Raw genomic sequence first — 144,179 nt, 5'->3', positions numbered from 1 at the left:
AGGGAAAGAAAGGGGAGGAGAGGGGGGAAAAGTAAGGGGAGGGAAGAAAGGAGAGGAGAGAAAAAAAAAGGAGAGGAGAGGAGAGGAAGAACAAAGTACTGTGAAACACTCATACTTAAGGGGACTGATAATGATGATGAGCTAGCAAAGAAGACTGAGAAGAAGCAGTCATATGGCAGAAGGAAAACTTGAGAGAAAGTACTAGTATTACTTTTTTTTTTTTAACTAAAGCTTTTTCTTTTCAAAGAATATGCATGGATAATTTTTCTTTTTTTTCTTTTTTTTTTTTTTTTTTTTTTTTTTTTTTTTTTTTGCTGAGGCAATTGGGGTTAAGCGACTTGCCAAGGGTCACACAGCTAGGAAGTGTTAAGTGCCTGAGACCAGATTTGAACTCAGGTCCTCCTGAGTTCAGAGCTAGTACTCTATCCACTGCGCCATCTAGCTGCCCCCACATGGATAATTTTTCAACATTAACTTTTGCAAAACCTTGTGTTCTAAATTTCCCCTCCCTCCCTTGACCCCCTCCCCTAGATGGCAAGTAATCTAATATATGTTAAACATGTTGAAATATATGTTAGATCCAATAAATGTATACATATTTATACAATTATCTTGTTGCACAAGAAAAATCAGATCAAAAAGGAAAAGAAAAAAGGGAAAAAAACAAAATGCAAGCAATAACAAAAGAGTGAAAATGCTATGTTGTGATGCCCACTTAGTTCCCACAGTCCTCTCTCTGGGTGTAGGTGGCTTTCTTCATCACAAGATCATTGGAACTGGCCTAAATCGTCTCATTGTTGGAAAGAGTCATGTCCATCAGAATTGATCATTGTATAATTTTGTTTCAACATTCACTCCTGCAAAACCTTGTATACCAATTGTTTTCCCTCCCTTCCCCTGACCCTTTTCCCTAAATAGCAAGTAATCCAATATATATTACTATTGTAATTTTTTCTAGTACATTTATTTTTAATACACATTACTTTATGAATCATGTTGGGAGAGAAAAATCAGAGCAAAAGGGAAAAACCATGGGAGAGATTTTAAAAAACAGAAAAAAGAAATAAACATAGCATGTGTTGATTTACATTTAGTCTCTTTAGTTCTTTTTCTGGATGCAAATGGCATTTTCTGTCCAAAGTCTATGGGATTGCTTTGGACCAATATATGTTAAATATATGCAGTTCTTCTACATATATTTCCACAATTATCAAAGGCAAAAAATAGTATTAAGAGGAGTTAGAGAAGACTTCTGGTGGAAGGCAGGGTTTTATTTGATACTTAGAGGAAGCCAGAGAGATCAGTGGTCAGAGCAGAAGAGGGAAGAATGCTCCAAGCTTTGGGTGACAGTCAGAGAAAATACTTAGCGCTGAGAAACAGAATGTCTGTTCAATGGGTTTACATGTGAATTCTACCATTTAAAGAACAATTAACTACAATATTATATAAACTGGGAATGAAGGACTTCTTAGCAAATTCCTTTTATGACACAGACTTGGTACTGATACCTAAACCAGGTAAAACAAAAACAGAGAAAGAAAATAGAACAATCTCCCTAATGAATACCAATGCAAAAATCTTAAATAAAATATTAACAAAGAGATTACAGAAAATCATCCCCAGGATAATATACCACAACCAAGTAGGATTTATACCAGGAATGCAGGGCTGGTTCAATATTAGGAAAACTATTAGCATAATTCACTATATAATAACTAAGTTAATAAAAACCATATGATTATCTCAATAGATGCAGAAAAAGCATTTGATAAAATCCAGGCCCCATTCCTATTAAAAACACTAGAGAGTATAAGAATACATGGACTTGTCCTTAAAATAGTAAGTAGCATCTATTTAAAATCATCAGTAAGCATCATATGTAATGGGGATAAACTGGAGCCATTCCCAATAAGATCATGTGTGAAATAAGGCTGCCCACCATCACCATTACTATTCAATATTGTATTAGAATTGCTAGCTTTGGCAATAAGAGATGAAAAAGAGATTAAAGGAATTAGAGTAGGTAATGAGAAAACCAAATGATCACTCTTTGCAGTTCTTAGAGAACTCCAGAGAATTAACTAAAAAGCTATTAGAAATAATCCACAACTTAAGCAAAGTTGCAGGATACAAAATAAATCCACATAAATCATCAGCATTTTTATACATCACTAACAAAATCCAACAGCAAGAGATACAAAGAGAAATTCAATTTAAAATAATTGTTAATAGTATAAAATATTTGGGAATCTATCTGCCAAGGGAAAGTCAGGAACTATATGAGCAAAACTACAAAACACTTCCCACACAAATAAAGTCAGATCTAAACAATTGGAAAATACCAAATGCTCTTGGATAGGTTGAGCAAATGTAATAAAGATGACAATATAATCTAAACTAATCTATCTAAACTAATCTATTTATATAGTACTATCCTAATCAAATGCCCAAGAAGCTATTTTACTGAACTAGAAAAATTAACAACAAAATTCATCTGGAAAAACAAAAGGTCAAGAATTTCAAGGGAATTAATGAAAAAAAAAAATCAAATGAAGGAAGCCGAGCTGTACCAGATCTGAAACTATATTATAAAGCAGCAGTCATAAAAACCATTTGGTACTGGCTAAGAAATAGACTAGTTGATCAGTGGAATAGGTTAGGTTCACAGGACAAAATAGTCAATAACTATAGCAATTTAGTGTTCGACAAAATCCAAAGACCTCAGCTTTTGGGATAAGAATTCACTATTTAACAAAAACTTCTGGGAAAATTGGAAACTAGTATGGCAGAAACTAGGCACTGACCCACACCTAACACTGTATACCAAGATAAGGTCAAAATGGGTTCATGATCTTGGCATAAAGAATGATATTATAAACAAACTAGAAGAGTATAGGATAATTTACCTCTCAGACTTGTGGAGAAGGAAGGAATTTGTGACCAAAGAAGAACTAAAGACCATTATTGATCACAAAATAGATCACTTTGATTACATTAAATTAAAAAAAGTTTTTGTGCAAACAAAAATAGTGCAGACAAAATTAGAAGGAAGGTTCTAATAAAAGCCTCATTTCCAAAATATATAGAGAATTGACTCAAATTTATAAGAAATCAAGCCATTCTCCAATTGATAAATGGTCAAAGGATATGAACAGGCAATTTTCAGATGAAGAAATTGAAACTATTTCTAGTCATATGAAAAGATGCTCCAAATGACTATTGATTGAAAAAATGTAAATTAAGACAACTCTGAGATACCACTATACACCTCTCAAATTGGCTAAGATGACAGGAAAAGATAATGATGAATGTTGGAAAGTATGTGGGAAAACTGGGACATTGATACATTGTTGGTGGAACTGTGAATGAATCCAATCATTCTGGAGAGCAATTTGGAACTATGCTCAAAAAGTTATCAAACTGTGCATACCCTTTGACAGAGCAGTGTTACTACTGGGCTTATATCCCAAAGAGATCTTAAAGTAGGAAAAGAAACCTATATATGCAAAAATGTTTGTGGCAGCCTTTTTTGTAGTGGCTAGAAACTGGAAACTAAATGCATACCCATTAATTGGAGAATAGCTAAATAAATTATGGCATATGAATGTTATGGAATATTATTGTTTTATAAGAAATAACCAACAGGATGATTTCAGAGAGGCCCTGAAAGACTTACATGAACTTATGCTAAGTGAAATAAGTAAAATCAGGAGATCATCATACACAACAACAAGAAGACAATGAATTGATTAAGACCAGTTCCAAATGTTCAGTAATGAAGAGAGTCATCTACATCCAGGGAGAGAACTGTGGGAACTGAGTGTGGACCACAACATAGCATTTTCATTCTTTCTGTTGTTGTTTGATTGCATTTTTATTTTCCTTCCCAGGCTTTTGTTTTCTTTTTAGATCTGATTTTTCTTGTGCAGCAAGATAACTATATAGATATGTATACATATATTGGATTTAACATATATTTTAACATGTATTAGAATACTTGCTATCTAGGGGAGGGGGTGGGGGAGAAGGAGCGGAAAATTTGGAACAGGTTTTGCAAGGATCAATGTTGAAAAATTACTGGAAGCAAGAGGGAATCACTAGAGTTTATTCAGTGGAGGGAGGAAATGACATGATCGGATCTATACTTTTAGTGGCTGAAAGTAGGATGAATTGGAATGAGGAGAAAATGAAGCAGGTAGACCCTCTGTCAGGTTATGGCAATAGTCTAGGTATGAGAAGATAAGAGCCTGTACTAGAGTATCAAAGGAGAGAAAAAGACTTCAAGAAAGATTGCAAAGGTGAACTCCACAAAGGTGAACTCTTGATAACAGACTGCATATGAGGGTTGAGAAATAGGAATCCAGGATGACTCCTAAATTGAGAGCTTAGGGGATTGGGTGGATGGTATTGGTTCTCTATATTCCCACTCTACTGTAGAGAGCACAACTCCATTGGGCTGGCCACATAATTCGAATATCAAATGTATGGCTTGCCAACAAAATTATTTTATGGAGAACTCACTGAAGGCAAACTCTCACAAGCTGATCAGAAAAAGTGACACAAGAATACTTTCAAAGTATCTCTTAAGAATTTTAGAATCAATTGTATGACATGAGAGAACTGGCACAGGACCACCCAGCAAGGTATGCTCTCATTAGAGTAGGTGCTGTGTTCTATGGGCAAGGCAGAATTGAATTAGCCCATTGGTTCCAGAATGGTTGGATTCATCAACAGTTCACCTCTACACACTCCACAGTGCCTGGTTTAGGTACCTTCATGGTTGTTGGAACAAACTGTACTCATTTTCCTATAATGAAAGTCTCATTTTCCTACAATAAATGCTTGGGGTAGACACCTCCCTAACTGAGGCCTATCAGTTACCTCAATCTATTTAATATGTGGTCACTGTATATTTTACAGTTTCTTGGAGCCACAGTATGAGGGCTAGGCAAAAGTGTACACTAAAGATGAATGAGCAGCCCTGAAAAGGCTGGGCTAACCTTCACAACAACAGTGTTAGTCCTTTCTGAGTACCCCACACAGCCCCGCCACTTCTTACTGAGGTTGTAAAGACCAGAATATAACACAGTCTAGTACCAGGTTTCAGCCTCACCCTACCAAAAACTTTTAATTTAGATGGAAGAAAATGAAATAAATTACAGAAAACCAATGTAACAATACCAGGAAAATTTGAGCTTTAGATCTAATGTCATAAACTTCCCTCCACAAAGGGCACACAGATTTACTCTGGGAAACTTTTATTCTCCATTGCTCATAGCTCCCACTCAAATAATCTAAGGAAATCAATTCTTGACATCATCCATTGTTCAGGTGCTTTAGAGTCTTGGACACTTGATCCAAATAGCATCTTCTCCCCTCCATTGTTCTTCCCAGAGTCCTACTTCTCCCACTCCAGGAAGTTCCAATTCAGGCTGTTCTATTTTGCCATTAACCCCTCACAAAAGCTTCTCCTAAGACTCTGATCCAAGAGACTCACCAACACCAGGTTCATTTGAATCAGAACTGGTTGGATGGTTTCAATCTCAATGTGGTAACAGGTTTTCAGTAGCATGTCAAAGGATCTGCACTTGGCTTTGTGCTAGTCAATGTTTTAGATAAAGTAATAGTTGGCACATTCATCAGATTTGCAAAGCATCAGTCAATAATCCAAGTGTTTACTATGTGTCAGGCACTATGCTAAGCACTAGGGATACAAAAAAAGAAAGCAAAAGCACAGGCTCTTCCCCTCAAAGAATTCTCATTCCAATAAGAGAAATAATACGCCATCAACTATGTACATATAAAATGTGTGTGTGTGTGTGTGGTATCTAGAGAGGGAGAAAGAGAAAAAGAAAGAAGAGAGAGTAAGTGAGGAAAGGAAGGAAAGAAGAAAAAGAGAAAGAGGGAGAGGAGTAAGGAAAGAGAGAGACAGAGCAAAGAAGAGAGGGATGAGGAGGGGTAATACAGAGAGACAGAGAGAAGTGATACAGAGATAGTTAATATACTGGATGAGAAAGTCAGGATCCAAAATAAACTTGACAGGCTTTGGACTGAACATACCAATATGAAATTGAATAAAGATAGATATAAAGTCTAGAGGGTCATAGAACTAAAACTGAGAAGCCAATAGTCCAACCCCCTCATTTAACAAAAGAGGATACTGAGAGTCAAAAAATTTAAATTATTTGTCCAAGGTCACATAGCTTAGTAAGCATCAGAGGATGATTTGAAACTAAGTCCTCTATCCTTAATCTGAAGTAGTGTTCTAAATAAGGGAGGCATAACTAAACAGAAGTTTTGAAAAAGATTGGGAGTAGGGAGTAGAGCATGAATCCAGTGCAAACAAAACATCTGTTAGCAGGATCATATGGCCGACAAAAACGGATAATGCAATATTGGGCTGGGGCAGCTGGGTGACTAAGCGTATAGAGTTTCAGGCCTGAAATCACATAGACCTGAGTTTAGATACTTACTAGTTGTATGACCCTGAATAAGTCACTTAACTGTTTTTCTCAGTTTACTAATCTGTAAAATGAGTGAAGAAGAAAATGACAAACCACTCCAGTATCTTTGCCAAGCAAAACTCAAATGGGGTCATAAAGAGTTGGACATGACTGAAAAGACTGAACAATCACAAATGTTGTTCTATATCATAGGATGGGAATGGAGGAGGTAGTATAGAAAAAGTGATAATCCCACTGTACTCTGCCTTTGTCCTCTCTCCTATGGATTACTGTGTTCACATCTGGGTACCACAGTTTAAGAAGAAACTGGAAGATGGCCAATGGAAGGTAACCAGTAAGATGAAAAGCTCTGAGTCCATGTCATACAAGGAGCAGTGTTAGTGTTTAGCCTGGAGAAGAGACGAGAAGCTTGATGGCAAAGGTAGAGAGGGAAGGGAGGAAAAGAGATGAGGGGGAAAGGATATAGAGATATATGGTCACAGAATTATAGAATGAGAGAGTTGGAAAGGTCCTAGGCAGCCACCTAGTACAACCCATATCTAAAAGGCAACTCCACTATGAGTAAGAAGTGATCATAGCAGGAGGGAAGTGGAGGATATGGAGAACAATAAAGTAGATAGCCCTATTTGAAGGCTTGTCGCATTGAGTTGGGATCCTGCTGGTTCTGTTATAGAATTTAGCCCCATCATTACTAGGAGCAATAAGCAAAACTGCAAGAAGACCAAAGTAGGCTTGATATATGGAGAAAATTGCCTAAAAATCATAACTATCCAAATGTAGAATAGTATGCTTTTCAAAAAGCATGTATATTTTCAAAAAATATATAGATAAGTTCACACCTACACATTCGTCTTTAAGTACTTAAGACCACCTAGAACCCTTCCAAACTCTCTAATTCCATGGTTAAGTGAACACATATCTCTATGTCCTTTTCCCCTCAGACATTTGCTGCACAAGTGAGGACTCCCCACTTATCTTGTTGCTAACAAAACACCACAGTTTTCTACAAATTATCTCTTAAATTCCAAAAATTCTATTTCCTAAACCAACTGAGATTAGCCAGTTTCTGCTTTTTTATGATTGATCTGATCTGAGAACCCAGAATTATCTCCAAGTTGCAATGGGCTTAATTATCAATAGACTTTTATGAAGGAGTCTGTCTGTGGCTTAAAATGGTGAGTAATGAAGAAAGATGATGGGCCTGGCCAGAATAGAACTCATTATGTTGTTCCAACAACATAATATTGTTCCAACAAGAGCCAGACATTCAAAAAGCAATCAGACAAAAATTTACAAAAAGACAAATAGCCTTCAAGGAAGTCTTCCAATAAGAATAGCTAATAACAATAATACCCAATACCCAATATTTATTATATTTTTAGTTTTTAAAGAGCTTTACCTATAAGAAAACATGTATTATTAAGCACTTAGTATTTGCCATACTGTACTAAACTGCCTTATAGTTGACCCTACATATGTTGGTTTGCATTCGTTTGATCCACCAACATTTAAGCATCAGAGCCAAAAAATTTAAGTATAGTTTTCACTTCTCGATTCATGTTCTTCAGTTCTTAATGATATGAGAACCCATAGAGTTCCACATTTCAAAATGACCAAATAGGACCAGTTAGATGGTGCAATGGATAGAGTACCTACCCTCAAGTCAGGAAGGCCCTCAGTTCGAATCTGGCTCACACACTTAACACTTATTAGCTGTGTGACCCTGGGCAAGTCACTTAATCCCAAATGCCCTGTCCAAAAAAAAAAAAAATTACCAAGTAATTCAGAAGGTCATTCCAGAAAAACATGGAGGAAAGGGAGAAAAATATCAGAGAGGATAGGAAGGAAGAGAAAGTCACTCTGGATTTCTTCCTAACTCTGTGGATAGCAATTTAGTTAATCTGCTACCTTTTGGTACATAGTAGACATTTGATAAGTACATGCTGTATAGAATTGAATTTAGATCACTTTTGTTAAATTTTAGTTAATAGCAAACAATAAAAAAGTGATCAAAGCAAAAGAATAGTAAAAACAAAAATAAATTGAATAATTCTTTAATAAATATTTGGAAGAGAAAGGATTATAGAACTATATTAGGCTTAATTGTGGGGAATGGGGTTTTATCAACCAAACAGAAGAAAATCTTAAACAAAATTGATGAGTTTGACATTGAAGAGATTAAAAGATTATGCCCAATAAAATACCTAAAAAATGAAGATGAATGATATAGTTAAAACTTAAATGGCCTTAGAGTTTATGTGGTTTCAACTTTCTCATTTGACAGATAAGAAAACTGAGGACCAGAAAGATGGCATAACATATATAAGGTCAGATAGATGATAAGTGGACATCTGACTCTAACTTGGATGCTGGTTCCATCGTATCACACTGAATATCCCTTTACTGTTAAAGAATTGTATAAGAATTAGATTTAATACATATTTCTTCAAAATATGTTATATCTTTTATATTTAACATTAAAAAAGAAATATATTCTTGAATATTTAGCATAGGGCTACATATTTGACACTGAACAGATGAGCTCAGTTTCCTACACTTACACAAAGGGTTAATGGTGATAATCACCAAGATGTTATCTTAGCCTATGTCTCTCTGAAGGTGATTGAATATTGAACCCTAAGTATATATCTACTCTGAATTACCAGCTACCAGGCACACCAGGTATCTCTAAAATCTGGTCTTGGAGTTTCAGAACCTTCAGCAACTTTGAATCTTGAGAAGGTGTGGAATTAAATACAGGAACAGAAGCAGGATGGAGTCACCAGAATTCTGTAAGCTCTTGCATATAGGAGGAAGAATAAAAAAAGTGGGAACCATAAAGCCAGGTTTTATAGATCCTGGACCAACAGCAGGGAAGGACTTTGAGAGTAGAAGAAATGGTGTTAATGATTATATGTAAAGATATTTAGTAAAGTTGGATATCACTTGTACAACTATACCATAAAGCTAAGTGCACATGTATGGCTAATGTTGTAGCTCTTTGAAAGCATGAAGTATTTTATGTTTCTCATTTGACTTTTAGCACAATGTCTGGAAACAGAAGGAGCATAATAAATGTTTTTTTTTTAATTTTTCATTGACAGAACATATGCCTGGATAATTTTTTACAACATTATCCCTTGTACTCACTTCTACTCCAACTTTTCCCTTCCCTGCCTCCACCCCTCCCCTAGATGGCAAGCAGTCTTATATATGTTACTATGTTATAATATATCCTAGATAAATGTATGTGTACAGAACCTAACAGTTCTCCTGTTGCACAAGGAGAGTTGGATTCAGAAGGTAAAAAATAACCTGGGAAGAAAAACAGAAATGCAAACAGTTTACACTCATTTCCCAGTGTTCCTTCTCTGGGTGTAGCTGCTTCTGTCTATCATTGATCAATTGGAACTGAGTTAGATCTTCTCTTTATAGAAGTTATACACTTTTATCAGAATACATACTCATACAGTATTGTTTAAGTATATAATGATTTCCTGGTTCTGCTTATTTTACTCAGCATCAGTTCATGTAAGTCTCTCCAAGCCTCTCTGTATTCATCCTGCTGGTCATTTCTTACAGAACAATAATATTCCATAACATCCATATACCACAATTTACCCAACCATTCTCCAGTTGATGGGCATCCATTCATTTTCCAGTTTCTAGCCACTACAAACAGGGCTGCCACAAACATTTTGGCACATACAGTCCCTTTCCCTTCTTTAGTATCTCTTTGGAATATAAGCCCAGTAGTAGCACTGCTGGATCAAAGGGTATACATAGTTTGATAACTTTTGGGGCATAATTCCAGATTGCTCTCCAGAATGGTTGGATTCATTCACAACTCCACCAACAATGCATCAGTATCCCAGTTTTCCCACATCCTCGCCAACATTCATCATTATTTTTTTTCCTGTCATCTTAGCCAATCTGACAGGTGTGTAGTGGTATCTCAGAGTTGTCTTAATTTGCATTTCTCTGATCAATAATGAGTAGGAGCATATTTTCATATGGCTATAAATAGTTTTAATTTCTTCGTCTGAGGATTGTCTATTCATATCCTTTGACCATTTATCAATTGGAGAATGGTTTGATTTCTTATAAATTAGAGTCAATTCTATATATATTTTGGAAATGAGGCCTTTATCAGAACCTTTAACTGTAAAAATATTTTCCCAGTTTTTTGTTTCCCTTCCAATTTTGTTTGCATTAGTAATAAATGGTTTTTTAGAGGAAAAAAAAAAGAATTGTATGAAGTCAAAACCTCAGCAATGAATATACCAGACAGAATCTAAAGGAACTGGGGTATACCGGTAAGCCTATTAAACATGCCTCAATGAAGCAATAATCTAAGGACAAAGACAATTTCCATAGGAGAAAAATGATCTTTTCAAAATAATACATATTGTATTAATAACTTTTGTTGTTATATCCCAATCATTACTGCACCCCTCCCCTATATGGAACTGTCCCTTTTGACCAAGAAAAACAATTAAGCAAAAACATCCAATACAGTAACCACCTGGGGCAGCCTGGTATTAAGGAAAGAATGCTGGCTCTGAAGTCAAACTGGTTAAACACAGCTCCTTGTTCAAGGCAGATTCATATTGCTTCACTGGGAATAATCTTTCAATTGTACAAAGTACTAATCAGACTGGTTCTAGTTTCCAAAACTCAAGAGGAACATAGAGACTTTGGAAAAATTTCAAGAATGAACCGTAAGAGCTATTAAAGTGTTTAATTTTAAACACCTTTTAGTTTAAAAAAAGAAAGAAAGAAAGAAAGAAATAAGAAAGGTTTATTCCTTAGGGAGAAGATAAGACCCAAGGGACAGGGGTAATTTAACAAGTCTCTAAGTAAATGTGGGACTCTTACCAAAAATAATAGTAGTCAACTGCTTTGTATTTCCTCTTAAACAGAAAAAGAAAGAAAAATTCAAAGTATCGTGTGTATCCTGTGCAAGACACTTGGGCTCTAGTTATAGGGAAAAAAATCTCCAAACCTTCCTACCAGTCTTGTTCACAAGGGAGTTTATAATCTATTGAAGGAATATAATATGTATACAAATAAACAAATATAAAAAATGTATACGGCTATTTCAAATGGGCAAGAGAATTAAAACTGGGGAGATCAACAAAGTTTTCATTTTTTAAATAATTTTTTTCCAAATACATTAAAAAAAACATTTTTAACTTTTTAAAAAATGTAATTCCAAATTCTCTCCCTCCTCTTTCTTCTCCCTGAGATGGTAAGCAATTTGATACAGGTTGTACATATGCAGTCACACAAAGCATATTTTCATATTAGTCTCATGTTTTGAAAAAAAATAGATTAAAAAATCATCACAAAAAATGCAGAAAATGAAAAAGAGTATATATAGATCTGTATTCAGGCTTCGTAAATTCTTTCTTTGAAAATGAAAAGTATTTTTCATAAGACCTTTGGAATTGTCTTGGATCACTGTAGTACTGAGAATAGATAAGTCATTGATATGTATATTTCTTATATATATTATTTATATGTCACATATTCACATATTATATTGAATATGTATGGGTGTTTGTGTATACACATTACATATACATATATAATATGTATGTATATGTAATGTGTATACACAAACACCCATACACACACACACACACACACACACACACACCCTGATCCCTTCATTTTCCATATGAAGAGAATCATCATACAATATTGCTGTTACTATATACAATGTTCTCCTGGTTCTAATCATTTTACTTTTTAGCAAAGTTTTCATGTAGATGAAGAAATAACATTAATATGTAGTATGTAGAAAAACAATCACAAAAGCATGATGTAATAAAATGTTAAAAATAAGAAAATAAATATAATAATTGGTATTTATATGGCACTTTAAAATTCACAGAGCACTATATCTGTATATACTTATCTAATATATAAAATTTCACTTGCTCCTCACAAGGTAATTATGATAATTACTACATTATTATCATTATTCCCCATTGGAGGGAGGAAGGAAGAGGGGACTGAGACTCAAAGAGATTAAGGAATTCATCTAGGGTCACATAACTAAATGCCAGAAGAGAGATTTAAATATGTACAGACTCCAGATCCCCTATTTTTTCTGTCATATTGCTTAGTTAACAATGACTGTACATGTATAATATAGCAAATTACAAATCTTTGTTAGTGAGAGGGGAAAGAATGAAGAAAAGGAGATAATTTGGAACTCAAATTTTAAAAAATGAATAGAATTATTTTTATATGTAATTTAAAAAATAAAATATAAATTATTTTTAACAAAGAAGGAAAATTTTCCCAATAATGAGTTAAATCACAAATTTTTCCCAGAAGAGTTGGCAAATACTGGAATAACTAATAGAGAGAGGTTGTAAGAATCTGAAACAAGAAAAGTTCCTGCTTTTAAAAAGGAGGGAGTAATGATAGACTAGAAGACTTCTCACATTCTCTCAAAAAAAGAGCTTGTCCTAGGTTATTCCAAGTAAAATGTTCCAGAATCACAGAATTGGAGAGAGTACTTCTACTCCACTCATACTTGAAAGGAGTCTCCACTATAAAAACTAGGCAAGTGATCAACTAGCCTCGAAGAACCTACTACCTAGTGTGTACAGATTACTGAGGAAAATATAAAGTGTTTATTCTTTTATCCTACTGTTAAAAATTATTTTTTATGAGCACTTATTAATTTATTTTTCCTTCTTCCTAACTGTCCTTTGCCCCAGAAAAAAAGAGAGAAAAGCCCCTTACAACAAACATACATAATTAAACAAAACAAACCCCAAAAATTGACCGTATCAAAAAATGTGCATCGTCTTCTACATATTTATTCAGATTATCACCTCTCTGTCATATCAGAAGATAGGTAGCATTTTTCACCATTGGTGCGCTGAAGCAAAGTTGATCTTTGTGATTAGAGTTCTTAAGTCTTTCAAAATTCATTTTTATAATGTTGCTGTTACTGTATAATTTTTTTCCTAGTGTTGCTCACTTAACTCCATATTAGTTGATATGTCTTCCCACATTTTTCTGAAATTATTCCCTTTAATGTTTCTTATATTAAAGTAATATTCTATTTACATTTATAACCATAACTCATTCAGCCAGAACCCAACTTATAGGCACTTCCTCCCCTACTACAAGTTTCTGGAGAATTGGGACCATGTCTTATTTCATATTTTGTAGCTCCCAGAGTGCTTACCATAGTGTTCTGCATGTAGCCAACTTAATCAGCATTTTACACATACACACATGTACACAGAGCACATGTATATGTATATTTCTTATATATATTATTTATATATCACATATTCACATATTATATATATATATATATGTAATATGGATACACAAACACACACACACACACACACACACACACACACACCCCAAACCCTTCATTTTCCATATGAAGAGAATGAGTCCTAAAAAAGTTTAATGATTTATCTACAATTACACAGAGGAATCAGTATTTGAACCCAGGCTTTCTGCTTCCAAATCTAGTGCCTTTACATGTATCTTTGTAAATTATATACATATACTATTACTATGCCACTAATTTTTTTGCATTACATAAATTTATCAAAATAAAAGTCCAAAAGGTAAAGAAAAAATAATATTTGATATTAGAGTCAACAGGAAGTCCCTAAAGTTTATTGGAGAATAGCTTTTTTTGGTCAGTAAATGTCACAAAATATGTGGTTAGATTTGCACATTAAGAAAATCACTTTAGCAGCTCTTCAAAGGATAAATGGGAGAGTCAGGGATTATATATATATATAAGACACACAGATGTGTCAAATGGTATAGGAGTAGAGGCAAGATTTGACAATTGTTTGGACATATGGGGTGAAAGAGAATAAAGAGTTGAAGATGATACCGAGGTTGTGAACCTGGTGACTGGAGAGTTAGTTATACTCTCTACAATAATAGGTTCCCACTACCCTTCCTCAAAAATGAATTATGGTCAAAAAAGAAGAGAGAAATATGAACCAATAGCTTTATAGTAGACAGGTTTATGTTGAGTCACCCAGCCTATCTTTTGATGTTGTTTGAAATGGCTCTGTGACCCAATTTGGGGTTTTCTTGGCAAAGATATTAATGTGGTTTACCATTTCCTCCTCTAGCTCATTTTACAGATGAAGAAACTGAGGCAAATAGGATTAAGTGACTTGCCCAAGGTTTCGCAGCTGGTAAATATCTGAGTCCAGATTTGAATTCAACAAGATGAAGATTCTTGATTCTAAGTTCAGCACTCTATCCCCTGGGCCACCTAGCTGGCCAATACAACTTTATGGTAGTCACTCCGAATTTGGTGATCAATTCCCAGAGTATTTAATTCTTCTTGTAGGTTCCAGCTGGCAATCCAAATTCAAGGAAGAAAGCAGAATTACTTTGAATGGGTTACTAGATCTCTTAGCTGGCTGCTCTCTAGCTTTTAGCATTAAAAGTTTCTTAATCTCTGTGATTCTCTGTCAGACTAAAAATAATACTTCAGTATAAAAGAAGTGCAATGATACTTGATATCAGAAAAAATAAGTTGAGTGCTTTGAGATCCTGATAAATAGCAATAGGAAAATCTGGAGAGATTTGCTGATAAATATACATTTGAAAGAAGTAAGTGGATAGGTAATTTGGTGCATGTACTAAATGAAGAAACCAAGCATATGCAACAGCTATCAGAACTTTTTTGGTCAGTAGGTGTCACTAAAAATGTGGTATATTTTGAAAAATATATCTAAATGGATTTATACAGGACTTCAAAATAAACTGTAACTTTTATCCACAGCAGATAAATTTTCATTCAAAATTTCATATCACTTGGATTTATGGTCTAGCTATTGTGGAAAGCAATTTAGAACCATTTCCTAAAAGCTATTAAAGTGTCTGTCCAATGATAACACTACTAGGTTTATACTCCAAGAGTTAAAGAAAGAAGAAAAAGACCTACATGTATACAAATATATATAACAGTTCTTTTCATGGTGACAAAGAACTGGAAACTGAGGATGCACCCATCAAGTGGGGGGGGGCAATGACTGATAAGTTATAGATAGTATATATGTGGTATAATTCTTAAAGTGGGGATGTGTCGTGCATGTGGTATTAATTTATTCATTCACCAATCATTTATTAAATACTGATGGGGGGTAGGATACAAAGATAATTAAAAATGGTCATTAATTAGTAGTGTCTGACCTTGTGACCCCATTTGAGGTTATCTTAGCAAAGATACTGGAGTGGTTTGCCATTGTCTTCTTTAGTTCATTTTACTAATGAGAAAAGTGAGGCAAACAGGGATAAATGACTTGCTAAGATTTGAACTCAGATCTTTTTGACTTCTGGCCTAGCACTCTATCCATTCTACTACCTAACTGCCCTGAGACTGGTAGAGATTCCTGCTTAGTTTTTCTTGCTTTTCTCTGCTAGTTAGTGTTTGCTTAGGATAGTTTTTTTTCCTCCTGCTTAGTCAACAAGCATTTATTAAGCATTTGCTATGTTGTAGGAATTGTGCTAAGTTGCAGGGGTCCACAAACTACGGCCCGTGGGCCAGATGCGACAGCTGAGGACTTTTATCCCCTTCACCCAGGGCTATGAAGTTTCTTTATTTAAAGGCCCACAAAACAAAGTTTTTATTTTTACTATAGTCTGGCCCTCCAACAGTCTGAGAGACAGTGAACTGGCCCCCTATTAAAAAGTTTGAGGACCCCTGTAAAGAAAGGAAAAAACAGTCCCCATTCCCAAGAAGCTATCATTCTAATGGAGAGGAAAATATTCAAACAACTATGTATTTACTGAAAATTACTGAAAAGTAATCTTAGAGGGAAGGTACTAACATTAAGGAGAACCAAGAAAGACTATTCAAAGAAGGGGGATTTTAACTGACATGTGAAGGAAGCCTGGAGGAAGAGGAGAAAGGAATAAGCATTCCAACCATGAGGACAGTTAGTGAAAATGCAGAGTTGGATACATACCCTTTGATCCAGCAGTGTTACTACTGTGCTTACATCCCAAAGAGATCTTAAAGAAGGGAAAGGGACCTGTATATGCAAAAATGTTTGTGGCAACCTTTTTTGCAGTGGCTAGAAACTGGAAACTAAGTGGATGCCCATCAATTGGAGAATGGCTGGGTAAATTGTGGTATATGAATGTTATGGAATATTATTGTTCTATAAGAAATGACCAACAGGATGATTTCAGAAAAGCCTGGAGAGACATACATGAACTGAACTGATGCTGAGTGAAATGAGCAAGACCAGAGGATCATTATATACTTCAACAACAATACTATATGATGATCAATTCTGATGGATGGGGCCCTCTTCAACAATGAGATGACCCAAATTAGTTCCATTTGTTCAATAATGAAGAGAACCAGCTATACCCAGCAGAAGAACTATGGGAAATTTCTACTCCCTCTGTTTTTGTCTGCTTGCATTTTTTTTCCTTCTCAGGTTATTTTTTTACCTTATTTCTAAGTCCAATTTTTCTTTTGCAGCAAAATAACTGTATGGACATGTATACATAAATTGTATTTAAGATATACTTTAAGATATTTAACATGTATTGGTCTACCTGCCATCTAGGGGAAGGGGTAGGGGGAAGGAGGAGAAAAGTTGGAACAGAAGGTTTTGCAAAGGTCAGTGCTGAAAAATTACTCATGCATATATATATATCTTGTAAATAAAAAGCTATAATAATTAAAAAGGAAAAAAAGAAAATGCAGAATTGGAAGGTGGAATTTCATGTGTGAAGAAAAGCAAGGAGGCTAGTGTCAGTATATCATAGAATCCTTAGAGAGTAGTAAAGTATGAGCTAACTGAAAAAAGTAGGAAAAGAGGGCATTATTTGGCTTTAAAGCCAAATGAAGAATTTTATGTTTGGTCCTGGTGATAATAGGGAATCACTGACATTTATTTTGTCGGGGAGAGAGTATGAAATGGTCCTTTAGAAAGATAATATATTAATAATAATAGTAATAATTAACATTTATATAGTGTTTTAAGGCAGTGGTATCAAACTCAAATAGACACATACTTAAAGGCTCCATATTGGTTTTAAAAGATCATATAGTAACATTGTTTGTATTGTATTGTATTTTCATTTATTTTGTTAAACATTTTTCCCAATTATATTTTAATCTGGTTCAAGGCTCTGTGAGAGGTTTATAAAGTGCTTTACATATGTTATCTGATTTGTTCTTCACAACAATCCTCTGAAGTAGGTGCTATTATTATCCCAGTCTTACAGATGAAGAAACTGAGGCAGAGAAAGGTAAGTAGCTTGCTGATGATGTCCCTTTTAGTGATGGCATGCATGGAGTACAATTTCTAAAGACAATATAGCAGGAATCCCGAAATCTCCTAGCTTTAGGAATATAATTATATAGTTATATATTTATTTCCCTAGGTTTTAGGGAAGATACAGCAGTAATCCTGAGGCCCCCTGATTTTAGAAGTGCTATTGTTCTAACAATCTGTCTGTCAATGACTGTAAATTCTCTTGGCCTTAGGAATACTATAGTATAGTCCTATAAACATTGCTGACTATAAATGATAACTTACAGTTAAGTTCCTGACTCAACTGTGAATAGACCATCCCTTAGATCTACCTGTAAGCCATAAAATTAGCAAATAAGTAACATGAAGGTCTGGTCTCTATAACTTTGTCTTATAAATTTATCTTTATGCTCTTGGTTCTTTGCTAAATTCTTTTGGACCTTAACCCACTTCAATTGGCGTGACAATTATAATAAATTTTGCCCCTTGACTTGGACATGGGTTCAAGCATGCAAATTCTTTTGAGACACCTCCCGACACTGGTCTACAACCCCAACCTTTTGGGGTATCTTTTGAAGCTCAACATTAATAAATGTCTGATATAATATTTAAACTTGGATCTTCCTGATTCCAAGTTCAAATATGTATTTATCCAACTGTACCATCTATAGTTGCCTTTTCTTTAGTGAAGGGTGGTTGATCCCCTTTCAGACCTTGATAAAATTATGAAGTGGCCAAAGATTTGTGATTCGGTGAAAAGAAAATTACATTTGGACTTATAGGTTGCAGACTCAAGTCCTGGTTTCCATAGGTCTTAATTACTTTTTCTATAAAATAAGGGAGCTGGATGAGATTGATGGGGGTAAACTCTGAAACGGTGTCCCCTTTAATCTGTAAAAGAAGGGAAATTCAGAGTCTCAGGCTCTCCCCTGGGAAAAGCATACTTTCCCAGATAAACCCTTCCCAAGTTAAGTGGCTTCATTCAATTGGAGATCTTGGTCAAATCACCCTCCATTGAAACTGAGATCTTTTGGGGATGGCCTGGATTCCCTTCAGGCAATTCCTAGACTCTGAGAAAAAGGCTTCAAACTCCCAGTTAAGCGATTTTATTCAATTGGAGAGCTCTGAATGATGGTCCAATGTTGATTAACCCAGACAGATCCCAGCTCCAAGCCTCAGACAGCTAATAAAAAACAATTCTGAACCCCAAATCTTTGTAGAAGTCCAAAACAGGATTATGCTTTGCCAAGGAAGCTCTCTTCTTGGCAAAACTGCCTGCCAGGACGCTTTCCCACATGAAAATATTCTCTTCTCAGTGTTAAACCTTTACTATCTCCCTAAGAGGATCTTGCCACTAAGTTTTGTCTTCCTAGCAAAGCTGGCTTTTCAGTGCCAGCAATAAATCCCTTTTGCCATACAGACTTTTCAAGTTTGCAAATTCTTTCCCATTGGACCTGCGCTGACCAGAGGAGATTCCCCATCCCAATTCTTGACCACTAGCCTCATTATTTGCACTTCATCAAGATGACCTCTAAAATCCCTTCCAACTAAGACAATCCTTGGGAATACCTTTGTACTTCTTTCCTTTTGTTCAGTACTTCCTCCCCACTTCTTTCTCATTTCTGGGATAGAACCAATCTCCACTTCAAGATCCTCCAGAAAAGTACTAAGCTCACTGGTCAAAACATTGAATGGAGCTGAACTATTCCAACAGTAGAAATCAAGGAGCTAACATATATGATTGAGCTGTAATGGAAAGAACACAAATTCTAGAATCAGAGGAAAAGAACTTAAATTCTTCCTCTTATATGACCTCCATAATGTCCAGTAACTCACTTAACCTTATTAGGTTTCAGTTTCATCATTTGTAAAATGAGTGGATCAAATTTGATGGCCTCTGAAGTCTCTTATAGATCAATGATCCACTGAATTATTTAATTTGGACAAAACTCCATTTCAGCCCATATTGTCTATCCCATAAGAATCCTTATTAAGAGATTTCTCTCTAGGCATAGTTATATGTTTTACATAGATTTGGCCATGTTTTCCATGGTAGGTAGATCATTTAATCCAAAGGGGAAAAAAAAACCCACAAAAAAATCATATAAACCGTGCTTAAAATGAGGGGGACTCCACCCCATTCTATATTTGAATAGCTCCAAATGTCAAGGTTTTCAAGACATTAAAAATTAAAGATACTATCTTTTTACAACTTCTACCTATTATTCTTAGTCTGGATGGTTGTTGTTCTTTAAATTAGCATTTATATAGCACTTTAAGGTTTACAAAGCATTTTGCAAATATCTCATTTAATTCTTACAACAATTCTAAGCAATGTGATTAGAGATGAGGAAACTGAAGCAAAGGGTAAGTGACACAGCTAGGAAGTATCTGAGGCTAAATTTGAACTCAGATGTTCCAGCACTCTATCTACCGTGTCAACTAAGTAGCATCCTCTTTGGGGCGAGGCACAAAGAGGTTTAATCTCTTTATGCTCTTCAAACACATAGACAGATGTCAGGATCACAAAGATTCTTCTCTTCTCCAGGTTTTTTGTTGATGTTAAGTCATTTCTGACTCTTCATAACCCCATTTGGGGTTTCTTTGGCAAAAATACTAAAGTGATTTGCCTTTTCCTTCTCTAGTTCATTTTATAGATGAGGAAACTGAGACAAACAAGATTAAGTGACTTGTCCAGAGTCTCCCTGATAGGAAGTGTCTGAAGTCAAATTTGAACTCAGGAAGATGAGTCTTCTTGACTTCATTTTCTGCCCTGTATCCACTGTGTCACCTAGCTGCCCCTTGTTCAGGCTACATATCCCTAGTTGTTCACCTAGAATGGTAATTTTTTTTTCTTTCAACATGAAAGACTTCTAGCTGGTCTAAACATCTAGGTGCCCTAATTTCAGAAAAACAGTAGATGGTGCTATGTTCTTTTCTTTACCACAGGAAGAGAAGAAGGAGGGGGAAAAAAAGGGAGGTTGTTTTTCCAAAAATCTAATCCCAACATTATAGAAAGGTTTTTCCATTGGAGATGCCTGAATTATCTTACTTTTAATTATTTACTTAATTTAAGGAAGTTTTTGTCTCTAATGGAGAAAAAGCAGAAAAACTGCTTTCAGAAAGAAGATTTTGGGGCAGATTGTCTGGGAGATAGAGAAAAATCCTGGAACATTTTCTTAATTGTACCTAAAGGGCTTTAATTGTGGAAAGCTGGGTTCTGGATGCAATAAATGTAAAATTTGTTGACAAAATCAGCCAAGAATATGCCAATTCAGCAAGTGTGTATGGGTGGAGTGGTCTCATAAATTCTGTTAGTCATCCCGAGGCTCTCTTTGTGGAAAGTTAGATGACTTTGTAACTAACCTTCTAAAAATTTTTCATAATCTTGGGAGTTCTTTTTTTCTTTTTTCTTCATATCTTCTCTAATTAGTCACTACAACCTATCAATTCTACCTCTGCAATATTTCTTTTTTATTACCCCCTTCTCTCCTCCCATTGATTCCACCCTTAGACAGAAGTCTTGGATAACAGCATGTTGTCTGATTAATTGATTGTTCAGATGATTGAATGACAAGCCCCAAATTCTCTCCCATACCTTCCCCTACTCCTTTTGTAAAAGCTTCTTCACAGAGCTCCCCAGCTCCAGCTCTAATCTCTTCCCTCTCCAATTCATTCTTCATAGTCCAATTCATCCATCTTCCTTACTAATAAATTTTAGTAGGTCACTCCTTAATTCAATTTAATCACAAATATTGATTAATTACCTATTATGTGCAAACAATACTGGGAGAAGGTATCAGAGATATATAAACAAAGATAAAAAACCATCTCTTTGAGGATGCTTATGGTAGATAAGTACTATGATCTTTTCTTAAAGAAAAAGATCCCCTCTTCAGGGAGAGAAGAGGAAGGGGAAATGGGAGGTTGTTTTTCCAAAAATTGAGAAGTTTATGTTCTACTGGGGGGAAAATAACTTCTATGAGTCTATATAGAATAAATATTGAATTTAAACAAATAAATTAATGAATGAAAAAAAACCAAAATAACTTGGGATGAGGAGAATTGGAGAGTAAAATAATGGGTTCCATTATGGATGTATAAAATGGTTACCAATGGAGCATATCTGTAGAAGTATCTAGAGGACTATTGAAATTGTTCTTCTTGCTTCAAAATTTTCTTTTATTTGAGGTTTTCTTGTCCAAGATATTGGAGTGGTTTGCTATTTCCTCCTCTAGTTCCTTTTACAGATGAGAAAACTAGGGCAAACAGAGTTAAGTGACTAGCAAATGTCTGAAAGCTAGTTTTGGACTCAGTTTTCCTGAGTCCAGGACTGGCTCTCTATCTACAGAGCCACTTTGCTGTCATCATGCTTGAAGTCTTTCAATCTCCAGTATTGTGAGGTGGAACTTTAGGGCAATTTGCATGGTCCTAGCACTAACTGTTAGAGACATGATGGAAGGGGAAAGGATTTTACTTACCCAATTCAAATGCTGATTTTCAAAGAGATATTTGACTGGAGTAACACTTTATGTTCTGTCTGGTGTTACTATGGACTTAACTCAAAATAAAGACTTAAACTACCTTGGGGTATAGGCTATTTCCAAAAAGAGTAGTGCACACATATAGCAATGGCAATTTAGCAGAGAAGCAGCAGGTGGCAGCTCTATGTAGAATCAACAAATGGTAACCATGGTTCCCAATGAAAGCAAGTCAACACATCCTTCCAGTGTCCCTTGGTTAACTTGTAATTTTAAGTTTTCTGAGATCATGATGTTCCATAATACACAGCCAAATAGCACCAACATAACAATATTTCTTATAAAAATTTAGACTTTGTTGTCAGGAAGCAACTGTGCAATTGTCCAACTGGGGATAGAATGCCATCTGTTCCTAATTATTCAGTTCTAGGCCCAGATTATGGTTCCTCTACAATTCCTTTCCAAGACTGATATGTTATAAACCAACTCAATGGCTTGCCAATGACTAGATCTGAACAGTATGGTCTCTTCATCCACTTTGTTTTTCTTCTATGGATGTCTAAGATGATTTCCTTTAAGTAGGATTTTCAAATCCTACAGAAAAGATTTGTTCTATTCTAGGGCTTAGAATGAGAATAATTTTAAACTTTCACAATAATAAAATTTCAGTAATTACTTGTCTCTATAAAATTATTACACACTAGATTTGAAGTCAGAAAAGTTGGGCTTGAAGTGAGGCACCTTTGTGATATGGAAGAGTAGCTTTCTCCCCTCACTCCCCCTCCGTCTCAGCCTCAGTTCCCTCACTTATAAAATTGGGAAGTTCAGTTAAATTCAAATAAAAAATATTCATTATGTGCTTAGTATGTGCCAGATATTGTTCTAAAAAGAAAATGAAAAACAGTCCCTGTCCTCAAGGAGCAGGAAGACAACAAAAGGAGCTGGAAAATAGGGGATGGGAATACCAGTGAAGTGAGCTGAGTCCATTTTCTGTCCTCTGTAAAGGAAGACTTTGGGAGGAAGTTAGCTCTCCATGTTCCAGCCTTCTAACCAGAGTCCAGAGGAGGCTGAAGGGAGTGGGAAGGTCCTAAACATTCAAGAACTGAACATCATGATATTGAGGTTAGAAATGACCCAGCTTATTCTGGAATCGGGGTGGGGATGGGGATGGGCATCTTGTCCCATGGCATTGAAACCAAGCAGAACAGCAGATGCAAAGTAGAATGAGACTACACTAGCTGAGCTTTAAAGTGTTTTCATATTCTAAATTCTATGATATTTTACAAGGTATTATTATTAATAAACAGATCATAATTATCTTGGTAATCTTTATTATATTATTATTATTTTCTTTTTCTTGATTTGAAGGGCTACTATGAGAGCAAGGAAGACCTGTCTTCAGGTCCTGACTTTATTATATACTGTCTCACATATTGCTCTCTCAGGGCTTCAGGCAACCAGGCAAATTGTTGACCAGAATTTCCACAATAGAGAGCTTGTTTACCCATTCTAGCAAACTCTCCCATCAAAAAAGTGATGTAGCTAGTTTGATTTACATCTTTGCTATGACATAGATAGAGCTATAACAATAGCTAGCATTTATATCATGTTTTAGGCAGCTAGGTAACACAGTAGAAAGAGATCTGGATCTGGAATCAGAAAAATTCACCTTCCTGAATTCAGTTGTGGTTTCAGACATTTACTAACTTTGTGACCCTCGGTGAGTCACTGAACCCTGTTTGCCTCACTTTCCTTATCTGTAAAATGAGCTGGAGAAGAAAATGTCAAACCACTCCAATATCTTTAGTGGAGCATTATCAATAGTGCTTTAACATTTGCCAAGTGCTTTACTTGTTTACTCATTTGATCCTCATAATATATCCTATGAAGTAGGTGTTATTATTATTATCCCCATTTTACAAAAGAAGAAATTTGGGCACAGAAAGATTAAATAATTTATCCCAGGTCACAGTGATAGGTACTGTCCAAGGCAGGATTCAAACTCAGTTCGTTCTAAATCTATCCACTATAGCTATCTTCAATTCAATTTTATTGAAATGCTTATTACTAACTGATTGCTGGCTCAATTTTACTCATGTATTCAATAAATATTTATTAAGTACCTGCTATGTACCTATTAAGTACCTACTATGTACTTATTAAATGCCTACCACGCACCAGGTACAATGCTACATCCGGTTCTAATCCAAAGCTGGCTTTACAAAAAAAGGCAAGAAACATTCCCTTCTCTCAAGGCTCACAATCCACAGGGAGACAACAAGTAAACAAACAAAAAGCTGTACATAAAAGCTACATATTGGATAAATAGAAAATAAGTAAGAGAAGGAAAGCATTCAATTTTTTTTTTTTTACAATAGTCTATAAAAGATAGGATTTTAGTTGGGACTTAAACAAAGAAATCCAGGAGAGACTGTAGTGGGGAGATGGGCAAGGAGTGCATTCCAGGAATTTTCTGAGAACAGCTAGATAGCACAGTGGATTGAGCACTGGGCCTGGAGTCAGGAGGACCTGAGTCCATCGCTGACTTCAGACACTCAACGACTCCTAGTTGTGTGACTTTAGGCAAGTCACTTAACCTCCAATTGCTTCACTGGATGAAGATCCAGCAAGGGAGACTGAGGAATAGTCAAATTGGTAGCAGAAGAAACAGGATAGGTGGTGCCCTCAAAACCAAAAGAGAAGAGAATATTAAGGAGAAGAGAGTGATCAACAGTGTCAAAAGTTGAAGAAATATCAAGGAGAATGAGAATTGGGAAGTATTTGGCAAGGAAGAGGTCATTGGTGATTTTGGAGAAGAGTGGTGTCAGTGGAATGAAATTAGAAGCAAGGTTGTAAGAGATTAAAAAGAGAATGAAAGGAAAGTGGAGGTACCTGTTATAGATGGTCTTTTCAAGGTGTTTAACCACAGATGAGATGATAATATCAAATGAGGGATTTTTTGAGGATGGGGGAGATACGGGCATGTTGATAGCCAGTGGGAAAGAGGCCATTAGACAGGGAGAGACTGAAAATAAATGATAGATTTATTTATTTAATACCTAGATTACAATTCTTTCATATTGTTTAACTTGAGCATGAGCTGGAAGCCAATCAAGAATTCAAATATGTGAGGTATAAAACAATGATTTAATACAGTACTATTTTGAAACTAAGTGGAGTGTTTTAAATATTTAGAATAAGTTAATTCAATAAGAGATCCACCATACCTTAGGAATAAAAATCACTTCATTTATGATTAGAAGATCTTACTCCAGGTTTTGCCACTTACAAAATATGTGAACTTGGGCAAATGTCTTCATTTCCTTAGTTTACTCATCTGTAAAAATCAAGGGTTAGATTAAATGATTTTCAAAATCTTTCCATGTCTACATCCTAACAATCAATATGTACCTTTGTTTTTCCCCATAAGCATTAAATTAAAAATAAAAAGAAGCAAAGAAGGAAAAGTTTCTTCTGTATCTGATTCCTTACAACTACTAGTATTTTAAAAACTTTAAAAATATTCATGCTTTGATAATACATATTTGTAATGCATTTTGTTTTTCTTGCATTCTCATTGAGAGAGAAAGGGGGAAAGAAGAGAATTTTAGCACTAAAAATAAAACTGAATTTAAAAAATAAAAGGAGGAAAAAAGAAGGGAAAAGCATATCACATTAAGGACAAGAAAATAGGGAGAAAGCTCTGAGATTCCATCCTGCTCCATAGTGGGCCTATCTGAGAAAAATACTAATTAGAAACAATATGTAGTAAAATATGGTAGATGGCTTAGTCCAAGGAGAGATAGTTAACATACCTAGATAACAGAGAGAGTCAAAAAAGTTATGAAAGCTAGAATATTGGATCAAATCTCATAAGATGAAATTTAATAGGAATAAAGAAATGTGTAAAGTCTTTATATATGAGATCAAAAAGTAAATTTCATATTATTGTTCTGTAAGAAATGACCAACAGGATGATTTCAGAAAGGCCTGGAGAGACTTACATGAACTGATGCTGGATGAAATGATCAGGATCAGGAGATCATTATATACTTCAACAACAATACTATATGATGATCAATTCTGATGGATGTAGCCATCTTCAACAATGAGATGAACCAAATCAGTTCCAATAGAGCAGTAATGAATTGAAACAGCTACACCCAGCGAAAGAACTCTGGGAGATGATTATGAATCACTACATAGAATTCCTAATCCCTCTATTTTTGTCCGCCTGCATTTTTGATTTCCTTCACAAGCTAATTGTATACTATTTCAAAGTCCAATTCTTTTTGTACAGCAAAATAACTGTTTGGACATGTATCCATATATTGTATTTAATTTATACTTTAACATATTTAACATGTATTGGTCAACCTGCCATCTGGGGGAGGGGATGGGGAGAAGGAGGGGAAAATTGGGAACAAAAGATTTGGCAATTGTCAATGCTGTAAAATTATCCATGCATATAACTTGTAAATAAAAAGCTATAATAAAAAAAATCAGTATTCCAGTCAGGATGCTACACAGAAAAAAAAAAAAAGTAAATTCCAGGAGCATAAGATTAGGGCAATATGGATATCAGTATGTCTGGGAAAAGATAGAAAACAGTAATGTGCTACAGTATCCAAAAAAGTTATTGTGATCTTAGCTGCATTAAAAGAGACATTGGTGGAGTGAGGAGGGGATAATCCTGCTGTTTTCTGCCCTGGTCAGATCACATTTAATTCTGGGATTTAGCTTTGGATGTCAACTTAGGGAGGATATTGATAAATTGAAGAATTTCCAAAGGAGGAAAGCCAGGATGGAGAAGGGCCTCTACATCATGTCATATGAGGATCACTCAAAGGAATTGAGAATGGTTGGCCTGGAAAAGAGATGTCTTAGGAGGGACATGAAAAACTGTCTTCAAGTATTTGAAAGATAGTCTTGTGATTAGGTCGGTTCTGTCTTGGACCCAGAAAGCAGAGCTAATTGTAAGCTGCAATGGGGACAAATGATGCAAGGATAAACAATTAGAGTTATCCAAAAACTATTTTAAAATCTTGATTTTAATGTGCTATCTCAAGAAAGAATAGACCTTCGTCATTGAAGGTATACAAATTGCATGACCAGAGGATTCAAGATCACTTTCAGACTGACCTAGCGGCCCTCTGAGGACCCTTCCAATCTTTGGTGGACTGGTGAATGTTTAACAAATTTTACTCGTTTAACAAACTTGAAATACTAATAATTTTAGGAAAACAGATGCAGAGGAAATTTATTAAACTACTTAAGGGGGAGCACTTTGGCTTTAATTTAATAATTTAGATTTTATGAGCTGTTGATTTTAGAAAAACATGGATAAATGTGCACAAAATAATGAAGAACAAAATGAGCAGAAGAGAATATTTTATACGATAACAGCAATATTGTCTTAAGAACAACATTGAATAAGTCATCTTGAGTATTATAACTATTCAAATTAACTACAAAGGACATATAAAAGAAGAAATTGTCTGCATCTGGAGAAAGAACTCATAAATAGAAATTTGTATAGAATTATTTGACATAAACAAATATTTTTGTCTAATGGTAGACATCTTTAGAACAGGGTGGGGGAAGAGAAGAAAAAAAAAAGAAATGTACATGCTAACTTTATTATGTATTTAGAGGGAATAGCAAGTTGTCTATAATAGATTTGTAATTTCATGTACAATCATTTTTTTAAAATTATACTATGTTATGGAAATTTATTTTATTTCATAAATAAAAATAAAATAAATACAATTTAAAAAACAAATCAACAGATCAGAGGACGGCTCTCTGAAAGTAGAGCAAGACACAGTTTTAAATTTAATCTGCATATTGATACTTTCTCCCTCATTTTCTAAAGTTTATACAATGAACAAAACAGTAAATTAATCCCTGATTTGTGTTTGTTGATTTTTGATAAAAAGCTTATACTAAAAATTGAGTGACCAGCTCTTCAGTTGGTCTCTAGCTACTCTTGCTGGTTCAATTGACTCTAGCATATAGTCCTGCTTCCTAGTCCGATATTATATGAACCTGTAGCTTTTGTCTTGTTTCTCAAGTGGAGCTTGAATAGGTTTTTCCATAAAAATAGAGTTTATATAATATTGATGAGGTGTTAGTGGTAATGGAGAGGTATGAGAATTAAGGTGGGGAATCACCTCTGGTCCAAGCAGGTCCAATGCAAAAGAATTCACAAACCTGAAAAGTCTGAATGGCAGAAAAGGAAAGTTTATTGTTCACTAAGAAGAAGCTCTCTTAGTGGGCAAATTCCTAATGAGGAATTTGGCAAAAATATGTTTAACCGACCTCTGGTTATATGGGCAAAATGTTAGTCTGAGGTTGAGAGCTGTCAAGGCTAATCAATAAAGCACCATCCGACAGAGATCTCCAATTGAATCAAAGGCTTTTCCCAGAGTCTGAGAATCCCCTGAAGGGGATCCATCCCATATCCAAAAGATCTCAGTTTCAAGGTGGGAGTGACTTGACCAAGATCTCCAATTGAATGAAGCCAAGTTAACTTGGGAAGGGCTTGTCTGGGAAGATATGCTTTTCCCAAGGGAGAGCTTGAGACCCCAATCATCCTTCTTTTACAGATTAAAGGGGACACAATTTCAGGGCTCACTCCCATCAATATGATATTATAAAAATAGTGCTATACTCTAAGTATTTTGTGACTTGAAGTATACTTTTGGGGTTGGTTGAGGAAGCTAATTACCCTTGATCATGTTTATTTTGGAAACTACAATGACTTAAAAGTCCACTTTTGCAAATTCTTTCTAACTTGGCTCTGCTTATTTGACAGAGTGTTTGAAAGAATGTTCCAAAGGGCCATTCAAAGGAATGAATGAAGATCTTTTTATAAACTATAATCACTTCCATTAAACTGTACATGCTTCCACTAAATATACTTTCATTAAACTGTAAACTGCATAAAGACAGAGATGATGTCTTACTTAAACTTTGAATCTTCCCTAGGGTATGGCAGAGTGCTCAGCACATGCTTTTTATTTTTTATTTTATTTTTTTGCTTCTAGTACCTTTTTAAAATTTATTTAAATAATATTTTACTTCTGCCTTTTACATGTAAAGACAACTTTTAGCATTCATTAAAAAATGTTTTTGAAATCAAAATTTTTTCCTTTCACTCTAACCTCCCCCCTCCCTGAGGCAGAAGCAATTTGATATGGGTTATACATATTTTATCATGCAAAATATGTTGCCATATTAGTCATATTGTGACAGAACACTGGTCTTAAGAGGAAAAATTACAAAAAGTTTTTAAAAAAGTATTCTTCAATCTGTATTCAGACTTCTTTCTCTGGAGATGAACAGAATTTTTCATCATTAGTCCTTTGGATCATTGTTTGGTAAGAAGAGCTAATTATTCTTACATTTTTTTTATTATTTTAACTTCCTCTACTAATCTAGACTAGTAATTAAATCTGACCTGCAGGTCAAGGAGGTTAAATGACTTTTAAATAACATACAGCTAGCAAGCTTCAGAAATGAAATTTGAATCCTGGTCTTCACTCCAAGTCTAACCATTCTATTCACTAAGGAAATGGCTTGCTTTTCACATAATAGGAGCTAAATGACTACTTATTTAATAAATCAATTAGTCTTCTCTTCTTTATTGTCATTTTCAGGATTTCCTGGAACTAGATAGAGCTAAGTGGAACTAATGGAAAATGAAATTGTGTGTATATATTAGGGGATTTTGTTTTGTTTTTAGAAATTAGACTTGGCCCCACAATTCCTGATGAATATCCTGGGACAAGTGCTGGTGCTGTCCACACCAGAGAAATGTTAAAATGTTAGCTCAGGCATTGCTCAAAGTTCCAAGAAACCATTGGAAATTCCCCTCTCAGAAGTACATCCATGTGGATGTTTCTTGGAATTTTCATGCAATGGACTCCCCTTCTCCTATTTCTGACCATAAACCAAAATGTCATGCAGGGAAAAATGATACAATACATTTATTGTCACAACATTTCTTCCTCAAGGCAACACTATGGGATTGCTCTTTTTTTTTTTTTATGGTGGTTTCTGCGTTCTTGGCTTTACCTATTGATCACTGTTTGTGAGGAGTTTTTATGGCTCAGAAGACCATCTCAACAAAGACATCTTTTTACTGCTGCCCAGTTCACACTCTGTCCAGCAATCCTGAGCTCTCAGAGCTCTAGAATTAACTAAATCCCTTAATTTGACTGAACACCGATATTGATTACAGAAGTTTCAGGGATTTCTGTTTTTTTTTTTTTTTCTTGTTATTACTGAATCTCAGATCCATATCGGGAAGGGACTTTGAAGAGCATCTAATCTGACCCCCTCATATTACAGGGAAAGAAACTGAGAGATATGGAATAGTATAGACAGAGTCAATGACAGTATAGTACCTTACACTTAAGTAACAATTTTGTGAATGCTTATTGTAGTGAGATGGGAAAAAGAAACACACACACAGGTCTTGGAGTAAAAAGATCTGGGTTCAAATCTCAACATGGCCACTTAGGAGTTAGATATTGTTATTATCCCCTTTTTATACAGGTGAGGAAAATGAGGAAGAGAGGGTTTTTTTCTAGGGACCAGGGTTACCCAAGTAAATGTATTTTAAAAAAAGGATTTTAAACCCTTGTCTTCCTAACACTAAATTCAGTACTCTCTCCACTATGCCTTGTATTTCAAAGGAACAACTTTTCTAGTATTAGCAAATGGAAACCAAGACACAGCACTGAGAAATATCAGGACCAGTAGGTCCCAGAAATGGCCATAAAATATCAGAAGGGAAATATGGCTACCATACACTGAATTTCTCCTATCATTGAACTGCTTTAGTACTAGTCAGCCCAAAGGGGAAGACATATACATATGTCTATGTAGTGAAGGTACACATGTTATGTGCTGTGTGAGTTGAAAGGAAGAAAGAGTTAACATCTTTAGAGTCTTCTTCCCTCTTCCTCAGCTACTTCCTTCCTCAACATAGACTTTAATTCCTGTCAGGAGAGGCAAGCAAGAGGTAGAAGACAGAGGCTGACCATTCTGCTCTCCCCAGAGAGGCTAGAATTACATTTTTTTGATCTTTTAGAAAATGAAGTTTTCAGGTTCAAGCTAAATCACTATAGTGATCACTATTCATTAATGGAGAAAGGAAGACATTCTATAGCTTTATATATAAGGCTTGATTTCCTTCCCACCATATATTAGTTTCATAATGAACATATATACCTAGCAGGTAGCCAAAGAATCTCCTTTCTTTAAATCATAGTAAAACAAATATCAGAGAAATACATGGGAGAATAAATATGAGCCAATAAGAGTGAAGGAGCTCTCCTGTTAGGAGCTAGATAACTCAGCTCGAACAGGAGAAAGTTCTAGATCTTATCCAAAAGGAAACACTAATTCTCTAGTATAGGAGGGTGGAAATATTTTTTTTTTCTTTACCTCTCAACAATTTCAGCCTGCTCCTCATGCAGACTTGGGATGTTGATCTTCACTAATGAGGAGATGCACCTTGGGATTCAGGATACTTCTACATTAGAGAGACTTTCCATGAAACCCAGAAAATGTAGCCATGCCATTCCAGAACAGGAGGTCTTAACCTGGTTTGTGTCATGGACCCCTTGGGCAGTTTGATAAAGCTTGTCTCAGATAAATATTTTTAAATACTATCATAAGTTGATATATAATAACTAAGGAAAGAAAGTTTGAGCTATGCAACTTAGCAAATCATGCATGCTAAAAAGGTTTAAAAGCCCCTCAATAGGCACAAAGACCTTAAACACAGATTTTTATACACTAAAAGAAAACAATAAACAGGATTCAACACAGGACATAGGATTGGGTAACTTGATTTCTTCTTGGTGGAAAGATTAGGTACTTTCCAAGTTGAGAAGAGAAAGGGAAGCAAGTGGAATTCCATGAATTCAGGTGACTTACAGGAAAACAACATAGAAGTTGTTCACAGAATAGTCAGTGTTCACTGAAGGAGTCAGTTTGGTTCTCTTAATTCCCTTTTGATCCTTGGAGGAGAGCTTGTCCCCTCCCTCCAATATCTATAAGTTAAAATTATAAAATTATAAGGTTTTTTATATGTTCATAATACAAATTATACACCAAGAAAAGACTGCTGGAGATTTGAATAGGTTAAAACAGCTTATACAGAGTCTTCGAAAAATAATGAGACATAAAGCAAAGATAGGCCATTTGTCTAAGATGGCTAATAGGCCATTCTCTTGCCACCAAGTGAATCAGAAAGATGGATTCCACTAGGGGTAACTGCATTTCTGCTATAACCTGTTGGATTTCATGAAGATCTGGCACATCGTCTCCTAATTGGTTAGTTGTTGTCCCTTTTTTTTTTTGCTGAGGCAATTGGGGTTAAGTGACTTAAGGGTCACACAATTGTCCTTCATTCTTGAAGAGGATCAAAATGACATTACTACGTTAGAGTTACAGTGTGTTGAACGGTGGCTGATTAGATCAATGGGAGCTTGGGATGCTCCCATTGTGTCCACAGGTTGGACACAAATAGTCTATATGAACATTTGGGTGGATTCTCTAATTCAGCATCTTGCATTTCTTCTGGGCTAATTCAATTCTGCTTTGCTTATAGACAACAGCATTTTCTCTGATGAAGGCACACCATGCTGGTTGATCCTGTGCCAGTATCTGCCATGTCATACAATTTTAAAGTTCTTAAGAGAGACCTTGAGAGTATCCTTGTATAGCTTTTTCTGACCATTTTGTGAATGCTGATAGCACAGTGGATAGAGCATTGGGCCTAGAGTTGGGAGGACTCATCTTCCTGAGTCAAAATTCAGCCTCAGCTGAATGTTATATTATGTTATCCTGGACAAGTCACTTAATCTTGTTTGCCTCAGTTGTCTCATCTATAAAATGAGCTGAAGAAGGAAATGTCAATAACTAGGAACAAAAAGATTTATTGATCATAGCAGAAGCCCCACCTCATGAAGCCATAATAAAATTTAAGCTCATATGATTTTTGTTAGACTGATTATGTTAAATAATATACTTCAATTTGGAGGGAGGAGATCAGTTCATTTGTGGCCTGTGTGAGTTTCTCAGTTTCAAGTAAAAGATTTCTAATAGCCTATTGTAGTGCTATGAACGCCTTCAAAATGGAAATAGGGACCAGAGAATCTTCACACAGAGCTCAGATTCTTTCAGAGGCTTTTGGATTATATTCACATTTTCACTAGGCAGGATCTCTTCTCTTTTTTGATGTTTAAACTATTATACTCCCAAGTTTCTGGTAGTTTTCTTTCCCATTATAATGTGCTTTTATATGATTAAAGATTGATATCAATGGGATCAAATACATATCCCAGACCAATTTGAGGGAAGAGAGGAATAAATTTTATATCCACAAACAAAGAATTGTTCTGGGGTTACTAATTCCCAAAGAACTTCTTAAGGGGGATAATTAATTTCCCTAAAGTTTCAATTAGTCTTATTATTTAAATTTGTTCTGAAGGTTGCATCATACTTGGTCCAGTTAGAGTCATTATAAGTAAGGTTAACAAAGAAATACATTGAAGTTTCTTGTCTTTAATCTCATAAAAGAGGCAGGTTTTAGCACAAATAAAAGGGTATCTTTGAAAATATCAGGAAAAGCTAAAGTTAACTATTCATCTTCCAATCTCCAAAATCTACAATATTATTAGGACCTTGTTTCTTGATGACAAAGAAATGAATGCTCAAAAAGGGAGTGGCAACTATAAGCAATACAGTTCTAAATTTGATGGCATAAAGGTCCCATTAAATTTAAAATAATTTGTGTTATAAATGAGAGGGAATATTATTAATAAACAAAAATAAAAAAGATTTAGCTCTCCCTTTTTTTCAAAGTTCTGATTTTGATGTTGTCTAGGAGGACATTATAGATGAGACTGAATTAACGCTATTTTGGTCATGCTCCCAATCTTATAAAGATTTTGTTTTAGGGTGGGAAGTCCATTGTGTTCTACTCAAGCATGAGTGAAGATAAATCCTTTTGTCTAAATAGCCCAAAGCTGGGGATGGTTTGAGAATAGAGAGTTTCTCTGAATAAGGGTGACATCATGTCACTTCCCCTCACTGAACATCTACTCCTAAAAGAGTATATAAATTGTGAGCTCATTGATTATCTTTAGTTTAAGGAAGAGAACCAAATGACTATGCTGCTATCCTTTTTTCAACACCATGGTAACATTTTATTCTTTAGGATATTATTCTTTAATTTTCTTGAATTTCTTAGCCATTGCATGAAGTTTTGTTTTGTAGTAAATGTGCATCTTCAAAATCATTTGAACATTCCCTTCTGAAGGATGTAGCGAACATGAATTCTTCAATGAAGCAGGCACATGTATACATTTCCTCAGAAAAGAAGCCAGTTGCATCAGTGTCCCAAACTCTTAAAAACCAGTATTACTTAGAGGAAGACACCCACCAAAATTTATTCTCTTCTTTGATTTTCAGCAGCAATTAAAAAAAAAATCATTGGTTTCCACCCAAAACCTGTAGTTAGGGAGAAATTTAAAAGTTCATTCACATTGTTTGTCTACAATGGAGATGCCATTTCTTCATAGTGACTCTTATGTAGAAAGCAACAAGATATTGATGCATTCAAATCCTTCAAACTCTTTTTATTTCACCTTTGTCATCTGGGATTAGCTGCACAGGTTCACTGGGGAATTGTGTATCGAAGTTATCCAGACCATAATCATCATCAGTTAACTGAGGCTGAAATGAAGGAAGGGCTTGCTTCTTTGCCAGCAGATCCCAGTCTATGCTGTGGAAGAATGTGTGAGACTTGATAGCTGAAGATCTCATTTGTGGTTGGAAACCAAGCCTCTCTTTGAGATCCTTATTTAAAAATCCTTCTAAGACATGGGACGCTTTAACAGAGAAATCTGGGAATTTGGATAGGCTTCTCAAGGATAACTTGGAAGAGGTAATCTTCAGTGTGCATTTCCAGATTGTTTCAAATGGTGATCTTCCTGCCATCATTTCAAATCAGGACACGAAGAGCTCACCACTTCACATTGAACCTGTGTTCTTCTCCCATTAGGATTTCTGGGGTAATATAATTTGGTGTCCCACAGAAAGTGCTTGTTGTATCACTGGAGCCCAATCCTTTCTTGCACATGCCATAATCTGTTAATTTGATGTGACCTTCTGCATCTAAGAGGACATTATTTAATTCTAAGTCCCAGTAGATAATTCCCTGTTCATTGAGGAAGTTTAGAGCAATGCATATTTTGCTGCTGACCTTTTTAATAAAATTACAAATTACCCAGAAACTATGTCTCTTGAAACTTTTCAATGATCACATAAACTTGGGTCAGTGATGTTGGTAAAATGCTTGTTAACTGTAATGGGCTGAGGCTTGAGTTGATGCACTGAGGTCCCAAGCACGAGAGGCTAAATAGTAATTGGACCATACTCTATTAATATATATGCTTGGAGAAAGAATGGCCCCCGCCCATTCTTTATGCAAGTCCTGATGTGTTGTATAGGAAATGACGTTTTTGGTGGGTGGAGGCAAGGGAGTGGGAAGGGAAGTGGAAGGAGAGACTGCTGGCTGGTGTCTTGACACAGCTGCTTGCATTGCTATCCCTACCGCCCTTAGCTATTCCTACCATCCTTCATCTCCGATCCCCCTCTGCTAGCTGGCTTCCTGTCGCAGCTGCCCATATTGCTATCACAATTCTTCTTCACCTCTTCACTTCAATAAAGATTGAAGATTTTTCCCTTAACCTAAATTCCTGACTCCAGCTGATTTTAAATACGCGGTCATCACAGTTAACTTCTATTTTGCTTCTGGGAGGAGGGAATATAAATACTACAAGTGGTTAAAACAAAAGCTATAAGACTCCCTTTCAAAGGGGTGCTTTAGGATACCCAGAGTCAGTGTAATCTGATGACTGTGGAGAATTTCATTATCAGTAATAGGGAGTACCCATTAATTAGGGTCACTTTAATGGCTATGACAAAACCAGCATTTATTGGGCCTAATTACTCTAAGATGATTCAAAGCATGTCCTACACACTATGAAGTTTACTAATAGCATTAAATCTTTTCTAATCCTCCTAGGAGCAGTAGAGTTTGGAAACAGCAAATTGGTAATAACATCAGAATTAAGCAATAAGAAGGAAACAGGCAAGATTTAAAACATATGATGAATATGATTGTGAGATATAAAGCTAAAGGCATTGTTAAAAAAAAAATCAATTTTCTCATAGTTGACAATTTTTCATTCCCTACATTAATGGGGAAAGAAAAAACATCAGGTGATGATATTAAGATAAAGCAAAGAAAAAAGTTTTTCAGATACATTGTTGTTAGGTGAAACTGTAAGGAGAAGGTTTCATGTGGGCATAGTGTATCCAAGAGTCTTTTCCTCTGATCTTGATTGCAGTGGGGGTAGCAAAATTTGGAATGGGTCTTCCCAGGCAATTTGAGTTCTACAACAAATTCTTGATGTAGACTTTATCTCCAGGGTGAAAATCACATGGTAAAAAGTTCAAGGGCCTAGTCTGCACTTGAATCCCTTGCATTGTGAAGTTCCCTCAGCTATTTTGTAGTTCCTGTACATAAAAAGCAACAAAGGTATCTCTTCCCAGTAATGATGTATATGCTGGGGGCAGAGATTTTGTCTTTATAGAATGATGAACAAATAGAATTTCAAAGGAGGAAAATTTAATTTCCACCTTAGCCTGCTTTGCAGGGAAATAAAGCATAGGGGAGCACTTCAGACCATTTAAAGTAGATCTCAGTGCATTTTGATAACTATAATCTTAAGTTTTTTATTTATATATTCAATTTGACAGAACTCTGGGGGGTGATAAGAGATTATTCCAAGACAGAAATAAATTTGGGAGAGAAATATGTTGGTGAAATGAGGTGAGCAGGAAGGCCATGATCTCTGCTAGAATAATTTTATCAATGAACACCATTGTGGACTTGGAGGCGAGAAACACTTTGACCAAGTGAATTGATTAACAACAACAAAGCAGATCTTATAATGGACAGACTCAGGTATACATATTAAGTCAATCTATAAATGCTCAAAAAGAGTGTAAGCTAAGGAACAGCTAGGAAAGTAAATGGCACAGAATGCATGTTGATTAAATGCCTGACAAGTTGGCTATGAGGCACAAAAACACAGAGCAACAAAAGTTATAGTATGGATGATCCACGCCCTTCTAATAGAATCAACAATTCTTTGTGTGCCCAATGGCCCTTCTTTATGGTCAGATACACTTAGTGATAGAAACTCAGAGGGAGGAATGGTTGCCTCTCATAATCACCTAGACCCAAAATACCTGCTTGATGTGAAAACGCTGTTTCCACTTTTCAACTTCAAAGTCATTGTAAGATAGAGAAAGGTCGGCATTATCAGAAGCAGAAAAATGAAATAATTGTCAGGGAGCTTCAAGGACAGCAGATATTGCAGCAGTGTCAACACAATTGTTACCTTTTCAAACAGAGTCAATATCAAGTATGAGCAGCAATGGACAAGTTAGTGCTAAGAAGTTGTAGGGCAGGGAGAAGTTTACCCATGGATTTGCAATGATCTTACCAGAAGTCTGCAATCATAGCATCCTGACAGCATGACAAACTCAAAAGGCATAATGGCAATCAGAATAGATGGCTGTAATTTGTCAGCAAGATGGCAAAGTTGTGTGGGTGCAATCAATTAGGAAGTTTGAGTTTAGGTGGCAGACAGGTTGCTCAAACAGTGTCAAGTTCTTGGGAAAGACCATTGTGTACCAGATGCCATCTCTCACAAAAAAGTAAACATCATTATTTAGGATATGCACAACTTTCTGAAGGAAGATGTCAGTAAGGTCATTTGGGGTTTCTTGCCTATATCAACAACAGAGGAAAAGTCATGGAGAGGATCCTTTGAGGTAGGTATAGCAGGAAGTAATGTGGCTGGGCTGAAAACTGAAGAAGACTGTAGAGTCTTTCCTTCCCTTTCCCTTCCCTTTTCCTTCCCTTCCCTTTCCTTTGTTGTTGCTGAAGCAATTGGGGTTAAGTGACTTGCCCAGGGTCACACAGCTAGAACATGTTAAGGGTCTGATTTGAACTCGGGTCCTCCTGACTTTAGGGCTGGTGCTCTATGTAGAGTCTTTTTTTTGCCCAATAAAGTCACTTACTATCTAGCAAGGCCCTAATCAGAGAAAGTTTAATGTTTCAAGAAGAGAGCTTTGACCTCATGGGAGTATTGCTTTACAAGTGAGGTCTTTAAAATCAAATCATATGCCTTTTCAACCAAAACGGTGGCTTTTACAACCATTCAAAAGCAGGGGAGAACTCCCACAGCCTCTCCACTTAGTTAAGAGGGAAAATAGGCTATAAGGCAAAGCAAGGATCCAGGGGATTGAGTGAAGACCCCTGAAACCATCTGTTTATGTTGATGGTACCAAAAGAGAAAATGGCTTATTATAATCTAGAAGTTTCAGCACTGGAGCTAATAACAGGGCTTCCCTCAAATCTTTAAGGCAGTAAGATGTTCTTGTTGAAACTAAAAAGGTTTTAAAACACTATCTTTGGTTAGGAAACTAGAGGCTTAATAATCATGATGTCACCAAAGGACAGAATCCACTGAAAGCAACGTCCAACTGCTCCCCAAAAAGCATGTAATTAATTGTCTTTTGATCTTGGAAACTGACAATTATTGAAGATTTTGTACACACTTTGGGGAAACAGAGTAAGTGCCAGTGGATAAATGAAACCAAGGTATTCTACCTGGGGAAGACATCATTGTACTTTTGGTTTAGAAACTTATCACCCTTCAGCTAACATTTTGGAGATGATGATGGCTGTCTTCTTAGCAAGTCTCAACACTGGATGCCTATAGTAGGGGTTCATCAATGTAATGAATCAGAGAGGAGCCTTTAAAAGTGATAAAAGTGATAAAAGCTAAATCCTAATATAAAATTTAGGAGATCTTTCTACATATACATCCATTATGTGTACTTCCAGGTGAAGGCAAACAGGTATTGAGATCTAGGTGAATGAGAAAACAAAACAAAACAAAACAAAAAAAAAAAGATGCACCAAGTTCTATCATAGTAAAATAGATAGTCTCATAGGAAATTGAAGAGATGATGGTCACAGGTCACAAGATTGGGAACTACTGGGTGTTTGGGTATAACATAGGCATAAATAGTGCATAAATCTTGTACAAAGTGATAAACAGATTTACTATCAGCATCTGGCTTGGCTTTCTTAATAAAAAGGATAGGAATATTACAAGGGGATTTACATGGAACATGTATTTTGATCCTTTAGAGAGTCAAAATGGCTATGATACCTTTGATAGCTCTCCTGGACATAGGATATTGAGGAATGGAAGATGGGGAGCCTCCCTTAGTTTTAATGGTGACAGGAATAGTGAATTTAAACAAGTTGAAGAGAAGAGTAGCCCATAGAGAGTCAGGGTTGTCAGATGGAAAACTTAGATTAAACTCTGGACCCTTTTGGACAGCATGAAAGATGCAAAGTTAGAGAACCATCAGGAAAACAGGAAATAGTGGTCCCAATTTTAAAAAGGAGCTCATGGCCAAACAGGTTGACAGGAGAATTAGGCCCAGGAAGAAAGTGATCTACTAGGAGAGGGTGAAGAATTATGATACAGAGACACAACTTGGAAATGCTTTGAGGCCTCTCTGAGATCCTGAAAATATTTAGAGAGCCAACCGAAGAATGATGAAAATCTGGTTTGCATATCACAATTTAATTAGAAGCTCCAGTATCTTAAAAGCATTTATAAATCATGCCAACAGTTTTAAGGGAGACATGGATTTTTCAAAGTGGGGAGAAGTAGAGACTGGGATGGTTCAGGGAAGGACTTCAGAATCAGGGGAAAAATAAAAAATCCTTATTAGAATCTATGGTCCCAGTCCCTCCCCTAACCCTCATGCCAAAGACCCTCTCTGGGTTCCTTTTAGGGTCCCCTCTCATCCTATTCCTTAAGTCCCACTTGTAGTTTCTACATTCTCCAGCAAGATGACCTTTTTTTGTGACAATAAAAGCACTGGTACAGTCCCTATTCCTCCCTTTCCTGATACATCTTGAACGGCAGCCAGAGCTGCTTGGATAGGGCCCCAAGCTTAGAAGGGAGCTGAAGCTGCTTAGACTAGGCCAAGACTGTATGAGATTTGGACTTAGGTTTTTCCTCTTTATTCCTCCCTTCATAAACAAATTGAATGATGCCTTTAAGCTCACCAATACCCTTTTCATGCTGTTCAGGGTAAATCTTATGAAAATATTTTCATATTTCTGGCATGGATTACCTAACAAGAAAGAATTAATAATTTTCAAATCTCAGGTTGAATGGATCTAATTCTGTGTATACTGTTTAGCATTCTTACACAGCTTGCCATAAAATGGCTAGGAGTTTAATTTTCTTTCTAGACATTTCCTGCAATTTATTTTAATTTCCAGCATGGATTGATCATGCTTCTATGCTACTGATCAAAAATTTCCTAGCTTGATATAGCCTGGTGTGACCAACTGGGATGTTACGTTTCAATGAGAGTCTTGTTATGGTCTAGTAGGCCATAGAGCCAGCAAGTATTCCTCAATAATGGCTGTTCCTTTCCCAGAGAGGATAGTCTCCATTAAATCAGTTACATGAGCCCAGGTAGAGCTATAACCTCTAAAAAATGGTCTGAAATTGGATTATAATAGCTCCAAGATCCTCATCAAATTTAGGAGCATTTCTTCTCTACATTGTGAAAGGATCAAATTCCTGTAATAGGAGGTAGGGTAAGATGGAAGAGGAAAAAGAGAAATCAAAGTGGTAGAGAAGTTAGTATTAAGACATTGAAGAAGAACGGGCAGGACAGAATATAGAGAGGAAAGTCTATTGAGAGTATTAGGTACAAGCCTTCAGCTAAAGTAGCCCAGTAAAAACATTATCCATCTGATTTGGTTGAGATTTTTTTCAATAGCCAGTCTTAACTTTTTTTAGTTTACAATATTCCATAGTGCCATATTGGCACCAAAACAAATTACCATTTGAATCTTTTGCAGTTTTAGACTAAATTTCACATAATTCAACAGTATGCTTTTTTTTTGGGGGGGGGGTCATTTCTGTTGGAATCAAGAGCTTCTCCTGATCCCAAGATATAAGAACTATTTCTAGAGGATTGTTTTCAATATGCTACTATCAGATTCCATCATTGCTTTAAGGGAGCTTTCCCAATAGTATGGGAGATTAACTTGGAAGAATTTGAGATCAAAGGGGAGTCGGTCTTCTGGGGCAGTCTTCTTCCAAGAAGTTCCTCAATTAAAAATTGACCAGATCATACTCTAGGGAATTCAAAGAGGAATGGATCATCAAAAAAACTTCATGAGTGGACTTATAATAATGGAGGCAGCTAATTCCAAGGTATGTGATTTATTAGCAAAGCTTCAAGTCAAAAGCCCCTCAACAGGCAGAAAAACCTTGAATCTCTGTGTGATTCTGCATAGCTTTTTATACATTAAAAGGAAACAAATAGGATACAAAACAGGACATAGGAATAAGTAATCTGATTTCTTATTGGAGGAAAGATTAAGTATTTTTCAAGTTAGAATGGAAAGAGTGAGTAGAATTCTCCCAAATCAGGTAATTTACAGAAAAAAAAACTACAATCTTGCCAAAATAGAGTAAGTTTTCATGAATGAGTCAATTTGGTGGTATATATGATTACAAAGGAAGCCAATTAAGTTGATATGTAGTTATCAAAATCTTTTTGTTTGTTTATGAACCCCAGGTAAGAACTCCTGATTCAAAGCATCAAAGGCTTTATTAGGAATGACCCTAATCCAGAAACAATCAAATTTTTTCAAAATAATATGATTTCAACCACCAATATAATCTACCAACAATTATCTATTCAAAGTGTTAGAATTGTTCCTGGAGCTTTTCTAATTTTAGTGTTAACACTTACAGGTTCTTTTTTTTTCCTGCTTCCACAATCCATATTCAAGCAACAGCAACTAAATGGTCATTGAAAGTCTGAAGAATGCTTGGTAGCTTCAGTAATTTTTTGAAAGGTTTATGAGAAAATATTGAGAAAGATATTTTTATTAGTCAGTGATACACATATAGAATTCAGTTCCAGAATAAGGGGTGTTAACAGTAGCATAATGAAAAGAGTATGAAACTTTTAGAGTTAATAGAACTGGGTTCAAACCATAAGATCTTTCATTTGCTGGCTTGTGTGATCTTGGCCACATCACCTCAATTCTCTGGGATTTAGTTTCCTCATTTACAAAATAAGGGGATTGAACCATGTGAACTCATGACCTCTAGTCTCATCACTATGCTACTAACTCTAGGAGATTGCACCACATAAGCTCATCACCTCTAGTCTCATCACCCAACTATTAATGGAGATTGAACCACATGAGCTCATCAATTCTAGTCTTATTACTATGCTACTAACTCAAGCATAGACTTACTCTACCTCCCTCACTCACCTTTCTCCTCTGATAGGAGGAATTGAGTATGGAGTATTCTCAATGCCATCCTTTATTGAGGGTAGAAATCAAATTTTGGCTTACTTCACTCTTCACCTACTTCTCTGCCTAATTTTAGCTCTTGCCAGGTACTCTCTGGTCTCTTCCCCCAGATCTTTTTAACTGTCCTGCTTCTCTTTATGTGTTCTTCTCTCTATTAGACTGTGAGTTTCTTGGGGGCAGGAACTGTTTTTATTAATTGAATCACTAGCACTTAGCATAGTTCCTAGCATATATTTATTAAAGTTAATAAATGCTTATTGAATTAGATTGAACTCTAAAGGCTCCTTGTATACTTTAAATCTTGTGATCTTATAAAAATAGGAATAATAATCCCTGTATTACGTTTCTCACAGGATTCTGTGTATATCAAAGGAGATAATCCATGTAAAATACTTTATAAGCCCTAAATTGTAATATAAACATCAATTATTATCTTTAGTATTACTTTATTCTCAAAGCCATTTGAATACTGCTACTGATTTTGCAAAATTCAGAATCTTGTCCCTAATACTAGGAATATAATCTAGTGGTGGGATTTTTTTGGCACCTAATTCACTATTGAGCTCATGTGGTGGGGACTGTGACACTAGCTGGGCTACTTGACATGAATTTCTTATTCATTTTTCCTAATGTTTGACGAACATACTGTCACTGATGTTCATTCCACCAGAATCAATCAGGAGGACTCATCTTCCTGAATTCAAATCTAGCCTCAAGCACTTGCCAGCTATATGACCCTGGGCATGTCACTTAACCTTGTTTGCCTCCGTTTTCTCATCTAAAATGAGCTAGAGAAGGAAATGTCAAACCATTCCATTTTCTTTGCCAAGAAAACTTCAAAGGGAGTCACTCAGAGTAGGGCACTGCTGAAAATGACAAGAACAACATGGTCGCACAGCTTTTGTGGCAAGATTCAAACTCAGGTTTCTCCTGACTCCAGATCCAGAGTTCTTTCTACTGTATCATCCCATTTCCCTTCTGAAAGCACAGTGATAATGAACACACACTCTTCAGTTTCCCAAGTATTTTATTGGTTTATGAAAAGCTTTACATCTCACCATAAGAAATCCAGAAGGCATTTGCTGAATTAGCTTATTTCATTCACAAGCAACTATATAAAATTGGAAGGGACATCAAAGACTGATTTTTAGCAAATTATGGCCCAAAGGCCAAATTTAAGGCCCTCAAGCTAAGAATGTGTTATATATATATACTTAAAAAAAACAAGACATTATTTTTAAATGTAAAGACTATTCTTAGCTGGCTAGCTGGTATAAAAATAGGTGGACTGGAGTGGATGTTAAAGGAGGGTACCTTCAGGGAGGGATTGATCATGAACAAAACAAACTCTAACACCAGAATTTGGATCATTAAGAGAAATATTTAAACAAGGAAAAATGGGTCAAAGCTGTTGAAGTCTAATAAAGGAAAGAAAAGAGGGGTAAAGGGGAAGGATGTAAAATCTATTAAGCATGCAACATTGGTAGTGAGCACATTCCTTCTTTCTTACAATCTTATTTGTAAAGAAAGAAGTTGAACAGGAGGAGCAAAGAGTACAAAATATAAGGGAACAGAATGGAAGGAAATATACCATGGGTCATTATAACTATGATTATAACTATTAAAAAAAACTCCCCCCAAAAAAACTGAAGATGATAACAAAATGGATTAGAAAACAGAATCCAATAATATGTTGTTTACGGAACAAACACACCTGAAACTTAAAGATATCACGCTGAGTTAAAGGGCATGAAATCATTTATGCTTCAGATGAACTCAAAAAAGCAAGAGAAGCAATCATAATTTCAACCAAGGCAATGGCAAAATTAGACTTGATTAAAAGGGATAAACATGGAAACTAGATTATGCTGAAAGGTACCATAGGCTATGAATTAATATCAATTCTTAACATACATATATGTACACCAATTACATAGCATCTAAATACATCAAGAAAAAGCTAAATCAGACACCTAAGTGTTTTTATTTTCATCTTACAGATAATAAACCTGACACCCAGAGGTTAATATCTGATAGTGCTGGTAAGAAGTGCACTTTCAATAATTCCACAAATTCATCAAGCTTTAGCCACAGATATAGGAAATGAGGTGAGAGAATCTTATTATGACTTTCCTTATGATGCTCATAGATATTTGGGCCTTAAATCTGCCAGAACCATAACCTGTTTCTGTTCAAGAGCTCCAAAAATCTCTCTTTCTCTATCTGTCTCTGCCTGGCTCTCTCTTTTTCTCTTCATGGTAGAAAGATATCTCCCCTCAGAATTCCACTAAGTTTACTGATCTCCATTAAATTTCTCAAAATAGCTATTTTAATCCTAGGATCTGTAGTCAGTCAGATCAGAAGCTTTACTTGTACAGTACGGGCTAGATCCCTGGAGGGCCTCGGGGTCAGCCAGAATCAGGATAAGTTAAAGTCCTTGGTCTTTAGGGGGAGAAATGAAGGAGGCAGGCAAACTGCCACGAGGTTTGCCAAAGATGTATCCTGGATCCTGAGTCCAGAGTCACCAGCCTCTCTCTTCCTCATCCTACCACCAAGTGACTTTAGCTTCTCTCCCTCCACCCTTCAATCCTTGCCTACAATTATTTTAACACCAAACATTCAGCAAGCACCAATGGTGAGAAGAGCCATTTATCCAAATATACACTAATAGAGTCATTATCTCACATCGAATAGGTAATTAGCCTTAAGTGCTTGCTTGTCTGATTCAAACATACCTTTTTGGAGTTTCAGCCCTCTACATTACTGAATCATTATCAGAAGTATTGGAAAATGGATTAAGTGCTACCTGAAGTTCAGGTTACCAGGATTCCATTATCATTGTGTGAATGACTGTTATACCAGGTACCAAGAACACATGCAAGAAACGATCAGGATTTTAATATGCCTATGAGTTTATTGCTATAAAACTTCTCTAGAAATCACTGCTGTATAAGCATATGGGTACTTAAAAAGAATAAGACATTGGAAAAAAGCAAAGGGCATAAAGCTATTAGGTTGCACCAAAGCAACAACCAGACATACACGCAACAGAATAGCCAACTTAAAGAAATAATTTTGTACTTCATGTTACATAACTTTTTTTTTAAATAATGTGTTCTTTTTCTCAATTACATTACATTTTTCTCAATTACATTACAATTTTTAACATTAAAAAAATTTAGTTCCAAATTCTGTCCCTTCCATACTCCCTTCCTCTATCCCTGAACTAGTAAGTAATCTGATTATAGGTTATACATGTACAAACATGTACTATATATTTCCATATTAGTCATTTTGTGGAAGAAACTCAAACTCTCCCTCACCAAACAAGAGAAAGGGAGAACCCAAGGAAAGAAAAGAAGGGAAGAAGGGAAGGAGGAAGGGAGAGAAGGAGGAAGGAAGGAAAAGATTGTACGATTCAGTCTGCATTCAGATTCCATCAGTTCTTTCTCTAGAGGCAGACAGCATTTTTCATCATTAGTCTTTTCTGATTGTCTTAGATTATTGTATTTCTGAGGATAGCTAAGTCATTCACAATTGCTCATTATACATTGTTCCTTGTTGTCTATATATATGCATATAAGTCTTTCTAGGTTTTTCTGAAATCATTCTGCTCATCATTTCTTATAGCACAACAATATTTCACTATAAACACATATCACAATTTTTTCAACCATTGCCCAACTGATGGACATCCTCTCAGTTTTCAACTCTCATCTGCCACAAAAAAGAGCTGCTCTAAGTACCTTTATACAAATAGGTCCTTTTCCCTTTTTATTTTTTTAATTTTGGGGGGACATAGCCTTAGTAATGGCACTGCTGGATCAAAGGGTATGAATAGTTTTATAACCCTTAGGACATATTTCCAAATTGCTCTCCAGAATGGTTGAATCAGTTCACGACTCTACCAATAGTGCCCTAATGTCCCAATTTTCCCATCTTCTCTCCAACATTTATCATTTTCCTTTTCTATCATATTAGCCAACCTGATAGGTGTAATGTGATACGTCAGCGTTGTTTTAATTTTCATTTCTCTACTCAACAGTGATTTAGCCCATTTTAAAGAAGTGACTATTGATAACTTTGACTTCTTCTGAAAACTGACTGTTCATATCTTGACCATTTATCAATTCAGGAATGATTTGCAGTCTTATAAATTTGACTCTGTTTTCTTTATACTTAGAAATGAGGCCTTTATCAGGGATACTTGCTTTAAAATTTTGCAAAATTCCCCTGGTTTCTACTTTACTTCTAATTTTGGTTGCAATCTTCTTTGATATTACATTCTTCCCTTATCCATAAATCTGAAAGGTAAATTATTCTATGCTTCCTCAAATTTGGTTATATTATCATCTTTTATCCCTATCATGTATCCATTTTGACCTTATTTTGGTTGTTGGTCTATACCTAATTTCTGCCTTATTGTCTTTTGATTTTTCTAGCAGTTTTTGCCAAATAATGAGTTTTTGTCCCAAAAGTTTGGATCTTTGAGTTTATCAAACACTAAGTTATTATGGTTATTTACTATAATGCATTATGTACCTAATCTATTCTACTGATGTACCACTCTATTTCTTAAGATTAGATTCTTTTTGATGATTACTGCTTTATAATACAGTTTGAGATCTGGTATAACTAGGTGACATCCTACATATTTCTAAACAGAAATATAGGGTTGAAGTAATAGTGGCACAATTAGCAACTGACCCTATTTTTCCATCTGCTGATGTGATGACAGCTTTTATCATATGTATCATGTTTTTTTTTTTTTTGCTATTTCAACAAATTTGTAATAATATTTTTTGAATGTACTGAGACCAGTGCATGTCAAGAATGCAAACTTCCATGTAGATCCACAACCTGTCAGCATCTTCTCATCTGAGAGACCTGCCTTGGGCCCTGAGTAATTAAATAATTTGCCAAAGCGGCTAGTATGTATCTAAGGCAGGACTTTCATATAGGCTTCTTGACTAAAAAGGCCAGTCCTGTACTTATAATATCACTTTGTCCGTCTGATCATAATCAGGATGTCCCAAGAGTCTTAGTGTATTTTTAAAGCATTAATAAGCTCAATAGCTTTAAAATCACTAAGACTTTTGGGTCACCCTATATATTTATTTTTTGCTAATTAAATAGGCTTATGTTATCCTGAAAGCTGTTTTAATTTGCATTAATTTAAATTGCTAGTGAGGCTGTACATTTTTAAAAATAATTTTATTTTCCCCAGTTACATTTAAAACAATTTTTTAAAAATATTTTTTATATTTATTGTTAAAACTTTGAGATCCAGATTCTCTCTCTTATCCCTACTCCCAGCTCCCCTTAAGAAAGCATATGTGAAGTTCTGAGGCTATATATTTTTATGCATGATGACTTAGTGTATTTTGTAGGGTTGGAGTTAAAAGGCAACTTTGAGATTTTTTTTAGTCCAACTCCTTCATTTTACAGATGGAGAAACTGAGGCATAGAGAAAGGAGGTGGCTTGCCCAAGATTACACAAGGAATAATTAGCAGATCTAGGATGGATTCAGTGTGTACTTCTTACTCTAAATTTGGTCCTGCTCTTTCTACCATACTGTAATTGGTTGTTTGAATGGGGATAGGGAAGAAAAGGAGGAAAGGGGACAGGAAGAGTTCATGAGATTGGGAGAAGAGGGAGGGAGAGAACAATTCAGAGAGAGGGGAGAAACAGAGACAGGGAATTTATGAAAGCAGGCAAAGTACAAGGATCTATAGTGTCTCCCAGGTTAAAGATGGAAGAAAGTATGTTTCTGGGGAGGGAGATGGTGGAAACCCTGTTCATTGAGAAGGCAAGGAAAAGGATGAAGGCTTCCTTTTGAGACAATGGTATTGAATGGGTTTTGTTATAAAGAGCTGTAACCTCATTTTAAAATTGCATTGTAATGAAAAGGAAAGAAATCATAATTGATTTCAGGATAAAAGACAGCTCTTAACGTCTTCTTCTTAACTTCTTCATTAATAACACATTTAGATAGTTGAATCCATTCAAAGAATATTGGTGCAATCCTTCAGAGTTAGCGCAAGGATTGATGTTAATGTGGCCTCAGTCAAACGGAGATCTATTGAAGACCTTAGCTTAAAAAGGCCAGGATCTCCCATTTCATCCAAGACTATCTCCAGTTGTCTTGCTCTATATCTTGCCACTGGACCTAGATGGTTCTGGAGGGGAAAGTGAGGCAGGTGATCTTGCACAGCCCTCCCTCACTTAAATCCAATTCATTTGCATGTCATGGTATCACTTCCCTGATGTTATAGTCCTCTTTGAAAACAAAGGACAAACAACAACTGCCATGTTTACCTAATATCTATTATATGCCTACTGTGTGCAAGGGATTAAACTATCAATTGGGATAAAAAAAATAAAATTGAAGTTTGGAAACAGTTTATCAGGTTTAAATCCTACTTTTATTGAGCACTGCTTTTGTGATATCAGACAAATCTCTTAATTTGTCTGGCTCTTAATCTGTAAAATGATAGTTTGGACCAAACTAATTTTATAGTCCCTTCTAGTTCTAAGTGTGGGATCCTATAAATGGGAGACATATAGAAAAATAGTTATATCTCCTTGTGTGTAATGCTGTAATTACCTTTGAAGGAAAAAAATGCCTTAAGCAAAAATGCTATACAAATTGATCAATGAATGGAGAAAATAGTGCTATATTTCCAGATCTGACAACACTGGCCATTATAGTCTTACAAAGGACTTGCGTGAAAGAACAAGGTGTTCCAAAAATCTTAATGTAGCTTTAAGTTTTAATGGCTTAAAATTGCATTAGGATTTCTGGAACACTCTGTACTAAAGGATTCCGCCATGCTCTGTGTATTGCATAATAAGTATATTGTATGTACTCATTACTTTGTTTATATATAGATTCCTATTCATATTTGTAATTTTCCCCCTTTAAATGAAATACAATTAAATCCATGGGTTTACAAAGACCCCTTATCAAGTCCTGCCATAAAGATACTCTTTCCTTTCATACTCTTCCTCTTTTATCCTTCCTCCCCTTCTCTTTCTTTCTCCTTCCCCCTTTTCCTCCTTCTCTATGTATTTTAAGGTACTTCACAGAATCAAAGAACACTATCTTCTCTGCTGTGACTTCATCTGTTTTTAATCCAATGGTTAATGCACTTCACGCCTCTGAATTTGATTAAGGACTTATTTGCTATCCAGTCTACACCTTTGGTTAACTGACTGATTCAAGGAGAATTCTAGGATTTCAGTGTTTACCTTATTACATAATTTCAGTGTTTATATCAATTGGGGTTTAAATTAAATCCTTACCTATTATGTAAATATGTTAATTCATAAATATACATATTTAGAAACATAAATATTTTAATAAGAAGACTGAGTCTTCTTTTTCTGCCCAGAGCCAAAAGTATTACAGTCATTTATGGTTCAATCCCAATACTAATTAGCAGATAATCTTTAACTTGCTTCTTTTTTTCTGACCTAGGTCAGTTGCTGTCCCCTCCTCAGTAGCCTTTTGACCCTCCATTCATAGGGACTCAATATATTTGTGCCAGACTTAGTAGGGACACCCTTTGTGCCTTAGCCCTAATCCTACTGTAGGTCAGAATTTCCAAATTAAAGCAATTTACCAGCCTCAGCATCCTTGAGTAGCAGTGATTTGATAGCCCCTTCTCTCTCTTTCTCTCTCCTTTTCTCTCCCTCCCTCCCTTACCCTCTCTCTTCCTCTTCTTCTCCCTCTCCTTCTCCCTCTCCCTCTCCCTTTCCTTCTTCCTCTCCCTCTCCTTCTCTCTCTGTATGTATATATATATATATATATATATATATATATATGCATATCTCACACATATGGGAAACATAAACATATTATTGTTCAATTATTTCAGCCATGTACAACTCTTCTATGACCTCATTTGGAGTTTTCTTAGCAAAGATACTGGAATAGTTTGCCATTTCCTTCTCTAGCTCATTTTACAGATGAGGAAACTGAGGCATATAGAATTAAATGATTTGCCCAGGGTCTGTTATTAATTGTCCAAGGCCAGATTTGAACTAAAATGAGTCTTCCTGACTCCAGGTCCAGAATCTATCTACTGTACCACGTATCTACATACACACATAAATGTAACATATATTTATATTGTGCTCTACATACATTGTCCCATTTTATCTTCTCACCAATTTTGTGATATAGGGCATAACTTTGTAAATTTTTTCCATCCTTGACCCCTTTTCCCCTGTGAAATTTTTACATGATGCCAGGTAAATAAGTATATAAGACATACAAAACCAAACGTTTTCTGATAATAAATCATAATTTCACAACCCCCATATTCAGTTATGCAACCCCATATGGCATCACAACTCAGTGTTTGAGCTTTGATATAGGGAGTATTAGTATTCTAATTGGTGTTTTACAAATGAGAAGATTGACTTGACCAAAGGCATGAAAAGTAGAAGTAACTCCTAGATTGCCAGGATCATTGTTAAATCCAGTGCTCTTTCACTATTTACTTTGAATCTTCAAAAATCTATATTTTCACCTGTGGAAGTTCTCCTTTCATCCATCTAGAAAGTAATCTCTTCCATGTGTTAGCAGAAGATTTCATGAGCTGATTGTGGCTTCAAAACACCTTGCACTAATATCCAGTTTTCATGCCTTCTTCTTGTTCTGTCTCAGTGTGGAAATGATCCCAGATGCTTGACAACTGTTACAATGGATTGCAAGCTGTGGCAGATCCACCAAGCTAGAGCTATACTAATCTACAAACTCAGAAACAGATTTCGTGTTGTCACCTGAGGATAGCTTAACTGAACAGGAAAAGTTGCATCAAGAGAATTTTAACTACCAGTTGATAGTCAAAGATATTATTCTTTGAAAGCAATTCTTACTTTTTCTCTCTTAAGATCTAAGAAATATCAGGTTTGCTAACAAAGCAGCCATCAGGAAGGAAAGAAGAAAGGAGAGGAAAAGGGAAAAAAAAAGGAGGAAAAAAAGGAAAGAGGAAAGGAAAGAACCATGTATACAGTGCTTACTGTGTGCCAGGCACTGCTTTATAAATATTCTTTGATCTTCACAACAATTTTGTCAAGTTGTTGCTGCTATTATTATCCTTATAAAAGATGAGGAAACTAAAGCAAACAGAAGTTAACTTTAGATCTTTAAAAGTTTCATATATAGCCTCTCAGCATTATCTCCCAGACTTACAATACTCAATGCCTTTGAGTTCAAATTTCCCTTCTAGCATTCTTTAAAGTACTTGTATGTTTTTCTTTTAAGTGAGGCAGGCTACCTTAAACAGAAAACATTTTGCAGGGGTCCTCAAACTTTTTAAATAGGGGGCCAGTTCATTGTCCCCCAAACTGTTGGAGGGTCAGACTATAGTAAAAACAAAAACTTTGTTTTGTGGGCCTTTATATAAACTTCATAGCCCTGGGTGAGGGGGATAAACATCCTCAGGTGCTGCATCTGGCCGTGGGCCGTAGTTTGAGGACCCCTGGGACTCTAAGGGCTCTGAGGGGACGGGGGATGGGCTGAGAGCCCAGGAAGTAAGGGAAGATATGGGATAGGCAGCAGGGAGAACTATACTATTATCTTTCTGCCTCTTTTTCTCTGGGTCTAACAACGTTGGTGGAGACTGGAGAATTGGTGGAGACTATCTTTTTAGGCTAGTCAGCAGGAGCTCTCAGAGTAACTTAGGTCATTAGATTAGGTCTTCAAAACATGGTTTTTGTTTTATTGAAAGCAAAGGTCAGAAAGAGGAAAATTATTTTTCAAAAGTTTCAAATGTAAGAGTGGTACAAAAATATATTTCTGTTATCCAAGGATCAATCATCATTAGTCATCTAGTGAAGAATTATTTTTTTTTCTCCAGCCTTTGAAATTCACAAATGTTGTCTAGTAGAGGGATCCAGGTGATTTGGTGGATTGAGGGCTGGGCCTGGAGTCAAAAAGACTGCTGAGTTCCAATCTGGCCTCAGATACTTATTAGCTCTCGTTTTTCTCAACTGCAAAATAAGGATATTATTAGCTCTTATTTTCCAAGGTTATTGTGAGGATCAAATGGGATATTTGTAAAGGGCTTGGCACAATGTTTGGCATGCTTAATAAATGTTTTTTTTTCTTCTTCCTAAGACATGGAAAGGTTTGGAATCTGTCAAAGGAGGGAGTACTTATACTCATAAACCATAAATCCCTGAAGGGACATAAGCTAAACTCTGTATTTATTCATTTGCAATGATTTGCTTGTTGACTGAAAATAAAACCAAGATTCCCATTTTCATCAGTTTCACTGGACTTCTTTCAGTTTGATTCTCAAGGTATGTGCAAGTGTTGGAAACAGATCAGAATAGGGATCAGAGGCATTAGGTGTGATTGATTAGCTTCTGCTTGCTAGCCTCATGTCCTAGTTCAGCAACTGGTATTTAGTAGGTACTTAAAATGAAAATATGTCAAAAGACCAGGGTCCTATCCTTAAGGAATTTGTGACTGTTAATTCAAACTCTCATGTTGATCTCCTGATATTAAGAAAAATGACTCTTAGTCTTTTTGAGTCTGTTTCCTCATATATAAAATGGGAGGTGACAGGAGGTTTAGATGATCTCTAAGGTTCCCACTGGTTACAAATACAGTGCTGAATTTAGATATCGTCAGGAAAACCTGGTATCAAATATGACCTGTGATGATCACTTTGTGACCACAATTAAATCAATGTGAGTCTCACTTTCCTTATCTGTAAGTGATGATGATAATAGCATTGTCATCTACCTTACAAAGCTGCTATTTGACTCAAAAGAGATAATGATATATGTAAAGTACCTTAAAATTTGATACAGATGTCAGCTATTATTGTTATAATGAAACATATGCCAACGATCCATTCTGATGCCAGGAAGCAAGTGAGTAAGACTCATCCAAAATCCAGCATATCCATTCATTCATGTCCCAGCTAAAACAAAAGTCTTTCATAGCCCTTCAATTTTAGGGCCTTCCCTCTGTTGATTATTTTCAATACATCCTATATATAGCATGTTTGCACAAAGCTGTTTGATGATTTCTCCCTCCTTAGATTGTAAACCCCCTGAGAAAAAGGATTGTCTTTTACCTTTCAGTTTAACTCTAAGCAGAGCCCTGATGACCGCCAAACTTGCATATTCAAAGACTTTCACTCACTTAGCATTGTATGTACAGTAGCCATCTTAAACTCAATTAAGTCCAAAATGGAACTTATTCTCTTTTCCCTTCCTACCTTCTCTTATTATTGCAGAGGATATCATCTTCCCAGTCCCTTGGATTCCCAACCAAGAAGTCACTTCCCATTCCTTAATCTTTCTCATCCTTCCACATCCAAGTTGTTTGCAAGGTTTGTTCACTTCATCCCTGAAATATCTTTTGAATATGTTCCCTCCTTCCTCTGATAACCACCACTACTCAGTACAGACCCTCATCACCTCAAAGGCATCTTGAATATTACAACAATCTCCTAGAAAGTTTAATTGCCTCAAGTCTCTTTCCATGCTATTCCCCTTGCCATTTAGCCATTCAAGTGAATTTCCTAAAGCACAGCTCAGATAGTCACTCTTCACTTAATAACTGCCAGTGGCTCCAAATAGCCGTTAGAATAAAATACAAAATCCTGTTTGGGATCCAAAGCCCTTCATCTCCTAGCCCCACCCTATCTTACTTCATGATTTATATTCCTTGATCCAATGACACTGGCCTCCTAGCTCTTCCACCAATGAGACACACAATTTCTTGGCTTCAGGAATTTTCTCTGGCTGTCCTTTCCCCTCTCCTCCCTCCCAGCCCCCCCCCATACCTAGGAAACTCTCCCTCTTCTGTTCTGACTACTGACCTCCCTGGCTTTCTTTAAGTCCCAATTATAATCCTACCTTTTATTGAAAGCCTTCCCCAATCCCTTTTAATTCCAATGCTTCCCTTTTATTATTTCCTATTTATTCTGTTTGTAGTTTGTCCTGTACCTATATTTGCTCGTTATCTCTCTCATTAGACTGTAAGCTTCTTTGAGGGCAGGATCTCTTTTTTATCTTTTTTTATGTCCCCAGCACTTAACATAGTGTCTGGCACACAGCAGCTGCTTTATAAATGTTTAGGGATAGAAACTGTGCTTAGGTCTGTGGGAGATGTACAGGTGCTTGTAAGCATATATAATGTTTACAATATTTGGTGATTGCAAAAGTAATTCATCATTTCAAAAGATCATTGAGCTAGATCTTGAAGGATAGATAGGCTAGATGCACACCATAGGCAGAAATGGATGGAGGCTGTAAGCAAAGAAAAATATTCTAGAAGAGAACAGGAGTTGGCTATATTAAGAGATGTTTGAGAACTGAGATAAAACTGGAAAGGCAAATTAGGACTATATACATATGTGTGTGTGTGTAGACACATGTGTGTACATAGGTATATATGCATATGTATAATACATATACATATATTTTTTAGTGGGGAAGTAGGGGAAGATGGTTCTTAATATGAGGCTGAGAAATTGGGGCAATTAACTGGCCTCATAAACAGAGAACAGAATTTGGAACTAGGGGGACGTGAATTCAAATCCTATCTCAGAGTCTAGCTGTGTGTGACTTCTGATAAAATATTTAACCTTAATTTCCTTATTTGTGAAATGGACATAATAACAGCACCTAGATCAGAGGGATAACAAGGATCAAATGGAAGATCATGTTAGAAGCTAGTACATAGGAGAGATTTTTTTAAAGAAGGGGTAAGGGAAGAGCTGTTGTTACCAGGAGGAGACTAAAGACAAGTAGACCAGTTGATAAGATCTAGTTGAGAGGCTGAACTAGAGTAACTATAGAGAAAAGGAAAATAAAGAGCTACTGTAAGACTTTTAGCGGATTAAATCAAATAGAAGCAGTGGTTGCTGATGGAAGGGAATGGTTACAAATCTCCCCCTGTGTGATTTATGAGGCAGGAACTAGCTATATGATTCAATAATTCTAAAGCTCCAAGATCTCATTGGAACTCCCTGCACTAGTGGAGACTGCAAATTACCCATACTTTCTCATCCATCAGTATCTTTCCATCAATCTTTCCTAGAGGATCTACCTAAGGAACTGAGACCATCTTTCAGTCCTCTTTAATATTTTATGGCTACTAGTGTAAGCCCTTGGGCTGTCCCCCTTTGCTATATTTCACAGAGATGACACCACCCATTGGTGATTTCTTATATGTCCCTTCTTACAAAGTCATATGCTTCAATTTACACCATTGTATGCTGTTTCCTTCATTAGACTGTGAGTTCCTTGAGGTCAGGGACTGTTTTTGCTTCTTTCTCTTTGTATCTCCAGTTCTTGCCAGTCTGGCACATACTAAGAGATTAATAAATGCTTGTTGACCAACTGATTTTCAATGTGTATTTCCATCACCCTCTGAAATAACTACAATGTTGATTCTTCTGAGGAAATTTTCCAGCTCAGTCATTTCACCATGGAAATATCATCCCCCAAAAGGCAAGCTTTTGATACAGGGCTGAGGAAGAGGTTTTAACCCTTAAGAAGCTTCCAAGCAGGAGAGAGAAGACAATTCCCTACAATACAAGACAGTATTTTGTGGGTGTGGAAAGAATTCAGCATTGGCAGAGATTATTGACTTTGATTTCCAAGGACTGGAAAGATAGATGCATAGGCAGAAATGGATGCAGTGGGGAAAGTAGTTTATAGAAAGGATAGGACAAGAAACAAACAACTTTTAAACTTTAACTTTTAAACAACTAGGGAGAGACCTAGAGTTAAGAAACCAGCATTTCAATCCTGGTTCTAATACTTCCCAGAGACATGGGGCATAGTGGGAAAAAATTGGAGCACCTGGATGCAGAAATTATCCCCTTACACAAGACACTACTTCTTTCCAGTCCTCAGTTTCCTCAGTAAAAGTTTTCTCCTGTAAAAATCAGGGCTGGACATGGTTGGCTTCTAAAGTTAGTTTCAGTTGGATGTTGAAGTGGATAGAGCTCTGACTTGGAGTCTGGAAGAACTGAGTTCAGAGGTGTCCTCAAACACTAGTTCTATTATGCTGGCCAAGTCACCCCTATTTTCCTCAGTTTCTTCATCTGTAAAAATCAGGACTAGACATGATTGGCTTCTAAGGCGGCCTCAGACACTATCCTTGTGACGCTAGCCAAATCACTGAATCCTTATTTCCCTCAGTTTCTTCTTTTGTAAAGTGAAGAGAATCATCTTCCAGGATTGTTGTGAGGATCAAATGAGATAAAAATTGTAAAGCCTGGCATTTAGTCAGCGGTGTATATAATTGTTAGCTGTGATTATCATCTATTATCTGTTATCATCGGCTATTATCATTATTATTAGGTGAATTCAAATCCTTGCTTTTGTTAGACACTTGATAGCTGTGTAATCCTAAACTGGCCACTTACCCTCCCTCAGTTTCAGTTTCCACATCTGTAAAATGGGATGATAATGATGATGATTGGTGATGACGGCACCTACCTCCCAGGATTGTTGGGAGGACCTGTGTGACGAGCGCTTGGCAAGTCTTAAAAGTGCTATTTGAAGAGCATCGTTTTTCCGACTTTTAAGATCCTTTTAAGCAGTCGTACTAGACCAAATCACGGAATTTCTCGTCTCCGTTTCCCCACCTGCAGAACGGAGGGAAGTAGACCGCCGTCTCGCGGAGCTGTCCGGGGACAGGCAGGCGGCCAGGACAGTCGCTCTCCTCAGCGTCGCCGTTGGGGTCAGTCTGGGCTCTGGGCTGCGGTTAGGGGCTCCGGACAGCCAGCAGGAGGGCACGCCCCGGCGCTCGGGGCTCAGGCTTTCCCTCCAGCCGCTCCGGGCTGCTTGCCCGTCCGGCCGCTCCGGCCGAGGCTTCCGCGGCTCCCGCCAGCGCCGAGAATGGAGAGCCAGCGCAGCGGGGGGGCGGGGCGGCGGGCGGGAGCGAAGGGCGGAGAAGAAAGAGGAACGCTGGGGAGACTCCTCCCTTTTCTCCCCTCTGACCCTGCTGTCTCGTCTCTCCATCTTCCTGTTCCAAACCACGTGGACGCGCTGGGGCTGCGGGAGCCGAGCTCGGAGCCTCCCCGGCCGCCGCCAGATTTCCTCCTCCCTCGCCCCTCCACCGCGCCAGCGCCGGGAGCCCGCCGTGCGCGCCGGGCGTTGTCAGCGGCGTGAGCGGCGGCCGCGGCTCCCCCAGCTGTGCCGGCAGCTGGATCCGGGGAGGGGGCGCGCGCACATGGCGACCCAGGCGCACTCGCTTAGCTACGGGGGCTGCAACTTCTTCCGCCAGCGACTCGTCTTGTCCACCCTGAGCGGGCGCCCCGTGAAGATCCGCAAGATCCGGGCCAAAGACGAGAACCCCGGCCTCCGAGGTCATTGGGGAGTGGGGGGCTGTCGGGGGGCGGCACGGCGCCGCCGAGCTTGGACCTCTCCAAAGGAATGGGCAGGGTTAGGGTTGTGCGCGTCCCAGGAGCCCTGGGGGTGAGCTCCGGGCTTGGCAGAACCAGGCGGCCCCCGAACCTAGGCTGGGATGGAGGGGAATGGGGGGAGATTTGGGACCCTGGCGGGGGGGCGGAGGAAGGAGGCGCTGCGAAGCCGTCTCCGTATTAGTCACCTCCAAGGAGTGCGTGGTGTTGAGCAAGAAAAATGCGTAACACACACATACACACACATTTTTACTCGCGTGTTGACGTTTGGTGAAGGCAGGAGGAGAGTAGCCCAACCCCACGTTACTGATTTCCCAGGGTCTCCAGGGTGCTGGGTAGTAAACAACTGCACGTTTTCCGAGCCTTATATATTGCAACAAATCCCTGGGTAGCTCCGTCGCCGTCTTTCTGTCTGGCCAAAACGTCTTCCAGATACGAAAACGGTTTGTTTTGCTGAAATGCAGTAAATAGTCCAGGATAATGAAAGGTGTAGTGAGTGAGATTTGGGGAGAAATATTAGTGGTTCCTTCCCTCCCAGCCTATTTCTCCCCTGCACGTTCAAGACATCATAGATTTGCTTAGGGTCTCAGAGCTGGAAGGAACCTTTAGGGAGCCTAGAATTTAGAGCTGAAAGGGAACCTGGCAATCGACTAATCCAGTTCCTTATTTTTATCGATGAGGAAACTGAGGCCCCGTGCAGAGAAGTGATCCATGAGATCCCAGATTACATAGAGAGGAAGTAGCGGAGCCAGGATTGGATGGAGCTCAATCCTCCCTCTTTCTCTTTCCCCACCCCTTCCCTCCTCCCTCCCCTTTGACTCTAAATCCAGTTTTCTATCTATCTCACCATACTGGACAAGCTGTGGATTTTGCCATAGAATTTGTTTTCAGCTGTGACTTAATGATAGATTTAGAATGAGAATTGTGAGCTTGATTCTATATGCAGAGACCCAATGGACGGGGTCCTTGATAAAGATGGTTTTGGAGTGGAGAGAGCCCTGGATTAAGAGTCAGAGTTTCTGAGTTTGAATTCTGCTTCCTTTGTGACCTTTCATAAGTGACTTCACCTTTGTCAATATCCAATACCTCTTCTGTGATTGAACTGTTCTGGGCTTGATCATTAAAGTGTTTAAAATCCTGTGATCCATTAAAGTGCAGATTCTAAAAGAAAGACCTTCCAGAGTTCCATACAGGTAGACAGTTTAAAAATAAACTCCATTTAAAACCACATTGCATTATATGAAGTCTACTTTAAGTAGCCTTCATCTCCTGAATGAGACTAAGTCTCCTTAGTGGTTCTGTTCATTGTAATCCCAAATGTTTATAGCATATTGGAAGAAGCTCTCTCTTTGCAAAAATGGATGCGATCTGTGGCAGACTATGGCATTTCTCAGATTGTGGTGATGTTTAATTTGACTTTAGTCTTCTATATTATTATGTGGCCAGTGCATTTTATTCTTTACCTCAATTTATTGCCTGGATAATCCCATTTTTGCGTCCACTTGGTAGTCTTTTTCACATGATGAGGAAAAACATGATGTGGCAAGAAGTAAGAGAGCAGTGAGACGTTGAGAAAACCCTGTCCTAGTGAGGAGAAGCATTTATATGCATCTCAGAAAACTGTGTAATTGAAGCTTTGCCCAAGGTGGCATGGGTAATGATGGATAAGCTGAGATTCAGAATTACCTAAAGAAAAAGAGAAAGAGAGAGTGCTAGGCTTGGAATGAGGAAGACTTGCATCAGATGTCACTTTGATACCAGAGCTGTGACCCTGTTCATTCACTAAGCTGCTCTAAACTTCAGGTTCTTCAGCTGTAAAAAGGGGAAAACTAACAAAAATTACTTTTCAGGGTTATTGTGAGGATGAAATGATGAGAGGAAGTTGTGTGCTATAGGTTTTGCAAACCTTAAAGTGCTTTATAAATGGGAGCTGTCATTATTATTTTTATTGCACCATCCATACTTATTAGCTGGTAACATGTTGTAAGAAGTCTGATAGTATATTCCCTAGAAATTACCCTATCCTTTTAGCTTGAGGGTAGGATTCCTACCAGAATTAGAAGATACCAACATATCATTTATTTTTCAAGGGATAGCCAAAGGGCTAGGTCTTTGACATCTCTGGTCTCTGCTACCAGTTGACATCCAGGCCAACTTCCATTGGCAGAAAGACTTGCTCATTGGGACCACCAGAGCCTTCTCTCTGCTACTTTTAAGAAGATGCCTGTTGTTGCAAATAGCAGCTGTCTCATTCTCCCTCCCTTCATCTCTTCTCCAAGGTTGCTAACCTTTTCAAATGCTATCAAGTAGCACACACCAGGGAGTTCATTTTGATGGTCTTGAGCAAGCACTGTTGAATGCAATAATCATCTCTTATTTGCTTTGCCCTATTTATGTACTGTAATAAACACAGAAGGGAAAAAAAATGAGATTCATAATTCAGATCCAGGTACTGACTTTCAAGCTTCTAAGACCCTATGTGTATGTTTGCCCACATAGGGAGCTGAGATGTGATGGCATCCAGCAATCTGCTGTTGTAATTTCAATTTGTGGTTTCAATCTGAAAGAACCTGTGAAGGTTGATTTAAGGTGTAGATGAAGGGGAAGTGTTATTACTGACCCTTTTCCAGCTTTTTCCCAGAAAATTATTTAGAGTAGCATGTTGTTATTATTCAGTCATTTCGGTCATATCCAGTTTTTTGTGATCCCTTCCCCACATTAGGGATTTTCTTGCCAAAGATACTGGAGGGTTTTTCTATTTCCTTCTCCAGGTCATTTTACAAATGAGAAAACTGAGGGAAAGAAGGTTAATGACTTGATCAGGATCATAGCTAGTAACTGTTTTAAGCTGGATTTGAATTCAGGTCTTCCTTAATCCAGATCTGATGCTCTCTCTAAGCTACCCATAAAGTAGTCTGGACACGAACATTTCATTCCTGTTCAGAAATTTTCATTGGCTTCCTATGTTTACCTACCGAAGTTTTATCTTTGGTTTGCCTGACTGCTAAGGCCTTTTACAATATCATATCTTCTATTTTTCAGCTTTGTCTCATATTGTAATCTCTCTTTTTAGTAATTTCTCTTTGTTTTACCTTGACAGATGTTGTGTTGTCACATCTCCATATCTTTGCATGGAATTTTTTATTCCCTCCTAATTTCTTTCTCTCCAACATTCATGCCTTGTTTAGTTCTTACCATTATTTGAGACTCAACCTAAACGCTATGAAAATCTCTGATTCCTTTGTCAGTAATTATTCTGGTCTTTGGACTTATCTTTGAGTCTTACTATTTATTATCTCCTAAATTGTGAATTTCATAAGGAAAAAAACCTGGTTTAATTTGAAGCATATTTCCCCAGTCCCAACCATAGGGATCCAGACACAATTAACTCTTAAGTACTGGTTGAATGCTTCAGAGGGAATGATAGACTCCTACAGTTGGAAGAGACCTTGGAAATCTTCTCTTTTAACCTCCCATCCAACAGAAGAATCCTTTCCATAGTATTCTTGGTAGTCAGTTAATCTCTGAATATTCCCAGTGATGAAGGATCTGCCACCTCATGAGATAATACATTCCATTGTTGGCCAGTATTGGTTGTCAGATTGCTTGTTGTTATAGAATCATAAAATCAGAAATTTGGAACTATAAGGGACTTTAGAAATCCTCTAGTTTGACATGGCACTCTTGCTTTTCTCTATTATTTATTTGTTGTTGGTTTTTTCCCTTTTAAAAAAAAATGATTTTTTTTCAAGTAACAAGCATTTTTTTCTTCTTCTCAATTTCTCCCCCAACTCTCACTGGGAAAAAAAAAAGAAACAAAGGAAAAAAATCTCTTCCTATAAGTTAAGGAAAAGAAATCTCTTTGTTGACCATGTCCATAAATGAGTCTCATTCTGTCTATAAACTGAGTCCATCATTTCTGTGCGGGGAACATTCTTCCATATTTGGTATTTTGGAATCAGGATTGGTCAGAGATGTTTCAAATCTATTTCTTTTTTACACACTTATTACGGATGAGAAAACTAAGGTCCAAGAGGATTAAGAGACATGACAGAATTACATAAAAATCAGGCAGGATGCTGAGTTGAGAACTTTGTTTCTGAAATTCTGAGACTTTGCTTCTGCTTGCTTTCTTCTCCCAGGGAACAAATAGTATGAGCCTAATATTTCTTCCACTCTTTGTGAACCCTTTTGGGGTTTTCTTGATAAAGGTGCTAAATCAGTTTCCTATTTCCTTCTCATTATTAAGGAAACTGAGGCAAATAGGGTTAAGTGACTTCCCTAGGGTCAAAAAGCTAGTAACTGAGGAAAGATGAGTCTTCCTGACTCCAAGCTTGACATTCTATATTCACTGCACCACTAGCCCCAAGTCAATGTTGTACAGTGGATAGAATGCTGGCTGTGGAGGGCCCTGGATTCAGATCTCTGCTTCCCTTCTCTCCCCTTTCTCTCCAAACAAAACTATATGCATTTAAACATATTCTCTAAATAGCCTCAATTCATTTATTTTCTCTGTGCTGGCCAAAAGAAAAAAAATCAGAGCACTGAATTAAAGTTTGACAATTTTATCAAAAAGAAAAGAATTGGGGATATTTATTCTGAAGAATAGAAGATCTGGGATGAGTTATTAGATAAGCTATCCTCAAGCATTTGAAGAAACGTTACTCAGAAGAGGGATTAGATTTTTTTCCCTTTGTCTCTCGAGGTCAGAAACGTATATATTGGGATAGATATTGCATGAAGGCAGATCTTGTCGTATTTCCTAGACAATAATGATTCAAAGGAAGAATGATCTTCCTGTGGAAGTGTAATGACTTTCCTGTTTCTGAAGTGCTTCCATTATTGATGCTTGGAATGGTTGAGTGCTGAGGTCTCTTCCACTTCTGAGACTTAATTGGTTCTACCTGTGACTTATTTTGTGGACTTGAATTGCCCATTTCTTCAGTGTGCCTTAGAACTTATCTATAAAATGGGCTTGGCAGCAACTTGCTGGACTTAAACTAAATTGCTATAGAAGGCTCTTTCTGCCTCTGATAGATAGCATCATGACTTGCTAACTAGTTCCTAAAAATCTCACTCTAATATCTTGGGCAACTAGTGAGATTTTAATTAACAGATAGGATTTGGACTCGGAAGGAAGGTTTACTTCTACTAATAGGAATTTTTGTGATTAGGATAATAATAATGGCTTACATTTAAAATTTTTCGTTAGTTGATGTTTTTTGTTTTTTTATTTAATTTATTTATTCATTTTCAGTACTTACAATAGTTTGATTTCCATCTTTTTTCTTCCTTTCCCCTTTTCAGATCGCAATCTGATATAAGTTATACATGAACAATCATATTAAACATATGTCTGCATTAGTCATGCAGTGAAAGAAGAATTGGAATGAAAGGGAAAAACCACAGGAAAGAAAAAGCAACAAAAAAGTAAAATACATTCTTTGATCTGCATTTAGACTCCATAGTTCTTTCTCTAGATTTTTTTATTTACATTGTATTTTGAGGTTTGAGTGAAGTGCCTCACAACCCTGTGAGTTATCTCCTGCAAATATTATTTTCCCCGTTTTCTAGATGAGGAAACTGAGGCTTCAGTGAGTGACTTGGTTAGGGTCACATAGCTAGGAAGTGTGGAAAGTGTAATATGATATGGAACAACACAGAATGCCTCCCAACTTGGTCATTCTTGTCTTATTTTGGAGGAACTAGAGGGGGTCTACCATCCTTTTCTGTCAGCAAAATGAGACTAATTCTTGTGTTCCCTGACAAGTTACTTTGTAAACCTTAAAAGCACTGTAGAAATGTGAGCTGCTATTTCATGACATCCCTGGCCATAGGGAAGAATTGAATATTGTTTTGTTGATATTTTACTCATAATGTGTTAGAACCTACAAAGATGAAATCATTGAGTACTAGGTCAGTATCATTCAGAAGAAATTGGAATAGTTGTGTGATGAAGGAGAATGGGGATAGAATGCTAAATTTAGTCATACCTGGTTTAGATGGCTCAGTCTGACTTGTGCCAGCTTCCTAGAATGCCTGGTATATGAAGTGCTTAATAAATGCTTATTAACTGATAGTGAAGACACTTTCCTGAAGTTATTTTGCTAGATCAGAGGCTTGTTCTCCTACTTGGCCAGGGTCACAGAGCTAGTAAGTATTTGAGGTCACACTTGAACTCAGGTCCTCCTGACTCCAGGGTCTTTGCTCTATCCACTATATCACCTAACTGTCCCTCCGTTTTTTTTAAATCAATTTTTATTGATATTTTTTGGTTTTCTACATCATCAACATTTTGGCTTTCCTATGTAACAAATAACATTTTTAAAGAAAGAAAAAATCATCAAAATTGATCAGTATGTAGAGAGAAATCTAAATATATGTTCAAAGTATGTTTCAATTCTAATAGTAATAATATTCTAATAATAAAATTAAAATTAAAGAATAAAAATAATAAAATTCTAATAATAATAAATTCTTTTCACTTTGGACCTAGGTCACCTGACTCCAAAGGACAGTATTATTTCTGGACCACCATTTTGGCTCAGTATTAATTAGGTGTGTGGTCATTTCCATACCCCTCTTTTATTCATCTGATTGATCAATCTGTCTGTCCATCCATCCATCCATCCAGCTATCTATCTCTATTTAAAACCAGGGCACCCCTGTTTTATGTCACAATATTCTGGGGTATTGCCAGAGGATTGGACTAAGGAAAAATCAGACACATCCATAGCAATAATGGACATTTATTCCCTTCTTTCTGTAGGTGATGCTTCACCCTGTGGCAGGCCTGCATTACTTACCATTGGCCGTGAAAGCCAACAGCTTTCCACCAAATGATGATTATTGGCTGCCCGCTCTATTTTTGTCTTCTTAAAGACAAATGCCAAGAATCCTAATTGGCCTGTTTTCATTCTGCTGTTGCTTGGAAGCTGTAAAATACTGTTCCAGAAAGAACCGTATACTCTTCTCTTTCAAGGGAGAAAAATTCACAACAAGGGCAGCATTAGTTTTTTTCTCCTGCTTTCCATTTTTTTGTCAGGAATACTAGGAAAAATTTTTTCTTTCTTAAACAGGAAACGAGAAAAAGGAACATATAGGAAGCATATGGATTGGGCTAGCTCCCAGGACAAAGCAGTAAATTGTATTCAAGTATCCATAAGTTTTTGTTTTCTTAGTAAAACTGGGATTTTAAATGATCCTCTAAGGAGATTTTTATAGTATGTATTTAGTAGAGATTCCCCTGGGAGAGAGAATGAGGGCAACATGTTGGTTAACTCATAGTTTGTTGGTTGCATTATTTTCATAGAGGCAGCCAAGTAATCTATCCACAGTACTGGTATGACCATGAGCAGATTACTTCTGTAAAATGAAGATAATAATAGCACCCACCTCCCCCAATAGCACCCAGATGTGATGATCAAATGCAGTAATAAGTATAAAGCACTTAGTATCTTACACAAAAGTGGGTATTTAGTAAATGTTTTTTTTTTTTCTTTTCTTCCATGGATATCTTACAAGTTTCAAATATTTATTATTTATTATAATAATAATTATAGGAGCAATATTGGTACAAAAAGACTATAGGAAAACTTTTGGAAGAAGTTTGAAGCCTGAGAAGGTTTCATGAAAGAAATGATCCTAAATCTTCTTAAATCTTCTTCTTTCTTTATTTGGTTGTTTATTTTAGGTGAGGCTATTGGGGTTAGGTGACTTACCCAGGATCACACAGCTATTACGTGTCTGAGACCATATTTGAACTTATGTCCTTCTAATTCCAGGACTAGTAAGTACTTGATTATCCATTGTGCCATCAACCTGTCCCCCTCTAGTTAAAAGTTTTAAAGAAAGAGAAGGATGTCAGTAAATAGTGATGAGGAAGGAGTACATTCCAGACTTGGAATAGTGGCCCAGGACAAGATCAGGAGACAGCCACTGGAGAATAAGTGTGCAGAGGGAAATAATGTGAAATTAGCCCATAAAGGTTGGTTGGAACAGAACATGGAGAGTCTAAAATGAATGCTGGGATGTTTTTCTACTCTAAGCTGTAAAGAACCATTGAATGTGATTGGAGCAAAAGTGTAATGTAGTCATTCCTGTGAATTAGGAAGATTAGAAGGGATAGATTGGAAGCAGGGGGGTTAATGAAGTGGCTGTTGCAGTAGGCCAGGTGAGAGGTGATGAGCATCAGGAGAGTGTCTGTTTGTAGTGGGAGTGGAGAGCTAAATTCTGTGCTGTCATCCTTTCAGGTAAGACTTTGAACACTGCAAGGCAGCAAGAGGCTATTGATTTCAGAAGATGTTGTGATGGTTCTGAGCCAGCCATTGCCCATCCTGCTGCCCCTTTGAAGGCTGATTACTATCTTTGGGATAAAAGTAGAAAAGGAAGAACAGGGGTCTATTTCTGGAACAATTTGGGCCCGGGGCAGGCCATATTATATAAATACCACTCCCACCACATCCCACCCCATTTTATCTGTTGTTAGCCAGTGTTTTTCTGCTGGTGAAAGCAGGTTAAACTACATGTCTAAAGCTGTTTCGAAGGATTACAGAAAGGCAATGTCTAGCCTGGAGAGGGTATATGTGGGTAGGAAGAAAGAGCATTGACCAAGTGACAAATGAGGTTTAATATTAACAATATATGTGTATGAATGAGCCTTGGATCTTTTTATATTTAGTATGAGATAGAAAAGAGTTTATGATTTTAAAAAATATGCTATTAAATTCCTAGCTTTCTTATTAGTTTGTATTCCTTGGTGTGAGGAGCCCCCCGAGTGGTGAAGGTCACAGCTTGATTTTTCTGTGCCTTCTCATCTTAATCTCCCTCTTGGTCCTTTCATCAGTCTATTGATACACCCAAAGTTCTGGGGACCTTCCTGTAGATCACTTGATATTGATAAGCAACAGTGCGATTTGTGATTATTCTATGGCCTAAGTGCTGCTCTTGTCACATGCTGAACCCACCTCTTTGTTCTATCATTTAGTCTTCTGAAAAATCCTTTCCATTGCCCATTTTTCACTGCCCATTTCACTTTGGGGAATGCCTCTAGTTCCTTCTTAGAGCCTGGAATGTTAAACTCAAGCCAGTCAGCCAGCATCACTCAGAGAAAAGATGGGAGAAGTTTGGGGTCATTAAAAGAAGTGTATCATTTCCCAAATTTAATCCGGCCTCCTCTGCTCCTATTTACTTTTGGGCCCATCTATATGCAGAGATTGCTTAGGACAGGGGTTCCAAACCTGCAGCCCATAGACTTCCCAGACATTGCTGCATAGATTATAGGGAGATCTATGAGCTAAGATGGGGAGAAAAATCTTTATTTTTCATTAAGCTTGGTGTTCTTCATTATCCTGTGCATTGTATTCTGTACAATTAAAAATGCCATCCTGGCAATGGGTTCATAGGTTTTATCATGTTGGCAAAGTCTGGGGTAGGGATCAAGTAGGGGATCCATGACACACAAAAATTTAAGAACTCTTGATCAGAGAGAGAGAGAGAGAGAGAGAGTGTGTGTGTGTGTGTGTGTGTCTGTCTGTCTGTCTGTCCCCAGCTGAATGGATTATCCAAACATTAGCATGCCATATACTGTCCAGTAGGTGACTCTTCCTGAAATAAGTTACTTTTCAGTACTGATAGCTGTTGTTAGTTGTCACTCCTCTTTCCTCAATGAGTTTTATCCTTGTCTTACAATTTTTCTTTTCTCTCCAACTCTTGCCCTCATACCAGAGGACTTCAACAATAAATAGTGATTATCCCTAAAACATTCTAACTACTCAGGTCCTCAGTCCCCCCACCACACACACACACACACACACACACACACATACATACATACACAATTCCTGTGAACTATTCCTCCATTCCATCTCAGCCCCACACAAAAATGGTCATACCCTTGATGTTGCTATCACCTACAGATGTGTGATCTCTGTGTTGAAGAATTCAGAAATCCCATCATCCAACCATAATCTATTAACTTTTCCTCTCTCCTTCTGCCTTCCCTTACATAAACCTACTCTTCACCACACCATGACCCCCAGTCCCTTGACTTTTCAAATTCTCTCCCAGGCCATCTTCCCTGCATTAACCAGACACTTCTGTTCTCATCTTGACTCCTTGGTGAATCAATTCAATTCTGTAGTGTCTTTCTCCCTTGAATCCTGTATCATATTGCCAGTTATAATCAGTCAGGCCTTAGCTTTGGATCATTCTTACCATTCACCGCCTTTGCTCCCACACACATGATGCTCATGGAAAAAATCATGCAACAATTCTGATTGTACTCATTACAGATTTATATTATATACTCTTCACTGGCTTCTCACTGCTGCTAGGTACTCCTACTGCACCTCCCTTTTCAACTCACTCTCCACAGTGGCTTTCTCACACCTTTTCCGCAAATCTCCCACTCCTCCCTCACACTTTCAGCTGAGAACCTTGCCATATACATATATATGTATATATATATATATTTTATTAAAGCTTTTTATTTTCAAAATATATGTGTGGATAATTTTCATCATTCACCCTTGTAAAACCTTCTATTCCAAATTTTTCTCCCTCTCTTCCTCCCACCCCCTCCCTAGATGGCAAGTAATCTAATATGTGTTAAAATGTGCGGTTCTTCTATATATATTGCCACAATTATTGTGCTGCACAAGAAAAATCAGATCAAAAAGGGGAAAAAATGTAAAAGAAAACAAAATGCAAGTGAACAACACAAAAAGAGTGAAAATGCTATTTTGAGATCTACATTTAGTTTCCACAATCCTTACATATTTTATAGGAAAAAAAAAATTGAGGCCATTCACTATGAACTTCCTTGTCTATTACTCAGGTGCCTTTTACCTGTCTATCTTCTTCTATCCCTCTCTCACATGAGAAGTGGCCCTTATTACTAAGACCAATTCCTCGACTTTTGAAGTGAACCCCCATTCCATCATCTCCTCTAACAGACTGCTTCCTCTGTCATCCTCACTCTTTCATTAATTTTCAATCTTTCTTTGTCTGCTGGTTCATTTCCTACCACCTACACATGTACCCATGTCTCCCCTATCCTGGAAAAAAAAAACAAAACTTCCTAGATTATTCCATCCCTACTATCATTCTCTATCTCTTCTGCCATTTGTAGCCAAAATCAAATAGACTGTCTACAAATGTATCTCTTTTTCTCTCCTCTCACTTTCTTCCTAATTCTTATCTTTTCACCAAAATGGTTCTTTCCAGAGATACTAATTGTCTTTTAGTTGCCAAATCTAATGGCCTTTTAAAAATTTCTCACTCTGCTTGACTTCTTTACAGCCTTTGAAACAGTTGCTCATGCTCTCTTCCTTGATACTTCTCTCAGTTTTGGGGACACTGCCTGCCTGATTCATCTCCTCTTTCTACTCTTCTGCACTCCTTTATGGGATCTTCCTCCATATTATGTCCTCTAATTCCAGATGTTCCTCAGGATTCTATCATCTTTTCCCTCTATACTCCTTCACCTAGTGATCTCATCAGCTCCCATGGATTTATTTAATTAAATAAATCAAATCATTTTATTTATTTAATTATTAATCCATAATCAATATGCTGATGATGCTCCAGTATGTCCTGCTCCAATCTCACATCTCCCACTGGTATTCAGATGTCTTGAAGTGGACATCAGATGTAGAAAACTAAACCCTCCCTAAACCCACTCCCACCTTCTATTTTCCCTGTTACTGTAGAAGGCAACATCATCCCCCAGTTTCCCAAGCTCACATCTTAGTAGGAATCATCTGGATTCCTCACTGTCTCTCATACTCCATAGCCAAGCTGTTGCCAGTTTGATTTCACCTTTGCAACATTTCCAGAATATGCCTTTTTTTCCTCCGAGTTGTTACCACTTGTGCAAAGCTTCATCATCTCCTGCCTGGATCATTGCAATAGCTCTCTGCAGTTCAGTATGTTCTCCATTCAGCTGCTGAAGGGATTTTCCTAAAATACAAGTCCCACCATGTCACCCCTTCTGCTTAATAAATCCAGTTGGATTCCTGTTGACTTTAGGAACAAATACAAAATACTCTGACAATCTAGCCCCCTCCTACCTTTTCAGTCTTCTTACAGCTTACTGTTCTACACTTACTCCTCAGTTCAGTGACACTAGGCTCTTGTCTGCTCCAAAACAAGACACTCATCTCTCAGCTCTGGACATTCTTTCTGGCTCTCTCTCATTCCTGGAACATTCTCCCTTCCCTTCTCTGCCAGCTGACTTGTCTGGCTTCCTTTAAGTTCCAAATAACACTCCATATTCTACAGGAACACTTTTCCAATCTCTTTTAGTTCTAGCACTTTCTCTCTACTAATTAATTTCTATTTATTCTGTATATAACTTTGCATATATATTTGGTGGTCTTCATCATTAGATCGTAAGCTTCCTGAGAGCAGGGACTCTCTTTTATCATTCTTTGTCCCCAGAACTTAGTACAGTGCTTCATACATAGTAGATGCTTAATAAATATTTATTGATTAATTGATTTACTAATAAACATTTATTGATTAATTGATTAATTTTTTAGATGTGCGTTGTCTAAATTTCCAAGTAATGATGGGTTTAATTTAGGAGGCAATACAGGATTCCAAAAAGTGGTATAATCAGCACAATAACATATATAAACTAGAGTATCTTGAGAAGCAGATCATTTGTTAGGAATCTCCCCCTTTTCCATTTGGTCTCTGTGTCATCATCATCATCAAATATTAGAAGTGTTAGGGGAAACTTAACAATTGCCTAGAAAAGTTAATGACATGTTCAAGGTCAAGAACTATAACTAGAACCTAGTGTTCCTGGTTCACTACTTTATTATCTACCCTAAGAGATTATCTCACCTCATTATATTGCACCTTAACTGAATAAAATTAAATCTCCTGATCTCCAAGACTCTTAGGGATTAGTGTTGGGAAAACTTCATCTCCTGATAGTTAATGGAAGGAGCAAAGGGACAATTGTGCTCCTAGGAATGTGTATATCTAGATTATAAATTGAGTTGTAAATAATGACTATTCCTGGGGAAAGGAGGAGAGATTCCTTGTGATTCTTGTCCTGGAGCTCTATATGTTCTTAATCTGTTCTAGGCTCCAGCCTGCTCTGCCAGCAGCCTTTGCCAGGGTGGCCAGAATTTCCTCCCAGAGCCTGATGGGTTAGTCCTGAGTTGAAGGCTGCTTCTTGAGGATGGAGGCCTGAGTTTCTCCCATTTGTAGCTCATCCTTCTCTTCAAATACAGCTCATATGAGGGCAAAAGCAGTGACTTCTCTAAACTTTGTATTTCCTGGGTGTTTGGAACGTGTTCTGCATGCATCAGGTCTTTAATAAAAGGATTCAATTGAAACGTGTAGAGGAAGAATTGTCTTTTCTGTCATGAGTGGAGCTCATGGTGACAGTTTGAATGAGGAGGAAGAAAAACTATGGAAGATCAATTACTTCAGGTAGAAATCAAGATTTCTGCAAAGGATCATAGATTAAAAGAGAGAAGGAACCTTAGAAGATATCTAGTTGAAAGCTTCTTAAACTGAGGGCCCCAACCCCAATTTGGGATCACGTAACCAAATGTGGGGGTCACAAAATTTGGCAGTAGTGAAAGGTATCAGATACTCTGCCAAGATCTAATTCTTTACATAAAAATAAACAGGCACATCCAGATCATAAGTATATAAATGTATGTTCATCTTTAATAGATGGTAAAATTATATGTCTATCAAAAATAACTTTCTTTATGATTTATTATTAGTAAATGTTTGATTTGTATGCCTATTTTACATTCTTATATACTCAAGATGATGTAAAAATTTCTCAGGCAAAAAGGGGTTGTGAGTAGAAAAAATTTAAGAAGAATTGATCTAGATGACTCTTTTATTTCATAGATCTAAAAACTGAGGCCATCGAATAGGGATGACATCCCCAAAGACACACAGGTAGCAAAGTGACTATTCAAAATTGGAGTTTTTTCAGCTTTTAGACTCCAATTCAACTGTGTTTTTTACTCCCCGCACCTCTCTGCCTCTCATTTGACTTAAATCTAACTCTCTTAACTAGAGTTATGCTAGAAGCACTTTTATCTTGGGAAAGCCAGTTGTGAAATTTTCAGTGTAAACATTTAAATGCACCTTTTTACATATATTCTACAGACACATTACATACATATTTACATACATTTTACATGTACATTTTGCATACACCATTTATATACACATATTAAGGTGAACTTTACAAATCAAGATTTTATTATTTTGTTTATTACCTTTTCTTAAGAAAATGATGGAGAAAATGTTGATCATGGAAATTAAGATTACGAACTTATCCTGCCTACATTTTTCTTTCTCTTCTGGTTGTTAAATTTTACCAACACACCGATGCTAAAAACCCTTCACTTCCTTACTTTGCTGCACTTTTCTCCACTGACAGTGAGGATAATTCTTCCACTTTACCCTTTAAATAAATATATTTCTTTTTTTCTGTTACCCATATTTCCCATAGTATTCCCCCCTACTTCTGTTAAGCAGCCATTCTTTCTAAGAGAGTTCCAAAAAAGGGAAGAAAAAAAAAAGTTCAGCAAAACTAGCCAATACATTAGAAAAATACATTTGGGCTGCCATACACATCATCTCCCACTTCTACAAAGAGCTGGGGAAAAAATGCTTTTAATATCTCTTCTTGTGGCCAAGTTTGGCCATTATAATTTTGCAGCGTTCTGTTTCGATCATCTTTATTGTTATATTTATATTACTTTAGCTTTTGTGTATATTGTTTTCCTATCTCTTAATTAGAGAGATTTTCCTAAATTTCCCATCACTTTTCTATCACTTTCTAAGTTTTCTATACTCACTCTAAGTTTTAATTTAGAATAATAGTTGCTTAATAAATGTTAGCTATTTTCTACTGCATTCTCAGATTTTTACTTTTCTTTTTTTGGTACGGGGTCAAGGAGAGGGAGGGAATGTGTGATAGATTATATGAGAAAAATAACAGAAAGAGTGATTTTAAAAGATTGCCAGACTAAGGGATTCAGTAAGTTTGGGGTCTGGTGTCAGCTCTCTTATTAATTAAATATTTGGTCTTGAATAAGCAAACTTCTTCATCTCTCTGGCTTTTCCTTATCAAATGAGGCAATTAGATGAGATAACCCTTTTGGTCCTTTCTAGCACTAAAAATCCATGAGTCTGCCATAAAATTAGAAACAGCTCAATGCCATGGATTCCTTCATGGAAGAGTTATTTCATCTTCATTCCTTGAAGAGTACCAATGACATCTGGAAAGTGATGTCTTGACTTGCAAGTGAATTGGGCTTGTGAGGCAGGGCTATGCAAAGTCATCAGTCTCACTTTGTCATTCAGTCATTTGGAGGGTGGGATGGAGAGGATTCCTGCTATAGACAAGGAATAATTGGTTCTCTAGCTTAGTCTCCCCCTGCTTTTTTTTTTTTTTTTTTTGGGGGGGGAGGTTGGAGAAGGAAGAGAAGCCATGAACTTGGCTCATCTTTTTGTTTGAAAAAATTCCTCCATTGTCACTTGGTCCATTGAATTGTGACAATAATTTGTTGCTGAAATTAATTCATTAGGGATCTTTGTAATTTTGGGAGCTTTCTCCACGCATCCAGATGATCACTCTTTGTGGTTTTAGATAGCCTTTCTAAAAAAGTTCCATTGATGCCTTTTGTTTTTACATTAACTACGTTTTTCGTTGTGTTCCTCTACTCTCCCCTTCCCTAAAAATTATCCCTTATAATAAAGAAGGGAGGGGTCTATTTCAGTAAAGCTATCCAAAACATTGGGGAAAAGTCTGACAGTGTTGACAGTCAGCAGTGTTCCACACCCATTATCCCCCACATTTTTAGAGAATTAGAGCAGGAGGAAGTGATTTCATATCTTTTCTAGGGCCAGCCTAAATCACTATAATATTGCAGCTTTATAATATTTTATTTTAATCTTCATTATAGTCATAGTGAATGCTTTTCCTGATTCTGCTTACTTTATTATACATCAATTCATATAGTATGTCTTTCCATGCTTCTGTGTTCATCAGTCATCATTTCTTACAGCCAAGTTATAGTTCATTATATTCCATTACCATGACTTGTTTAGCCATTTTCCAGTCTAGAGGAATTTTTTCCAATTTTTCATTGAGATTGTTTTTTTTTTTTTTCTGAGTATTTTTTTATTATGGTTTTTATATACAAAACATATGCATGCATAATTTTTCAACATTGATCCTTTTTTAAAAAATTTTATAATTACTTTTTATTGACAGACCCACAACATTGATCCTTGCAAAAACTTCTGTTTTAACTTTCCTCCTTCTTCCCCTCATCCCTTCCTCTAGATGGCAGGTAATCCCATACATGTTAAATATGTTAAAATATATGTTAAATACAATATATGTATACATATTTATACAGTTATCTTGTTGCACAAGAAAGATCAGATTTAAAAAGAAGGTAAAAATAGCCTGAGAAGAGAAAACAAAAATGCAAGCAAACAATAACAGAAAGAGTGTAAATGTTATGTTGTGGTCCATATTCATTTCCCAGTGTTCCTTCTCTGGGTGTAGCTGGTTCTCTTCATTACAGATCAATTGGAAGTGATTTTATTCATCTCATTGTTGAAGAAGGTCACATCCATCAGAATTGATCCTCATAAAGCATTGTTGTTGAAGTATATAATGATCTCCTGGTTCTGCTCATTTCACTTAGCATCAGTTCATGTAAGCCTCTCCAGGCCTTTCTGAAATCATCCTGCTGGTCATTTCTTACAGAACAATAATATTCCATAACATTCATATACCACAATTTATTCAGTCATTCTCCAATTGATGGGCATCCCTTCAATTTCCAGTTTCTGGCCACTATAAAGAGGACTGCCACAAACATTTTTGCACATACGGGTCCCTTTCCCTTCTTGGTTTTTGAGAGTTCATAGGATTATAGATTTAGAGATCAAGTAAAGATTTGAAGGATCTTTGGAGGTTTAGAGGCCATTTAGTTTGGATAATTTGACAAATCATTTGATTGATAAGGAAACTGAGGTCTAGTGAAATTAAGTGAATTGGCAGCTAAGAAAATTCACTCTCTAACCCAATCTAATGATGAGCAGGTGAGCTTTTCTCAATTTACCTAAACTTTCTTTGCAAAAGATAGAATGTCCATTTTCCTTTATGTCTTACTCAAAGCCTTTCCACTTTAAGACAGGATCCTGCCTGAGCTCATGCTTTCCTGGCATTATTTTTGAGAGAATATTGGTGCTCTTATAGTGTAAAAGAGGTTTTGGAGGAGGACTTTGGATAAGGAAGTTAATAACTTTTGTGATGATTAGTTGGAGGTGTGATATGTGAGTGGAATGAAATATTATAACTGTAAGAAATGATGGAAAAGGGATGGTTTGAGAGAAACCCTCAAAGACTCATGTGAACTGATGCAGAGTAGAGTCAACAATTTATAGAAACAGCAACATTGCAAAATTCAACAATTTTGAAAAACTTAATTCTGATCAGAGCAAATGAATTCCTAAGAGGAAGTATTGCTACCCTTCTCAGTCAAATCGGTTCAGAATTCATTTAAGTCTGCCAGGAACTGTGCTAAGCTCTGTGTAGGTATAAAGAAAGGCAAAAACACTCTGCTCTCAAAGAACTCGCTTTAAGCAATTATGTATATACAAGAAATATTTGAATTAATGGAAGTAATCTCAGAGAGAAGGCATTATGGGTAAAAAGGCAGGAAAGGTTTCTTTAAAAAAATAGCTTTTTATTTTCAAAATATATCCAGAGATAGTTTTCAACATTCATCCTTACAAAACCTTGTGTTGCAAATTTTTCTCCCCCTCCTTTCTCCACTCTCCCCTAGACAGCAAGCTAGTTAGGAGTTGAGGGATTCATCCCCAGAATTGGTCACTTAAGTGGTAAATATGTGTAGGTGAATCAATGAAGACTCATCTTCACTTAGAAAATCATAAAATCATAGGGTTTTTAAGAAAACTAATTGCTTATCAATGTTTCTAATGAAACCATACATTTATATCCTAACTACTGTTTTCCATTTTCTAATTTAGGCGCCTAAATTTTTCTGTAGGACTCCCCTTTGAGGATGAGGTTTAATGACAATACACAGCATTTCTTCTTAGGCTTGCAGAGCTTGGATCAGAAATTGAGTTTCCAAAAATGCTGATCATCCTAGCATACTGTTTGTTGTTCATCACATGTTTAAAAAGGGTCATAGAGATCATCTGGCCCAATGATTTCCATTGAAGAGTTGAGTGGTTTGCTCAAAATCACACAGCTATCAATTGACTAAAATTAAATTTAAAATGAAAATTAATCTGTAAAAAGTAATTCAATGTTTGGGAGAAGGGAAAGGAATAAGCATTTTTAGAGCACCTGCTAAGTGCTTTACAAATAATCTCTCATTTGTTCCTTACAACAACCCTGGGAGGTAGACATTATTAGTATCTTACAGAGGAGAAAACTGATTCAGAGATTAAGTATTTGCTCAGTCCTGAGACCATATTTGAATTCACATCTTTATGACCCCAAGTCCAGCATTCCATCTACTGTATCATCTGACTGCCTTTATTTTTCCAATCTCTAGAACCTAGCATGGTACTTGGCACATAGTAGGTTTTTAAATAAATGTTCAAGGAATAATATTAAATTTAATGCTTATATTAAATTAATATTCAGTAAATAAAATTTTCATTTTCTTTTTTTTTTTTTTTTTTGCCTTTTTCTTACAGATTTTGAAGCCAGTTTTGTACGGCTTTTAGATAAAATAACAAATGGCTCTCGAATTGAAATAAATCAAACAGGTAAGTTGGCGCTTCCCTTTTCTTTGCTATCATTTTAGGTATCTCCCACAAATAATCTGCTCTAGTGGAAGGTAGACATTCTCTCTCATCTGACAATCAGTTGATTAGAGTAAGTGGCCTGAAATTGCCTGGAAGAAGCTAAGAGGACTATGAAAATCCCATATCAAGAACAAATCCCTTTCCTTTGTACAGAGAAGCACAAATAATGGAATTTTCCAGCTCTTCAGCTGCTTTTGAGAAAACAAATTCATATTTAAAAGGCTATGACATGGGGAGAATTGTCACTTTTCATGGACTCAGGATCTTCATTCTGCCCTGCCTTGCTTTAACAGGCTTCTAGCCAGCATAAGTAGCTTCCATGCCCTATGTTCATTCCATTGATGATTCAATATAGTCAGGAAACTTTTCACATTTATCTTTTCTTCTCATGTCTTTTGCTTAAACTAAGGAGGTACTGATTTGGTTGAGAATAGACTATTGATTTTTTTGATGAGCATCTTTCTTCCAAGAGTGGAAGTATTCATTTATGTGATCTAATTAAACTATATACCTTTGTATAATCTACCAGTCCTATTAAGCAGACATTTGAAACATCGTCTGTGTGTTAGACATTAGGGAATCAGGAGGAGATAAAAGGAAGCAGTTTTGTCTTCAAGAAGCTTATATTCTCCTGAGGGCTATTATACTGTACACAAATAAATTGAGAGTATATACAGAGTAATTGAACACAACTTCCAGAATGAAAATGTGTTAATAGCAATGGCTTGGAGATTTGGAAAGGCATCTGAGCAATGTATATATGAATAAATAAATGATTTGAATAAATGAATGAATGAAAAAAGCATTTATTAAGCACTATGTACAAAGTGCCAGTTAAACAAATTGGAGAAACAAATAGAAAAATAATGCAGCATCTGTTCTCAAAGAGCTCACTTTCTGATGAAGGGAATGACACATTTGTAGGTTTCAAGTTTTCAGATAGATAAAAAAGTCCTTTGGTCCATAAGGTACAACAGCAAAACAGATGATTATTTCCACAGATAAAATCATATCTTTTTCTGATATTGAAGCATTTGACAGATCCCAGTCCTTTGGGCACAAAAATATGTGTGTTTGTGATTAGTCTCTTCAGCTCTTAGCACAGTTCCTGGCTCATAGTAGGTGCTCAGTAAATGCTAGCTTCCTCCCCTTCTCCCTTTTCAATGATTTTATTATTGTGGATACTCCAGTACCTCATCTGGTACTCCACTCTCCTTCTCAAAACCCTGGTGTACTTCAGTTTTTGTGAGTTACTATGGCAAAAATAAAACAAAACAAAAAACTTCACCACTCCATTATCTGGTTAGGAACTTCTAAGACTAAGCAGATGGTCCTTAAGAGTTCCTGTGTCCAAAAACCTTGTTTCTCTGGGACCAACCTGCTGAGGAGCCTCTCTGAACTTAACCAGACTGGTCCTGGGATGACTCTACAGAGCCCACACTTGTTCCATACTTAAAGGCTTTACTGTTGTTGATCCAGTGTGTCTGACTCTTCCTGACTCTATTGGGAGTTTTCTTGGCAAAGATCCTGGAGTGGTTTGCCACTTCCTTCTCCAACTCATTTTACAGATAAGGAAACTGAGGTATGCCGGATTAAGCAATCTCCCTGTTGTCACACAGCTAGTAAGTGGCTGAGGCTATTTGAAATTAGAAAGATAAATATTTCTAACTGCCCACTGTGCTACCTAGCTGCCCCCCAAATTTTGTAGAGCCTGCCATTTCTCGATTCTGCTGGCAAAACCTTCAAAGAACCACGTAGCCATGTATTTATCCCCTGTTTTTGAGAAGACTGAAGCTGCTGAATCTCTTAAGTTTGGAAGTTTTGAATTGGGCTAATGTTGTTTGGGGATCTACACTAAATTTAGCAGCAATATGGTGATCTCCCAGGAATATAGATATAGGGCTATCAGGCTGTTTAAGGAGGAATCAGACATCCCAGTTTGACTCCCCTATTGATAGGTCATGATGTTGGGTCTATAACTACCTTTGTACTTCCCACCTAGGGGAAATGGAAAACTCAGTCTCCAAAGGGGAAAAAAGGCTCATCTCACACCAAGCTCTGGGGAAGGATAATTGGTTACTTTATTAGATCTGGATTTCCCATCTATTTGGGCACTCTTTCCAGTAGTGCATTTGACAAATGATATTTATCTTCTGATCCTTTTTTTTTTTTTTTTTTTGCCTGTATCTTTTCTAAAATGTCTGTATATATACAATCAAGTAACAACTTAATATCACCAAAATGGATGTTTTTGTGGAAAGAGAGAAATTGCTTATTCTTATTTTTCTTTTTTTGAAAAAAAATTTTTTCTTCCACTTACTAGTATTTTATTTTTTCAAATTACACGTAAAGATAGTTTTCAACATTCATTTTTCTTTTTTTTTCTTTTCTTTTCTTTTCTTTTCTTTTCTTTTCTTTTCTTTTTCTTTCTTTCTTTCTTTCTTTCTTTCTTTTTCTTTCTTTCTTTTCTTTTCTTTTCTTTTTTTTTTTTTTTTTTTTTTTGCTGAGGCAATTTGGGAGTGACTTGCCCAGGGTCACATGGATACTTTTGTGGAAAGAGAGAAATTGCTTATTCTTCTTTTTCTTTTTCTTTTCTTTGAAAAAAAAAAAATTTCCTCCACTTAACTAGTATTTTATTTTTTTCAAATTACACTTAAAGATAGTTTTCAATATTCATTTTTCTTTTTTTTTCATTTCTTTCTTTCTTTCTTTCTTTCTTTTTTTTGCTGAGGCAATTTGAGGTTAAGTGACTTGCCCAGGGTCACACAGCTAGGACATGTTAAGTGTCTGAGACCAGATTTGAACTCAGTTTATCCTGACTTCAGGGCTGGTGCTCTATCCACTGTGCCACCTAGCTGCCCCCAACATTCATTTTTTCTTAAGATTTTGAGTTCCAAATTTCTCTCTTCCCTGTCTTACCCTTCCTCCCTCCCCAAGACAGCAAGCAATCTGATAAAAGTTATACATGAACAATCATATTAAACATATTTTCACATTAATCATGTTGTGAAAGGAAATCAGAACAAAAGGGAAACACTACAAAAAAGAAAAAACCAAAAAAGATGAAAATAGTTTGCTTCAGTCTGCATTCAGACTTTCTTTCTCTGGATGTGGTTAGCATTTTCCATCATGAGTCTTTTGGATTTATCTTGGATCTTTGTATTGTTGAGAAGAACTAAGTCTGTCATAGTTGATCATCGTATAGTATTGCTATTCCTGTATACAATGTTTTCCTAATTCTGCTTACTTCTGTCGGCATCAGTTCATATAAGTCTTTCCAGGTTTTTTCTCTTTTCTTTCTTATAATACGTAGTATTCTATCACATTCATATAAACAATTTGTTCAGCTTTTTACCAATTGATAAGCATCCCCTCAGTTTCCAATTCTTTGCTACCACAGAAAGATTGCTGTAAATATTTTTGTATATGTGCCTTTTTTATGATATCTGGAATACGGGCCTTGAGAAATAAATAACATTAAAAAATATTATTGCCTAAAATTTGGAAGCATAAACATTCCTTTCTTTTTCTTATTTTTCAACATAGCAAAATTTAACCTGGCCTCTCAGAAAGAATAGGTAGCAAGTGATGTCAGCATCTCATTTTGTAGTGGGAAGAGGCCATCTGGTGATCGTTTTGGATATTGCTCCTAGAAGTTTTTCAATGTCACGTTGCATTTCCCAAATATAAGCACTGGTAGATCCATCTTTGTTTCCCCAGGGATTAGAATGAAATTAAGCTAAAGGCCAAGTGGTACCTATGGCTCTCAGTGGTCTGTCTCATGCCTTTGTTGAAACAATATGTAGTAGACTCAACATGCATGGGATTTTGCTCCTTTTTTATTATGATTTATTCTGTATTAATAATTCAAATAATAAAGCTAAATAAAATGAGCATTTTCATATACAAATTAGAGCATGAAAAGATAGATGAAATAGCAAAAATCTGGGATATCTTAAGTGACACAGTGGGATAGAGTATTGTGCATCAAATCTTCCTGAATTCATATCTGGCAGTTGTGTGACCCTGACCAAGTCACCTAACCCTTTTGCCTCAGTTTGCTCATCTGCAAAATGAGCTGAAGATGGAAATGGCAAATCATTCCAGGATCTTTGCCAAGAAAGCTCCAAATGGGGGTCATGAACAACAACAAATTACATTCCATTTCCATTTTCTCTTCAGTATATAATAAATTCAACATATTACCCAGGTATGCCTTACTTCTGTTTGCTTTCTTTTATTTTTTTCTGTGCATTTTAAAAACTATGCTTTAGTAACTAACTTTTCTTTCTTCTCTTTTTCTTCTTGTCAACCCTTTTATAAGTTCCCTTTCTCTTCCAAGTCTCCCCCTTCGCTCCTGTGGGTAGGAAAAAATCCTCTATAAAACCCTTGTAACAATTTTCATATTCACTTTATGAACTCCTAATGCACTTACTCTTCTTAATTAACTCCGTTTTGATGTCTCTATGACTTACCCTTTCCAGTTAGACTGGAAACTCTTTGAGAGCAGGACTTTAGGGTTTTAAGGTTAGAATTTAAATGGACCTTAGACCTCATGGGTTCCAATTCAGCTCCACTTACACTTCTTAATTATGACTAACTCTGTTTTGATTTACCCTTTTCAGTTATACTGGAAACTCCTTGAGGGCAGGACTTTAGAGTTTTAAGTTTAGAATTTAAATGAACCTTAGAGATCATGGGGTCCCTTTTTTTTTTTTTAATAACTTTTTATTGATAGAACGCATGCCAGGGTAATTTTTTACAGCATTATCCCTTGCATTCACTTTTGTTCCGATTTTTCCCCTCCCTCCCTCCACCCCTTCCCCCAGATGGCAAGCAGTTCTTTACATATTGAATGGGTTACAGTATATCCTAGATACAACATATGTGTGCAGAACCGAACAGTTTTCTTGTTGCACAGGGAGAATTGAATTCAGAAGGTATAAATAACCCAGGAAGAAAAACAAAAATGCAAGCAGTTTATATTCATTTCCCAGTGTTCTTTCTTTGGGTGTAGCTGCTTCTGTCCATCTTTGATCAATTAAAGCTCTCTTTATCGAAGAGGTCCACTTCCATCAGAATACATCCTCAAACAGTATCGTTGTTGAGGTGTATAATGATCTCCTGGTTCTGCTCATTTCACTTAGCATCAGTTCATGTAAGTCTCTCCAAGCCTCTCTGTATTCATCCTGCTGGTCATTTCTTACAGAACAATAATATTCCATAACGTTCATATACCACAATTTACCCAGCCATTCTCCAATTGATGGGCATCCATTCATTTTCCAGCTTCTAGCCACTACAAACAGGGCTGCCATAAACATTTTGGCACATACAGGTCCCTTTCCCTTCTTTAGTATCTCTTTGGGGTATAAGCCCAGTAGAAACACTGCTGGATTAAAGGGTATGCACAGTTTGATAACTTTTTGAGCATAGTTCCAAATTGCTCTCCAGAATGGCTGGATGTGTTCACAATTATACCAACAATGTATCAGTGTCTGTTTTCCCACATCCCCTCCAACATTCCCCATTATCTTTTCCTGTCATTCTAGCCAATCTGACAGGCGTGTAGTGGTATCTCAGAGTTGTCTTAATTTGCATTTCTCTGATTAATAATGATTTGGAGCATATTTTCATATGTCTATAAATAGTTTCAATTTCTTCGTCTGAGAATTGTCTGTTCATATCCTTTGACCATTTATCAATTGGAGAATGGTTTGATTTCTTATAGATTAAAGTCAATTCTCTATATATTTTGGAAATGAGGCCTTTATCAGAACCTTTGATTGTAAAAATGTTTTCCCAGTTTATTGTTTCCCTTCTAATCTTGTCTGCATTAATTTTGTTTGTACAAAAACTTTTCAATTTGATATAATCAAAATTTTCTATGTTGTGGTCAATAGTGTTCTCTAGTTTTTCTTTGGTCATAAATTCCTCCATAGGGTCCCTTTTAATTCCATTTATTCTTCTTAATGATCACTAACTCTGTTTTTATGTCTCTATTTGAAATGAGTTCTCGAATCTGGAGCCAGTGTTTCTTCCCTGTATCATGCTGCCTCCTCATTTAGTTTGACAGTCTTCCTAATAATATTTCTCTGCCTTATCCCCATCTGCCCTCCCCTGGCCAGTATCAAGGACATTGCTTGTAGTAGACACTCAGTGAAGGAGAATTCTTTCTCAGTAAATCCTTCCTTTTCCTTTCCTTTTTTTTTTTTCTTTATCTCTTTGAGGTGCAAATGGCTCATACAATTATACCTTTGTGATTACCTGTTTTCTGTGGCAAGGCTGCCAGCTAAGTGGGTGGGGGTTTGAGAAGGTCACTAGCCCGGGAAGAACAACAGTCACAAAGTCTGAAATAATGTATGTGCCAAGTGGGGAAGAGGGAAGCTCGGCTGGTATCTGTCTTGTACTCTGGCGGGACTCCAGGGATGCAGGTGGCTTGAAGAGAAACTTAGTATCAGTACTCTGTATTAAATTTCAGGGAGGGTTTGACCATCATCCTCAGAGCTTGATAGAAATGAGTCATTTTTTTGGACTGAGATGTAACCTGGAATGAGCTTGAAGTCAAGGGGTCTAGTTCTGACATTGGCTATGTGCTCTGAGCCTGTTGCTTCATCTGTAAAATGTGGTTTACACAGTGCTATTCCTGCCAGACCTCTGAATAGGGAACATTAAAGTATTATTCTCATTTTTCAGACTTGCCCAGAGTCACAAAGTTAATACGTAAAAGTGTTGGACCTAAACCCAAATCTGGCTCCAAATGAAATGCTTTTTTCCTGTATGAACCTTGATGTTTCTATAATTCTAAGACTCAGTGTCCCCTTCTGTAAAATGGAATTAATAATACTTATGCTGCCTATTTCTTTTTTTTTCCTTTTAAAAAATATTTATTTATTATTAAAGCTTTTGATTTTTCAGAACATATGCGAGGATAATTCTTCAACATTACCCCTTGCAAACTTTGTGTTCCAATTTTCCCTCCCTTCTTCCATGCCCTCCTCTAGATGGCAAGTAATCCAATATATGTTAAATATGGTAGAAATATATGTTAAATCCAATATATGCATACATATTTATATAATTATCGTGCTGCACAAAAAAAAAATCAAGTCAAACCAGCTAAAAAAAAAGGCAAGATAAAATGCAAGCAAACAACAACAAAAAGAGTGAAAATGCTATGTTGTGAACCACTCTCAGTTCCCACAGTCCTCCCTCTAGATATAGATGGCTCTCTCCTTCACAAGACTATTGGAACTAATCTGAATTATCTCATTGTTGAAGAGAGCCATGTCCATCAGAATTGATTGTCTTCTAGTCTTGTTGTTGCCATGTATAATGATCTCCTAGTTCTGCTCATTTCACTTAGCATCACTTCATGTAAGTCTCTCCAGGCCTTTCTGAAATCATCCTGCTGGTCATTTCTTACAGAACAATAATATTCCATAACATTCATATTCCATAACTTATTCAGCCATTCTCCAGTTGATGGATATCCATTCATTTCCCAGTTTCTTGCACCTACAAAATGGACTCCCACAAACATTTTTTTGTGCTTCCTATTTCATAGGGTTTTTTTGTTTTTGTTTTTGTCTTTAGCTTTTTAAATCCAGTTTTGTAGCTGAGGAACCTCAGGCTTTGTAATCACTAAATTACTATGTAAATGTGAATTGCTGTTGTTGGGTGAATAACTTACTTTTAAAAGCATTTATTAAACTCAACTCTGAACAGAGTACTGAGGCTATAAATAAAAAGACAAGATAACTCTTGCTATTGAGGAATTTTTATTGTAATAGGGGGAGATAACATGTTTTATTTGTCACAACTGCAGATTAGAGCCAGAAGGGAGTTTAGAGATCATGTAGCTTACCTAAAACTACATGCTCAAGGCCACACAGGGACTAAGTAACAAAGCTGACAAAACCGAGCTTCTTTGGGTTTAGAGCATCCTCTTTCTTTTTATAATTAGGTTTTCTCCCTGGATTTATTGCCTTCTTTTAGTATCATATGGAAAATACTTTCTGTTTTTATTTTAAAAATTTTTAATTGTTTTTTTATTTTTCAAAATACATGCAAAAATAGTTTTCAACATTCACCCTTGCCAAAACCCTTTGTTTCAAATTTTTCTCCTTCCCTTTCTCCACCCCTTGTCCTAAACAACAAGTAATCCAATATAAATTAAACATGTGCAGTTTTTCTAAACTTAGAAAAAACACTTTTAAAGCTGTCAAACATATTATGAGTGTGAGTTCTTATTACTCTTCCTTTCCTCTGCAACCTAAGGCTGTTTGACCTTACTCACCATTTCTTTCTTTCTCTCTGCTTTAAGGAACTACCTTATATTACCAGCCTGGGCTCCTGTATGGTGGATCAGTGGAACATGACTGCAGTGCCCATCGGAGTATTGGGTATTACCTGGAGAGTCTCCTTTGCCTGGCCCCCTTTATGAAGCACCCACTAAAAGCAGTTCTCCGAGGCATAACTAATGACCAGATCGACCCTTCAGTAAGTATCAAGAGTTTAATAATAGATAGATATTAAAAGAATAATAGATATTCTTTTCAACCAGCCAGTCATCCAGTAAACACTTATTAATTGCCACCTATGTGCCTGGCATTGTGCTAAATTCTGAGGTTACAAATAGAGGCAAAAAGACAGTCCCTGTTCTCAAAAGGCTTACAATCTAAAGGAGAGACAACAAATAAATACAAAAGCAAGCTTACTTTCATCCACATGTACACGTATGTATATGTAAATATATGCATACATGTATGTGCATACACATGTATGTGTATGTATTTGTATCTGTATATGTATGTTTTATGTATAATTGTTTTATATGCATATTTATTTACACAGGATGAAAGGAAAAAAATTAACTAAAATTAAATAGGGAAGGTAAATTTCCTAGGAAACAGTTTTATTTTAGTGTGGTATTTTTTGTTTTTGTTCTTGTTTTTCACTTTGAGATTATTTTGTTCTGCATACTTATGGGAACAGGTGAACCTGGACAGTAAAACCAGTCATTGGAGGCAGATAGCTGAGAAGTTGAGGAAATGGCAGGATTGGGAAATAGGAAGTGGGACTAAATCCTGGTGTGGTCACTTATTGTTTGTGTGACTTTGATAAGTCTCTTCTGTCTTGGCTTAACCTCAGGTTCTTATTTCGAAAATTAGAATAGATAATTCTTAAGGCCCCTCTCCATAAAATATTGTGTTCTTTATAAGTATTGTTAGTTTCCCTCATTGATTGAAACTGGGCAAGGGAAAAGGAAAGACTAAAACCCTAAGTAGTAGATACTGGGTTGCCAGTCTCTGTATAATGCTGACTGCCCTGTACTCACACATCGATAGACCTATCTTATTTCTATCCCATGGAAATTTCCCAAAGTGGCCTGGAGAAATAATAAATATCTATTTTTATGATAGAAAGAAGCATTTAAAACTTGGATATGTTTGTATACTGAAAGTTTTTGAAGTTAGATATCTTTTAAAAATTATTCTTACAACAAAAGGTTTTGCAATTGTCAATGCTGAAAAATTACCCATACTTATGTACATCTTGTAAATAAAAAGCTATCCTAAAACAAATAAATATATAAATGAACTGGAGAAAAAAAAAGTATTCCTTTTTTTTTTTTTTTTTTTAAATAACTTTTTATTGACAGAACCCCATGCCAGGGTAATTTTTTACCATTATCCATTGCACTCTCTTCTGTTCTGATTTTTCCCTTCCCTCCCTCCACCACCTCCCCCAGATGGCAAGCAGTCCTATACATGTTAAATAGGTTACAGTATATCCTAGATACAATACATGTGTGCAGAACTGAACAGTTCTCTTGTTGCACAGGGAGAATTGGATTCAGAAGGTATAAATAACCCGAGAAGAAAAACAAAAATGCAAGTAGTTTATATCATTTCCCAGTGTCCTTTCTTTGGGTGTTGCTGCTTCTGTCCATCTTTGATCAATTGAAACTGAGTTAGATCTTCTCTTTGTCAAAGAAATTCACTTCCATCAGAATACATCTTCATACAGTATCGTTGTTGAAGTGTATAATGATCTCCTGGTTCTTCTCATTTCTCTTAGCATCAGTTCATATAAATCTCGCCTCTCTGTCCTCTCTCTATTTATTCATCCTGCTGATAATTTCTTACAGAAAAATAATATTCCATAACATTCATATATCACAATTTACTCAAGCATTCTCCAATTGATGGGCATCCATTCATTTTCCAGTTTTTAGCCACTACAAACAGGGCTGCCACAAACATTTTGACACATACAGGTCCCTTTCCCTTCTTTAGTATCTTTTTGGGGTAAAAGCCCAGTAGTAGCACTGCTGGATCAAAGGGTATGCATAGTTTGATAACTTTTTGAGCATAATTCCAGATTGTTCTCCAGAATGGTTGGATTTGTTCACAACTCCACCAACAATGCATCAGTGTCCCACTTTTCCTGCATCTTTGCCAACATTCATCATTATTTTTTTCTGTCATCTTAGCCAATCTGACAGGTGTGTAGTGGTATCTCAGAGTTGTCTTAATTTGCATTTCTCTGATTAATAATGATTTGGAGCATATTTTCATATGTCTATAAATAGTTTCAATTTCTTCGTCTGAGAATTGTCTGTTCATATCCTTTGACCATTTATCAATTGGAGAATGGCTTGATTTCTTATAAATTAAAGTCAATTCTCTATATGTTTTGGAAATGAGGCCTTTGTCAGAACCTTTGACTATAAAAATGTTTTCCCAGTTTATTGTTTCCCTTCTAATCTTGTCTGCATTGGTTTTGTTTGTACAAAAATTTTTCAATTTGATATAATCAAAATTTTCTATTTTGTGGTCAGTAGTGATCTCTAGTTCTTCTTTGGTCATAAATTCCTTCCCCTTCCACAGGTGTGAGAAGTAAACTATCCTATGCTCTTCCAATTTATTTATAATCTCATTCTTTATGCCTAGGTCATGAACCCATTTTGACTTACCTTGGTATACGGTGTTAAGTGTGGGTCAATGCCTAGTTTCTGCCATACTAATTTCCCATTTTCCCAGCAATTTTTGTCAAATAATGCATTCTTATCCCAAAAACTGGGGTCTTTGGGTTTGTCAAACACTAGATTATTAAAGTTACTGGCTGTTTTGTCCTTTGAACCTAACCTATTCCTTTGATCAACTAGTCTATTTTTTAGCCAATACCAGATGGTTTTAGTAACCGCTGCTTTATAATATAATTTTAGATCTGGTACAGCTAGGCCACCTTCATTTGATTTTTAAAAAAAGTATTCCTGCACATGTTTAACCTATACAAATTGCTTGCTGTCTTGTGAGGGTAGGAATAAAAATTTGGAACACAAAATTTTGCAGTGGTGAATGTTGAAAATTACTTTTGCATGTATTTGAAAAAATAAAATACTATTAAAAAAATTAAAAATAATAAAGATAAAAGTTATTCATTCTTAAGAATTTAACAGTCATCAGTATGCCAAAAGTGTCCTAGTATATAAAGAATAAGATTGTATTTGAAATTGTAAATTTCTATTAAATAGAGGGGTTTTTATTAAGTGGCTGACATCTGAAAAGATAGTAACAAAATTACTTCATTTGTACCCCCTTTTCAAATTTTTTTTGTTTAATCTTATTAATATTGCAAACACTGAAAGAATTTATGGTTTTCTTCAGTATAGGCAGTTCTGGAATTCCTTCCACCAACACAGATTCTCTTGTCTGTGACTCAGTAGTTAATCTTAGTAATTGTCTGAGAGGTAGACTTTGAGTGACATTCCCATTATCCTACAGTCAATCAGTGCAAGAAGCAGACTTGAACTCGGGTCCTGCTGTTCCCTGTACTTAGCATCCCCTCTCTCATCACCATGCCTTTGCACAAGCCATTCCCCTTGCCCAGCACGCTTCACAGCTGCCCCCTCCTCTCTGGAGCTTTAATTGATCTACTTAGTTGCATTCTTTCCCTCTTGATTTTAGTATTATTTTACTTACTTTATTTACTTGTGTCCCTGAGGTGATGCAGCTTGTGGTAAAGAACACTAGGATTGGAATCAGGAAATGAGTTTAGAAATGGCTCAAGTTATTGAACTTCTCCATCCTGTTATCTGTAAAAGGAGTGTCATGGCCCTCTGATGTGCCTTCCAGTGCCAGTTCTGTGATCCTGTATGAAGACAGTGTCATTGCCATTCAGTCGTGTCTGACTCTTTGTGATCTTGCCATTTCTTTCTCCAGTGGGTTAAATGATTTCCCTAGAATCACACAGCTAGTAAGTGTCTGAGGCTGGATTTGAATTCAGTTCTTCCTGGCTCCAGTCCTCTGTCCACTTTGCCACCTAATTGCTCTGAGGCTACTTCAGATTCCTCCTGAGTTAATTTTTCAATTGCAGAGCTTTTCTGTCTCTCCCAAGGCTCACTTCTTTTTGGGAAGGTTGCTCATCTTGTATGTCTCTGATTCATGTCTTCCCATTAATTTTCCATAAGGGACCACCCACACATGTGGGACCTTGCTCCAGGTCCCTTGGAATTATGTGAATTGTTCTTTATTTATCCCTCTTTGTTTAACCTGGAGAGTTGTTAGCCAGAGAGTCTTTTGGTCACTAGGGGTCTCAGAGTCCTTATCTGTAAAATTAGATTGTTGATCTTGATTGCTAAGGGCCCTTTCTGCCTCTTAAAATGGAAGCTAACAACTCAAACTGGGTGGTCAAAGGCAAGTTACTTTACTTCTCTGAGACTCAGTTTCCCCAACTCTGAAATATGGACTTGATAGTTTTACTGTGCCATTCAATGGGCTTTTCGAATCTTAAACCTTTATAGAAATTTGAGTTATTTATTTAGCAAACATATACAACTTACTTTATAAGGCACTAGGGGAGTTAATAAAATCTAGGTAAAGTGTGGCTCCCATCCTCTTGGATAACTTTGATAATTCTTAGTGACCTTGATGCTATCTTAGGATCTAGGAGGCTATGCCAATGGACCAGACTCTGAGGTTCTGACCAGAGTGAAGGTTAAGTGGTTATAGAGATAGTTAATGACTTCAACCCAAATTTCCTTGGTTTTTGAGGCTGGCTCTCCATCCAGTTATTCCATACTATTTCTGTCTGTTTGTCTTCATATCTATTCCAAGCCCCTCAGCACAGCATGTGGTATGTAGTAAGCAAATAATAACTGTTTATTTTTTATTCGTGCTTATTTATTATATCATCTGTTGTTCCTCTATATCTCCCTAACCTAATGAAAGCTTCTTGAAAATCACTTTATAGGTGGATGTTCTGAAGGCAACAGCTCTTCCTTTATTGAAACAATTTGGAATTGATGGCGACTCGTTCGAGCTTAAGGTAATAAATAGTGAGCTATAAGTTCTTCTTTATTTTTAAATTTGTTTTCATCTACTCAAGGAAGGCTTCTTGAATATATTACCCTATTTGCATCAGTCATAATGTCTTATAGCTTTTGCTTCATTCTTGATTCAAGTGGGTTTTTCCCTCTTATGATCAATTTATTTGAAGTAAACTATTATGTTCTCTTAAAAGTAAAATTGAAGAATAAGATCCTTTGACTTCTTAACATTATAATTATGATAGATTGGGGAATTTCAGAGTTGAAAGAATGTCAGAAGTCATAACATCCCTTTCAGCTTGTCATCCAGTCTCTGTTTGGAGATACCCTAATAATGGGGAACCCAGAGAAAGGAAAATTTGGCTGACTTTAGCCCCCTTCCTTTCACATATTTGGATATAGCTCTCATAGTTCCTTTCACTAAGTCTTTCTTTCCAAGGATAAATGTCCCCAATTTGTTAAATGAATCTCATCATATGTTCCCCAGCCTTCTCACTTTCTTATGTTGTCTTCCCTTGGTTCTCTGTTCCTTTGAACATAATTCAGTTTGTCTTTGTCCTTCTGTGGTCCAATCATGAAGTTTATAAAGTATTCTCCCAGAATGTCAGTTGGAAGGCTCCTCAGAGGCCTTTTCCTTCCTACATGGACTTAATAATGGTCATCTAGCTTTTGTTCAGTGATCTACACTGAAGAGGAGACAACTCTATCCTGAAGCAGTCCGTTGAACTTTACATTGAGCCTAAGTTTGCTTCTCTCTAACTTTTACTCATTGTTCCTATTTCTCCCCTCTGGAGCCAAATAGGCCAAGTTCAGCCCTATCATACTCCGTTCTCCCCCATCCTATCTTCTCTTCTTTTAGATTAAAAATTCCTTCTCCCTTCTTTCCATTAATATATTTTTTTATTTTTCTTCTTCCCACAAAATTGCATCCAGATTGTCCGACGAGGAATGCCCCCAGGAGGAGGAGGGGAAGTTTTCTTTTCCTGTCCTGTGAGGAAACTGTTGAAACCCATTCAGCTCACAGACCCTGGCAAAATCAAACGTATCCGAGGAATGGCGTATCCTTTTAATCTGGCAGCAATAATAATGGCGCCTCATGTTTGTAGAGTATTTTTAAAATTTCGAAATCATTCCTTTTACAACAAATCTACAGGGAAGGTAGAGCAAATATTGCTATTCCCAATATGCATATGAAAATATTGAGACCCAGAGAATTGAATGACTACTGATTTAGAATCTAGTTAGATGTAGAAGAAATGTTGACTTGGAGGGCATGGGTTTAAATCTTTTTTAATGTTTTAGATAAACAATTAAGGTAAAAACAAAGGTCCATTTCAACAGCAGAACTTTTTTTTAAAACACATTTACTGTTACCATTCAAATGATGACAAGCTTACATGATTTCTTGATATCTCTTTTTCAAGGATACATATAGAAAAAGTTATCTTTATGAATAGTAACAAAGGGATTTTTTCAGCTTTTATTATAAGATGACACAAAAAGCTTATTCAGTAGAAGTAATTTCATTGCTATTTTTTGCGGGGAAATCACAAACTTTTGTGCAAACAATACTAGCCTTGTAAGCATTAATAGCGTAACTTCTTAAAAAATGATGTAAACAATAATTCTAGACCTACATCTCCCTTAAAATAAGTGGATTTGAATCTTAATTCTGATTACTTCCTGTGTGAGCCAGAGAGTCTTTTGGTCACTAGGGGTCTCAGAGTCCTTATCTGTAAAATTAGACTGTTGATCTTGATTGCCAAGGGCCCTTTCTGCCTATTAAAATGGGAGCTAACAACCCAAGTGTCTGGAATCTAAGAACAATGGTTTTTCTCTTCTACTTCCCCCTACTGGACATATTTTGTCACTCTATCACAGTCCAAAGTCTCTATCTTGGATCCAGATGCCCCAGTGGGTGGGATTCTGTTCACTTTGATTTTCCTAGCAAAGTTAACTATGTAGATTGGTTATCATGGTAGAATTTTAGAGCTGGGAGCGTACTTAAAATATTATTTTAGTTCACAACCCTTCTACTGACATGTGGCTGTCATGGGCAATTGACCCAGATTTCTTCTATGGGCTTTTTTCTTGGTTCTGAATGTAGCGGAACTATAATTTAGGGCTGTAAAGAAGGGAAGCAGTATGAGGTGATATAGAGATTTGTAATCGGAGGACCCAGATTCAAATCTCAGCTCAGTTACTCATCAGATGCTTGGCTTGAAGCAAGTTATTCTTCAGGCTTAGACAGGGCTCTTTTTATGGGAGGGGCTGGACTAGGTGTTCTGCAAGGTTATTTCCTTCTAAATGCTGTGAGATAATATCTGCTTATAATGTAATCTCTGGTTCTGGCACTGGCCTCTCCCTCTGTGTTTGTGAGTCATATTTTCCTAAGAGTGATTACTAGTCACCATGGGGCAGGTTAGGTCTCTCCTATAGAAAAACGTGTTGTATGTGATCAGACTATTTATTTCTATGTTCTAGCTTGTGGCTTTTTAATTCTAATGTTGACAAATTCTGTGTAACATCTTTTGTAACAAATACTTTATCTTCATTCATATAAACCATTTCATTGTTAAGGAAAATACCTGATTATAAAAAATTTTTAAGAGCACTAAGGGACTTTATTAAGTCCATCTAGGAAGGAGAAGGCCTCTAAGAATCCTTTCTCTTAAGAGGAAAAAGAAGTAAGCTGACCTGTTAATGTACTAGCAATTCCTTGACTCATTTGTTTTAAGTATCCATCTAGCTTTGCTTTCATTCTTTTTCTTACCTCAAAGTCCATAAAAACATCCTAAATATCAGATAAACTCCTAAAGAAACAGCTCAGGGATTTCTGATTATGTGACTCACTATTGAAAAAGTTACTTTTAGGAAAATGTCACTCAACAAACACAGAAGGAGAGGTCAGGGCTATTGAAAAAATCTTTGAATGCCCTTGCCATCATCATTTGGTCATAATGTTACACCTCAGTGGACCTCAGTGCAAAAGAGGGAGAGGGAACTTCTTTTTTTTATTTTTTAAAAATAGCTTTTTATTTTTCAAAACACATGCAAAAATAGTTTTTGTCATTCATCCTTGCAAAACCTTGTGTTCTAAATTTTTCTCTCTCCCTTTCCACCTCCCTTTTCCCCTAGACAGCAAGTAATCCAATATAGGTTAAACATGTGCAGTCCTTCTTGTAACTCTATAAAAGTTACAAAATAACATTGTAACTGAGAGGAGAGAAATGGGCAAGGTTAATGTTCTCATAATCTTTCCTTATCCATTAGGGTTCAGATTTTCTTCTGCTATTTTAGTACAAAAAGGCTAGAAAGTCATTCTGTTATATCCTCAAGTAGGCTAGAACTGTGATTTCTAGCAAATATTGTCTTTCTTATTACAGAATCTTGTTTTGGTAAAAATCATTTGGAGGTCCTTTGAGTTTTGTTGTAATGGGATTTTTAAAAATTCATATTAGCTTAAAATCATTTGTAGAATGTTTTTTGTCCCCCTGCTATTCCCAAGCATCCATATGCTGGTCAGTTGATTGTGGAGTGTGGCCTGCCTGAGATTTTTAGCAAAATATATTTTGTCTAATTAACTAGTACACATGAAGCGGCTGTCACTTACAGGGGGCCTCAGCTTCTCAAAAAAGGAGGAGTGCTTCCGTCATGTCGCTGACTGCCACCAGGTGTCATAATAACAGGTAGACTTGGAATAGTTAAGAACTGCAATTGTTTAAAATTGTCTATGTCCAGGGATTTCTGACTATGTGATCTACCACTGAAAAACCCCTTAGATGCCTTTGCCATCATCACTTGGTGATGATATTAAGGACCTCAGTGCAAAAGAGGGAGAGGGAACGTCTTTTTTTTTTTTTTTTTTTTAATAATAGTTTTTTATGTTCCCAAATATATACAAAGATAGTTTTCAACATTCACCCTTGCAAAACCTTGTGTTCCAAATTTTTCTCCCTCCCTTCCCTAGACAGCAAGTAATCCAATATAGTTTAAATATGTGCAGTTCTTCTAAACATATTTCCACATTCATCATGCTTCACAAGAAAAATCAGATCAAAAGGGAAAAAGCACAAACAACAACAAAAAAAATAAAAATATTATGTTGTGATCCACATTCAGTCCCCATATTCCTCCCTGGATGCAGATGACTCTCTCTATCACAAGTCTTTTGGAACTGGCCTGAATCACCTCATTGTTGAAAAGAGCTATGTCCATCACAACTGATCATCACCTAATCTTATTTTGCCGTGTATAATGATCATTTCACTTAGCAGCAGTTCGTGTAAGCCTCTCCAACCCTCTCTGAAATCTTTCTGCTGGTCTCTTACAGAACAATAATATTCTATAATATTCATATGCCATAACTTATTCAGCCATTCTCCAACTGATGGGCATCAACAATAAGATGATTCAGGCCAGTTCCACATGATCTTGGGATGAAGAGAGTCATCTTCACCCAGAGAGAGAACTGTGGGGACTGAGTGTGGTTCACAACATGGTATTTTCACCCTTTTTGTTTTCTTTCTCATTCTTTTTCCTTTTTGATCTGATTTTTCTTGTGCAGTATGATAATTGTGGAATTATGTATAGAATTACACATGTTTAACATAGATTGGATTGCTATCTAAGGGAGGGAGAAAAATTTGGAACACAAGGCTTTGGAAAAGTGAATGTTGAAAATTATCTATGTGTATGTTTTGAAAATAAACAGCTTTAATTAAAAAAAATAAATTTTGCATCTTCTCAGGGCCTTGCTTAGGTCTTTACATCTAGAAGGTGATTAATGACTGTTGAACGGCTAGTTTATAGGGCAGTTGGAAAATTGCTTAGTGGCCCATTCATAACAAAGTGAAAGAATTTGGAGTCAGAGGCCCTGTGTTTGAATTCTCACTCTCCTGCTTTATCCCTTGTGCGTTCTTGGGTTTCATTTTTCCCCGTCTGTAAAGTGAGGGAGGCTAAAACTGCTGGTCCAAGTCTCCTTCTAAATCTTAACTCTTGTGATTTAAGTACCATAAAGCCTTTAAGTTGACACATCTGTTATTGCCCACCTGGTAGGCTATTAGTATTTTATGGATGTAGATTTCTGTCAGTTTGAATACCCAGGCAATTGATACCCAGTTAATACCAATTAGTTACGTGGGTAGTATCAAATTTAAAGCATCTCAGGCTGATGGGAGAGTCTATTTTTCAAAGCCTCTCTCAAACCCTTCAGAAATATGAACTTAGTAGCCATCTGCAGTGGCCTAGTCCTGCCTTTCAAATCCTCACTCAGATGGTAAAGCCAGTTGTAGCCAACCATTGTCTGAATATTTATTTCACTTTCAGTTTAGCAAATCTCCCCTCCCCCCCCCCCCCAAAAAAAATCATTTTCATTTAGTTTTGCTTTATTATTTGAACTAGAGAGGGAGAGAATATCTGTGTAGTTGGTCAGCTTTTTGGCTGGTTATCTGCAGGACTGGTTTAAATTTAGGTCTGTGCTTGGTGGTATGTTTTCTTCTCTGAGGATTTGTTTTGGCAGAAATTAACCTGTTGCTGCTTTTATGGTTTTTAGCTCTGAATTTTCTCCTCTCTCTCAACTTTTGCCCCTCTTTGGAGCTTTAATAAAAATGTTCTCTTGGGTCCCGGAGAGGACAGATGTTGGTTTTCTGCTAAAGGCAGGGCCAGGATAGTAGTGTGACCTCTTATTCAGGTATTCTCCTTCTTATCTGCCTGATAGAGAAAGAGAAAGAGTGGGAGGGAGGGCAGGGGAGACAGAGATAAAAAGAGACAGGGAGAGATGGAGAAGGAAAGACAGAGAGAGAATGGAACATTTTGTTATTGTTACATGGAATTGCACCAGCAAAGAAAGGAAGAGATGGAGAAGGAAGACAGAGAATAGGACATTTTGTTATTGCTACATAGAATTGCACCAGCAACATTGGGACAAAGTCTTTTTGGTCTAGTGCATGTCAGATAAACAAGCTGGGGTGGAGGCTGATGAAGGCAGTAGTAGATCTCGTGATCTGATCATGTTTCTCCTTGTTGACTGACCCTGGGCTTCCCAGAGGCCTGATTTCCATAAAGAGAGCTTCCTTCTCCTGGCTCAGATCTCTTTCCAGATGCTATTGTGGGAAAGAATAGGAGGAAGGACACATACTGATGCTCCTCAATTCTTGACTGGATTTTTGAGAAACTATGAAGAACTCCTGCAGTTGTCAGAATGTCATTTACTTGCCTATACTCTTCCCCTATTTAAAAAAATTGATGCCTTTTTTTAAACCTCCTTTTCCCCAATCTTTGGAAGCAAAAAACGAAAACCACTAAAGTATAAATAACTTTTTAAAAGCCACCAAAAACAAAACCAGATAGAGTCTAGGCTAAGAGTTAAGAAGAATCAAATTCAAATCCTATCTCCAACACTTGATAGCTGTGTGAACTAAAGTAATTCCCTTAACGTTTCCAGGCTGGGTTTGGTCTCTGTAAAATGAAGGGATTAGACTTATTGGCCTGTGAGTTCCTTTGCAACTGTATCTCCTAGACCCTATGATCTCTTCTCTGAGAGGAAGCATATGTTCATCCTCTGTCATCCGTAACCAAAGCCGGTCATTGCAATTAATCTGACTTCAACTATTTTTTGATATTTTCAACTATAACATTGGAGTCATTATATTCTCGGCTTTTCATCACTTCATATATGTCTTCCCCTGTTCCTCTGGATTCTTCATATTCGTCATAGCAGCAATATTCCATTACATTCCTCTACTGCTACATTATGTTCAGCTGTTCCTTGATTAATGGGAACTAGTGTTTCCAGTTGCTTGTGACCACAAAGACTGCTGCTGTGAATATATGATCTAAGACTCAAAGGACTATAATAATAGCTAATATTTAAGTTTTGAGAAACATTCTGCATATGTGTATCTCATCTAATTCTCACAACAACCTTAAGAGAAAGATGTTGTTATTGTCTCTATTTTATACTTGAAGAAACTGAAGAAACTGAGGCAAACAGTCACATAGCAAGTGAAGTAGCATTTGAATTCAGATCTTCCTATCAAGCCTATACACTACACAAGCTGCCTCAATAATGTGTAAGCTGTGAGGAGAGACAGTTATTAACAAGGGGAATAAGTAAAAGCTTCATGGAGGAGTTAGTATAAGACTTTCATTAAAATTACCTGGAATCCTTTGCTCTAGTGGGTCAGAGAAATAAAAACTATCTTCTGGTTTTGTTTTGTTTTGTTTTGATTTGATTTGATTTTATTTTTTGCTTCTTGTTTTTATTATTATTATTATTAAAGCTTTTTATTTACAAAACATATACATGGGTAATTTTTCAACATTGACCCTTGCAAAGCCTTCTGTTCCAAATTATCTCCTCCTTTCCCCCACCCTTCCCCTAGAATGCAGGTAGTCCATCTTCTGGACTACCCAAATTCTGGGTAGTCTTAAAACCCATTTTCTGGAAGAGATAGACACTGAGGAAGTTCAGGACCTGTAACAAGACATTTCATCTGTGTCTCCGGTTTCTTCTCTAGAGAAAGAGGCCAAAAATATTGATTCTATTTTACATGATTGTCCCTCCCCTCCAAAAAAACCCAAAACAAAACAAAAAAAATAATAATAATAAGCTAAGATAATACCAGGAAAGAGCTGAAGGCACAGTGGAAATCTGAAGTAATTATTTTAAAGAAAAAAAAAGGATTTTACTCTGGGTTTTTTCCTGAAGAAAGGAAGAGAGTAGCCTCAACCAATCATGGAGATTCAAAATCTAATAAAAATTTCAATTAGGCTTTTATAAATAAGATGCCTGCCTTGGGGAAATAATGTGAATAAAGCCTGGGACTGTTTGTCTGCAATTGCTTATGGCCAAGGATGTGCTGTAACTAGACTTTGTGGGGCTTGAAGAATTCCTCTTAATTCTTTCCTCATTTTGGATCTTGGCCTTTGGAATCAATTAACAAATATTTATCAAGCATTTACTAACAAAGCACTATGAGGTTGTGAGGGAAATAGGAAAACAAATAATATGGTATAATGTAGACGTTTCTTCAACTGGGGTTTATTTCTCTATATTGGTAAAATCAGGGTCGTATCCCCCTTTATAATAACTCATATTTTTGTAACAGTTTAAGATTTACAAAGTACATTGCTGTCAACAACTTTATGAGTAATATATTATAGTTCCCATTTTACAGGAAAGAGAAATTGAGGCTCCAATCAAGTGATTTGCCAGTTCATACCAATAAAATAGTAAGTGTTAGGGCTATGTATCAGTTTTATCTTGTAATTAAGAAAACTGAGGCCCAGAGAAATCCAGTGACTTGCCCACCGTCACATAGATCCTCTGAATCATGGGCAAGTGGAGAAGAAGGCAAAGAAGTGTGAGGCAAGGCAGCATCTGTATCATCCCACTAATAGGAGGGAAAGGTAGATCTTATCCCAAACAAAGAAAGACTAAGTACCATATTGAGTATTTTACCCCAGGACTTTTTTCTACTTACAGCCTTTTCACCCAGAAAATTTTTGTATGACCTCAAGTTTATAGGTTTATAAAAGATTCCCACTTTCATTTATGAAACCCCATATTAGGTAACAAATCACAGTTTAAGAAACTGAGTTTATCCTAGAGGTCTTTCAGTAGGGAGCTACCAAAAGATAGGAAGGAGGGGAGGGTTATGGTTAGAGCTTAATTTTTTAAAATAGTATTTTCTTTTCCAAAAATATGTATAAATTGTTGTTAATATTCATTTAAAAAAAAAAAAAAACTTTGTGTTACAATTTTTTCTCCATTCCTCACCTCCCTCCTCCCAAGATAGCAAGTAATCTGATATAGATGAAATATGTTTTTAAACATTTCTATATTAATCATGTTATACAAGAAAATGAGATCAAAAGGGAAAAAACCATGAGAGAGAAAAAAAAAAAAAACAAGCAAACAAAAACAAAACGGTGAAAATACTATGCTTCAATACACATTCAATCTCCATAGTTCTCTCTCTGGATGCAGATGGCATTTTTTATCCCAAGTCTATTAGAGTTGCCTTGAATTGCTGCATTGTTGAAAAGGACCAAGTCTGTCACATTTGCTACCATGTTGCTTTTGTATACAATGTTCTCTTGGTTCTGTTAACTTCACTTAGCATCGGTTCATGTAAGTCTTTCCACACTTTTCTGAAATCAGCCCTACAGAGCTAAATTTGGGAAAGGAAAAAAAATCTGTTTGTTGGCTATGTATAGAATAGATTAGAGAAAGGAGAAACTAGACAGACCATTTGGAGTAGTCAGCTCTTTTTTTCATCAGGGATAGGCCTTGTATACTGCAGTTGACCTTCTGAGATCCTCATAAAAAGGGCCATCTGCCTTAAACATGTTGCCAGAGCCCAATCCTAAATCATGAGCTGAGTGGACCACTGGTCTGGTCCAGAATACTGGCTTTGCCCTTAAGTGACAGATTCATTGCTTTTGTAGATGGAGTTTGGACAAAGAACAGAATATCTTCTTAAAGATCTGAGTGGTTTGATAATGAGTTTTTTATTTATTGTACTATTAACAAGATAGTCTGAAATAAATGAAGTAATTGCAGGGGAGTGGAAGACAGATATGACCATTAAAGGATTGTTCAAAGACCTGAATTGTTAAGGAATTCCAGTGAGACACATTGGGGTGAGAAGGTGAGTAGCTATTGCAGCTTCCAAGTATAGTTACACTAAAAGAAGGTCATGGGATTTAGAGTTATGAGGATCTTCAGAGGTCATTTAGTCCAGGGGTGAGGAACATCCATCCTGCAGGCCATATAAGGCCCACAAAATCAATTGTTAAGTAAGGCAACACCAAGTGATGATAAACCAAAAATTAGGTACAGTAGCTTCTCACTGCTTGGATTCTGTAAGTTGATAATTTGGTATGGCTTGTGAAGGATATTATAAATATCCAAATAACTCTTGACAGAAAAGGTTCCCCACTCCTGGTGTAGTTTAGTCCCCTAATTTTATAGAGGAGGAAACCAAATACTAGAAGGTCACAAAGTTAGGATGCAAGCTTATGTCTGCTGGCTCTGGATTGGACTTTCCCCCCATGGCATTCATTCCAATGGTTTACTAAGCAGAAGATGGAAGCTTATTCAGGTCAAGAAAGTGATTTGCCTGGAGTCATCCAGCTAGGAAATAGAGTCAGAATTTGAACTCTGGGCATGTAAACAAATCCTGGGCTTTCTGCTGCTTCTGTGCATCCTTCTTCTCTCCCCTACTTTTTCCCCCTTCTCCTTTGTCTTCTGGGACCATGCAAACCAGTTCCTTAACTTCAGATTGCAGTTACTCTGTACGAGTGTCGCCTCAGATTGCCAATCGCATCGTGGAGTCTTCTCGGAGCATCCTTAACAAATTCATTCCCGATATTTATATTTACACAGACCACATGAAAGGGATCAATTCTGGAAAGTAAGTATCTGTGATGCTATTCAGAGATGAGGAAAAAGCCTCAAAATATGAACTTTTTATTATTTTCTTTGTTTTTTCTTGTGAAAGAAGATTATTGGGGACAGGGGAAAGGACTTGTCTCTTAAGCATAAACTATGGAAGTTGGTCTCAGAATCTCCACCCTTTCTTCTTCCTCCTCTCTCCCCCCTTCCCCTCCTTGTCCAGGGGCACACAGCTAATGAGTTTTTGAGACCGGATTTGTACCCATATCCTCCTGATTCCTGGGCTGGTTGTAGTATCCACTGTACTATCTAGCTGTCCAGAATCAATCTTCAACTAAATGCGCCCCTTTTGGGGGAATTATCAGTTTGTCAGCTGTGTATATAGAATTGATTAGAGAGGGGAAAAACAGGAAGCAGGGGTTCCAATTGGGTGGCTGTTGCAGCATTCCATTTGAGAGGTGATGAAGTTCAAGTATAAGTGGCGACAAGGGTACGGGTGCCATACTGTTGCTATAAAAAACATAACAGTGATCATTACAACAATAATAACAATGTGTTATTCATATAATAATGTCATAATTATTACTTTTGGTGGTAGTGTCAGTAATCATACATCATTTCTATCATATTTAAGGTTTACAGAGTGTTTTCTTTATGACAGCCCCTTGAGGAAGAGGACATGGGGTATCCCCATTTTACAGATGGGAAAGCAAAGGCTGAAAGATATGAAATGATTGTCCTAGTTTATATAGCTGGTAGACAGGATTTTGACTGAGTTCTTAGGACTCGGTTCTTAGGCCAATGATCATTCTGGAAGAAAAATAATTCTATCTGTTCTGAGTATACAATTCCAGTAAGACTCTGGATGTTGTCTCTTCGTGGTAAAAATAGCATTAGACTTTGAACGGTAACATCTGAGTCAGAATTCCAGTTCTGAAACTTCATAACTGTGTGTGTAGGGTCTCCTGTCTACCCAGTTAGATGGTAAATTTCTTGACAGCAGGGACCATTTCTTAAGTATATTAGGATTCTTTGTTCACCGTGTAGCTTGGGTACCAGTAGAAGGCATTTAATAGGCATTCGACTTAAATACATCTATTGATCACTCGAGATGATAGAGTCCCTTTCAGTCCAGCCCATTTATTTTGCACAAGAGGAAATTAAGTTCAAGGAAAGGGAAACTTGGAAGTATCCAAAGTGGCACAAATGGCAGAGCTGGGATTCTGTTCTGACTGCAAATCCAGATGGATCCAGCACTCAGTCAATAGGTTTTAAGTAGGCAATAGAGATTCACAATCCAACAATAACTGTTGGCCAGCCAAGATGCTCCCATTGAATAAGGCAACGTATCAGGTGAAATGGGAGGCTTTAATAGGAAAAAAGGAACTAAAATCCTGCCTTGTCTTTTGTAAGGGACCTAAATTGGAGCTACATACTCTTCTGAGCAGGAGGTGAGGAACCATAGGAAAAGACTTTAAAACATAGACTGTTAGGGCTACAAGGAACCTTGGAACATAGAATTACAGCTGAGAAGATCTCAGAACTTAGAATGTCCAAACTGGAAGATATCTTAAAGATTAATCATGTGGTCCAACTGCCCAGAAGAATAAAGAACTTGATGGAATGTTTCCCAAAAGCATTTTTTGCCTACTTGCTAATACTTTCTGTAGACTGTATAACTACGCGCTTGAAGTTATAGCTACATAAATTTTGTTGAGAGTATAAACTATTTGTGTCCAGAGAAAGAAGTGATAAATAGAAGTATGTATAGATTAGTTTTACATACATATTCTTATTTGTGTCTAATTATAGCTTTATCTAGGGTAGGGGTGAGAGAAGGGAAGGAAACAAGAGGGAACAAAAGAAATTTACATAATAACTTTATCATATATTTAAAAGAAATAGCAAGTTATACATAATAGATTTTCAGTTTCATGTGCAATTATATTTTTATACTGTTATGGATATGCTTTATTCCATAAATCAAAAATAAAATAAAATTTTAAAACTCTACATTAACAGAACAATAAATCAGATCCTGATCTGTAATATATTCTAATTTCCGAGATGAAAATGCTCACATAGAAAATTTTAATAATTGACTTTCAGATCCCTATGAGCTAACTTCAACCTACCCTTTATAAGTGTTTCACTTAATTAGAAATTTAATAACAATTATTTTTGTTACAATAAAGATGACTTGGCAAAAAAAAAAAAAAAAAATTAACCCAGCCGAGGAGAAAGATTGATCCCTCATTTTAAAAGTTGGAAGGGCCTCATAGTCTGTGCTGTTCATTTTCTAGAGGAAGAAACTGAATTCAGAGAGGTTAAATGATTTGCCTCTTAAAGGGAAAGAAGGAAAGGGAAGGGAAAGATGGTGGCAGGAGCAGCATGACGAGAATGAATGAACAAGGCCCTCCTGTGTCTGGCCTTTGGCGTTGCTAAAAGCTGAAGGCCCACCACAAACCAGCTGCAGTTCTGTTTTTGAAAAGTATTTGGCTCAGCTGGCTGTTCCAGGGCCAGCTTACACACGTGCTCCTGGTAGTCAGGAAATGAGCCTGCTTGGTGACCTGAGAAGGAGGTGGTGCTGTCTTGTTTGAGCACTAAGACTTTTTTAGCAGCCTCTTTGTAAAACCTTTGGGGTGTTAAATCCATGGTCTTAACCCTCGTGATGGTGAATCCAAAGTCACCCTCAGTGACAGGCCACATCTGTCATCACGAGTGTTATACAGGCAGTAGGTGGGCTCTTGGTAAATATTTGTTTCATAGAGTACTTAAAACCGGGTGGTCTTCTTTTTCATGAATGCCCTTTAAAAATTGTTTAACCATGTGGTTTAATATTTGTATAAGGTTAAACAGTATTTTAAAACTTGTCTAAATATCAGTGTGGTAGATTGAGAAGAAAGAGTGCTAAAATTGGCCCTCTAACCTGGGTTCTAATCTTGGTCCTGTTACTTATATATTAAATAAAGACTTTTAGTCAACTTAGTTACTTCTCTAGTTCTAACTTAGTTCTGAGGGGATTGGTCTAGCATTCAAGGTTCTTAGCCTTTTTTTAAAAATGTCCTAGACCAGGGGTCCTCAAACTTTTTAAATAGGGGGCCAGTTCACTGTCCCTCAGACTGTTGGAGGGCCGGACTATAGTAAAAAACAAAAACTTTGTTTTGTGGGCCTTTAAATAAAGAAACTTCATAGCCCTGGGTGAGGGGAATAAATGTCCTCAGCTGCCGAATCTGGCCCATGGGCTGTAGTTTGAGGACCCCTGTGAGATCTTCTGGCATTTTGGTAAAGTCTAGAAATCCCTTCTCAAAATACTATTATTTTTTTTTCCTTGCAAGTCTCATCCATTTCTTTTTTTTTTCCTTTCCTAAAATTTATTACTTATTTTTAGTATTGTTTTCATTTTAAATTTTGAGTTCCAAATTCTCTTCCTCTCACCCTTCCAGGCAATATGATATCAATTATACATATGAAATCATGCAAAACATTTCATATTAGCCCTTTTTTTTTCCAAAAGCAAGAAAAATGAAGTAAGAATTATACTTCAATTTGTACTCAGTTCATCACTTCTCTTTAGAGCTGGATAGAATCAAAATAATGTTTTTAATAAATAAAATTTAAAAATACAGGATTACAAAAGAATTATATTAAAATAGTTACTAAAATATTTTTTAAAAAACAAATTCACACTCACCAGATTAAAAATACTTGCTTGTGATAGTTGTGGAAATATGTATAAAAGGATTGTATGTGTTTAACATATGTTGCATTATTTGTTATATAGGGAAGGAGGTGGGGGAAAGCAAGGATGAAAAAATTTGGAACACAAGGTTTTGCAAGGGTGCAGTTGAAAATTATCTTTGCTTATATTTTGAAAATTAAAGATTATCATTTTTTAAAAATAAATCCTACTTGGTCACTAAAAAAAACTTAATTAGATGATCTCTAAAGTTTTTTTCTGTTTTAGGGAATCTAAGTTTTCCCTCTTTTTCTCATAGTTTTACATATGAAGTTCTTAAACATTGATTGTGAATCTAGAAGTGGCAACATGGAATAATGGGAAGGGGGCTAGTCTTGGAATCAGCAAGATCTGTCTGCATGTTTAAGCTTCTCCTTTGAGACATACTTGCTTTGTCAAGTTGGACAAGATAGGACCTTCTCAATGGCCCCAGACACACCTCTAAGATTATAAATTAAAGACTAGTTGCACTGGTGAAAGTGATTATCATATTGGAAGTCAGCCTCCTTCATCAAATGGACCCCATTCCTAACAAGCCATAAAACCTTATCTTAAGTATTTTGGGGGGACCTAGTTGGTAACTTTTGGTAGGGTATACCAGGGATTCCATTGTCAATTAATTAACAAAAACTTCAGAACTCCCTTTCCTCCAAATTGTTCTGGATTCTATAGTCACTTTTTTTTTTTTAATATGAAAACATAAATTGATGAAAAATCTTGTGTATTTAACAGAGATAAAGAGTCATCTCCAGGGACGCTTTTAAATAGTCTTCATTAGAGCTCTGTTAGATAAGCTTTTATTCATGAAAAGTTGTGGGCAATTGCAATTATTTTAAGCTTTCTGTTGGAATGTCTTAGTCCAGTGTAGCCAATGAGGTATGACCAGAGCAAACTGGGACTTGTTCTCTGGTAGGATTTGTATCTCTGGGCACTAGTCTGCTGGGACTGAAATTAGGGGTAAACTGATTGAATGGTTCAAACTAAATGGGATGGGGGGGAGAAGGAGGGGTAGAAAGAATACTACGCCACCATAAATCAGAAGGCCTACTTCTTCATTCTCTCAAATCAATTTCAGTTGTGCCTGACTATATCCTTTTTGGCAATTCTTGGCTAGATATATTAGAGAATCACCCCTTTCCCCAGCCCATTTTACAAATACAGAAACTGAGGAAAACAGGATTATGTGACTTAACCCAGGATCACATAGCTAGTAAGCATCTGGGGCCATATTGGAACTCACAAACTTCCCAACTCCAAGCCCAGCACTTTATCCGCTGCAGCACCTCGCAGAAAATCCTAAGAGAATATTTTTCACTGAGGGAAATGAAGATGGAGAAATCTATTGGGGGCTTTTCTGGGAGGGGAAGCAGCCATTGGACCCTCTCACACCTCGCTGTGAAAAATTATCCTGCAGACCCTTGAAATTGATTAAGAGACTTGATGTAACTATAGATAGCTTTGGGATGGGGATTAAAGGGATATAGAATTCATACGGTCATGGCATTTAGAGCTTGGGGATCATCTGCTGCCACGACTTCCTTTTATAGAAAATGAAGCTGAAGCCCAGAGAGGGCGAGTAATTTGAGTAACACTGTTTGACCTTGGGGGTCCTCCACCCTTTTGCTGTGGAACAGCTGTGACAGTTTTATTAACTCTCATCAAAATTGTACTGTGTGTGTGTGTGTGTGTGTGTGTGTGTGTGTGTGTTGTGTGTGTGTGTATACGCTTGCAGATCTCCGGGCTTTGGGCTCTCGCTGGTTGCTGAGACCACCAATGGTACCTTCCTCAGTGCAGAATTGGCCTCGAACCCCCAGGGTCAGGGAACAGCAGTGCTCCCGGAAGACCTTGGCAGGAACTGTGCAAAGCTGTTGCTGGAAGAGATTTATAGAGTAAGTCACTGGCCCTTCAAGGGGGAAGGGGGTTGGCAGTGTGGCTGTATCTCACTACATTTATTCCCATCATGCTTTTCTCTCTCTTCCAAGCTGTTCAAGTCCAGAAGGTTAACTTGTCACCTTCCATTAACGAAGGTGACATGGACTGCTGGAGGCGGGGGAGGAGGGGAAGTTAACAGTGATAATAATAGCACCTGGTGTTTCTGTAGCACTTTTAGGGGCGATAGAGTTTTTCACATTTTATCCTCACTATATTTGTGGGATACCTATTACTAGTTTTATTCCCATCTTACAGGATACTAATACATGATTCCTCTCTAGAGAACTGTGGTTAGAAGCTAGACCATTTGTCAAGGTGATTCATGCTTAGATACAAATTGAGCTAAATGACCTCTGAAGTTCTTTTAAACACTGAAATTATATAATTCACTGGTCTTTATGATTCTTTCCTGAACTTCATTGAGAAACTTTATGGTATGGTAAATAGACAACAGGGACTGAAATCAGGAAAACCCCAGTTCAGAGACTTCCTTAGAGACTTAAATAGTTCTATAATTCTGGGCAAAGTACTTTGCCTCAGTTTCCATATCTGTACCTCACAATCAGATGAGAAAATATATATTTAAAGTATTTTGCAAATTGAGCTAAATGACCTCTGAAGTTTTTTTAAACCCTGAAATTATATAATTCACTGGTCTTTATGATTCTTTCCTGAATTTCATTGAAAACTCTATAGTATAGTAAGTAGATAGCAGGAACTAAAATAAGGAAGACCCAACTTCAGACCCTGCCTTAGACACTTAAATAGTGTCTATACTGTGTATATATAGTGTGTGTATATATATATATACATACATATAATTCTGGGCAAATTACTTAGCCTCATTCTCCACATCTGTATCTCACAGTCAGTTAGATGAGACAATATATATGTAAATTGCAAATCTAGAGGGCTGTATAAATGTAAGCTATCTAGCCAACTTTATCCAGATTCTCAGTGTTACATATGAGTTGTAAAAATCTATAGATTCACCATGATTGGGCAAACAGCTGTCCATTCATCCATCCATCCATCCATCCATCTATCCATCTTCATCTATAAACTTAGATGTAAACTTAGTTTTTTTTTTTAATGTCAAATAATTTTTATATTTCAAACATATTATTCATATTTATACAAAATCAATTTAAATAATAAATATTAATTCTTATTTTTAATTTTTAAAAGCTTTTTATTTTCAAAACATATGCACATATAAATTTTCAACGTTGACCCTTGCATAGCCTTGTGTTTCAGATTTTCCTCTCCTTCCCCCACTCCCTCTCCTAGATGGCAAACAATTCAATACATGTTATACATGTTAAAATATACATTAAATCCAACATGTGTAAACATATTTATACAATTCTCTTGCTGCACAAGAAAAATCAGATCAAAAAGGAAAGAAAATAAGTAAGAAAACAAAATGCAAGTGAATAGCAACAAAAAGAGTGAGAATGTTATGTTGTAATCCACACTCAGTTCCCACAATCCTCTTTCTGGGTATATATCTCATTGTTGGAAAGAGTCAACAGTGAATTTAGTTTTTTAGACTGCTCTTGCTATAGCTAAGATCATAGACTTTGTTTCCTATAAGAGTCAGTTATTATAATTGTCCCATGGTAATAAAATGAATTTTCTTATGCAGAGGAATTTTCTTAGAAATATATGCCATTGCGTGATAATTGTATAAATATGTATACATATTTTGGATTTAACGTATATTTCTACCATGTTTAACATATGTTGGATTGCTTGCCATCTAGGGGAGGGCGTGGGGGAAGGCCGGGTTTTGCAAGGGTTAATGTTGAAGAATTGTTCACGCATATGTTTTGAAAAATAAAAAGCTTTAATAAAAAAAAGAGAAAGAAAAAACAATTAAAAAATAAAAACAAATATATGCCATTGCTCACAAAGGAGAATTGAATGTGAATAAGTTTAACAACTCCCTCACTCTTACTGGAGCCATACACAAACTGTATTACTTACTAATGGCAGGATCATAGCCAGAATGGCAGGACTGTACTTTAAGAAAAGCTTTTGTTAAGTTGTTTAAAGGCAAAGGGATAGTGTCCATGCTGTGACACACACTCATATCTAAGAAAATAGAAGCTGGCCTTAGAAATTGTTAACCAAGACGGAGAGCTTTTTTCGGTAAATATCATGACTTCTCCTTCAATCCACTGGGCTACTCTATCTTTTAAGTCTTTAAGCAGCTTAAAATATATCCCACAGTCCAGAACTCTCCTTAGGGATGCACCAAAATAGGAATCACAGAGGCATATCAGAGATGCCACTCAGAATCCAGAAAAACTTAAATGGAAGAAAAGGAATGGAAAATAAGAGCTTGGGGTGGAAGGGTGGATTGAGCTGAAACTTTACAACAAAGCCATAATCATCAAAACAGTTTAGTTTTGGTTAAGAAAAAAAGAAGTTGATCAGTAATAACAATTTGGTACACAACATACAAAAGCAAATAAACACAGTAGCCAAAGATCCCAGCAACTAGGACAAGAATTTATTATTTAACAGAAACTGTTGTAAAAATTGAAAGTAGTCTGACAGAAACTTAGGTGTAGACTAGCAGCTCACACTATATACCATGACAAAATCCACATGACTGCTTAGACATAAAGGGTGATATCATAAATAAAGGGGCAAGAAAGAAATTATCGATCATATCCATGAAGAGGAGAAAAGTTCATAACAAAGAAGAGATAAAGAAGATTACAGAAGATAGGATGGGTAATTTTAGTTACATAAATTTAAAAGTTTGTACAAATAAATACAACGTAGCAAGAATTAGAAGTGACGCAAGAAAGTAAAGCAAAAAGTCTTTGCAGCAGAATTCTCTAATAAAAGTTTTTAAATCCTAAGAGATCAAAGAAGAGGGAAAAATCCCTTATATGCAAAAATATTTATAGCAACTCTTTATGTGGCAAAGAAGAGATAACCATTAATTAGGGGATATGCATAAATTATGTTGTGTATATGTGATAAGATACTATTGTGCTATAAGAAATTAAGGAGTGGTTTCAGAGAAACATGGAAAGATTTAGGAATTGATGCAGAGTGAAATGATCAGAAGCAGGACAATAATTAACACATATTAATAATAATTTGTAAAGACAAAACAACATTTAAAAATTGGGGAATTTTAATCAGCAAAATGACCAGTTAAAGGTCCAGAGGTCTCAAGTTGAAACATGCTACCAATCTCCAGATATAAAAATGGTGGAATCAGGTTATAGATTGAGATAAATTGGGAGGAGTTATTTTTTACCTTCTGAATCCAATTTTCCCTGTGCAACAGGAGAACTGTTCGGTTCTGCAAATATATATTGTATCTAGGATATACTGCAACATATTTAACATTTATAGGACTGCTTGCCATCTTGGGGGGCGGGGGGAGAAGGGAGGGAGGGGAAAAAATCGAAACATAAGCGAGTGCAAGGGATAATGTTGTAAAAAATTACCCTGGCATGGATTCTGTCAATACAAAGTTATTATTAAATAAAAATAAAATTTAAATTTAAAAAAAAAAAAGAGAGAGAGAGATAAATTGGGAGGGGGAAAGGGATTGAATATGGCCAGTATGGGAATTTATTTTGCTTGATTATACAATCTTGTAACAGGGGTTTTATTTTCCTTGCTTTCTCAATAAGGAGTGCGGAGGGAGAAAGGAAAAAATGTACATCTGAAAGTAAAATTTAATTTACAAAGTGAGAAAAATATGCATCAATAGGAAAAAAAGTGAAGAGAGTAGATCTTGACATTCACACCCCAGCTGATGGATACCCAAGTTTCCTTTCAATTATTTGTTAACCCTCCAAAATTGCTGATCGGCAACAATAAAAAAAAAAATGGAAACAAAAATAGAAATGCTCATTGACTAATAAATGACTAAACAAACTGTGGTATGTGGACATAATGTAATATTACCATAGCATGAGAAATGAAAAATATGAAGAATTCAGAGGTGCATGAAAGACTTCTATGAAATGATATGGAGTGAAATAAGCAGAACTAAAAAAATAATATACACAATAATTATGACAGTGCAAATGGAAAGAACAACAACAACAAAAGACCTACACTGTGCAGTTATAATGACCAAACTGGGATTAGAGAAGTTGAGAAAATACATCTTTCTTCTCTCCTTTAGTTATAGAATTTAGGGACTCTGGTAATGTATATCACATATACCATCAAATACTGATGGATTAGATTAGTCTTAGCCATTTTCTTTGCTCATCATTGTTATAAGGGATGTTACAAGGGAAAGAGAGGAGAAAGATATATTTGGAACAAATATGTACAAACAAAAGCTATCAATAAAAAGAAGATAAAATTTATATTTTTAAATTGTTACTATAAACATTTTTTGTACAAATGAGAGGTTTTTGAGGAAAGTTTCACACGAGGAATTCCCTTTACTGATGAAATCACAGGTACAGAACAAATCACAGAGGAAAGATGAAGAAGGAAGAACTTAAACAAATATCATAGTTTGGCTTGAATAAATCTAGAACGTCAAATCCTATTACCAGAGAGGGCTAACTTTGTTCTGCTATGGGTTGAATAAAAGTAGGCGCTTACTTGGCAGTCATTTAACCTTTAGTAATTAACTACAGATTTCCTAGTACTGAATTGTGCTTTTGGCTTATTCTGTACTCAGTAAAACGTTGTCTTGCTGTTTTAATTACTATGACAAGCCTCCTTTTTCACTTCATAAACTTAAATTGTCCATTTGCCTGTCCCTAGCTATTGCAAAGGTCTTGATAGTGGGTGTACCCTTAAAACTAGATTATGTAAGTTTTCCCCTTACAAAATTGCACTACATTTTATTAGCACTTGACCAATGCAATCTGATCTTTTATGGGCTCCCCTGTTCCTGGTAAATGTTTCCCTTTTTCCTTCCTTATCTCTCCCTTTGGGGATGGGAGGGGGGCTTCCATTTTCTGGTTTGTACAAAGATTAATAATTAAAATGTTTGTATTGACAGGGGGGTTGTGTGGACTCCACCAACCAGAGTTTAGTTCTGCTCCTCATGACCCTTGGACAGCAGGATGTTTCCAAAGTCCTGCTAGGACCGCTGTCTCCCTACACGTAAGTTGTTTTCTTAAGCCCTGCTAGCTGAGCTGATTTATTTTTCTAATTGTACCAAATGACAAAGTTACTGTACTGAGCATATCTTGTCATCAAGTACAGAACTGCCTGTACCTCTGAGACTTAAATGAACCAAACTCTTTCCTCGTTATTTATTTTTACCTATGGGAAGCTCACTTTCTTTCTTTCCCAGCTGTAATCTTCATTTGGGACCAATTAAAGCAGCCCCACATATTGGGTATGGATCCTTTAATCTCTGCCTTTTGGTTTTATTTATTCCTTTTGGGGTTAAACACCTGATGTCTCTTATAGCTTGTTTGTTGGTTATTTGTTATGGATTGTTTTTTTCCTTTCCTCTTCCAGTGACCCAGTTGTAGCAACTAGAAGGGACACATGTCAAGTGCTTTTTATTTTTACCAAAAATGAGAGAGCGTGATACAGTTGAAAATGATTCTAGAAATAGAAAACTTTCCAGTTATCTTTCTATTCCATATTAGATATCAAAAAGAATAAAGGGTTTGGAGTAGGATCTGGGCACAAACTCCAACCCTTTGTATTACCTGGCCAAACCATACCATCTTTCCACTGTTCAGTTTCCATATCTAGAAAATGAAATATTTGCAAGAAATGGTCTTGATCTTGCAATGGGAAAATAGAAGAACTTGCTATATATGTAAATTATTGATAGGTAACAGGTAATAACTGCTGTAAAGAAATTACAATGTATAGTGGAAAGAATACAAGAATCAGAGGGTCTGAATTCTGACTCTGTTGCCTGTGTACCATTGGGTCACATTATTTCCCTTCTCTGGGCTTTGGTTTCCACATCCATCCTGCAAAGGGGTAAACCAGATGAACTCTGGAGTCTCTTCCAGTTCTAACAATCTTTGACTTGGGTTATGAAGAGAACTAAGCGGCAAGTGCACCTGGACATCTGGTTTGTATATAGTTGGGTCCTTAGCAAAGAGTCCAGTCCGAGAAGCTTTTTATTTTAATGATTGGGGCATGAGAGCTCCTGAAAGTCGTTTGCCTGCCAGACTGATTTCCCCCAGTCACGTCACCTTCCGTGGTTACATCTTGGGCCAGCGGAGGCAGCTGGGATGAGACTGAACTGTCCTTTTTCGGTTATCATGGTACCGATGCTGTATATGTGAAAGGTACAGTACTGTGATAACTGAAGAATGGTGGTGCCATCACATGAGGGGAGGAGGGGGAGAGAGAAAGGTAGGGGGAGGAAAAGAGAGGGAGGAAAGGAAGGAAAGGGAGGGGGAAAAGAGAGAGGGAGGGAGGAAGGGGGGAGATAAAAAGAAGGGAGGAAGAAAAAGAGAGGAGAAAGAGGGAGGGAGAGAAAGAAAAGGAAGGAGGAAGGAGGAGAGAGAAGGAGATGGATGAATGATTGGAAGAAGAGGGAGAAAAGGAAAAACTTAAAGAAAAGAAAGAACCAGAATGCTTCTGCTTCCCGAAAAAAATAGACCTTTGGACCTTGTGCCCTCAGGCATAATTCTTCCATAGGAATGGATTCTTGAAGGGAGGGATGGAGTACTTTTTATAGACTTAGTATAGGTTTTTGGAGGTATTACTTGTTTGATGTGTATCTAAATGGCATCTAGGTATATCTAGAACCCTGGACTTGGAGAGAGATCTGAGTTCAAAATCCTTCCTCAGACAGATGCTTAACTAGCTTACTTGGGCAAGTCAACTGATCTCTGTGTCTATTTCCTCATCTGTAAATCTGTATTATGTGGGTAATAATAATAATGGCAGCATCCACTTCTCAGAGTTGTTGTGAAGATAAAATGAGCTGCTTGTAAAGTGTATTATAAAGGTTAAAAGTGCTATGTCAATAATAGCCATTTTTAAGAAGGGAGTGAAGGTAGAGAAATGTTATCAGGCTAGCTCCCTCAGTAAGAGCCTAAGAGACCGGATAACCTCCGTGTTGTTGATTGTCCTTTATTCTTGAAGAGGATTATGACATCAGGAAGAAGATGGTACCAGGACATGCAAGTGAGTTGGATTCAATTGAGGGATGCTGTGCAGAGACACCTGCCTCAATTTCTACTCCAGATCCATCTGGGTCCAGTGACAAGATAATAGAGATGGCCCTCCATCTCACTCTAGAGAATCCAGAGAGAAAGTATAGTGGAAAATGCCTTTGGAGGTCAGGATTTGGAGTTTTCTGTCCTGCTTCTGCCTCTTAACTAGATTTAATTGATAAGTCAGATAGATTTGACTGGTAATGTGATTTGTTCAGGATTTTCCAGGGAATAAGTTTTTTAAAGTTGTGCTTCAAATCCAGACCCCATTTCTCCAAGTTCACTGTTTTGTCTTTCAGTTCAAAGATTTCTGTCTTCCAACTCAAATATTGTAGGATTTGAAAATTCTTTAAAGAGCTACTTTAATTTCATTTGCAAGTCCTGGCATTGACATTGCCATAAATACATTGCAATAAATAAGAACAAATTATATGAACAAATAGGGCACAATCAGAGGTTTAGAATGCATGGTTAACTTTTTGGATTTTTAAGAGACTTGGGTTGGAGGCTACTCTGCGCTAACCAGTCCCTTGCTAGGTGACCTTGGACAAATCTTTCATTACTTTAGAGTTCAGTTTTCTCATCTATTAAATTAACAGAGTTCAAAGGGATTTCTAAAATCTAATAATCTATGATTCACTTCTTTTTTTATTTATATAATAGCTTTTTATTTTCCAAATACATGCAAAGATAGTTTTCAACATTCACCCTTGCAAAAACCTTTTCCCTCCTCCCTCTCCTAGACAAGAAGTAATCCAATGTAGGTTAATGTTAAGTTCTAAACGTTTGCACATTTATCATGCTGCACAAGAAAAATATGATTCACTTCTCATAATAGGAAATGTTAATCTCTTTATGACAACAGGAGGTCCCATTTAATTTTTTTGTATCCTTCTGTGCTTTACTAATTAGTCATAGAATCTTAGGCTCATAAAGCTAGAAGGAACTTTAGAAGGACTTACAGTTTAACTCATCATTTTACAGATGAGGAAACAGAGGCATGAAGAGTTAAATGAGTTCACCAGAGTTATGCAGGTTGTTAGTGGCGGACCCAGGATTATGATCTCAATTATTGTTGTTATTCCTTCATTTCAGTCACATGCAACTCTTTATTGACCCAAATTTGATGTTTTCATGGCAAAGATTCTGGAGTGCTTTGCCATTTCCTTCCCCAGCTCATTTTACAGATAAGGAACCTGAGGCAAACAGGTAAAGTGACTTTCTTAGGGTCACACAGATAGTAAATGTCTGAAGAGGTTTGAACTCAGGAAAATGAATTTTCCTGACTCCAGGCTGTGTATTCTATCCATTGTGTCATCTCACTGCTCTTTTGACCCTAGATCTCCCATTTGTTCTGTTGTATCACAATGCATCCTGGAGAGGAATAGGAAGAGAATTAACTGTTTATTTTGGGACATCATATTTTAGGAAAGACTCCAGATTACCTCCATGACCCTCTCTTTGGCTTTCAGAGTCCTTTATAATCTGCCCCCTTCCCAGCTTTCCAGACTTTTCATACCTTATTTCTTCCCAACACCCTCTGCAATATAATGATACTGAGATGTTTGCTTTTTCTCCTTTAACTTTTCTATAAACTGCCTCTTTCTCAAAGTATGTTTTTTCCCCCAACTCCTGGGAGAATTCAAGTAAGGCACACAAGTTTTTTGTTGTTTTTAATTAAATATATATTTTTTCAGTTACCTAAAATCCTTTTTGTCTCTCATACCTCCCTTTCTCCCCAATCTCAATACTATGTATTTTTATTGTCAAAGTCTTGGCTAAAATCTTACCTTCTGCCCAAAAAAATAACTTTCCCTTCTCCCCAAAGGCTAGTTAGTGTTTTCCCTCTGAGATTTTCTTCAATTTGTCTTGTATGTTTCTTGTTTGTGCATAATATTAATGGGTTGTCTTGCCCCTGGATTCCTTGAGGAATCTTTTGCCTCTCTTTTATCCCTAGTACTTGACAGTGCCTGTCACATAATAAACACATAATAAATGCTTGTTGAGTGAACAATGGAATAAATCCTGAGGGGGGCAACCAGTGGAAGGAAAATGGGAACAGTCAGCTTGCAGTAACAGAGATGGGGCCATAGTAACAGCCTCCAGTTGAACGGGGAATCGTGTTGGAAAAGGGATTTGATTGATTTTATTTCTGCTTGGCCCCAATGTGAAAAGCTAAGAGCTTTTGCTATTAAGAGAAAACTTACTGACAAAGATGGTCAGCAAGAAGTTATTAAGCATGGTGTATACCAAGTACTAGAGCTTCAAAGAAAGGCAAAAAAACATGGTCCTTACCCTCAAGGAGTTTACCTTCTGATGGGTAAGGCAGTATGCAAACAATGATGTTGCTGGAGGTATGTATAGAGGAAAAGTTCAAGCAGCAAAATCTATTCAAAAACCAAATGACTTGCTTTTGGTGCCCTTTACTGGAATCACTAAAGAAACTTGCATACCCACTTGTTGGGTGTGTGTTTTGTTGAGACTCAGAGGATCATAGATTTAGAAAGGTAGAAGGAGTCTTTGAGGAACTTTGAGCCAGTCTCTTCCTTTTAAAGATAATTGAGATGGTGCTTTCTAGTTTCCAATAGTCTTTACATTATCTCATTTGATCTTCACATCAGCTCTGTGAATGAAGTAATAACCTGTAGAATTATTCTCCCTTTTACAGATGAGGAAACTGAGGCACAGAGTGGTGAAAGTGAATTATCTAAGGCCGCTCAGCTCGTAAGGGGTAGAGCCAGGATTCCAGCTCAGATTTGTTGACTTTCCACTACCCTACAGTTGACTCAGGGCCACATACAAGCAAGACTGGCTGAGCCATTGTATGGGCAGTACTGAGGGGCTATATACAGTTTTGGTTTGGGTGAGAAATGCAATGAGCGTTTTTTTCACATTCAGCTCTTGTTTTCTAGATTTCATCACTTTGGTCCCTAGGGTTTGCTCATCTATTCAGCAAGTCAGCAAGCCCTTTGAATGCAGAATGTTGGGGTTTGGGGGTAGTTGTTTTTTTTACCGAAGCTGACATTGTTGTGAAAGTAGATATCTGTCCTTTGGAAGCTCCTGTGGCCATGTGTGAGTGTCTACCCCCCAGCATCAATTGCAAAGTTTTAAATGGTACCTCCTACTCTCATGGGAGAGGTCAGAGAAAGATGGAGAGAGCCAAGTGTCACTGTGGCTGTTGACTAACCCTGTAGTTTGGAAACATCCCATAATCTTTGATTTCCAAATATGTTGGATGTAACAAGTACCGTTCTGCCCCAGCGCTGGCCAGTTCTTCTCCTAAATGAGGCATTTTTTCTAATTCCCTGAGGCCTTTTTTTCTTTCCTGTGAGACAAAGTGGTTGTAGATAGAGATAGAGAGCCAGAAGACTTTGATACACATCCCAGACAAATCTGGGTTCAAGCTCTGCCTCTGACGTACTGATTGTGCGACTCTGGTCAGATCACTTCACCTCTCGATGCTTCCTGGTCCTAGTCCATTAAGAGTGTATCAGTTGCAGAAAAAGTGGTATACCCGCATTGCTAGAAGGATTTTTATTGCCTGTGAAATCACAACTCCCGTCTCTGTTCTGAGAATTGTTGCTAAGGACAGTGTGTCTGTTACATTGAGAGGCAGCTAGGTGGTCCATTGGGTGGAGCCCTGGACTTGGAATAAGGATGCACCTGGGTTCAAATGTACTCTAGATACTTTGTGATCCTGGGCAAATCACCTCACCTTGTCTGCTAGTTTCCTCATCTTTCTAAAATGGTTACACCTACCTCACAAGGTTGTCATCAAGATGTAAACTTTACAAACTTTACAGCGCTGTATAAATGCTAGTTGCTGCTATAAGAATAAGGATAGAAGGGGCAGCTAGGTGGCCCAGTGGATAGAGCATCAGCTCTGAAGTCAGGAGGACCTGAGTTCAAATCTGGCCTCAGACACTTAGTATTTCCTAGCTTATGACCCTAGGCATGTCACTTAACCCCCTAATTGCCTCAGCCAAAAAAAAAAAAAAAAAAAGAATAATAGCAATGATAATGATTATTGTTATTATTTGCATATACCTCTCAGGGACACATATGTTTCTTTATAATATAATATTCTATCTATATTATCTATATTATAATATTAATAATACAATATTAATGCTATATTATAACATAATAAAAGAAAAGACAAACACTTAAAATTATTATGGGTTAACATCAAAAGCAGCCAGCTCTACTGCTTTGGGAGATCCAACTCCTTGAAAACTGTACATATACACTGGGAGGGTAAAGAAGAGGAGGAGTGAGGGTCTCTATGATTTCCTTTTTTGCTCGCTATTTTTTTGCATGGGTCTTGCATGTCTAAGGGCTTAGAGGGAGAAGGGGGAAGTTCTTAGAACTTAGTTTCAGTTGCAGGTCTGCTCTGGGGCCCTATCTTCCCCGAGGCTCAGCCCCATTGCGGGCACGTCTCTGGCAAGCAGATATTGAACCGCCAACAAATAATGCTTTAATTTTATGCTTCTGCCCCTGACTCCCCCTTTTAATATGTGAGCAGAGTGGGTTCTCTTCGCCTTGTGGTTTTCTTTTACTCTGGGAGGCAGATAGGATAGGGCTGGGTGTGTGCGTGTGCATGTGTTTTTCCTCCTTTCGTCTAAAATGAACAGTCTTTTAACTCTTTCACATCCAGGCAGAAGGGAGACTCCAGGCTTTCGGGAGCAGTGAAAGGCGTTCTGTGAAACGTGCTTTAGTTCAGATTTCAGTACAGTCCCACCTCAGGCTAGCCGAGGGGTTTGGCAGAACATCACGTCCAGGCGGGACAGGCTTTCTTTCAGCTCGCATCTTGTTGGTGGAGGTTTAATCCCTTTTCCAAAAGCGACAACCACCCAGCTGTGCACACTGGAGCGTGTGTCTCTCCCGTCCCTGTCCAAGAATCGACGAAGGTGGCTGCAGATGCTTGGTGCCTCCCTATACACACACACACACACACACACACACACACACACACACACACTCTTTGAAAGGAGAGCGAGGGGCTGTTTTTTCAAGGCCAGCTGACAATTTTGAGCAGGGCATTTACAGCAGCATGATCTGATTTAAATAGGTTGGTTGGGTGAGGATCAAGAGAGCAAGCTGTTTGTACTCCTGCTGTGCTCTTGGAAATCACTTCTTTAGCAATAGGGGAAGAGGAGAAAGAAAGAGAACATGTTGTTTTCTCCTAAGACGGCAGATGAGTGGGTGAGATGAGTTTTATCTCTTTCGACAGAGCTAGAGGTTTTACCCACAAATGTGTTTGGGCATAGGCGGTAGGGGTGGGGATGGTGATGGAACAGACATTTTTAATGACCTGAATTTAAAAGGCCTTGAGCTAGGATCTAGAAGGAGGAAACATTTGGGATAGCTGGGGAAAAGTGTTTCAATGTGTCCATGCCCTTGTGGATCAATCCACAATCAATAACCCTCCTCCTATAAACCCCCTTTTCTCATCTGACACTGCCATTATCTTATTGCCCTCAGTACTTCCTCCCCAGACTATTGCTTGTAACCTGTTGGCAGATGTCTCTGCTTTAGATTTCTCCCTATTCCATCAAAGAGATCTTTCCTAAGGTACAGGGTTGACCATGTAATCTCCTTCTCTCAGTAACCTTCAGTAGCTTTCTGTTCCTTTCAAGATCAAAAATAAAATCCTTTGTCTGGCTTTCAAAGCCCTTTGTAACTTGACCCATTTCCCCTTTTCCAGACTTCTTACAGTTCCACTTAGTCTTTGATCCAGTGATACTGACCGCCTTGCTGTTCCTCCCACAAGATACTATCTCCCAATCTCCGACATTTTCAGTGGCAATCCCCCATACCTGGTATAACTCTCCCTCCTTTGTTCCTACCTTCTAGTATTCTTGACTTCCTTCATGTCCCAACAAAATCCCACCTTCTATAAGACACTTTTCCTAGTTCCCTCTTAATATTATTACATTCTTTCCATTACTTCCAATCTGCCCTGCTGCTTTGTACATTGTTGCTTGCATAGTGTCTCCTCCTAGAATGGAAGCTCCCTGAGAGCAGGAATTGTTTTGTTCTCTCTTTGTATCCTTAGAGCTTAGCATATAGTACTCTCTTAATAATTTGCTTGTTCATTGATTGAGAGCTTACTAGTCACAAAGTCAGAAAGGAAGGAAGGAGAGGGAGGGAGGGGGAAAGGGAAAGGGAAAGAAAAAGAGAGAGAGAGAGAGAGAGAGAGAGAGAGAGAGAGAGAAAGGAAGAAGAAGGAAGGAAGAGAAAAGAGAAGAGAAGAGAAAGAAAAATAGATCTTCCTAGTGCTCTGGAGGCTTTCCTCTAGTTCTTGTAGTTACCAAGATGGCACCTGTATTTTCTGTGTTATCCCTGCTTGCTAGTGACTGTTCCATCTCCTTTATTGCTCCTAAATATGCTCAGTGGTACCTGTCACCCAGTCTTTCATGCTTACTTATACCTGTTCTCCTTCACTTTAACTCACCTGCCCTACATTAAGATTCTATCTGTGGCTCTTGATGTTCTAATGGAGCCAGTTTTTCAAGGGTGACAACTTATTCAGCTCCACATTTTTCCTCCTTCCTTCTTGCTAACCTTTTGGCCATAGGGATTAAAAGGGATTTTTCCTTCTAACCAAAAAAAAAAAAAAAAAAAAAGGAAAAAAGTTAAAAAACAAAATAATAAAACAATACTAGGGGAGAGGTGGGCTATATGAGTTCTTGGATAATCCAAAATGGGGTGGGAGGGTTGAGAGAGAATTTTTTTTAAATTAATTTTGCTCCCTTTTCTTTCCATTTTTAGAATAGAATTTTTGCGGCATTTGAAGAGTTTCTTCCAAATCATGTTCAAAATTGAAACTAAGCCATGTGGTGAAGAGCTTAAGGGAGGGGAGAAGGTACTGATGACATGTGTGGGAGTTGGCTTCTCAAACCTCAGCAAGACCATCAAGTAACATAACTTCCACCTTCAAGTCAGACCAGACCAGACTGAAAAGTGAAGATTCTCGAAGACTACCAAATCTCCATTTAGAACAGGGCAGCCACAAATATTAAGGACTTTTTTTTCTTTTTTCTTTTTTATAGGACATTAAAAATAAAAGACATTTAAATAACAGTTCCTACCCGTTTCCCCCTCTTAGAGATAAGCCCTGCATCCAGGTTGGTTTAAGAAGAAATTTCCCTCAGAAATATGGGGAGAGAGTGTGAAGCTGAGTGTGTTGGGTGGCTGTCCTGTTTGAACTGTATTTCACCAGAGTTGTCTCAGCCTGGAGACTTCTAGCCTCTAGACTTCTCCTCTTAAAGCACTAAGCTATAGACTTTCATTTTGCTCTTCTGCCATTGCATGGGCCACCATCTTGGTCCCAGATACTTGCACTCCATCTTGTTCTGCCCAAGCAAGAGACTGGATGATGTTTCACAAACTCCCCTAATTGGAGGGGACCTAGTCATCTGGTCCATTAGCTACAAAGCAGAATGAGAATCTTATCAGCCCACTCAACAAGAAGCCATTCAGCCCCTGTGCAACCAACATGAGGGCCATGCACCCGGACAACTGTGGGAGCAAATCATTTAACTGAATTGAACCTTAATTTTACCTTTAAAACGTAGAGGTTGGACTAGGCAATAATGGGATCCAATTTTTGAACTGTGACCTTTGGACCTCTACGGTGCCTTCCTACTCTGGGATTCTGTATCTCTAGTCAGCCAACTTCTCTACATTGGTGTGAGGAGAGCCATGGAGGCTGAGTCCAGGGACAGCATGAATATGTAGATGGCTTTCCTTGCCTGGAACGTCCTTACATTCCTCTGGGCCTAGGTTTATGATTCTCGTAACTAAGAGCTCGGTTTTCCTGCTAGACAGGATGGAGAGAAAATTTAGAAATCTCTTTCCCAGGATATCCATCATTATCTCTGTACTGAATCACGGGGACCATTTCTATTTATAGGCTTCAAAAGGACCAGGAGACAAGAAGAGCATTAGGTCATGAACCCTTTCCTTTAAAAAATGTTTCATTGATACTTTCTGGTTTGTTTAGTGTTTTTTTTTTTTTCCCCTGAGAAAATTGGGATTAAGTGACTTGCCCAGGTTCACACAGCCAGGCAGTGTTAAGTGTCTGAGGCTAGATTTGAACTCACATCCTCCTGACTTCAGGGCTCTGAACACTGCACCAATTTGCTGCCCTTTGTTTTTTTAAATGTCATTGTCACTGGCTACTGCTCTTCCTCCTTTTCACAAAATCCTCCCTTGGAACAAAGAAGTTAAGCAAAAAAAAATCATTAACATTAATTCTGTATGGTGCATTCATTCCACATTAGTAGCCCACCATTTCATTGTATCGTCATAATCTTTCCACAGATTGCAAAGGCGGGGACCAGTCATAGAGCACTAACTCCAATAAATCATATTTGTGATGCTAAAAAAGAAATAGACAGTTCTTGAATGATTTTAAGAAGTTTACCCTTCCCTTCCCCCTCTTCTCTTCCTGGTCTTGATCTTTCCTTTCGAGGTAGAAGGGTTTCCCCTAAATCATGCACACACACCCCTTTATCCTATTTACTTACTGGATTTTCCAGCAGCCACCCAGGGTAGTCTGGGGAAAGCCCTCAGTCCAGGATTCTGAATGCCTTGCATTCTTCTCCTGCTGTGGTAGTCCCTCCCTTTTCCTCAGGGCACACAAAGAAAGCTCAGTTTCAGCAGTCACAACAGGAAGATAAAAATGGATATTGATGATAGAATGCTGCTTCTCAACTTTTCCCAGCATATTAACATACCTGTGAATTTTATAGAAACAGAGATTTGTCTGTTACCGCTTCTCCCCTACGATTTGGGGGGGAAAGGCATTCGCCTTCTTTACTACAATTTTCATATAATTTATGTCTGTATGTCAGCAATCCACATTTCCCTTCAGCATAGCTCCCTGTAAAAGGGCAAAAGGGAGAAAACCCAGAATATTACAATATGTTGGACTATTTTGGAGAGCTAGCCCAAAGAATGGACCCTCCATTTCCATTGGTATGGGACTAAAGTTGTCCCTAAATAGCATCTGTTCTCTTGATTTTATTTTTCCTCTAATGTAAAAAGTAACCAGTTACAAGGTCTGGGTGAGCTGCCTCTTGCCTGGGAATTGGTGTAATGAGAAGATCTCTGGTTTATCTCAGCTCTGTCACTAGCTGAGTGACCATGAGCATGTCCCAGCCTCTCAAAAATGAGGAGATTGGGTTGTTTTTTATATTGTTTCCTAGCCCTAATCTTTAGTGTAAATTAGTTTATGAGGTCACTATTTATAGTTATAGAAAAGGAGGAAATGGAAGTAAGGACTGAAGACACAAACGGCAAATTTTGTCCACTTCACAATTTGACCTGTGTATTTTGGAAAAGAATATGGGGGTGGGGGTAATGAACAAAGATGGGGAGAAAGGTAGTCGGGGCAATGAATCGTGAGATCATCTGGTTCCTCTCTCGGTAGCATTTCTTGCTTGCCCACTCCTGGGGTCCAAACAGGGCTTTTTGATGAGGGATCATCTGGCAGCATTTTCTTGCCCACTCCTGGATTCCAAATGAGAATTTCTGACCTGGCATTATTTGATCCCCTCTCTCAGTAGCACTTTGTATTAGAGATGTGAAAGAGTAGGCAAAAGGTGACCCAACAATCTCCCCTTGACTTAAGGTGGCCTTTTCCGTATAACATTAATGTGGTCGATCTTCATAGAATAAATGAGATAACAAGGAAGGAAAGAGAGAGGTTAATGATCTTATTCCTCAGGATCATCGAAGGGACAGCTGTGACTAGAGCAGCCACATAACTGGAGACTTCTCAAATCAATGAATGATGTTAAAGAAAGATTTTCCTTTAGAGAGGTTATAGCACATAATTATAAGTCATACCCAGTAAACAGGGTATGAACAGGGAAGAAAAAACAAGTTTACCATTTTAAAAAAAATTTTTTTTAGATTATACATGTACATTCATTTTTTAAATATTTCCATATGAGTCAGATAGAAGAGAGAGATGAGAATAAAAGAGAAAAACCATGAGAAAGGGAAAAAAAGGATGAAAATAGCATACAAGATTTTTTTCAAGATAACGTTTTTCTTTTTTTTTTTTTTTTACAGGTTATAGTGGTTTGTTGTTTATCCAAATACATGTAAAAATAGTTTTCAACATTCATTTTTGTAAGATTTTCTGTTTCAAATTTTTCTCCTTACCTCCCCCTTCTCCAAGACAGCAAGCAATCTGATATAGGTTAAGCTATATAACCTAATTAAATGTAAAAATGTAAAGAACAATTTTTAAAACATTTTTAAAAAAAAGTTTTGAGTAAGAATAACTGAGTGAATGTTCATCAGTTGGGGAATAAGTTATAATATGTGGATTTAATGGAATATTATTGTTCTATAAGAAATAATCAGCAGGCTGATTTTAGAAAGTCCTGGAGGAATTGATATAAAGTGAAGAAAGTAGAACCAACAGAACATTGTACACATAAACAACAAGATATTTCTATGATCAACTGGGATGGACTTAGGCTCTTTTCAGCAATGAGGTGATTCAGGCCAATTCAATACACTTGTGATAGAGAGCGCCATCTGCACCCAGAGGGAGAATTATGGGAACTGAATATAGATCAGCATTATATTTTCACCTTTTTTGTTGTTTGCTTTCTTGTTTTTTTTCTTTTCATTGTTTTCCCTTTTGACCTGGTTTTTCTTGTTCAGCATGATAAGTTGGAGTTGTTTAGAAGAATTATACATGTTTAATTGCTTGCTGTCTAGGGCAGAAGGAGGGAAAAAAATTGGAATACAATGTTTTGCAGGGGTGAATGTTGAAAACTGTCTTTGCATATATTTTGAAAAACAAAAGGCTATTATAAAAAAACAAAAAATTTAGAGTTTTGAGTTCCAAATTCTATCCCTCTCTTTCTCTCCTCCCTATCTGAGATCGTAAGCAATTTGATAAAGTTTATAAATGTAGGCATTCATTATTAAGGCCTTTAAATCACGTCTGTCAACAATGTGGAGTATGTTAAAATATATGTGGGCTTCCACACCTGTTTCTCAACAGGAACCAAACTAAAGTCAATACTTAACAACTTTAGGGCTAAGTTATTAAGCAAACAAGATTATTTTTCTTTCCCATTGTACATTTCTGAATATCGACATCTATTTGCCTATATCTGACAATCTTTTGTTAAGGAGGCAAAGAATTCTGCATGTACCCCTGCCTGTTTTGAGTTTCTTCTCAGCTCATCTGTGATTAACCCTGTGTTTGCTGATTTGTCACTGTTGTTGAAAAGGAAACTAGTTTTTTGAGGTTAAAAGTATAAGCTGAACTAAAGAAATGGGTTTGCCTGTAACTCGTACTTGGTTTGGCTGTGGGTTTTTCAAATGCTTAAAATAGCTTATTTCCAAAAGAATAATCATTGGGGGAAGCAGCATGATGTAGGTCTATGTGACCTTTGGCATTCTTTAGCCTCTCCTTGATAAGATAGTAATACTTATACTATCCACCTCATGTGGTGGTTCTGAGAAAAAGAATAAATGATCTATAAATGTGAATTGAACTATTGTAATCTCATGAGGAAATCACTTCATCTCGGGTCCTTTTTCCTCATCTCTAAAATAAAAGGGTTAAAACAGGGATTCTTAAAACTTCTAGGTTTAAATCTAGATTCTTAAACCTGGGAGTTTGGGGACTTGTATATTGTAATGTTTTTATAAATATATCTCAATATAATTGGTTTCCTTTTAAAGCATATATATTTAATGCATTTAAGACCATGAGAAGGGGGTTTGTAGGGAATCCATCTCACATATAACACACACAAGGCTAAGGATCCCTGGTTGAGATTTCTCTCATTTCCTGTCCAACTCTGAAATTTATGATCTAATGGATTAAATGAACATAAGACTCCTGAATGACTTGGGGGAATGAATATTTTCTGTGCATTCTCATCTTTCCCCTCTTCTCTCCTGTCTTCCTTGGATTCCCTAAGGGCCATTCTGGCAAATGCTCCTTGGCCTGAGAACAGCAGGGTATCAAAGGGCAAATGACAGAAGTAGACAGCTGCTACTTTTTTCTATCTTTGCCAACAGTCGGGATGTCCTGTATTATTACCCTTCTAAGTCCAATTTTTAGAAGCCTCAGCCACTCACCAGCAGAAATTGCTTTGTTTTAATACCTTTCAGTAAAGATCTGGGACATCATGGAGACTCCCCTATATATATAGTGCTTCGCACAAAGGCACTATATGTTCAATGAATGATAATAAAAATAATAATAACATTTTTATAATGCTTTAAAATTTAAAAAACACTGTTAACTGCAACAGTCCTGCATGTAGATCATGTGAATATTGCCCTCTCATTTCATAGATGAGAAAACCAATGGGGATTGATGGATTTGCCCAAAATCACTAAGTATCACAGCTGATAATTGAACTCAGATCTCTTGACATGGATCCAAATATTCTGCTGTGCTACACCCCATTGAATCATGAAAATGAAAAGTAGGAGAACGCTTTAGCTATGGCCGTTGTATAAAAAACACAAAGCAGTGTTCTTTTGAGATTCTTGGTTAAAGCAAAAATGGAGTAGAGTCCTCTGTATATCGCTGAGCCTGCAGAAAGCTTTTGTCCCTTAGGATGCAGGATTAATCCACACCAAAGATTCGGAGTAGGGATCAGCTTCATGAGGATCAGTCTCAGCTGCTATTTAGAAATAACCTTCTAACAGAGCTTTTTCTCTGGACTCAGAGACAAGACACTTTAGCCAGGCTGGATCCAGCTCCTCCGGAGACTGGCTGCCCTTCTAGAATACACCAGAGCTTCTGAATTCTCTGCTAACGGGGCTGGGAGGCTGCTTTCTGGTTTGCCCAAGCATCCTCTTGGTCCTCAGCTTGCCCTCACTGAGCATACCAGCCATGCCAGGGTGTGTATGACAAGCAGTTACAAGCCTCAAGTGAACATTTTGTCCCAGCAAGTGTGTCCAAAGGATTTTTAAAAGCCTGGAACTGTTACAGCAAACTGGTCCAAGTTAGAAGGCACTGTACAAAGAGCATCTAGTGATGATTTTAAATTCTCCAAAGATTAACCCCTTACCACCAATGGTGCTGTTCTGCAGCTGTGCAAAGGACTGGCTTCTTTTATTCTCCCTCCCCAGATGGCCTGCTTTTTGTGTCTCACATGTGGCAATAGTGGAATATTTTAGCTCCTTATGTCTAATGATGGTAATACCTCTTTTTAATAGAGTGTTTAAAGGTTTACAAGGCACTTGGCTGAAACAAGGGATCGGAAAGAGAAGTTAGTAGCAAAGCCAGGACTTAAATCCAGACTTTCTGGCTCCAAACCCAGTATTCTTTCCACAAAGAAAGTGGGGGATGGGAAAGCATGTACAGAGACCTTCATGGCTATTTTCTTGAAACTTTATCGGGATTAATCTGGGCAATGGAAGCTGCCCTTCTTAAGTTGCCCTTTAAATTGCTCTTACTATCTGGAAACTCCCATTGTTGAAGTCATCAAACGGTTAAAAGAGCTTTCAGATCAAATAAATATGTATTAAGATCGTCTTTCTCTAGAAAGCCATTTTAAAAATGCATGTTAAGAAAACTTTATACATGCAGAAAAAGATTAGTAACAGTAAATTATTACTGTTATTTTTGCTTAAGTATATGTTCTCATTTAGAATGTAAATAGTTCTAATTAGTGGTTTTTATGTCTGTCTCCCTTGTGTTTGTTGAAAATAAATCATAAGTTTAAATTAAAAATACTTTTAAAAACATAAAATGCATGGGAACACAAGTATTTGATTAGCTACCAAACATTCCTTCTCTTTGGATTCCTGCTTCTAATGTTCTAGACTTCTCCATTACTACCCAGCAATCTTCTCATCCTGGAAGATAACTCCGTTCTATGGTCCATTTTTTCCTTACTTTTTCCTCCCTCCCTCTCTTCTTCCTTCCTTCCTTTCCCTTCTTTTCTTTTTCCTTTACCTTTTCCTTTTTCTTTCCCTTTCCCTTTCCCTTTTTCCTTTTTTCCCTTTCCTTTTCTCTTTTTTCTTTCCTTTCCTTTTTCCTTTTTCCTTTCCCTTTCCTTTCCCTTCCCTTCCTTTCCCTTCCCATCTCTTCCCTTTCCATCTTTTCTTTCATTCCTCCCTTTCTTCCTTATCTTCTTTCCTTCCCTCCTTCCCTCCTTCCTGCTTAGAAAATCTCATTTGAGTCAGCCCAACATACTAGTTAAATCTCTCCTCTTAAGAGACTAAGCTCTTTGAAAAAGACATTATATTAGGTACTTTCACTTTCTACCTTAGTTTCCTCACTTTGTTCTAAATGCTCTGCAATCTGACTTCCAACCTCATCATTCAATTAAAACCATTCTCTCCAAGGTTCCCAACAATTTCTTTTTTTTTTTTTTTTTTTTTTTGTTGAGGCAATTGGCAGTGACTTGCCCAGGTCACATGGCTAGTAAGTGTTAAGTGAGCCCTAACTTCAAGGCTGGTGCTTTATCCACTTCACCATCTAGCTGCATCAACAATTTCTTTAATTGTAAATATAATGGACTTTTCTTAATTCTTATCTTTCCTGATTTCTTATGGCCTTAACAGAGTCAATCACTTTCACCTTCTGGATAATCTTTTCCCCAGATTTTCATGGTCTTGCTCTCCTGATTCTCCTCCAACCTGTCCGATCTCTGCTCTGTCTCATTCAATAACCCATGAAAGCATCAGGACCAATTCAGATCTTCCCTTCAGAAGTGTGTAAAACTCAGCTCTAACATAAAATATGAAGTTAAGAAGTAAGTTAAAGAATGAACAAACAAAGAAATAATCTGACTATAAAAGCTATTCTGTTGACAGGGATGCTAAAGACGCAAACCCCAATATATCTACAAGGAAAGCCTCAAAAAAAAAAAATACAGATTGGACATAATTTCAACTAAAACTCCTAGAAGAAATGAAACAAGAGTTGTTGTTTTAAAAGTTTTAAAAATAAAATAAAGGTGCTAAAGAAAAGAATTAGAGAACAAATGAGAGCTATGAAAAAAAAGTTGGAAAGAGATTTAAGAATTTAGCATAAGAGATATAAAACTTTGCCCAAGTAGCAAACTCTTTGAAAATTAGCATGAACCAAGTGGCAGCCAGTGACTCCATGAGACTATTAAAACAAAATCAAGCAACTAAAAAATAAGAAAATGGAAGTTATCTCAGAAAAAAAAAAAAAACACTAATCTGAAAAACAGAACAAAGAGAAATAATTTAAGAATCATTGAAGTGTCTGAGCGTCATGACCAAAACAAGAACCTACATATCATATTTCAAGAAATCTTAAAAAAAAAATGTTTAGATCTCTTAGCCATTTAATTCACTCTAGCAAAGTGGACATAGAAAGACTCAACTAGTCTGAAAGAAACCCCAAAATGAAAACTACTAGGAATATTATAGCCAAATTCCAAAACTTTCAGATCATAGAAAAACTATTTGAAAACAAAAGGAAAAAAAAAAAAAGCATTAAAAAGTCACAGCCAGAATCACATAGAATTTAACAGTCACAACTGTGAAAAAGCAGAGAACTTGGAATTTGATATTCCAGAAAGCAAAGGATATAAATATAGGTTTATAGCCAAGAAAAATTTACCCGGCAAGACTAGGTATAATCCCATGGGAGAAAAAGCATGAATTTTTGACTTAAAAAAAAATAGATGAATTCTAAATGTTTCTGATTAAAATCAGTGCTGCATAGGAACTTTGAAGTGCAAATACAGGAATCAAGAGAAACAAACATAGACAAAACAACCATAAAGGACTAAAAACTATACATTTTTATATGAGATGATAATAATAATTATATATACATGTATCATCAGGAGTTAAATGGAGAATTAAAGGACCTAGGTGTGGTTCTGTTTTGTCTTGATAATTTTAAAAGAAGAAGGGGAAATGAAGAGAAGAGAAATATACTAAGGGATAAAAGGAAGAGGAAAGTAAGGGGGAAATTATTTTATACAAGAAGTCTATATAAACAAGGAGGAAAGGAGAGCCATGGGTGATATACTCTCATCTGAACTGACCAAAGGAGGAAAAAATAAGAACACACAAAGTTTGATATAAAAATGCATTTCATTAAATAAGAAAAAAAGGGGGAAAGAGGTAAAGAGAGAGGAGGGATAAGAGGGATAATAAATTCAGGGTGAAACAACTTGAAATATCTAAGGCTGGATTTGAACTCAGAAATTCCTGACACTTCAGATCCACTGTGCTGGATTAGGGAGTAGGGAAATTATGGGAGGAAACAAAGGAAGATTTTTTTCTGAACAAAAAAAATTTAAGAAATAGTAATGGGAGCTAGTAGCATGGAGAGATGCAGAGTAGAAAAGATAATAGATACTGTTTTGAATATGCTGAGTTAGAGGTGCCTCTAGGACATTCAGTTTAATAAATGCATGGCTAAAGCTCAAAGAGATATTAGGGCTGGATACTTAGATCTGTTTTGTCCACACAGAATTATAATAGAATCCACAGAAACAGATTAGATCAAGTGAAATAGTATAGAATGAAAAGAAGAGAAGGCCAGGATAGAGCCTTGGGGGCATTCTGGATTAGAGAGTGTGATTTAGATGAAGAGCCAGGGGGATAAAACTGAAAAAGATTGGTCTAACAGATAGGAAGAGAATGAATAGAAATTTACAGTATAATAATAATAATATCCAAGAACCTGGCCATATTGCCCACAGAGAAATTAGTTGGACTTCTGGTGAACAGGAAGAAAGAAGCAGGGAAAAGTTGAGTAAGGGGTGAACAAGAACTAGTATGTGAGTTGCAAATGGACAGTTGTTGCCAAATGCTGGCCCATATGGAAAAAAATCTTAATTACCATCCGGATGAAGAAGAACATATATTTACCTTTCTAAGTATTAGAAAAGTGTGTTAATAACTGGGCCTGAGGATACCGACTGGTCCAAAGCAGGTCAGTGCCTCTATGTGTGACAGGTCACTGCAGAAATGCTTGGACTAACCAGTCAGTGACTAAACTGATGGCTAGAATATGAGATTCCAGGGAGTAAAGCGTCAGAAAATATCCACTGCTATAGTGTCTGTATAGTCTAGGGTGTTTTATATGAGACCACAACACGTGATACTGTGTGACATATAAGTATATATGTATACATATACACACACACATAAATCCATGTGGGTAATCCATACATCAGATCTAGGTGGATTAGTGGATAGAGCACTAGATTTGCTGAGTTCAAATCCTGTTTCAGATACTCCCGACTGTGTGATCTTTCCCAGTGTCAGTTTTCTAGAACTACAAAATGGGAATAATAAAAGCACCTAGTTCACAGGATTTTCATGGAAATCAAATAAGATAATATACATAAGGTGCATTTCAGCCTCTATATCACTATATAAATGGTAGTTATTATTGCTGTATGCAGTTCTATTCTGGATGTTATATATGCTGGTAATGAGATAGCACAGTGGATAAAATATCTCTAGTAGAGTTAGGAAAGTTCCTCTTCATGAATATAAATCCAAATGATGCAGTTCTAGTGGTAGAGAATTGAGGTGTGAGAATTGATGTGAGAATCCCCTTTGGTCTGGGGCAGGTTTAATGGGAAAGAATTCACAAACCCTGAAATCTTAGTGATTTAAAAAAAAAAAAAAAAAAAAAAAGGAAGTTTTATTTTTCACTAAGAAGCTCTCTCTTAGTGGACAAATCTCTTAATGAGGAGATTTGCAAAGAATGAGTTAACAGAAACCTATTTTATGAGCAGATCTTGAGGACTGGGGGCAGTTTGAAATGATTATCAGACTAAGATCTCCCAATTGAATAAAATCACTTTGAAGGCTATTTCCAGAATTTGGAATTTCCTAAATGGGAATCCGACTACCCAGAAGATCAATGTGGGGGCAGGGGAGTTGCTCGAGATTTCCAACTGAATGATGCTGTTTATTTTAGAAAAAGACCAGGTTGAAAAATATTCCCCTCCCAGAATCTCTGGAGTCTGGGAGACATCTAATCTCCCTTCTTTTACAGATCAAAGGGGACACCGTTTCAGACTGATTATTTTACAAATTAAAGGAGACACAATTTCAGAGTTCACCCCTCTCCCCCAAGTCACAACATCAGACACATTCTAGCTGTGTGATCCTGGTCAAGTTACTTAACCCTGTTTGCCTCAGTTTCTTCATCTATATAATGAGCTGGAGAAGGAAATGACAAAGCACTGTTGTAGGATTTAAAACCATGTTCTCTGGCTTACAAATCCACTGTTTTTTCCACTACACTAGACTAGCTTCTAAGTCAAGAAGGTTCTAGTCAGATTGGGAGGTATCCAGGCCCAGCAGCAACCATCGTCTCTCAGGCAATTTGGATTTATACCACTGCTAACACAGTCCCTGCTCACTGATGAGAGGATGGGAGGGGACTAAGGCTTGGATAAAATTTCCTTTGCACAGAATGTGTTACTGTGATAGGTCCTAATGAAAATACAGAAAAGTCTGTCTGACTCTCAAAGTTTTGGAGGAAATGATTAAGAACTTTTGTCTTGCCCCACTTGCTCTTTCTCTTCTCCCTTCCTCTGTCCCTTTCTTTTTCTTCTAAAGAGATTCTTCCAACCAAACTGAACTGTGTTCACATATAGGCTGGGCACATTTCCATATTCCAGGCCATAAGAGTGCAAAGTACTCCAGTTAGCCCACAAGTAGACAAGCAAATGGCCAATTGTCTCCAGGAAGAAACCAGCCTCAGGCCTAAGACAGAGCAATTTGGAAATCTCTAATGGAAGGAAAATAAGTTCAAGGTTCATAGCCTACCTGTATATCTGAGTCATTTGATGTGATCTGAGTTATAGGGCAGTAGATAGAGTGCCCAGGACAGGAATTGGGAAGACCCATCTTTCTGAGTTCAAATCCAGTTTCAGACACTTATTACCTGTGTGACCCCTGTTTGCCTTAGTTTTCTCATCTGTAAAATGACCTGGAGAAGGAAATGACAAACCACTCTGGTAGTCAGACATGGCTGAAAAATGAATGAACAAGTTACTTAAAGCCTTTTATATCTGAGTAACTGCTTTTTTGCAGTAAGAGCATAAACATAACCCCACTATTTATTTTGTTGTTCAGTCATATGTGACTCTTTGTGACCCCATGAATGATAGCACATCAATGTTGTCCATGAGGTTTTCTTGACAAAATACAAGAGTAGTTTGCCATTTCCTTCTCCAGCAGATTAAGGCAAATAATAGATATTAAGTGACTTGCTCAGAATCACCCAACTAGTGAGTGTCTGAGGCTGAATTTGAACTCAGTTCTTCCTGGCTCCAGTTCCAGTGCTCTGTCTACTGAGCCACTTAGCTACTTCACCATTGGCCCTTCCCTAATTCTGATAGGCAACATGATATAGTGGATAGAGAGCTATACTCAAAATAGGGAAAACCTAGATTCAAATTCCCTCTTACCCATCTGTGGTCCTGGACAAGATTTGGCTTCTAAGTACCCCAAGCAAATTTTTGACTATAAATTGAAGAATATGTATTCATCTTCATGGATGTTGACTGGTAGAGGAGATTTTATTACCATTAATGAAATGTGTGCAGTGGCCCTCATTGTCTCCAGCCTGGCTTTATTTTCTGAGTGATGTTAATCATTTTGTTGCATGTGTGGGCGATCCTCATTTAGTCTGCAGCATGTACTTCAATTCCATCCTTTGACTTTTGTATTTCCTACTCTCCAGCATGTAGCATTCATCCCTTATCTGTTATCTAGGCAGCAGCCCATTCTCCTTATTTCTTATTTCATTTCCTTATGAGGCTGCAATTGGGGAAGAGATGAAAAGTAATGGCTCATTCCCTTTTGCTGACATAAGCCTATTAGAACCGTCTTGAACTTATTAGGAAAGACATCAATAAAAGTGGCACTGATCTTGAGTAATCAGTTCATCTGTACTTTTACCTTAATATATTTTTTAATAAATTTCTTTTAATTTTCTTTTCCTTAGTTTTGCCTTGATAGAAGCCAAAAGAATTTTTTTAACATCTTGAAACTCTCAACAAAATGACAAAATTAATTCCTATTCTAATTTGGAGATTTGATCAGTAAAAGATACCCAGTTTCATGGAAGAAAATTAGAGCATTCAAAGACTCAGCATTCCATTAAAATGGAAGTTCTTAACCTTTATTTGTGTCATGGAACTCTCTGGCAATATGGTGAAGTCTATAACCCTTCGTTAGAATGTTTATTTTAAGTAATTGAAAGAAATTCTAAATTTCAGTTAGAAGTTAATACAAATAACAATGTAATTCTTTCCTATTCAAATGTTAAAGAGCCTCTGAAACTTCTCCATGAATCTCTTGGGAGCTATGTATCCCTTTTTAAGAACCCCTGTTATTGATGGAATAGAGCCTAGATGGCAGAAAAAAGGCAGAGATTCACTTGAGCTCTCCAAAATTCCTCTTCAAACAACTTTAAATAATGCCTCAAAATGAATTCTAAAGTTGTAGAACCCACAAAACTATTTTCTAGCCTAAGGCAGGATAGCCATTAGTGAAAGCTATAATGTCCAGGCTAACTCTGGAGGGCCTCAGAATTAGAGTCAGGATCAATCAAAATCCTTGGTCTTTAGGAGGAAAAGTGAAGGAGGCAGGCAAGCTGCCAGGCAGCTTGCCAAAGTTAAATCCTGGAGTCTGGAGTCCAGAGCCTGAAGTCTCTCTCCTGTTCATCCTGTGGCAGAGTGACTCTGATCTTTCTCCCTCAGCCCTCCAATCCTTGCCTATGATTACCTCACCACCACACATTCAGTGAGCTTCACCATCATATCACCATCTCATCTAAATATATGTATATAGAACCATTATCTCACATCAAATAGGTAATTAGCCTTAAATGTTCTGCTGTCTGATTCAAGTACACCTTTTCAGAATTTCAACCCTCTACAGCTCCCACTTTCTTTTGTTTTAGAACACAGGTGGTCATGCTTTCCCTGACTTCTCAGGAAGAGAGATGAAAAATACCAAAGGGAAATGGGGAGTCAAACCACATATTCTTAGCAGAGTTTCTGGACTGAAGGGTCTTACTAGAAACAGGTATATATAAATCCATCAGCATGGGAGGTATTACACAAGCACATAGCAACAACAAAGCCCAGGCTAGCAATGATGACTCTCCCCACAGCAAATGCAGGCTCAATGTGGTGTAACAAACATGAATTGTACATGCAAGTAGTGATCTAACAATATGAATCACCATGGTATAATAAAAGATTTCCAGAAGTCCTAGAAGGAGGGTATGTAAATAACTATCACAATATACCTTCTTCAGCAGCCAAGAGATAGTCCAAAACCAATCTATTGTCCATTGCTTCAGGGAATCCAATGATCCCCACAAGTTTTTGAAGTCCTGCAACAGTCTTATGATTTGTCAGGGAATCCAATGATTCCTGAGGGTTTTCTAGTCCTGCAACAGTCTTATCATGTCTCAAGGATTCCAATGATTCCTGAGGGTTTTGAAATCCTGCATCAGTCTCATTAACAATTTTTGATGTCCATGAGTCAATTGCCATAACTGCCATGCTTTCTCAGTGGTGGACACAGTCAGCAATGGAACTACCCGATATTTCTTGGGTATTTTCCATCTCTTTCTGATGGACAAGGTGAATACTGCTTGTTGGCACCCTTCTGATTCTTTCTCCTTCTGTAGAGATACAAGCAAATCCTCTCCCCCAAGCAGTTAACCTATCTGGTTCCGCTCACCACTTTCTGAGTCTCCACATCACCTGACAAATATCTAAAGATGGTGGAGCTGCTCACACTGTACACTGCCCTTACAGTGGATTATAAAACACAGGCTATGCTTCAAGAAACCAGTAACTTGACTTTGGGATAAATCAATTAGCACCAGCAATAGTGGCTTCCAGATATTGAGAAGGTTGGAGAACTGGTCAGTAGGAGGTATAAACTGCCAGAGCCAGTGCATCTTTATCAAAAATCATGTTAACTGCATAAAGAGCTAAATTTAGAAGTTCTCTAGGGTTGCCTATGGCTCCCTCTTTCTTTTGTTTTTGGAGGAGTGTCTGAATGTCTCTGTTTCTCCTCTCTACTATTGCCTGTCCTTGAGGATTAAAGGGTATGCCAGTAGTATGTAAAATCTTATACTGTGCACAGAAGTGTACAAAATATTTAGAAGTATATGCAGGTCCATTATCTATTTTTATGCTTGTGGCACACCCATGATTGCAAAAGCTTGTATAAGGAATTCAGTGACCACTGGTATTGCAAAAGTGAATCCTGAAAAAGTATCTATTACAAAAGATTTATAATGGGTCACATCCATTTACCAAATTTCAATGAGTCTCAAACCACAAGGGTTTTTCCCTGGAGGGAGCATAGGAGCGTGGAAAGGAAGGCAAGCTGTACAGGCTTTTACTAGGCTCCTAGCTTCTTCATTTGTTATCCCAAATTGCAAAGGTAAAGCTCGAGCAGTCTGATGATACTTATGAGATTATTGGGCTGCCTGAAATAAAGGAGTATTGGCTAACATAGTTATAAGGCTATCTGCCTTTGAATTTCCATCAAAAATAGGACCTGGAAGTCCATTATATGAATGGACATGCAAGATATAAATCTTACCAGGGTGTTTCCTCACCATTGTTCTAAGTTCACTGCAAATTTATGTTATACAACTTCAACTGGGTCCTTACTGTTATTAGGTAATCCTTCTATACTTTCTTTATTCATCTATTATCCCACTCTTACAACTGCTTTTCCAAACTTTTCTACCATCTCCTCAAATACCCATTCACAGAGAGTTCCTTCTTCTCTCCTATTCCTCATCTTCTATCCTTCTGGTGCCTTCTATCATTCACTTTTTTACCCCTATTTGATGTGATCAAATGACCTTACTCTTCACCAAAGCTTAAATCTCTATTTGTTCAAGTGACTCATTCCATCCAGTGCCTGGCACATAGGAATCATTTATTAAATTTGTAAGCTAGCTCTAGTTCTCTCTCCCTCCCTCCCTTCCTCCTTCCCTCTCATTCCCACTCTTCCACTTATTTCCAGTCTCTTCTTATCTATTATCTACTGTCCACAAATATGTCCATGTCTTAACACAACACCAAAAAAAAGTCCCTTGATCTTTCCATCCCAGCTATCATTCTATATCTCATTTTGTCTTTTATAGCATGTACAATAGGTGCCTCTACATCAGCCTTTTGTCATCACAGGCTATGCTTCAAGAAACCAGTAACTTGACTTTGGGGTAAATGAATTAGCACCAGCAACAGTGGCTTCCAGATAGTGAGAAGGTTGGAGAACTGGTCAGTAGGAGATTATAGGGGTTCCCTTGCTGAATGCAGTACTTTGGTGCATTGTTCATATGTGGATTCAGATCACAGTCCCGGGTAAGCAGGATTATTAGGACACCAAGAGCTTGTGGCTTCAGGGGAACAGAAATCTTCTGTTGTTATTTGCTTGCATTTTGGTTTCTTTCTCAGTTTTTCTTTTCCTTCCTTCTTGATCTGATTTTTCATGTGCAGCAAGATAATTGTATAAACATGTATACATATATTGGATTTAACATGTATTTCAACATATTCTAACATGTATTGGACTACCTGCCAACTAGGGGAGGGAGTGGGGGGATGGAGGGGAAAATTCGGAACAAAAAGTTTTGCAAGGATCAGTGTTGGAAAAATTATCCATGCAAATGCTTTGTAAATTAATGAATTAATTAATTAAAAGAAAAAAGAAAAATAGCAAGTGTACATGGGTAAGCCAAGCAAATATAATGAAAATGACACCACTAAAAAAAAAATCAAATAAAAGAGGTAGAGGAAAATTTGGGGAAAAGAGAATGGTGCAAGAAAATAATGAAAAGTCAGTTAACAACTTGATTAAAGAAGCATAAAAAAAAATGAAGAAAATATCCTAAAAAACAGACTTGACCAAATAGGGAAAAATTGATATGAGATACAAAATATACAAAAATTGATTTAAGAGAACTACTTAAAAAGTAGAATTGATCAAGTAAAAAAGGAGGTACAACATCTCACTGGAGAAAATAATTCCATCAAAATTAGAATTGGGCAAATGAAAACTAATGACTCTTTGAGACATCAAGAAACAATAAAACAAAATCAAAAGAATGAAAAAATAGGAAAAGATGAAATATCTTATTGGAAAAAAAAACTGATCTGGAAAATACATCTAAGAGAAATAGTTTAAGAATTATCTAACTGCCTGAAATCCACAATCAAAAAAAAAAAAAAAAAGACCCTAGAAATCATCTTTCAAGAAATTATCAAGAAAAACTGCATGTTATTCTAGAACCAAAGGATAAAATAGAAATGGAAAGAATCCATTTATCATCTCCTAAAAGACAACTCAAAATGAAAACTCCCAGGAATATTAAAGTCAAATTCCAGAGCTCATAGTTCAAGAATAAAATTCTTCAAACAATCAGAAAGAAACAATTCAAATATTGGAGGACCACAGTCAGAATAACATAAGATTTAACAGATTTTACATTAAAAGATTAGAAGACTTGAAGTACTACATTTCAGAGGTCAAGGGAGCTAGAATTGCAACCAAGAATCAAACAAACTGAATACAATACACAGGTGAGTGTATATTCATTTAAATAGAGGACTTTCAAGTGCTCCTGATGAAGATTAGAGCTGAATAGAAAATTTAACTTTCACATACAAGAATCAAGTAAAGTATAAAATGGTAAACAGTAAGAAGAAATTAAAAGAGACTCATACATTCCTATATGGAAAGATGATATTTGCAACTTCTAAGAACTTTCTCATTATTGGAGTATTTAGAAGGCGTATACATAGACAGTTGGATATGAGTGTGAGTTGAATATAGATAATATAAAAAGTAAAATTAAGGGCTGAGAAAGAGGGATAAATTTGAAGAAGGGGAAAAGGAGGGATAGAATAGTTAAATTGTCTCATAAAAAAGGCAAAAATTTTTTTACACCGGAGAGGAAGATGGGGAAGTTAAGGAGAAGCACTTGGTCCTTACTGTCATTTGAATTGGATCAAGGAGGGAATAACATACACATTCAGTTTAAGAGTCATTTCCCAATTGATAAATAATCAAATGATATGAATAGACAGTTTTCAAAAGAAGAAAACAAAACTATAGTCATATGAAAAAATTTTCTAAAGCATTGTTGATTAGAGAAATGCAAGTTAATGCAACTCTGAGGTACCACCCCATACCTATCAAATTGGCTTATACTACATAAAAGGAAAATGAAAAATGTTGGAGGGGATGTGGGAAAATCAAGATACTAGTAATGCATTACTGATGGAATTGTGAACTGTTTCAACTGTTCTGTAAAGCAATTTGGAACTATGTTTAAGGAGTTACAAAACCATGCACATCCTTTGAATCAGAATAGCACTATTAGGTCTAAATCCCAAAGAAATTAAAAACAAACCAAAAAAAAAAAAAAAAAAAGGTCTATATCCCCCAAAATTAAAAACAAAAAAGAAAAAGGAAACAAAAAACAGAAAAGGAAAATGACAAATGTTGTAGGGGATGTGGGAAAATTGAGAAATCAGAAATTCATTGTTGATGGAGTTGTAAACAGATTCAACTATTCTGAAGAGCAATTTGGAACTATATTTAAGGGGCTATAAAACCATGCACACCCTTTGAACCAACAATAGCACTACTAGATCTATATCCCAAAGAAATTAAAAACAAAAAAAAGAAAATTTTGTACATGTACACAAATATTCATAGCAGCTCTTTTAGCAGTGGCAAAGGATTGGAAATTGAGGGGTTGTCCATCAACTGTACAATGGCTGAACAAGTTATATGTGATTGCAATAGAATACTATTATATTACAAAAAAGGATGAACAGGATGCTCTCAGAAACCCTAGAAAGAATTACTTGAATTAAAATGAAGTGAAATGAGCAGATATAGGAGAACATTTTACAGAGTAACAGCAATATTGTATGATGAAGAACTGTGAATGACTTAGCTATTCTCAGTAATACCACGATCTAAGACAATTTCGATGAAAATGATGTTTTTTTAATAACTTTTTATTGATAGAACCCATGCCAGGGTAATTTTTTACAGCATTATCCCTTGCATTCACTTCTGTTCCGATTTTTCCCCTCTCTCCCTCCACCCCCTCCCCCAGATGGCAAGCAGCCCTTTACATGTTGAATAGGTTACAATATATCCTAGATACAATATTTGTGTGCAGAACCAAACAGTTCTCTTGTTGCACAAGGAGAATTGAATTCAGAAGGTATAAATAACCCAGGAAGAAAAACAAAAATGCAAGCAGTTTATATTCATTTCCCAGTGTTCTTTCTTTGGGTGTAGCTGCTTCTGTCCATCTTTGATCAGTTGAAACTGAATTAGCTCTCTTTATCGAAGAGATCCACTTCCATCAGAATACACCCTCAAACAGTAGAAAATGATGAATGTTGATGAAAATGTGGTCCATCTTCAGAGAAAGAACCGATGAAGTCTGAATGCAGTTTGAAGTATTCTTTTTTTTTTCTTTTACTTTCTTTATGTTGTTTTTTTTTTTTGTCTGTGTTTTTTACAAGATGACTAATTTGGAAATATGTTTTGCATGACTGTATAACCTATATTAAATTGTTTGCCTTTTCAACAAGGGAGAACAAGGAAGAAAGGAGAGAATTTAGAACTCATTTTTTTTAAAGTTAAGGTTAAAATGTTTTTTACATTTAATTGAAGAAAATAGAAAATATTAAATAAGCATATTTATATTTTTAAAGAAAGAGCTCCTGCTATTGGATCATAGAGCTACCTAGACTTCAAAGGTCAATTCCCTCATTTTAGGAATGAGAACACTGAGGCTCGGGGAAGCTCACTGACTCACCCAAGATCACTTGGCAGTAAACATCCAAGGTGGATGTTTTGGACCCTGTGTCCTCTGACTCCAGAGCCTATCCTATTTTCATCAAATTACACTGCTTCTTCTTTGTTTCTGTGTCAATGTGTTTTTCAAAAGCCACAATCTCTCACAGAATCTGAGTTAATTTTTACTCAAAGGTCTAAACTCCTTCCTGACCAAGAGTCCCCACTCACCAATCCATTCCTAGCAAGTAAACACCTAGCCTGCTTTTAAAGACGTCTAAATGATGGGAAGCCTATCATAAATATATAACAGTATCAAGTTATGACAAATCTGGACAGCACACTAAAAAGTAGAGCTATCACCTGGTTGACAAAGGTATGTAGAGTCATGTTTTTTTAAGTAGCAATATATGGCTCTGACAGCTGGACCATAAGGAACACAGCACCATAGAATTGTAGCTTTTGCAGTGTACAGAAGAGTTTTGAAAGTCCCTTGGATAGCAAGATCAAATCAGTCAAACTTAAAGAAATTAATTCAGACTGTTCTCTGAAAGGTCAAGAACTGAAGCTGTAGCTTAAATACTTTGGTCATATAATGAGAAGATAGAACTTATTGGAGAAAACCCTGGTGTTGGAAAAGATTGAAAGCAAAAAGGAAAGGGGATGGAAAAGGATGAGAGGGATAGATAGTATCATGGGAGTAATATGAATTTGGACAGATTTTGGGAGATAGTGGAGGATAGGAAGCTCCGGTATGCAATAGTCTGTGGGATCATGAAGAGTTGGGCATGACTGAAGAACAATGTTTAAATACTCTGAAATTTTAATAGTTGAATATATTAAGCTGGTATGACTTAGCTTCATCATTCCATTATTTTCAACTCTAATTCTCCCAATCCTGTCCTGAACATTTTACCTTATGTCGAGTTTGAATCTGTTTTCCTGCAAATTGAACCCATTCATTGTTCCTGCTGTCTTCTAGGACCAACAGAGCAAATCTAAACCTTCTTCCATAGTTGAAGACAGAAATCATTCTCCCATCTCCCATTCTTATCTCCAACTCTGAACATTCTCAATTCCTACAATCAGCCTGCATTAACCTCATCTACATTGTTCATCCTATTCCAACTACTTGAGAGGAAAATTAATTTTTTTCTCTCTTTTTATGGTCTGAATTTCAGCTGAACTGATATGCTCCTCCATATCCTCAATGTTAAAATATTTTGGCGACACTCTATTTTTTAGATTTAAAGTTGAACAAGCAGGCTGTGCTCTGAGCTTGATATAATAACAATCCTTTGAGTTCTAGATAACTTCACTCTCTAGAAAAGTGTATTGTTTGGACCTGTACCAGGTTTTCACTGAGGAATTTAACTCCCCCTATTTCCCAGGGCCATTTATCACATGTTTACAATCCCTGTTCTTTGTACTGTTATTACTCTTCTCATCACAGAATTTTGGTTCTGCATCTCCATAGAATAAAAATGATCCCTAAGACCTGAAAGAATGACTGTTCCCATAGAACCAATATAGATGGGACATCTATATTGTCCCAAAAAATTCCAACTATTAGAATTGTCTGCAGATCTAAGAATGATTGTGACTGGTCCAACCCTTTCTTGTATATAAGTGGCCCCAGCATCAGCAGTGTTAAACCCTATTTTGTAAATGTTTTTTTCCTCACTCTGAAATTTTTTTCTTTTTTTTTTAAATTAAAATAGCTTTTCATTGACAAAACATATGCATGGGTAATTTTTCAACATTGACCTTTGCAAAACCTTCTATTCCAACTTTTCCCCTCCTTCCCTCCACCTCCTCCCCTAAATGGCAGGTAGTCCAATACATATTAAATATGTTACAGTATATGTTAAATAAAATATATGTATACCTATTCATATAGTTATCTTGCTGTACGAGAAAAATCAGATGTAGAAAGAAGGTAAAAAAAAACCTGAGAAGGAAAACAAAAATGCAAGCAAACTATAACAGAGAGAGTGGAAATGCTATGTTGTGGTCCACACTCATTCCCCATAGTTCTCTCTCTCTGGGTGTAGCTGATTCTCTTCTTTGTATAGTCTTGTTGTTGCTGTGTATAATGATCTCCTGGTCCTGTTCATTTCATTCAGCATCAGTTCATGTAAGACTCTCCAGACCTTTCTGAAATAATCCTGCTGGTCATTTTTTACAGAACAATAATATTCCATAATTTTCAGATACCACAATTTATTCAGCCATTCTCCAATTGATGGGCATCCACTCTGTTTCCAGGTTCTGGCCACTACAAAGAGGGCTGCCACAAACATTTTTGCACAAGTGGGTCCCTTTCCCTACTTTAAGCTCTCTTTGGGATATAAGCTCAGGAGTAACACTGTTGGGTCAAAGGGTATGCACAGTTTGATAACTTTTTGAGCATAGTTCCAAATTGCTCTCCAGAATGGTCGGATCCATTCACAACTCCACCAACAATGCATCAGTGTTCCAGTTTTCCCACATCCCCTCCAATATTCAGCATTATCTTTTCCTGTCATCCTAGCCAATCTGACAGGTATGTAGCCTCACTCTGAAATTAATTCAGACTTTATTTATATCCTGACTCTCCTGTCTCTAGCCTGCTTTGTTTTGGTTCTGTCCATCCACAGATTAATGAGTACAAATTGCCTCATTTTTTTCTCTTTTTTGGTTATTAATTTTTAAAAATACACATTTCTTTATGAATCATGTTGGGAGAGAAAAAAATCAGAACAAAAGGAAAAGCCACAAGTGAAAAAAAAAAAAAAACAGAAGAAAGAAAAAGAAAAAAAGGGAACACTGCCTCATTTTCAAAAGCAAAATGCTGATTGGGTTGGAATTTGAGATACCAAGTTCATGGAGTCCCTGAAATTTATCCAATCCCAAGGTGTCCATAGAGAAGTTTCAGTGGATGTTTTGCTTCAATAAGAAAAAAAATTCATATCCTTCTTTTCACTAACATCCAACTAAAAATTAACATTTACTTCAATTATTTAAGAACGTTGTTCTGAGAGGGAGTCCATAGAGTTTACCAGACTGCAAAGAGATTAATGGCACAAAACAAGACAAAGAACCCTTGGAATAAGGGAATGGTGAAAGGATTATTTTTCCCTAAAGAAAAATTCTAGTATAACAAAGGAGTTGGATAACAATAGCCATATTGGGGCTGAACTCTGTGGAAATGCCTGAGCAAAAAGAGTGTTTGTATGTACTTCTAGGATGAAGCAAAGGCTCTTTTGCCTTCAAGGCCAGTGGTTGAAATATCTAAGTCTACCTGCTATTCCCGTGAAGCTTTTCTCCTTTTTTCCCCACCATCTACATTGGTTCCCCTCTCCCAGAGAGTTCTGTTTACTTTAGAAAATAGATGGTAGATAAAAAAAGGCTTCTCAGGGCACCAAAGTGTGAAGGCAGAGAGGGAGGAGTTGAAGGACACTTATAGTTTGGATGGAATGTGAGACAGGTGTTTTATTTCCACATTTAGCTTTAGGGATGGGGGTGGGGAGCAGGAGAAAGGGGATGGAATAAAAAAGAGATCAAAGTTGAAGTCAGAAAAACCCAGCCCTGTCTTGTGGTAGCAGTGTAATCCTGGGCAAAATCAATTCTTCCTCATATGCAAAGAGGTGACCTTTGAGGTCCCTTTCAGTTCTAAATCCTATAATTCCTTATGCCCCTGGACAATTCTTACACAATGCTTGGGAAGATAATTATCTCATTTCCATTTTAACTGCAGGTGTGTATGTTTAACTCTATTTTAA

At 36.8% G+C, this 144,179-nt stretch overlaps 1 protein-coding gene and 1 pseudogene across 1 annotated transcript; one reads left to right on the top strand and one right to left on the bottom strand.

Moving 5' to 3' along the window:
- Window positions 1-34,832: 34,832 nt before the first annotated feature.
- On the bottom strand, window positions 34,833-37,649 carry LOC127544320 (protein kinase C zeta type-like; annotated as a pseudogene).
- Window positions 37,650-57,905: 20,256 nt separating this feature from the next.
- Window positions 57,906-121,984, top strand: RCL1 (RNA terminal phosphate cyclase like 1). The gene is made up of 9 exons (XM_051987784.1): window positions 57,906-58,129; window positions 76,925-76,996; window positions 85,362-85,537; window positions 90,296-90,370; window positions 91,305-91,429; window positions 100,667-100,792; window positions 106,245-106,401; window positions 111,450-111,553; window positions 120,361-121,984. The coding sequence occupies exons 1-9, from the start codon at window positions 57,994-57,996 to the stop codon at window positions 120,509-120,511; spliced, it is 1,122 nt and encodes a 373-aa protein (XP_051843744.1). The 5' UTR covers window positions 57,906-57,993; the 3' UTR covers window positions 120,512-121,984.
- Window positions 121,985-144,179: the final 22,195 nt, after the last annotated feature.

The sequence above is a fragment of the Antechinus flavipes genome, chromosome 1, assembly GCF_016432865.1.
Source record: "Antechinus flavipes isolate AdamAnt ecotype Samford, QLD, Australia chromosome 1, AdamAnt_v2, whole genome shotgun sequence".
Taxonomy (NCBI): Eukaryota; Metazoa; Chordata; class Mammalia; order Dasyuromorphia; family Dasyuridae; genus Antechinus; species Antechinus flavipes.
This window is presented reverse-complemented; position numbering and strand designations above follow the sequence as displayed.

Coding starts and splice junctions, on each gene's coding strand:
- RCL1 (XM_051987784.1), top strand. CDS start 57,994: ATGGCGACCCAGGCGCACTCGCTTAGCTACGGGGGCTGCAACTTCTTC. Junction 90,371..91,304: donor GCGACTCGTTCGAGCTTAAG/GTAATAAATAGT, acceptor AATTGCATCCAG/ATTGTCCGACGAGGAATGCC. Junction 100,793..106,244: donor AAAGGGATCAATTCTGGAAA/GTAAGTATCTGT, acceptor ATACGCTTGCAG/ATCTCCGGGCTTTGGGCTCT.